General features: G+C 39.4%; 2 protein-coding genes across 4 annotated transcripts; one reads left to right on the plus strand and one right to left on the minus strand.

The window, feature by feature from the left end:
- Positions 1–5,603: 5,603 nt before the first annotated feature.
- On the plus strand, positions 5,604–73,823 carry LOC105465486 (discoidin, CUB and LCCL domain containing 1). Of its 2 annotated transcripts, none has more exons than XM_011713939.3 (15): positions 5,604–5,823; positions 27,806–28,018; positions 43,048–43,182; positions 44,757–44,808; positions 48,615–48,687; positions 56,178–56,311; positions 61,238–61,278; positions 62,678–62,893; positions 63,315–63,439; positions 64,708–64,855; positions 64,963–65,070; positions 67,159–67,246; positions 68,551–68,600; positions 69,502–69,621; positions 71,950–73,823. In XM_011713939.3, the coding sequence occupies exons 1-15, from the start codon at positions 5,712–5,714 to the stop codon at positions 72,480–72,482; spliced, it is 2,148 nt and encodes a 715-aa protein (XP_011712241.3). In that variant the 5' UTR covers positions 5,604–5,711; the 3' UTR covers positions 72,483–73,823. The 2 variants fall into 2 exon arrangements, with proteins under 2 accessions (XP_011712241.3, XP_070952455.1); XM_071096354.1 differs by having other exon boundaries at positions 5,675–5,823; positions 68,555–68,600; positions 71,950–72,083.
- Positions 73,824–82,498: 8,675 nt separating this feature from the next.
- Positions 82,499–125,657, minus strand: LOC105465487 (golgi associated PDZ and coiled-coil motif containing). Of its 2 annotated transcripts, XM_011713940.2 has the most exons (9): positions 125,116–125,657; positions 103,810–103,974; positions 102,374–102,397; positions 99,327–99,502; positions 97,621–97,786; positions 95,005–95,100; positions 93,740–93,904; positions 90,989–91,169; positions 82,499–87,331 (listed from the first exon to the last, which is right to left on the minus strand). In XM_011713940.2, the coding sequence occupies exons 1-9, from the start codon at positions 125,398–125,400 to the stop codon at positions 87,201–87,203; spliced, it is 1,389 nt and encodes a 462-aa protein (XP_011712242.1). In that variant the 5' UTR covers positions 125,401–125,657; the 3' UTR covers positions 82,499–87,200. The 2 variants fall into 2 exon arrangements, with proteins under 2 accessions (XP_011712242.1, XP_011712243.1); XM_011713941.2 differs by lacking the exon at positions 102,374–102,397 and having other exon boundaries at positions 125,116–125,656.
- Between the last annotated feature and the right edge of the window lie 18,522 nt (positions 125,658–144,179).

Here is a 144,179-nt window from a genome sequence, read left to right on the forward strand (position 1 = left end):
TCATAATTGAATTACTGGCTTCAGGGTTGAACAGGGACAGGAAAACAGGCAGTTTGTACAGCCTAATAAGCAGGCACAGCTGTAAGGCAAAACAAATCTCCCAAAATTATAATCCCCCAATTATAAACAGGGTCCCATTTTATACCAGATCCTGAATCTTTAAAAAAAGAAATGCTACGGAAAAAAGACAGTACAATGATTTTACTATGCATTTCACATTGGATGATTCACTAAAGCCAATCATCCAATTCTGTCATTAGCCCATCCCTCATAGAAGCCTTATCGCTGGGCGTGTGGGGGCTGGGCAGACACATCTGCATACCTTCCAGGTGGCCAAGCGCATACTTCTCTAATCCAAACACCAAAGAGCCAAGTATTCGCCCATAACTGCCATTAGCCTTTCCTAAAAGTATATTTCCTACCTAGTTATTATGCACAAAGTAGTTTTTGATACCCTCAAGAGTTAAAACATCAGATAACACAACGCAATGCAAAATAGAACAGAGCCTAAGATTTTGAGAGGGATCTATCCACTTTCAATTCCTAGGTTCTCTGAGGAAAACAGAGGTTTTTCTCAGCACTGGGTCTGTGGCATCTCCTCTGTTTTTCCCAAGGAGTCCCAGGCTGTCAGAACTTGAATATCCATTTTAAATTAAGCTGACTTTTCACCTTAGCACTCTTTTTCTTTTTTTTAAGTCCTTTTAAATCTCTTACTACCACCTTTAGCCACGCCAAACTGCCAATATTTCTGGCTTTTGAACTTTACCAGAAATAACCTCACAGGTGAAACCCATAAGCCTTAACTATTAAGCTACAGCATTGGGAAGTTTCCATTGCACTTTCCAGAAGGAGCCTAGAGCAGCCAATTTTGAGCTTGCAAAGGCATAAACTTTGGGAATAACTATGACATGAACCCCCAAATTCCTGTTCCCTGGATGGCGGAGACCAAGAGAAAGTACCGCCACATGGTTACAAGGTCAAGCTCCCAAGGACATTTTTCAACATGTGGTCTCTGGGCAAGATGAAAGAGTGGACAGTTAACCTAACAGAAAAGTCAGAAAACAGAAAGAAGAGAAAGAGAAACACAATTAGGAAACAGCTGTCCGGGGGTTGTCATAAGAACCAACTCAGATCAAGTATATGAAACTTCTTTAAAACCTATTTCTTGAAAGGACACAAATGTATCGCAGGTAGTACAGAGGCAACTAGAATTTTAAAATAGGGCTGGCCCTGGAAAGCTATACCATAAATCAATGAATACTGAATCAAACACAATGACGGAATAAGGGAGAAAGCCTGGATAGGAGACAGCCTGCTTGCCTCAATAGAATGCCTAAAGAAGGAATCACAGGACAATGGTAAGTTTTATCAGAAATGGAAGTTAGAGAAAGGCTGCTTTGGGAGGGAAGTGTTGACCGTGCCCTGCTGAGCTCTGCCACAGGGAGGGAGGGGTCTGACCTTTGTAGCCTAGCTGTTTAGTGCTTGTGGCAAAAATATCCACATGGGGGTGACAAAGACTCTCTGTGACCAAACAGTCAAGCTCCCCTGAGCCTTCTTTTTATCTAGGCCTTGTCCTTGAACCCTGTCTTTGGCCTGCCTAGTCCAGCTTTAGCAAGAATTCTGCTAAGTTAGTTCAGAGAGAATCCCCCACCCTCTATATTGGATCAAGTTTCTCCTCCCTTGTCTTTGACATATAAGTCCTTGAACCGGAATTCAGCAAGAATCTCATTAAGCCACTTTATAAGAATCCCCTCTATCCCTGATGTCTCCTCCTAGTGATTTTTTGTGACGGACCCCCTCACCCTGCTTACTGGTTAGAAATCCCTGAATTCAAAGTTGAGCCTGATTGCTCCTCTATTGCCGTAATCTTGACACCTATTGCAATGCAAATCTGAACAAGTTTCTACACTTTCCCTGCTTCCCATTACCCCCGGGAACCCTCAAATTCTGCTCCTGCCTCCCACTCTGTATTCAGGCTCAAGTTCACTGATGAAGTAGGCTCAAGTTCACAGATGAACTGTTTTGTTTTGTTGTTTTTGAGGCAGAGTCTTGCTCCCGCTCTGTCGCCCAGGCTGGAGTATGATGGCATGATCTCGGCTCACTGCAACCTCTGCCTCCTGGGTTCAAGTGATTCTCCTGCCTCTGTCTCCTGAGTAGCTGGGATTACATGTGCCCACCACCATGTCTGGTTAATTTTTGTATTTTTAGTAGAGATGGGGTTTTGCCATGCTGGCCAGGCTGGTCTCGAACTCCTGACCTCAGGTGATCAGCCCGTCTTGGCCTCCCAAAATGCTGGGATTACAGGCATGAGCCACTGTACCTGGCCAGGTTCAATCTTTATAAGCACCCTGCGATCTCTGTTTCTGAGCTTTTAAAATAATATCTTTTCCTTGTCTAACAAACATTGTTTTCTTTCTAATTAATATCTTCACCTCTCTCAGGCCCTGCCAGACTTTTAAAATCTGGGTTATGTGCCCTTCTTCTGTGATTCCATGGTACCCTGCACCTCTTCTATCATTGTGCTTGTCAATCTATATAATTCATTTTGTCTGTGTAATTAACTTTCTCAAATTTTTATTATCAGATCATAAATGAGGAAGAGAAGGTAACTGTATTTTTATTGTACCGTCGTCATGTTGTTTCACATATGGAAAATGTCTAAAACATTGAGAATTACAATTGAACTTGAGATTTGGGTGGGGACACAGATTGAAACCATATCAGACATCTATAAGGGCTTCAGTTTTATAGCTGAGATAGTTTTCCTCATAGAGTCTCAGGCAGGGTTACTAAATGTTAAGGATAGATTGAAGTAGGTCATTGAACTGGACTACAATCTATTTTGAAGCTATCTAACTGTTTAGAATCATACTAGGTTTGCAGTTCTGTTTAAATTCTGTCTTACCTAAGCAAGACAGAGCACATAATTTATAATATAAAATAAGGCAGCTCCTGACCAGCTGTTATGTATTTTTACAGAAGAGCTGGCAAATGTAAGCATAAATTGCAGTAAGATATGCAAAATAAAGACTGGATGGCAAGGGGGGGATGGGTTAGAAGTGAAATAGCCTATGAGAGACACTTCCCTAGAGATAGTTCCCATCTCAGTATGTGAAATGTTTATAGATAGATCCTAACAAGTATAATTTTTCTTAATGGAACTTGGTTCTGGGATTCCATCATGCATCATTTAAAAAAATCAAAATGGAATCTTCTCAAGATTAAAACAAGTATGTTAATTCAACAAGGCTTATTTCATTGTATACAAAAATATACAGTAGTTCCAGCTATTCAGAAGGCTGGATTGAGCTCAGGAGTTGGAGGCTGTAGTGCACTATGATCAGGCCTGTGAATAGACACTGCACTCCAGCTGGGCAACATGGTAAGGCCCTTTCTCTAAAAACGATACATACATATATATATGTGTGTGTATACACACACACACCTCTCAGGTATATATATTTGATAATCTGTTGTATTTTTACATTTTTCCTTTATTATGATTTTCTTAACTAGAGATTTTATATTTCAAGGAAGGAATGGCATGATGAAACCAATAAGATCTGGCTGGTCTTTCTGTTTCTTGTTACCAGATTCTAAATCTTTCCCCTTATCTGGCTCAGGATTCAGGTGTACAGCAGATAATTCCATTCCCATCAGGGTATTGACTGAGATTAAAAAAAGGGGGGGGTGACCCCTGAAACCCCACCTGCCTCACATTATGAATTCCTCACTGGCAAACAATACTCCCCATTGTCTTTGCTTCATTCATAGCTCACAGTGTCAAACCTGTTAGAGCCTGGAAGCAGCTGCCCAAACTCACTTAGATTGCAGTGAGCTGAGATCCGGCCACTGCACTCCAGCCTGGGCGACACAGCGAGACTCGTCTCGGAAAAAAAAAAAAGAAAAAAGAAAGAAGAGAAACAAGAAAAAAGGGTAAACTGAAGTTAGGAGGAGATTCAATGTATCAAAGTATCATTTTATGTTTTTGAGTGTAAGAATACTCAATATTCTTATGGGCGTGAATTTACTTTATATTAAAAAATGATAAAACCTACCATGTATTAGGTACTTTACATACTATAACTTATTATACACATTCAGTTAGGTACTTTCTCTACATGATAGAACTTAATATATACATTCAGTATACACTTAATATACACAAATATACCCAGTTTGATTCCCTCCATTTTTAAAGCCCAAGTTCTTTCCTCTAACATATGCTGCCTCAGAGAAAGCAAAGCCCCAAAGACAATCTCATTTGAGATTTTATCAGCTTGTTTATTTAGTTAAAAAAAGAAAAGAAAGAGGAAAAAAGGAACGCATGTATGAAATGAGTCTGTCTAGGGTATCCAAAGATCACGAGGGGCCAGTATTTGCCATTGGAGGGGCTGTTTCTTCCTCTCCGCCTCCTTGCTTCCCTGCGCTGCACCTCTAGGTGAACCTTCAGCGTGCTGCGCGGTGATGCGAAGGTGAGGGCAGTGCGCAGAGGAAGTAAATGGGGACTGCAGGGGACCAGAGACGTGAGATAGTCCTTAAAATGCATATTTAATCTGTCCTTGTCACTTTCCACAGCCACCACCCTATTCAACTACTCAGTAATAACCTTGTAATTCTCCACTCTCCAATCTGCCCTCCCCAAACCCTTCTCGGTAGGCAGCTCCTCAGAGGATCACCGGGTGGAGTCCTTGTCCCTTCTGAACCTTCCGTGGCTGCTCACTGCTCCGAGGACCAAGTTAAACATCCTTGAGGTTGTTAACTGCATGTCCTGGCCCCTGCTCTGTACAGTAGCTTCTACATCTGACCGTGTATCCACCTGTTCACCGTGCTTCAGCCACCTGGCCCTTTCCTCCAGCTTCTTTGCACAACTGGTCTGTTTTGGCTCCTGCTTTAATCTCAGCTTTGATGCCACATAGGCCTTTCCTAGCTGATTCCCGCCCTCACCCCCGTTACCCGCCATCTAATTAGAGCTCTCTAAATGTGCTTCAACAGCACCCTTCATGTCACTGATTGCAATTTGCATTGAATACTTGCCTGATTATTTTTAACGTCTGCAAGTGCCACATGGGTTTAGCCCTACTCCTGACAAGCACACTGCTGAACTGAGTAACTTTTGAATGAATGAATGAGTGAAGGTCCTACTTGGCACTGTCATCATCCTATCATCAAAATATTTCGAGTCCCTCGGTGTTGCTATCCTTGGCATGCCCATCCCCGCGGGCTGGCAAAACCCTGGAGGGGGCAGCCTTCCAAGGCACCGCCGCGGACTCAGCCCCTCCAGGAAGGACTCCCTGCGCACCATGCGGCGAGGGGCGGGTCCGGCGGCGAGGTGTCCTGCTGCCTAGCAGGTTCACGTGTACTGGTGCAGGTGGGGAGGAGGGGAAGGAAGGAGCGCAGCAGGGAGCGCCAGATACGTGGAGGGGAGCGCGGGCGGCGCCTGGCTCGCCTCCGGCCTCGCCGTCGGTCACTGCCTGGGAGCGCGACTTCCTCCTCTGGGGGCCAACGTGCGGGGCGGGGAGGGGCGGGGCGGGAGACGCCCCCGCAGGGCTGGGCTCAAAGCCGCCCCAATGGGATTCGGTGCGGGGCAGCGGCTGCGCCCCGTCCCGGCGCCGCGCTCTGCCGCGGAGGAGGCGGCGCGGCCCCGGCAGCTGAGGCGCGGGGTCCGTCGAGGGGAGGCCGAGCCTGCCAAGCTGGCGCCCAGCGGGGTCATGGTGCCCGGCGCCCGCGGCGGCGGCGCGCTGGCGCGGGCTGCCGGGCCGGGCCTCCTGGCCCTGCTGCTCACGGTCTGCGTCCCGCTCCGGCTGCAGGCGGAGGAGCTGGGTGAGTGGAGAGCGTCCGGCTGGCGGCGGGACCCGGGGCCTCGGGGGCGGGCTGCGGGCTGCGGGCTGCGGGGCGGGCCGGGCCGGGCCTCGGGGGACGGAGCGCGGGAGGAAGTCGGGCTCGCTGCCTGCCATCCGCGGAGTCCGGCTCTGCCCGCGGGGCTGGGGGCGAAGTAGGTTACTGCATTACGTATCGCTCCCCCACCAAACTCCTTCCTTCCCCCCAAACCAGAGAATCAACCTGGCGTCTCTGCACTCTCTCTCTTCGCCGCCCCCCAGCCCATTTCACTTAGTTTCCAGACTTCCTGACTCTGCTGGCCCCGTGAGAAGTGACCTGACCCCGAGGGTCGCCTTAGGGGACAGCCGTGTTTAGGGCGGGTTCTCTCCAGCCGCCTTTTGACAAAGCCGCCCCTCTGCCGGCGCTGGGCCCGGCCCTCCCTGCCGCTGCTCCTCCCGCGCGGAGTTGGAATCCTGGCGTGTGCGTTCTGGGCTCGTGCGGAATGGCCGGGGCACGTTTGCCGAGGTTGGCCTTGGACGCGGGCGAGCAGGCGGTGCTGCCACCTCCTCCCGAGTGTCCTGCTGGCGCCGCAAGTTGGAATCCTGTGGCTTCCTGTGTATCTGAGCGGGTAGACTCTCAGCCAGGCTGCTTTTTCTCTGGAGCTGGTCTTTGACTTGGAGTTAGACCTAATTAACCCACAACCGAGTTTACACTCTGTCCAGCAGATTAAAGCAGCAACCCCGTTAACCAGCCCTGGGTGTCCCTGTTTCATTCATCCTCATTAATTAGTGTTTTTTGTTTTTTGTTTTTTTTTTCATAGCAAGGGCCAGCTTTCTGCCGAGTTGTTTCAGTGTTTCCTCTCCTCCCTTGCTCCTGGCCCTATATGCCTTTAATGGCTCTGAGTCTATCCGGAGTACTTTGACAGCTCCCCCAGCCACCGTGCTTTCTGGCGAAACAACAATCAAGACTAAAACCGGTGCTGGCATTTTTTTTTTTTTTTTTTTTTCACTGAACTATGCCTCCATTCTGAAACATTGATACTCGAGGTGGTGGTGGTGGTTCCTAAGTTTATGTGACATACCAGTTTGTTTAAAAAACAAAATCCCTAAAACCCTGAAGTTATTTTGTCTGGTACTGTAGCACAGTACTAGGCAGACTGTAAAATTACAACAGATACGTAAGATTTTGTTAAATGCGTAGGACTTTTATAATGGATGTTTTAAATATTTTTATTTTTTTCTCAACTCACTGTTTGAAGGTGCACCTTTAATACTATATGTCTGTGAGAATCATTCCAACAGTATGTTCCTGTACTAATCTGGCCAAAGCTGTCACTTAATCTTTCCCAATAAAGTTTTAAATTTTGTATGGTCATCCAGGCTGTTAACTGGGCACTTTGTGAGAGCAGTTCTCTAGGAACAAGTGTGATTGCTTAGATTCTTTTTAAAAAATTATTATCATTATTATTATTTTTGAGACAGGGTCTCACTCTGTCGCCCAGGCTGCAATGCAGTGGCACGAGCTCAGCTCACTGCAGCCTGAACCTCCTGGGCTCAAGCCATCCTCCGGCCTCAGCCTCTTGAGTAGCTGGGACTACAGGGGCATCACACCACACCTGGCTAATTTTTGTATATTTTATAGAGACAGGGTTTAGCTATATTACGCAGGCTGGTTTTGAACTCCTAAGCTCAAATGATCCGCCCACCCGGGCCTCCCAAAGTGCTGGGACAACAGGCATGTAGTTGCTTAGATTCTTACTGGGCTTCAAATCTGAAACTTTATTGCAGTTGACTGATGGAAGAAGATAGTATCATTGGAGTTTCCATGAAACATCCTATATATTCAGGATGTTAAAAGAACCAGTGAAGGAGCAGATATTCAATCACACACAAAGAGTAAAGCTTAGATTTGAGACATTTACTGAAACACATCTAGGAATTCCAGTGCTGATACTTCTTGAGTGAAATATCAGTTACTTTTGAATATTATTTTTGAATATTTCTCACATCTGTGATTTTCCCAACTAGCACTTGGTCACTTATTTTTTGAGTTTTCACGGAGTTAAGCATGCACACCTATTTTTTGATCTTGAGATATACTTTTGGCTATATAATTGGATGGTGGTCATAAATGATAGTAGTGCTTTCAGTGTTTAGGAGAGAGCAGCTTTGTCTGTTTTTGGCGAGAAGAAAATAGCAATTTTTGCATTTCAGTTTCATTGTTTTTGTAGTCAGCTTAGCCTGGTGCTTCTTGGTTCTCCCAAGCTTCCCAACCTATCTGATCACGCATCTCCCTAGAGATGTATAAAGTTCCCACCCCTTATTTTATTTATTTATTTATTTTTTTATTTTATTTTTTTTTTTTTTTTGACATGGAGTCTCGCTCTGCCGCCCAGGCTGGAGTGCAGTGGCCGGATCTCAGCTCACTGCAAGCTCCGCCTCCCGGGTTCATGCCATTCTCCTGCCTCAGCCTCCCGAGTAGTTGGGACTACAGGCGCCTGCCACCTCGCCCGGCTAGTTTTTTGTATTTTTTAGTAGAGACGGGGTTTCACCGTGTTAGCCAGGATGGTATCGATCTCCTGACCTCGTGATCCGCCCGTCTCGGCCTCCCAAAGTGCTGGGATTACAGGCTTGAGCCACCGCGCCCGGCCCCCCACCCCTTATTTTGAATCAAATTGTAGTGGGTGAAGCTTGGGAATATACACTTGGAAAAAGTTACCTCAGGTAATTCTGATTCTAATCAGCTATGAGACCGTGAAAACATTTTATAATGTTAGGGTTGTGATAAAATGCTACCATCTGTGTTATAAGCAATTTCGTGTTAGACTTTTATTTATTGTGTGGTTTTAGGAAACAAACGCCATAATTTAACCTCAATGTTTATAAGCCTAATCAGTACAATTAATTAAATTTTTGTGTGTCAGAGTCTGATGACCCCGTAAAGCTATACTGGGTCCTTTGTAGGGCAACTGTTTGCCTATCTGGTGTTTCTCTTGAATTACATTTTTAAAAAAGTGTCCACCCCTCCCGTTGTTTGCAGCCAGCCAGGTCCCAGGCATTTGGGTTTAGTGGCCAGAGCTTGGGATTATTTTGGCTCCTTATGGCCCTGTTCCTCTGGATCCACTTAACTAAAGGTACATATTTACATAGACTGTTTCACATAATTTTGACCTTTGATAATAAGACATTAAGTTGATCATTAGTTTTTATTCAACTTGTATAAATTAATAGATTTGGATGTAGTCCAAATTTACCTTGACATAAATTTTTGTAGCATAAAATACCCTTCATTTGTGTAATGAATTTCTGCAACCTAAAACTCTCTGCTTCTCTGTCCACCACAAGATTTGCAAATGGTGCCAGGCGTGGTGGCTCACGCCTGTAATCCCAGCACTTTGGGAGGCCGAGGCGGGCGGATCACAAGGTCAGGAGTTCGAGACCACGGTGAAACCCCGTCTCTACTAAAAATACAAAAAAATTAGCCGGGCGCAGTGGCGGGCGCCTGTAGTCCCAGCTACTCGGGAGGCTGAGGCAGGAGAATGGCAGGAACCCGGGAGGCGGAGCTTGCAGTGAGCCGAGATCGCGCCACTGCACTCCAGCCAGGGGAACAGAGCGAGACTCCGTCTCAAAAAAAAAAAAAAAAAAGAAGAAAAAAAAGATTTGCAAATGGTTATTAGCTAAAGTTTTCCCCCTTGTGATATAAATGAAGAATCAAAATGAGCGCTTGACCTCTGAGGAAACTTCTAAGTATAGATTCAAATCTTGCATACTTAAAAATTCTTCAAAACCCTCTGCCCAACTCTTAATTTGTTATTTAGAAGGTCTGCTGTTAAATCATCTGTCATTTACTTTGGGTTAGACATAGGATCAACTGATAGATGATGTTTTAGGTGAGTGGCTTTTTCAGAAGTCAGCACAAGTTTATTCAGTCACCTTCTGTACCAGTGTGTGCACTTACCCTTCTCTTGTCTCATCTGGACAGCCAGCCTTGTAGACTATAAGATCCTGAGGGCAGAGACTGCGACTATATAGTCTTTGTCTTCCTGGTATCTGACAGAGGTGCTCAGTGTTCCTTGAGTTGAACTGAACAATCTCTTTGTGTTTAGGATATATTTTCAAATTACTTCCTAACTAGTGGAAACCAAGTAATAAAGAGCCTACTGACATTCTTTATAAAGGTGTACATCTGCTGCTTCTACTAATTAATTTTGTTTATCAAGCCCAGCTCTCTTGGCATGCTTATTTCTATATGTAAGGATGCCTTTTAAATGAAAATACAGCAGAAAAAAGGGAACAAGCCAGCAGAACAATATGTACAATATCTTTTGGCTCTGGTAGATATAATTTGTACACTCAGAAACAGTAAGTTATATATTAATATTTCAGAGAGGAAAGAGGTTATGTTAAAGAATTCGTTAAACAAATCAAATGATATGTTTAAAGCAGAATTCGAACTCTGAATAATGTCCCAAACGGCTTTTATTAACTTTTCATGTTACAATTTGAACCCTTTAGCCTTGTGGAACTGCCACAGACTTGAAAATCATATTTAAAAAAACCACAACTTGGAAACAAGGCATCTGACATTTATGAGGAATTATGTCTTATTTTTAAGACACATGGGGGCATTAATTTAATTGCAGCATTTAGCAAAGGTTTTAGTTGTGTTAAAGCAGAAAAAAAAGTTCGTTCTGGGAAATATATCTCATGGCGTTTTAGACCTATTTCTATGTGTGTCTTAAAGCATGAAGTCAACTCTGCACATATTAGAGCAATTAGTTATTTTTCTTTATTAAAATAAACAAATCAATAAATGTTAGCTATCCTAGTATTCATTACTGTTTATTACTATTGATTTGACAAATATTGAGGCCTCTTTGTTCTGTCCCCTCCACTGCCCCTCTGACCTCATTCCCTGAAATGCTCCCCCATACTCAGGCCTCTAGCCGTATTTTTTTTGTTTTTTCTTGTTTTTGTTTTTGTTTTTTTTTGCTATTTCTCCAAAATGACAGGCACCATTCTACATCAGAACCTTTGCTGTTCTCTCTGCCTGGAATAGTCTTATTCCACAAATATCCACAAAGCTTGCTCCTCCTTCAGTGTTTGTTTAGATGTTGCCGTCTCAGGGAGAACTTTCCTAACCACTTGAAACCCTCTCTTCATTCCCAGAACTCCATGTTCCCCTTCTTAGCTTTCAGTTTTATCTAGAGCAGGGATCCCTAAGCCCTGGGCCGCAGACTGGTACCTGTCAGTGGCCCGTCAGGAGCCGGGCCACACAGCAGGACGTGAGCAACAGGTGATGGAGCATTACCACCTGAGCTCGCCTCCTGTCAGATCAGCCAAGCATTAGATTCTCATTGGAGCTTGAACCCTGTTGTGAACTGCATGTTTGAGGCATCTAGGTTGCCATGCTCCTTATGAGAATCTAATGCCTGATGATCTGAGGTGGAGCAGTTTCATCCCCCTCCAACCCAGTCCCATAAATGGAAAAATTGTCCTTCACGAAACTGGTCTCTGTTGCCAACAAGGTTAGGGACCACTGCTCTGGAGCACTTACCCTCTTCCAACAAAGTGTATAATTTACACTTTAAATTGTCTGCCTTCCTTCTACTAGAGTATAAGGTCCATGAGGAGTTTTGTGCCTTGAACAGTGACCATACTGGGAGCTCAATAGGGGATGGGAGCTTAGTGAGGATGGGGTGAGAAGGCAGTGAAAACACAATTCCTGCCCTGTAAGACTCAAACCTCACTCTAGTTAAGAAAGCAAAACCAGCCGGAGGCGGCTCACACCTATAATCCCAGCACTTTGGAAGGTTGAGGCCGACTTGAGCTCAGGAGTTTGAGACCAGCATGAGCAACATGGCGAAAACCCATCTCTAGCGAAAATACAATAAAACTAGCCAGGTGTGGTGGTGTCCTGTGGTCCCAGCTACTCGGGATGCTGAGGTGGGAGGATCTCTTGAGCCCGGGAGACAGTGGTTGCAGTAAGCTGTGATTGGGCCACTGTATTCCTGCCTGGCAACAGAGCAAGACCCAGTCTCAAATGAAAAAGGAAAAGAAATTAAAACCTGGACACAGCAAAGTAATGAAATTGTATGTCTCATCCAACGTTGAATGTAAAAGTCTGAAAGTATGTATGTAAAATAGAGAAATTCATTCTGGCATATTAGAAATTTGGCATTGAGGGTGAAGGGAAAAATATAGCCAGGATTTCAGATTTTTTTTTTTTCATTAGACCGAGGAGTAGTATTGCTTTTTTGCAAACTGAGGAGTCATGTGGATGTCATCTTCCAGATGTTCATTGTCTGCTTTGTATATTAAAAAAAATAGTTGTTTGCTTTACTGGGTGAGGGAGACTTAATTTATGGGAAAAATAAAACAAACCCATGTGATGACTTCTTACCCGATGTGGAAATAGAGTCGTGACTGTGAGCCCTGGTATGCTGAATCTAGAACCAACTGCCACACTTGCCTTTCAGTGGGAGTTGAAGAGGAGGGGTTTTCAGGGGTTGGGGGATAAACATTGCAGGATTCCCTAAGATCCATGAAAGCAGAGATGAATCTCAGCCTCTTCTTTCACCACTAGCACCCAGTACGGTGCCTGGCACATAGCTGGCTCCAGATAACTAGTTCCTGAGTCAGCGCATAAATGCTGTGGTTGAGATTTGAAAGAATTGAAAGGAGGATAATATTCACTATGTTATTTTAAACAGAAATTGTATATATGGCTATTGTGGAGCGTTAGGAAACACTGTGCATGTATTTAAGAAAATAACTAGGCCGGGCGGGGCGGCTAACTCCTGTAATCCCAGCACTTTAGGAGGCTGAGGTGGACAAATCACTTGAGTCCAGGAGTTCCAGACCAGCCTGGGAAACATGGCAAAACCGCTGTCTCTACAAAAAATACAAAAAATTGCCGGGCGTGGTGGCACACGCCTGTAGTCCCAGCTACTCCGGAAGCTGAGGTGGGAGGATCCCTTGAGCCCGGGAGGCAGCTGTTGCAGTGAGCTGTGATGGTGCCACCATACTCCAGCCTGGGCAACAGAGTGAGACCTTGTCTCAAAAAGAAAAAGGAAAAAGAAAATAACTAAATTCAATTCTGAAAAGAACCGGGAATCTCCAAGAAAGACCCTTTTACAGGCAACAGCAGGAAAACTGCCATGAGTGAGGGACTGGCAGTCTTGAGATTAGAGGGAGGAGCAAATGATCCCCTGATTTAGACCAGGGGTCCCCTATGGTCTGCTAATGCTGACACATTTAGGGCATCAGGTGCCTACTTCACCTCAAAGATCATTTGGGGACAGTGTCTAGGCATTTGTGACATCAGCACTGTGTTAAGCCATATTGTCGTGTATGACTTTACTGTTTACTGCCATTTCTACTTGATTTATTAATCTCATTCTTATTAGCTGTTTCCTTAGGAGCTACATGCTGTGTAGTAATACACCTAATATTTGCAGAAATGTCTTGTGTCTTGTATATAATTATATATGATTGCATTAGTCTGTTCTGTGTTGCTATGAGAGAATATCTGAGGCTGGGAAATTTATAAAGAAAATAGGTGTATTTGGCTCAAGTTTCTGCAGGCTGTACAGGCATAGCATAAGCATGTGGTTGGCCTCTGGTGAGGGCCTCAGGAAGCTTGCAATCATGACAGAAGGAGAAGGAGAAGCGCGTGCATCACATAGTGAGAAACAGAGCAAGAGAGATGCTCTTAACCATCTAGCTCTTGTGTGAAGTAATAGCAAGAACTCACTCATCACCAAGGGGATGGTGCCAAGCCGTTTATGAGGGATCTGTCCCTATGATCCAATACCTCTCACCAGGCTCCACCTCCAGCATTGGGGATCATATTCCAACATGAGATCTGGAGGGGACAGAACATCCAAACCGTATCAACAATAATTTTAGGCTAGGTAGATTTTTTTGTAGGAAAAGCTGCAAAGGATAATACTGAAATAAGGTAACAGCTTAAGTAGCTCTGTGTTACCCCCATACCGCCTCCGTTTTAAAAATAGAGCTGTGCTTGAGCTTCTTTTTTAAAAAACAAAAAAGAATAAATTTCTCTTAGATTGGAGCTTTCTTCCCTACTTTCCCAATGATCTTCCCTAATGCTTACAACAGAAGCAGAGTAGTTGTGAAACAAAGTAGGGTGTCAATAAATAACATTGTACTGATATATCATAATCTTGGAAAATGTTACACATAGAACCATTGAGGACATGTTTTGGTTCTATATATTCTTGTAAATACACACACACACACACATCTATAGCAAATACATGTGTGTACATACACATTTACTATTGTTTTTATTAAATATTATGTAGACACAAAATTATAGACTATAAATAAAGGTATAAAGAACAACAATAAAACTAATACCTAGGTTCCCCCCTCTGCTACCTAGTCAGTGTATGCTTTTATATTCTGCTTTTTTAAACCTATGTTTTATTGAAAGTTTTTGTTACTTGGAAAAATTGCATCTTTATATTTATTTTAGAATTTGCCTTGAAGTAAACCAAAAACTTATTTCTAAGTCATTTATTGCTACTGAGAAATATATAATGGGAAGGTAGAATTTTTGTCTGGGCAAACTTATAATCGATGGGTCTTGTCAATGTTTTTGTTTTATGTTATTCAAATAACTCTTTCTTACTAAGGGAGTCAGAAATAATTTGCCTATTCATACTTTATTTGAGAAAAGCACATAAGTTTAAATATACTAAGTGTCAGAAAGTTAAGGTGTATTTTTTTTATCCTCCTTTGGTGAGATTCTTCATTTGTATTGAATGGATCAGGCTTGTTCATTGTTAGACTATTTGGAGTTTATCTTTGTTGAGACCCACATTACTTTTTATAGTCAGCATCTTCAAACTCAAATTATAACTGCTATTGTGGCCTTTTTATTCAGTGTTCAACATGTTTACATTTACTGAAAAAGAATAGTCTTTATTTTCTTTCATCACAAAATTAAAATCATTGAAAACTAATAATATATATAGCTCCATTTTTACATTTGAGCACATTTAGTGGCTGTGCTTAAAGGTGGTGTGTAAATGATTTTTATGAAGCACAGTATTCTTGAAAAACAAAGGAAAGAAAATCTTTATTTCACTATTTCTGACAGAAAACAAGACAAAAGGATATTAAAAGTGTGATGTCCAGTTAAATTTGAATTACCAAGGGGTAAACTTTCCTACAGGGAAAATAGATAAACATCTCTGCGTTTGTTGCCTAACTTTTAAATGGCTGAGTGGATTTAATTCGGCCTTTTTATTGCTTTTCACAAAAGAAAGTTTACCTCATATGAAAATGTGGTTGATTTCAGCCCAAAAGAGAAAACTGTAGAGACTTAATGACCCATGGGACCACTGGAACATGAGGTTCATGTATTGAATGCTCCCATTCTGAGGATTTTAGAATGGAGGCTGCTCATTTTGAGAATAAAATGAACCAAAGTTTGCCCCCACCCCGCCCACCATTTTTTTGGGATCCCTGGAAAGCTCCGGGGCTTTGCCAAGAGACTAAAATAAGAGATGGCCTATTGCAGACAGAGAAATGGCCCTTGTACCTACTGTTGCTGCCGGCTCAGAAGGGTCTACAAGTCTTTTGAGACTCCAAAATCTGTTAATAAACTAAAAATTTATTAAGGATTTCTTGACTTTTTTCCTATCTCATTTGAATCTCTAAATATTTTCTTGCATAGCCACAATGTTATGAGCACACCTAAGAACACTAATAGTTGTTCTTTAATATCATCTAATACTCAAGTCATATTCACATTTCCCAAGCTGTCCTAGACATGTCTTTTAACCTCTGGTTTGTACAAACAAGAATCCAAACAAGGTCTACATATTAGTTATTATGTCTCTTTAGTCACTTTTAATCTGTCACTGAGCCCCACCCACATACTTTTTCTTTTCCTGCAAGGAAACCAGGTTCAGTTGTTCTGTGACACAGCTAACATCCTACAGTGTACTCACCACTTCAGAGTAGTTTATCTTTTACTTGGTGCATTATCTGTGTATTTCTATATAAGTCCGAAATCTGACCTAACGGCTTGATTAGATTCAGACTAAGTGTTTTTGGTAAAAGTACTCAAAGGTGCTATGTACTTCTAATTGTATCACAATAGGACACGTATATTATTATTATTGTGATTATTGCTCCACTTTTAGTGATGCTCAGAATCACCAGTGACTTTAAGAAGTGACACATTGATCTCTCCATTATAAAACTGCCATTTCTCTATGACTTACAAGTAATTTTTGGAATGTTAGTTTCTTACTCAATAAAAGTACTTCCCCATCAACAATTCACTCTATGGTTTAAGCATCCAATCACTGTTGTTGCTTGTCCAGTCTGGTTTTTCATATAGACAAATTTTAAACCTCTATCTTCATATGTATTTTGAATCATTGTATGTTTTTTACATCGAATTTAATCCAAACAATTCTGAGAGCTGTTGAGGGAACTGAGATTCAGAGAAACAATTATTTACCAAGACACATTTACTTTGTGTGTCCGAAGTGGAACCCAGGCACGTACCTTACAATTCTAAATGCCTTGAAATGGTTTCCTGCCCTTTGTCTCCAAGGATACCCATCATATGTTCCTATCCAGGGGAGAAAAAGTTAGGAAAGAAGTCATGGGGGAACACAGTTTGAGGGGGTTACTTATGCAATTAAGCCTGAAATTCACAGTCTTTGGTTTCTCTTAGAGGTGATCACATTTGCCATAGAAATACTAAGATTTTTTTAAAGTCCCAGCTGGCAGCTAACCATTGCTTTTAGAGTATTGCAATACATCCAGCAGTGCAGAATATGGAATGCGCAAAAGTAGTACAATTTTCAGGACTGGACTGTGATGTGAGTTTTATGAGATTTATTTTTTCTCTCTCATGTTTCATACCTTATTAGATGTATGATAAGATACCATCTGTCTCCCTACTGAGATTTGCTATTTTCTTGTCAGTAAACCTTGATTGCTTGTTCCCTGAATATGGTGCATAAACCTACGCTTGCACAAACCTTCTCATCCTATTTCTTTGTTTATTTTCCACAGTATGCTCAAGTAATTTCTGAATTGACACTTTTTTTTTTTTCTTTTTTTTTTTTTTTTTTGAGACGGAGTCTTGCTCTGTCGCCCAGGCTGGAGTGCAGTGGCCGGATCTCAGCTCACTGCAAGCTCCGCCTCCTGGGTTCAGGCCATTCTCCTGCCTCAGCCTCCCGAGTAGCTGGGACTACAGGCGCCCGCCACCTCACCCGGCTAGTTTTTTGTATTTTTTAGTAGAGACGGGGTTTCACCGTGTTAGCCAGGATGGTCTCGATCTCCTGACCTTGTGATCCGCCCGTCTCGGCCTCCCAAAGTGCTGGGATCACAGGCTTGAGCCACCGCGCCCGGCCTGAATTGACACTTTTATCCAGGTTTCAGAAATGTCATTTTGGCTTAACTATAGATCCTGGAACTTGTTGTCTGTCCTAGACATATAAATGAAATCTGGAGTGAAAATAAGTATCAGATACAGATGTGTTCCAATTGTAGGAATAGATATTAAAATTAAACCATAAAAACTTTTATCTTGAGGATTTTCTTTCACTTTAAAAAATATTCATGGCAATAGAATATATCTTACAGGATCCAATAGAATAGTCACAATAAGAGCTTTTTGGAAATGAAAAATTTTCCAGACCCTGCATTTTGACAAGATCCCCAGGTGATTCGTTTGCATACTGAAGTGTGAGAAGCAGCACTTCAATACACTGACACCTTCTTTTACAAAGCATCTTTCAGGAGCTAAGCAAAGTGAACAACCTTCGTTGGAAGTAAAATAGGCACCTCTCATTAGACCTTTCCCTTAACAGTCTAATAAAGAGTACTTCGATGATTAAAGAAAGGGTATGGTAGAACTTCTCATATCATCATTTTTACAAAAAAAAAAAAAACCCTCCTAATTAAACATGACTATTTTTCTCATGTTAATTTTGAGACAAAAAGAGTATGACTACAAAAAACTAAATGTCAGTTATGCTGCTCAGCAGTAATGTGAGGTTGGACAATGTCTTAAATATCGCTACCTCAGTTTTGTCACCACTTAGGGAATAGTGGCCTTAGAGCGTGTGATTCCATTCCATCGTCTTTGAAGTCAGACTAGTTTCAGGTTAGGATCTGATCCCAGCCCAGCCACATGGGCTGAGTTACTCTGCATCTCAGAGCCTTGACTCCTTCACACACAGAATAGAGATAATAAGAGGGATGTGTGGTGAAGAAAGGGTATTGTGGGCTTCAGTTTTGTTGTATAGGAGATGTCCTATCTTATAAGCTACTGGGTATACACTTTGATGTTTGTGAAATTACTCTTTGTATATGTATATCTGTATATATATATGTATGTGTGTATATATATGTGAAATAATTTGTAATCAATTTTTTAAAACTATCATCAGATATGGTTGTCATGAAGGCTAAATAAGGTAATATAAAGTCCTTAGAACACTGTATCTGCTACTTTTTACAACGAATTTCTGGTAAATGCTAGTTTTTAGTAAGGGCCCTTCCATCATTTTATTTTTTTCCTTTCCCAATAACTTTTTGGCTCTCAATTTTTAAAAAACTATTATCTGTGAAAGTGAAGACTCACGTCTATGTGCAAAGGAGAAATGTTTACAGTTTTAATTTATAAAACTCAGTTTAACTTTGTCTTTACTTGGTAATATTGGATTTTCTGGACTCCATAGAGAAAAGTCAATATCAGTATTATACTTTATCTGAATACTGGCAGTATGCATATTTAACATGAAACCAAGGTTAGAAAGATAGCGTGTTCTAGTGGCAGGAAAGATTTCTTGACTTACCTTCAGCTGAAGCAGTGGCAGCTTGGATATTACATCAACATCCTGACATTAGTAACAAAGGTCAGCAGCCTCTTTTCTCTGACTTCCTTATTCTAAGCATCTATTGAACAGAGATAAAACAGTTCTCTTAGAATTGTTTTGCTGAACAAACAAGTTTTTTTTTTCTTAAAAGTCTTCTTTGAAATTAAGAAACTTCTCTTAACCAGTGTGTCCAATTCGTTGTAGATGCCCACAAAGCACTTGTAACTTAACAGCAACAGTGGGAAAAGTCTTGCTTTTGAATCGAGTCACATAATATAATTTCAGTACCATTTTTAGAACTCCAGAGGCCAGAGTCCACTTCTCCACATAAGATCTTTAATCCCAGAAGCCCTATCATAGGACGTCTCTGTATGTCCCACTGGCGAGAGTCTAACCCAGGAGTTCACCAGTATGTCTCACAGAACGCTACTCCCAGGAGATGCCCCAAGAGGAAAGAGTTTTCTGGGAAATGCTGTAAACTGCAACATGCATCAGAGCTTCACTGTGCACTCTAAGGGCTTTGAGATGTTCTGTGGTAAAGAAAAAGGTGGGATTCTGCAAGCTTACTGACCTTGCAGCTCTTTTGAGGAGGGCGAGGACATAACCTCCTGGTAAACCGCCCAGACTAGTACCACAGTGTCTACTTCAGGACATGCTGACATAGCAGTAAGTGGGCATTAGATAAATACTGGGAAATGCATTCTAATTAGACTTTCTCAGCTGATTAAAGCACACGCACACAGCCTCATTCATCTTCCCCACACCCAGTTATGGTTGGTAATTTTACAGATGAGGAAAATTGATACACACTAGATGGGGGATTTCTTAGGATCATACAGCCAATGGGCAATGGCATTTGGACAAAGTCAGCTAATTCAAAGCAATATTTTTGATACTTTAATAATGTGTAGAATTTTAAGATAAAAGTAGTAGCAGTTAATGTATTGAACTTTTACTATATGGTTGCCTCTTTGCTCGATACTTTGCTTTTATTAGCATTCTCCCTTTTAATGCTCATGAAATTGGGCACTATTGTTGTCTTTATATTGCAGATGATGGAATTCAGTTTTACCTTAGAGAGGTAAAAAGACTCACCCAAGGCCACAAAACCAGTGTTAGGCAGGGCTGTGCCAGAATCCAGGTTGTAACCATTATGCTCTGTCACCTCCCAAGTATATGGAAATAATTTATGAATTAGGAAATGATAGGTGTGTCAACTCTCCTCCCCCACATCCACAAGCCTTCTACTAATCTTCTGCTTTTCAGCAGAAGTCTCAAGACTGGAGAGTGACCAAGAACTGCAGTGTTCACTGATTTTACATATAGCACATTAAAGAATAGCATTGGCTAGATTTGGGGATTTTTTTCCATTGGCAGCAAATTAGGAATCTTTTAAATATTTTAACATGGTAATCATCGATGTCTTTGGACACTGATGGAAGTAATCCCACATTATTTAGGGAATCAGAGAGGAATCATAGATAGGACCTCTTGAAATGATTTGGTTCATTTTCATACATTCAGATTGATTTATTTTAAGTGATACTTTTAGCTGATAGGAATGTTGAAAGTTTCCACGGAGAGACTTTTGACAGATTCCTTGTGTTTCCTTTTATTTTACTTTCAAATGTTTCATCTGCTGAGTCAACAGCATTATCAACCTCATTAGATCACTAGTCATATCATTAGCATCTATTTTGTATGTGGTGAGAATAAAGTTGAAAGAGATTGTCAGTTTTATAAAACATGACCATGTGTTTCTAGTCTATGGCTGTAGCTTCTTTCAGCATAGTATTATTATCTTTATTCCTTTCAGAAAAACTAAATATTTTGAATAATTATTTGGTTTTTTCATTACAAGTTCTGTTTTGCCTTTGTTCATTCTCACATAGCAACTGAGGCCCTTTTGCCCCTGTTTTTCTTTTGCTTCTGGCAGCATGCAAGGTAAAAAGCTAAGCACAATTGAAGAAGAGCAAAATTTCTAAGGCTAAGAATGGAATTAATGATACCTTGGAAAATCTGTTTGCCCTACCATCAGACAAAACTCTGTAATAACTGCAAGCTCTCCTTTGTGGTTGAAAAGATTGTAGTCATCAAGAGCTCACTTGATCTTAGACATGGGAAGAAATTTTCTCACACCCACACATGGATGATTGTATATGTATTGAGACTTGTTGTAACTTGAATATCAGAAGAGCAAGGATACAACTAATGAAATCATGTTTCTAGAAATGGTTTTACTCTTGTGATATTTTAGAGCACTCTTTCCTAAGTTGCAGGTTGAGACCCATTAATAGGTGATGAAATCACTTCAGTAGGCACAACCAGTGTGCTTTGACGAAAACAAAAATGAAACCTAATAGAATAGGAAATAATCACAGTGCATTACATATAGTAAAATAATTGTATCACTTAATTTTTGTCCATTGTTTATGCATGTGTATGCATATGTGATTACTTGGGGTGTGATAAAAAAAATCTGTTCTAACTATAGGCCATAATAATAATTTTTTAAAAAAGCTTGAGTTTTCTATCTTACTCTAGGGACTAGTTAATAATCAATCTAAAAAGTATATTTGCACTATTCATTTTACTCCACCCAAATCATTCTCCAAGAAGTACAATTCAGTTACAAGTTTTCTTTTAAAGTCTAATCATGCTTTCTAGTATTGCAGAACTTAGTCCATACCAGGTATATCTTACTTTTTGCTTTTCTTTTAATGGAACATGATTTCTTATCAAAGGGAAGTAGTCTTTTAGGGAAGTTATTGTGTTCCTTTCGTAGTGGGTGGAATTAAAGTAGACTAAATAAAGGATTGGCTTGTGTATACAGGCATCTAGGATTTGTTCTAAGCTTATTTAGAAAGTAGCATGTATATCCACAATTCCTGAATAGCGGATGTTAAAGGCTAAAAGGTAGAGACCTATCCATTAATTTCAGGCATTTGGAGAATAGATATTGTCCATATCTCTGTATTTGTACATGTCAAGTTAGTCTCAATAATTTACTTGTTAATGTATGTTTCTCCTCTTGACTGTGGACTTCTTGAAGTGAGAACTACAGTATACTAAGTTCCTAGTTGTTTGTTTCCTGAAATTTTAATGACAGTCTGAGACTTCTTCCTATCTGTATTATGAGGCTAATGTTGAAAGTAGCCTTTAGTGTTACAAAGAATGTTAGGTGAATTTGGTAGGTTTAATTTTATTATTTTTCTGCTTTATATGTATTCATATTATAGAAAATTTAGAAGATAAATGTATAAATAAAATGAAAATCACTTGTAAACTTATACCATAGAAGTAGACACTTTAAATATTACATATCTATGCGTGTACAATATATTCTGTTTTAAAGTATTTTTATGTTAAATATTTTTCTAAAACATGAGTAACTTCCTTAACATCACATTGCTTGGAGATATCAGTTTGGCTATTCTTTTCTAATTTAGATTGTTTCCAAATGTTCAGAATTAAAATCTGTATACTTAAATTCTATACATAGATCACTTTGGGAATTCTAAAATATTCATGAATACTTGCACCTTTTTCCAGAATCTAAGCTTCATACATCAGTTTTATTCTTGTACATTGTTTTGAGGAAGTGGTGGTCAGTCACAAACCAGCTGTGGCTCCAAACAGACACCAGGATTTAGGCCCATTACAGAGAGACCACCCTGGAAGTATTCTATAGTTGAGAGGAGCTTTCAGTCTAGAAGAGGAGGAAATGATACTTAGTTTAGTCATCATGTGCTTTGGCAAGAAATTACAATCGAAAGGAAGGAACAGATAAACATTGTGTAGTAGCCACTTTGAAGAGTGGTCAGATTCCTTATGGCAAAACTTCCTCCTCCCCTTTTCATTGCCCGTTCCCCCTATTTTGATGTTAGATAGGTGGCACTTTACTGTGTCACTGCCCACAACCCTACTTGGAGTTTAGTCATAAGACTGTGGTTTTATTTTTTTCCCTTAAAGATGGATCTTTATTTCTTTTAATTTTTAATATTTTAATTTAATATTTCTTTTAATTTTTAATTTTAATATTCTTAGAACCGTGAGCCCTCATCATTCAGCTATAGCAACCATCAACATTTCTCCATATTTTTTCATTTATTCTGCTTCTCCCCTTTTTTTCCAGGTGTTTTAAGGCAAATCCCAGACCTTATGTCATTTCAGCCCTACATATGTCAGTAGGCATCTCTCAAAAAAAATGTCATTTTCTTATGTAGCCTCAATACTACTATCTCACCTAATAAAATTAATAATTATCTGAAATTATTTAATATCCCAATTATCTATTTAAAAGATTTTATAAGGTTGGTTTTTGAAATCAGGATTCAAGCAAGTCTCACTTAATTGTTATGGCACATAAGTGTCTTTTAAATCTAAAATAAACACTTCTTTATGTGTGCCTCTTCATTTAATTCAATCCTGAAGAAACTAGGTCAACTGTATTTCATAGAGATCTTTTTATTGCAGATCTGTTTAAATGCTTTAATTAAAAAAAATTTAGGCCAGGTGCAGTGGCACACACCTGTAATCCCAGCATTTTGGGAGGCCAAGGCGAGAGGATCGCTTGAGCCTAGGAGTTCCAGACCAGCCTGGGCAGCATAGTGTAGCCCCTGTCTCTACCAAAAAAAAAAAAACAATCAGCTGGGTGTGGTGGTGTGCGCCTGTAGTTCCAGCTACTTGGAAGGCTGAAGTGGGAAGATTGCTTGAGCGCCAGAGGTCGAGGGTGCAGGGAGCAGTGATTGTGCCACTGCATTCCAGCCTGGGTAACAGAATGAGACCCTGTCTCAAAAAAAAAAAAAAAAAAAAGAAAAAGCATACAGGATAACAAAATACAAAGAGTATAAAAAAGTATAAAATAGGAAAAGTAAAAGCCTCCTCACTTCCATCCCCAGCCAGACAAACTTGATTTACATTCCTTTTTCAATTCTTTAATTAGCCTTTTTATTTTCAGATCATTGTAGATCCCATGCAATTGGAAGAACTAACACAGAGAGATATTGTATACCTTTTACCCAGTTTCCCTCAATTATAACATCTTTGCAAACTACAATACCATATCGCAACCAGGATACTGACATTGATACATAAGACAAAGAAGATAAACAAATAGATTTTTAAGTAACTTTTGTCGTCTTTGTCAGTTATTATCAATTAGAGAGTCAGGCTATGAGAGGTAGGCTACCTAAGTGTCAGAATGAGGTCATAAGAATAATGCTTCTCCTCATCTCTACTAAAAATATAATTAGCTGGGCACGGTGCTGCGTGCCTGTAATCCCAGCTACTCAGGAGGCTGAGGCAGGAGAATCACTTGAACCCAGGAGGTGGAGGTTGCGGTGAGATGAGATTGCACCATTGCACTCCAGCCTGGGCAACAAGAGCGAAAATCCATCTCAAAAGTAAATAAATAATGCTTCTCTATTGGTTTTCATGTGTATGCATCTCCCTTCTTCAACACATGACATTGTAGGCATTTTGTCTCCCTAGCAGTTTTTCATTTTACCCTCTGGCATCTTTCTACCTAATCGTTTGAAATCACCCAAACTGTGGGAAATTCCTGATGTGGTTGATACCCATGGAATAAACTTATTATATTAGTCTTGCCACAGAAAACTCCATAGTCTACTTCCATAGGTTAGAGTGATATTAGAACTTCTGATGACAGTTTGCTTTTTAATAAATTAGGACTCAGCACTTATTTTGCGAGTCAGGTCTTTGGCAGAACAAAGACTCATGGGGTTTTGTTCTGATAGTTAATGGAAGAGAGACATTTTCCCAAAGAAGTACAGATCCCCAGGCAAAGTAACGATGGAAATGTTGGCGATTTGAACTTGCCTGCATTGTGCCAGCATTGCTGGGTAAAGAAGTTTCCTCTTGGGCCTTAGAGTGGAAGTGGTGGAAGAGAAATATTATTACAGGGCTGAATAAAAGTGATACCCTGGCCGGGTGCAGTGGCTCACACCTGTAATCCCAGCACTTTGGGAGGCCGAGGTGGGCGGATCACGAGGTCAGGAGATCGAGACCATCCTGGCTAACACAGTGAAACCCCGTCTCTACTAAAAATACAAAAAATTAGTCCGGCGTGGTGGTGGGCGCCTGTAATCCCAGCTACTCAGGAGGCTGAGGCAGGAGAATGGCTTGAACCCAGGAGGCAGAGGTTGCAGTGAGCTGAGATCCTGCCACTGCACTCCAGCCTGGGCGACAGAGCGAGACTCCATCTCAAAGAAAAAAGTGACACCCTAAGATTTTCCTTTGCTGACACGTTACTTTAAAAAAATAAAATTTAGAATATGATAGTCACATGTAGGTTGATTCATATAATTGCTCCTTATTTTATTTAACTGTGTTTTCTGGAAAAAAAAGTTTTTCTCTTCTTTTATGAGCGGAGAATCTCATAGTCCTAAGAAAAGTGACATTTAAATATTTGACCAAGAGATTTCTTGGTGGCCTGGAGAGGTTGTGTTGTTTTTATATTTAGATGCATATTTGTTTGTACTAATTACCCTAGGATTGCTTTATGGGGGTGCCCAAAATACATGCTTATAAAGGTAGGGCAGGTAATAGAAGTAACAAGGACCTGGTGAAGAACTAAGGTGTTTGGCTTCTTTTAAGGGACAGCCACTGTATCACTAGCCCTGTGAGAATGCCCGATCATGTGGTTGCCACGTCTTTCAGTTTTTGTTGTTGTTGTTGTTGAGATGGAATCCCACTCTGTCACCCAGGCTGGAGTGCAGTGGCATGATCTCAGCTCACTGCAACCTCTGCCTCCTGGGTTCAAGCGATTCTCCAGCCTCAGCTTCCCAAGTAGCTGAGATTACAGGCTCGCACTACCACGCCTGGCTAATTTTTGTATTTTTAGTAGACACAGGGTTTCACCACGTTGGCCAGGCTGGTTTCAAACTCCTGACTTCCGGTGATTCGCCTACCTTGGCCTCCCAAAATGCTGGGATTACAGGCATGAGCCACCACTCACAGTTTGTCCTTCAGTTTTAAAGAGAAACTATAAATTGTATTTTTTATTAAAGCCCTTTAAAGCCAACAAATAATTCAGATTTTAAATCAAAGCCCTGTGCACTGTGTGCTCCTGCACAGTATGCTTCTCTCTAGTATCATTTTCATTTAATTCTTGGCAATTTTATGTTTACCAACTGCCAGGGAGCCCAAGGAATTTAGCTGTCACCTCAAACTTAACCAGACTTACAACCTTTATCCCTAAACCTGCTCCCTCTCTGGACTCTTTTTGCGGTTTATATTGGCCTCAGTGTTCCAATCATTTCTGAACTGAACAAGGCCTTGGTGTTTTTTCTTCTCTTGTCCTTCCCACTATAATTCCCCAAAACCTGAGTCTGTTGATTTTGTCTCAAGAATTTCCCTGTCTTCTGTTCCCTTCCTTCCTGTTCCAGCCACCCCCGTTGCTAGCCCGCCTACTGCTCATCCAGATTCTGTCCCCATTGTAGTTCCTGTAGCATTGTCCAGCCAGGTTGATCATCTTTTTCTAATACCTCTTTTGTTATCTTCCTACTCCAAAAATTCTATGTGTCCTTGTTGCCTACTATGTAAATTTCACTAATTCTGCCTAGATCTCAGGGCTTCATAGTAGTTTTATCTTGGCTGTCTAAATTTCCCCCCGGCACTCCTTAACCCATTGGTCCATTAAAGCCAACTCTACTTCCCCAATTCAGTCCTCTTTCAGGGGCTGCCAGGAATCTTGTGGGAGTTTCTGGATAATGGGTAGATCCTTTCCCTAGGCCTTGGCTGTTGAGATGACGTAGATTCTGGAGTTGTTAATTTTTTTTTTTTTTTTTTTTTATAAACCTCTATTACCATTTTGCCCCGACACCTCAAGGCAAGAAGGAAGTGGAATAAAGGAAGACTCCAGGTGAATCCAACTCTAACTGGGGAAGATGCTGAGAGGGAAGAAGGCTGCTTTGAAGTCCTCAGATTCCCAGTATACCCAAGTTGAGGCTTCTCCATCAGAGACTTTGGGACGGAGAGGTCTTATTTTACTACCTTTGAGAGTTCCTACTTCAGCAGCTTTCTGCCTCTCTCCCTCCAGCTGAGACCAGAAATTTTTGCTTTGAAACATGAAGCTATACTAACCACAGGCATTTTGCAACCTAAATGCAGCGTATGCTCATTCTCCTTGCAGCCCATCTAGTTGTGCGTGTCCTTAGATAGTTGTGTGATCGACTTGGTCACTTTAATCAACTAGAACAACTTGTAGGTTAATAGGTGAACTTCCCTATTCAGAAAAGTCTTCACATAATTTCTTGTTTTGATGAAATGCTGGTAATTTGCTGAAACATTCTTTCTTGCCTCTCTCCTTTGCATTTTGTTTAGACCCCTGATGTATATAACACATAGCACCTAGAATTATAGTTATCTGAATGTGTGACTATTTGCCATTTTACTCTGAGTTCTATGAGGTAACAAGTGCTGCTTTTGTGTTCCCAGCTTTTAACACCATGTCTGGTTATGAAAAGCACTCAACAGAGTAGATCCTTGACATTTTCTGATTGTACATCCCAAGTCTATGAGGAACCTTAGAATCTGTGACTGTCATTAACTACGACATACATTTAAAATGATTATTAGGCCCAGTCTCCAGCTAAATAACTTGCAGCTAAACTGAATTATGTCAGCTTAAGCCTCAGATTCTGACAGGAGCATTTTCTGTACTTTATCTCATTTAATCAGCACAACCACCTTCTACAGTGAATAATATTTTTTCTCCATTGTGAATTATTATATGACATCGACTTTGGGAGTGGCTTGGCAAATGCATGCAAGGCCTGCTGAGCAAGTTTGGATGGGTGAATAGATTATTAGAAAAAAATAATGATTAAATGATTTGTTTCCTAAGGGCTTTCCATTCTAATATGTGAAACATTTTGATCAACAAGAAGATAAAACTGGAAAACAAGAGATGAAATAACAATAGATATTGTTTAATAATTCAATCTTCTTTTTTGTTTTTTGGTTTTCCTTCTCCCCCAAAACAATAAAATACGTAGCTTGGAGATTGTATTGGACTCTCAGTCCTCAGTAAGAATTAATTACCTTTTCTTCTTTTATTCCCCCCCGCCTTTTTTTCTTTACCAGGTGATGGCTGTGGACACCTAGTGACTTATCAGGATAGTGGTACAATGACATCTAAGAATTATCCCGGGACCTACCCCAATCACACTGTTTGCGAAAAGACAATTACAGTACCAAAGGGGAAAAGACTGATTCTGAGGTTGGGAGATTTGGATATCGAATCCCAGACCTGTGCTTCTGACTATCTTCTCTTCACCAGTTCTTCAGATCAATATGGTAAGAAAAGAGACCGGGGTTTCTCTGAGCATCAAAATTTTCGATATTTGCAGAGAAGGGCAAGTGGTTTGTTAATGAACAGTATATCCCGAGAAGATTAGAAGAGAAACTTGCTTGTGTAAGCTCTTGGGGGGAACTTAGAAGAATACATTTACTTCCTAAGCTGAAACAGCAAAAGACATCTAAGGAGATGTGAACCTTGTGTGTGTCTCAGAACCTTTGAGTGAGTGTCAGTGCTGCTGGGGAGAGAATTGGAGATACGTGACATTTGGTAAACCATCTACAGTTCATTATTCATTTGACAAATATTTATTGAATAGAAGAGTGACTATGTTTCGGGTACTCTGTCAGGAACTGGAATGTAACAGTGAAAAAACAAAGTTCCTTTATGAAACTTGCATCTGCGGGGAGAGGAAGGTAGAAAATAAGCAAATATATCTGTAGTATGAGAGATGGTGAGAAAGAAAAGGAATAACGAAAACTAAGGCATCCAAAGGTGATGTAGAGCCTGCCTTTGTTTTTGTGCCACTTCCAATGGGATGGTAGGGAGGCATCATCAGTAAGTGGACATTTGAGCAGAGACCCAAAACGAGGTAAGGGAATGGACTGTTTAGGTATGACTGGGTTCAGAGTTTCTGGGGAAGAAAACGGCAAGTGCAAAGCTCAGTTTCCTGAGTAGCCTTTGAAATTTAGTGTTTTGTGCTGTGAGATGTGCTGTTAGCCCTCTGGAACCTGAAATCACAGTCACAATGACCCTTTGATCCTAAGCCCAAGGAAATTGGGCAGTTTGAAAACGATAACAAAATCTTACATACATTCTTTTGAGTATAGAGATTTTGTGAAATTCTCTGTGCACACAACTTTAAAAATGATACACGTTTTAGGTAAAATCCTGTCTGCCTGCTAGCTCTACTGATAATTTCTCAAACACTCACAGCTTTCTCACCTGTCTTGACCTTTGCACTCAGAGTTGCTTCCTCACTCCTGCTGCCTCTTCCTACAGTTCAGAAGCCCAGACAAGCCTTGTGACGATTCAGAGATCTAAACCAGCTCCCATGGGATAAAAAGATCTAAGATCGTTTTTTAATCCCGAGGAACATTGTCTGTTTAATGATGGTTGAGTTACTCCGACAGAGTCAAGATGGTAATTTCCATATAATTGTTGGTAACTTTTTAACTGTAGTTTGACTCAAATGGGCAGGATGACACTTCCAGGGATGTTGAAGGCCCCTGGGAACACTTATTGTTCCATTACCTCTGGTAATCTAATGTGTGTTAACTTATGGAGGCATTTGTCAGGGAGTCCCTCAATAGCCAGGAGGTTTCTTTCAGATTTTGAGGAGGGGGTGAGTGTCAGAGATGCAGTGTGAAAAGTGATGCAAAGTGCTGCAGGGCCGGAAGCAGCTTTTCCACACGGGTCTCTTTGGGGAAGCATCTGCCTTGCCCGGAAGATGAGCATTTCATTCCACCTGCTGACATAACAGTGGAGGAATCATTCTGTTGCATAAGACTGTCACGTCAGAGGCTGAAGTGAGAGCAACTAAGGGAAGCAAATCCTCCCAAAGCAGGATGTGGAGAATGGATGTGGCTTTCCCACACCAGGGAGTTTCCTCCATCATCTTTGAGGTATATTCATAAATATACACAAAGGCAGAAAAGGTCAGGGGCGGTGGCTTATGCCTGTAATCCTAACACTGGGAGGCCTAGGAGGAATGATCGCTTGAGCTCAGGAGTTCAAGCAATCTAGCCTGGGTAACATGGTGAGACCCCCATCTCTCTATTATAAGAGAAAAAAGGCAGAAAATAATGGAATTAACTACATATCTCAAGCTAGCTTGCAAGGTGATCATGATCTGCCTCCTCATTTCTAGATTCTTGAGCTTTCAAGCTTAGATGCGTCACTAGAAAATGAATAGTGAATTGCAATTCATTCATAGCAATAAAGCCAAGTAATTTTTCTCCTTGAATTTTTTTCTGTATAAATTGAATGTTTGTCTTTTGGAAATAAAATGTATACTCATTATAGAAATAAATATATTCAGTGCCTATTGTATGCCAGGCACCTGCTTGGCTCTTACATATATTGTCTAGAATCCCCTAATCCACCTTCCAAGGTAAATAACCAATGCCTTCCACAGATAGGGAAACTGAGGCACAGTGTGATTAGGTTAACATGCCCAAGATCCCAAGAGTGTACAACTGGGGTGAAAGAGAGATTTATATCTGTGTCTCTGTGGCTGCAAGACACCTACTCCCACTGCTGTTGTCTCCTGGTTTCACCATCACCAAAAAACCACATTGCACTATCATCCTTCCCGGGTGGACTAGCCCATTATTACACTATGCGGCAATTTCGTCTAAAACACAAGAAGTCAGTAGTATTTTTGATTGAGGATGTGCTTAAGATAAACTATGTAATGATGCTCAGAATTTCTCTCTTTTGTGGCTACTTTAAAGATTTCCGGTGACCAAAAACACTAACCCGACCTATATTTTAACTTAGTTAAATAAACCCCTGGTCTGTTTGAACATCCTCCGGGAATGCAGAAGGAGGAGGAGACAGAAGTGCTTTGTCTTTCAGTGGCTGGCGCTCAGAGAGTGGACATTCCTGTGCAGCTGTTGCCCAGCTTCCTGGAAGCGTGGAAGGGTGGGAGGCACCTCTGCAAGCTGATGTGGCCACAGGATCTGGCATGGCTGCGGAAGCAGGGCCCTAGTGCCCTTGCAGACTCCCAAGGATCTAGAGCTATATTGCCTGAACCAGTGAGAGAGGGGAATGCCTGCTGAAATTCGGCAGGGAGAGAAGGCGTGTTATGGAATACCACCTTTAATTCCAAAATATGATGGCTTCTAATGATTATATGTGTGGCAGAAACAGCAGAATCGTTTGAGTTTATCCTGCCCGATATTTTTTATTAACCAACTAATTGTTAAAACCCACTGCCAAAGGATTTTAAAACTTAAAACTATCAGAATTTGAATGTGGAGTAAGTGTTTTGAAAAAGAATAATGTTTCCTGGCATTAATGTTTGCAAGCTCTGCCAAGAGTGGACATACTTGTGATGACACTAACCATTGTGAATATGCTAAAGTTGTATAGTGTTCATCATTATGCAGTTAATGTTTAATGGTTCCCCACCATGTCAATTTTGTTTTAAATATTTGGTTTATATACTTTGGGTATTTTGATAATTCACATTCTTGCTAGCAAAAATGCGTTGTAAACAAGTGTAAACACCCACAACAACTTTCACAGTAATCTAGCAAAATATGCACTTGATCTCACTGTTTCCTAATACAGACAAAATGGGATTATTCTTCTTCTGTTTGTCATATGATTACGGCTGATCTTTCAGATTCAAGAATCCATTAGAAGAATGTACTTGTATGCCTGTGACTGAATTAAGACACTAAGATATGTGTGCTATTAATATTATGCTGGCCAAAACAAAACAAAAAAATCTTTAAGAAGTATCATGCTTTTCTTAGTAGACATCATTTTCACTATAGCTAGGGGAATTCTAGGTTTTTGTTTAACAGACCAAAGTAACTGAGACTCCCTTTGAAAAAATGCTAATATCCGTTTTCCAGTCTGTGGTCCAATTCAGGATCATAAAGCAGTTACTTGTCCTGTCTTCTCAGTCTTCCTTTATCTTTTGAGAATACTGACCAGTTATTTTACAGAATGTCTGTCAGTTCAGTTGGTTTGATGTTTCCTCGTGATTGAATTCAGATTATGTATTCTGGGCAGACATAATACTACTACTTTTTAAAGAAATCTTTAAAAGGCTTGCTTATGACAGTTTCTAACATTAGAAATTATGAGGTCATGTGTCCCTTCAAGAATGAGAACTAAATCTGCATTAAATTTCTTTGCTTCCCTCTTGACTATTTGATTAAATGACTCTTCTTTTTTCAATCAAAACTGCATTGATTTTTAGGTTATTTCAACCTGAAGTGTCTTCCTGGAGGAGTTCTTTGTTCTTCAAAGAGGCCCATGTAATATGAAACTTTGAAAGGACTCAAATATAAGGTGTTGCCTTTTCGTAGAAGACAATTTTGGAGAAATCTGGGCACATAAAATAATAGAAAGTTGATTAAGGTAGCCTACCCAGGCTGTTCTAGGATTGAACACACTTTGAAACCTGGAATTTGAAGATTCAGACAAGTAGTTTATTAAAGAACATCTCTTTAAATTTAAACATATTGTATAAGACATTTAAGATGACTGCCTTGGTCCTGTTCTCAGTTCCCCCCTCCCTCATTTTACATATATGTGGTAAAATAACAGAAGGTTAGTTATATAAAACACTGCAATATCTTAAACTTTGAGGAAAAATAGCTGCTGATTCAGGCGTTGTGTCACACTAATATACACAGATTTAAAATATTAAATATATAATGTTGTATTTATTTAGAAGACTGAAGAGGGAAGGCTTTGCATTCATACTGAAGATACTACTCTTAATTTTACAGCCCTTTAGTGAGCTTGTAACCTTGACTTCCCCTCTGGGTAAATTCCATTTCTAGTCTTACTGACTAGAATGGACTTAGACTGGAATATTCGCTCAGAGGTTTGTTTTTGCCCCCACTGCCGGTAGGGACCTCAGAGGAGGTCATTTCTGTTTTCCTGATCTTTCAAGAAGGTTGAGTCTGAGTTTCCCCCTGAAAGGTGACCTCCACACTGGATGGAGTTTGGGGTGGTTCGGGGACTGCCTGAAGAGCTGTTGGAGCAGTCTTGGCAGGAACCAGACACTGGCCAGTCTTCATAGGCATCTCAGGGTCTCAAAGGAGCTTGTTCTGATGGAGACTCTAGACTTTCCCACCTGGATCAGTGTGGATCAATAAAACCAGGCTGGCCTTGAAAATGGATTGAAATTTTTGTTGCTGCCTCGATATTACACTTGTGTTTAAGAGCACAGGCCGGGCGCGGTGGCTCAAGCCTGTAATCCCAGCACTTTGGGAGGCCGAGACGGGCGGATCACGAGGTCAGGAGATCGAGACCATCCTGGCTAATATGGTGAAACCCCGTCTCTACTAAAAATACAAAAAACTAGCCGGGCGAGGTGACGGGCGCCTGTAGTCCCAGCTACTCGGGAGGCTGAGGCAGGAGAATGGCGTAAACCCGGGAGGTGGAGCTTGCAGTGAGCTGAGATCCGGCCACTGCACTCCAGCCTGGGCGACAAAGCGAGACTCCGTCTCAAAAAAAAAAAAAAAAAAAAAAAAGAGCACAAACTCTGTAATTGGACTCCCTTGCCTCAAATTCCTGCCTACTCACAGGTGGGAGCCACCACGCCTGGCCTTTACTGCTTGTTTCTAAATTGCTTGACCTTGAGCAAATTATTTAACCTTTCTGTGTCTCTATTCCCACATATTTAAAATGAGAAGGCCAGGTGCGACGTCTCATGCCTGTAATCTCAGCACTTTGAGAGGCTGAGGCGGACGAATCACTTGAGCTTAGGAGTTTGAGGCTAGGCTGGACAACATAGCAATCCCCTGTCTCTACGAAAAATACAAAGATTAGCTAGGCATGGTGGTGCATGCCCGTAGTCCCAGCTACTTGGGAGGTTGAGGCAAGAGGATCACTTGAATTCAGGCGATCCAGGCTACAGTGAGCCATGATCGTGCCACTACACTCCAACCTGAGTGACAGACGGAGACACTGTCTCAAAATAAAATGGGCAAAATAATAGTATCTACCACACATAGTTGACTGGCATACTTATATATGACTTTAAAGAACGATACCTGGTACATAGTAAGCACTTAGTAAACGTTAGGCATTATTATTCCTCCTCCTCCTCCCCTGTCCTCTGCCCCTCTACTTTACTCTTCCTCTCCCTCTTCCCAGCCCCCTCTTCTTCTTCTTCCTCCTCCTCAGTTGTCTTGCATACTGTTTATTGTTTGTCTAAGATGCCCCTTGTTCCCCTCATAATACCCTGAGCACTCTGTTCACAAAATAGAGGCTGAGCTCCAGCAGCACACCCTACCCTACTCCTCCTGGTGGATTCCTGGTAATCCAAGAGTTTGCCCAAATCATGCCAAGCTGGTGGCAAGGGTTCACTGAGCCAGAACTAGCTCCATAAACAGATTTTCTACAGTCTCATGAGATGAACAGAGAACACATATTCTCCAAGCAACAGTATATTCAGTTTGGCTATTTTATTTACTTCACTGCCACTGCCAGTGTACGTCTTTGCATCTTTTTCTCATTGAAGGACCTCTTGATTTTTCTCCTCTCTGCTTTCACCAGTCTCAATTCCTTCTGGGCCATTTAATGTTGTGTAATTAAATACAGTTGCAATAATTTCTTTCCTTATTTCAAAAATTGTTAATTGTGCCCCACCGTCTGTAGAAACTTGCTAGCTTAGCGTTGACGCATTGTCTTGCTTTCTTCTTCACTCTCATTTCTAGCCTCATTTCTGAGTCCTTCATCTCCATGCCGTTTCCCAAATGCATCATACAGTTTCATGGCCTAGTACATTTTTACAGTCGTTGATGTTATTCCTTCCATGTCCCCCTCTTTTTCTTCTTTTCCTGCTTTTTCTGTCCCTTCTAATACACACACCCCCCCGCACACACACCCACACACACATGTAAAAGTAAACCCTTCAAGTTTCAAATTCAGAGCTGTCTGCCTTAGAACCTTTTCTGATGTTCATCAGTTTGTCCCTTTTCTGTGCTCATGTTCTCTTTCTAAAGTTTCAGTAGAGCATCAGTTTTGGGTTGGGATAATTATTGTAGCTTCTCTGTCAGATATAGGGTGCCCTGAGCCAGGAATTACATTTTATTCATCCTGTTTTATTCACCTATTATTTATCATAGTCTTACAATTGCAGTTGCTCAGTCAGTGTTCAAGGACTGAGATTATAAGTAGCTTGATTTTGGCAAACATATTTAAAAATCTGGGTTTTTACAAAAGATAAATTGGAGTGTCAGTATTCACACTGTAGGGAAATTTACACTAAAATTCCTCTATAAACATTCCCTCTGCATTTAAAGAAAGCTTTGGTTTACATAAAATTTTAAAACTATGCTTATTATGAGGAAAAGACCAGGTAATGATATGGAAGGTGCCTGTGAGTGAGCATTCAACTATGTGCAATGCATTGGGCTTAGTACCTTAGTGTTACTAACTCATTTAACCCTTATAACAGCCCTGTGCGACAGGTCCTGTTGCCAACCTTTACACATAAGGAAACTGAAGCTCAAAAAAGGCCAACTAACATGCTTATAAGATCACTTAGTGGGACCTGGGATTCAAGTCTGCTCAAATGCCCAGAGGCCCTGCTCTTAAGCACTGCACCATCCGATTCAGTGTTTGTGTTTTTTGGTTGTTGTTTTTTTTTTGTTTTTTTTTTTTGTTTTTTTTTTTTATTGAGACGGAGTCTCGCTCTGTCGCCCAGGCTGGAGTGTGGTGGCCGGATCTCAGCTCACTGCAAGCTCCGCCTCCCGGGTTTATGCCATTCTCCTGCCTCAGCCTCCCGAGTAGCTGGGACTACAGGCGCCCGCCGCCTCGCCCGGCTGGTTTTTTGTATTTCTTTTAGTAGAGAGAGGGTTTCACCGTGTTAGCCAGGATGGTCTCGATCCCCTGACCTCATGATCCGCCTGTCTCGGCCTCCCAAAGTGCTGGGATTACAGGCTTGAGCCACTGCGCCCGGCCCAGTGTTTGTGTTGAAAGCCATCCGATCTGCGGCTTGTGCCTAAGAAGACCTGAGTTGTAGTTCTTGTTCGTCACTTGCTGGAAGAAATGGAAACTTCTCCAGGCCTCCCCACAGGAGTATCCAGAGAATAAAGTGGGAGTCTGAGAAATCACTTACATAGAGTTCCAGTATAAGTTTAAAGTTCAAAAAATGTTTCTTAGTCAAAATGCTAAGAGGAGGCATGGTGGCAGTGACAGAAAGAAACTCTTTACTATAGGATCCTAATTGTAGTCAGTTAAATTGGTTGTGTTCTGCATCATGATTTGTACCAGGAAGTTCAAAAACTGTTCTCCTCCATTTTCTGTACTTCCACTTCCAATCACTATTTTTTTAAGCTTTGTCAGTGACTTACAAGTACAATGATGTGAAGTCAGCTGTTAATGTTTGTGGTACACTAGCAGTGAGAGAAATAGGAATAGTTGGAAATAATACTAAGTGTTTAGACTCCTAATCACAACAGGTTTCTGCATGCCATTTTTTAGAATGATACCTATCTGACATATTGCAGTAAGATCGACTCATTACATCTTATCTGTTGAAGTTTTTTAAATCCCAAGGAGGGAAAAGCCCAAGATTGACAGTCTCGGTTTTACAAATGGTTTATATGTCTCTGAGACATATTACGAAGTAGAATGAAAAATGTTTATGGCTTTTAAAGATAAAACAAATAGACTTCAAAGAAATTTCCAGCTCACAGAGAGTTGTTTTGGGCTGCAAACACCCTAGAAGTGCGTCCTCCTCTATGGTTGAGGCTACTTTGGTGGAAATTATTGAGAGGGACTGCTTTTTCTTTGTTTTGTTTTGCCTTTTATGCCAAGATGGAATTCAGAAAGAATCTTGAACATATAAAACGTTATATCAACCAGAATGCTTTTCTCTAGGTATTTTTTAACACAACCATAAGCCTCAAGGAGAAAAAACTATTGGGTTCCTCCTCCTCTTTCCCCATAAATACTTCCCTGGAGACTCACTGTGATTCAGTTTCAGTAATTGCCATCTTTCATTGGGAGAGAAGTAATGGCTTAAGTGGGTAGTGAACTCCCTGCGTTGACACACTTCTTGACCTGGGTCCTGTAGCCCCAAGGAAAGCCGCACCTTTGTCTCAGAAGCCGTCTGGTTCATTTATCATCTGTCACTGATTTTTGTGCGGGAATGAGAGACCAAAATTCTCCAGGGATACCACTTACTGTTACGTGACTATGGTTTTAATGGCACAGTCCAGGAATATCCCTTTTTTATGCTAATTTCTCTCCTTTTCAAAGAAAATGGCCTTGACAATTCTGTAATTTTGTACAATGACCCTACTGCAATTAGCAAGCAAGGACAAATCTGCGATTTGACGGCATCAGAGAAACACATCGAAAATGGACACAAATCTAGTGGTGTTTGCCGCTTCAGCATTTCTGGAGACTGTTTTATCAGCACGCCTCTGAGCACAGATCTGGGCCACGAGGAATACCACTTTCCTGGCTGCCAAATATTCCATGTGGCTGGCTCCACCCACATGTACTACCAGGGAGGGTCACTTAGGTCAATCAAGCATGTTCTTATCTGTCGTAAGAAAGAATTGTGTGCGTCAGATGATGCTCCAGAATGTTAACGAGGGTTTTCTGGAGGTTTTGTAGTGGTGGTGGTGTTGATTTATGACAGATCTTTCAGGAGTAGGTTTTTATTTGCTCTCTCAGTGGTTTTTACCACTGACAGTATGGTGGTTAAAAAAAAAAAATCAGAAATAATACTACTAAGAGAAAGAGGTTTCTTTATTTCTCTAATGGCATACATACTGTTCTTTAAACATGTCTCTTCTATAGATAAAACAGTAATTTAGTTTTATCAGTTTTAAGATAAAAGCCTTATACTCATCTGAAGTGACTTGGAACAGTTTTTAACCAAACCATCATTGCCTTGTAATGTCCAGAGGTTTAGGCACACAGTCCAGGAGAATAGAGAAGTACTATACATTGTTGTACAGACTGTCCGATTGCCAGAGAATCAAGAGGATTTCAGACTTGGCTTGTAGCAGACAGTTTATTCTTCCTTGTAGGACAGCTTTCTTTTATTCACACATGGAAAGATAAAGGGTTTCCCTTGCAGCTGCTAATGAAATAGTAGCCCCAAACAGGGAATGTGCTGAGAGGAACTGGCCTACTGTGCTCAAAGAAGGCAATTCCTATAGTTCCTGGCCCTTTATTCCCTTTGTCCAAGGAATCAGCCCATTGTCTGTTGAAGTCTCATGTCCGGTGCCAAATGCCACAGGGCTGTTCCATTTGGTATCTCTGATAGTTCTTCCCACAATATAGCGCCGCCAGTTACATTCCACAAAAGATAAAAGTTTTTCTTTTTTCCTGATTTTTCTGCCTACTTGATTAACTGCTGTGCCCCAGTGTGATGGGAATTTGTGACTGCAAAGTAAGATGGAACCTGCCATGCAGACAGATAGATAGAAGTGAGAGAATGTAGGAAGTTAGATGGCAAGTCCAAGTGCTATAAAACACATAGCACTGCTGGTTCTGAAGCAAACATCCATGCAAAATTGTGCGTCCTATTTTTAGGGAGGGGTTGGATTTCAGTCTGACTGAACTGAAGTACGTTTGCCAATCTAAACACTGCCTGAGCCCAAGAATATAACCACAATCAAAGTTAGAAGTCACCGAGCTCTCATGTGGATTTCCAATGAAACTGTCTTTGTAAATATTTAAATATAGGTGTAGATCCTTTTTAAAAGTCAGGAGACCTTTGGAGAGGACCAACAGTGAAGTATATCGCGTGGGCAGGGGTGAGTGGAGAAAGATTTTCTTTTCAGAAGACAAGAGAGAATCCTTAAAGGAGTCTGGCGGAACACTGAGGACATTGCTTAGGACAGACTCCCAGGATCTTTCCGTGGTTTCCCATTAATTATTTTTCCCCTCACTGCTACCATATTTTTCCATTTTTCTCTCTTGCCTTTTAACTCTAGGAATGTAATTGTTAACTTCTAGTCTATGAAAAGGAATTTTCATCTGTCAGACCTTGAGGCAGGCAAAAATTTGGATGTTTTGCCCTAGGCAATACTACAGCCAGTATTCAACTCCTGTCCCCCACCCTGAATTAAAACTCACTATTTTGATGTTTGTAATCATGATGAAATGGTCAAAATAACTCTTCAGGCCAGGCACTGTGTCCCATGTCTATACTCCCAGCACTTTGAGGAGGCTGAGACGGGAGGATTGCTTAAGGCCAGGAACTTGAGACCAGCCCGGGCAACATAGTGAGACCTCATCTCTACAAAAAATCAAAAAATTAGCTGGACGTGGTGGCACACACCTGTAATCCAACTTCTTGGAAGGCTGAGGTGGAAGGATTGTTTGAGCCCAGGAGGAGCCGTGATCACACCACTGCACTCCAACCTGGGTGACAGGAGAAAGACCCTGTCTCAAAAAAAAAAAAAAAGAAAAAAGAAAAACAAATATCCTCTCGATATTTATACAGAGAGGGTATCTCCTACCCCCTCTAGAATGTAGTTACAATTTTGCAGCACAGTAATAAAAATATGAAAGGGATTGATGTCTGTGTGGTAAGGGTAATTAAAGGGGTATGTGTTTACATTTTCCTTCTTTGATCGGCTTCCAGAAATATTTACATGCTTATCATAACTGGGAGGATGAAACCAAATTAGAGTTCTACTATATTTATATGTTTTTGGTCTAGGAAATCATATATATTGCACAACTTAGTATGGTGGTATACACTCTTATTTGTGTAAAATATGTATACTTTTTGCAACTTTTCCTTTCAACTGTTTCCTGAAATCTAAAAAAAAAAAAAAAATCTAAACAAGTTCTCGCTGATAATCAATTTAGACTTGCTTACCTTACAGTTTGTGTTTTGTGGGGTTTTTTTTTTTTTTTGAGATGCAGTCTTGCTCTGTCACCCAAACTAGACTGCAGTGGTGGGATTGTGGCTCACTGCAACCTCCACCCCCCAGTTTCAAGCAATTCTCCTGCTTCAGCCTCCAGAGTAGCTGGGATTACAGGCACCCACCACCATGCTTGGCTAATATTTTTTTGTATTTTTAGTAAAGATGGGGTTTCACCATGTTAACCAGGCTGGTCTTGAACTCCTGACCTCCTGACTCCGCCCACCTTGGCCTCCCAGAGTGCTGGGATTACAGGCATGAGCCACCGTACCTGGCCACCTACAATTTTCATTAGAACTCATTGGAATGCTATAGAAATGTAAGGAGAGATTACTATCATCATCACCATTTGGGGAGGGGTGTATTAGTGGGTTAATATAAAAAATGTGATTTGAAAATATTGTAACTTATTAAAAGCAACAAGTTACAGTTACTTCATAATATTCATCCTTAGGTTTACAAAGCAAGTATCTTCACCCCTCATATCTGTGCAAAGAACAGAGGAATTTCAAACATATCTAAAACAAACAGAGTAAGTTGGAAAAGTCAAGTATAGCTGTCTGACTCACCTTAACTTTGCAAAAATGCTTATCATTCTACTTATTTAGTCTGAATTGCCTATCTGCTGTGCTTGTGAGCAAGACTAAAGTTTATAAAAATCCATATTATTCATTACACGAATTTTTTTTTCTTGCTTCTTTACACTTCTCTTCCTGACTTCTGCATAGTATTTCAAAGTGACAAGATTAAAAATATTTTACGAATCTCTTAGTTGAATTTGGCTTTTAGAAACTGTTGTAAAAAGAGCATTTCTATTCAATTCAAACAGTTTTTGGGAGGCTGTCACCTGCCAGGTACTGTACAGTCTGTTGGAGATAAAGGGATGGATATAAAAGTTCCTTGCACTATGGAACATAGTCTAAAGAGAAAATAGGTATTACTTATTTTTTAATATATTCATTTATTTAATAAGCACTTATATAACTCTTACTATGTGCTAGGTACTATTCTAAGTAATTGGAAAGTATTAACTCATGTAAGTAATTAGATATGATGAGTGCTTCTAAAGGGAAGTGAACGTTTTTATTTAGATTTCACTATAATTTAGTAATAGGAAATGCTAGAAATTTGGCATGTGAGGTCAAGGATATAGCGTTTCTTTCTTATTCTATCACATCTTCAGAATGTGAAACTTGGAACAGAGAGAAATTGGATCCTTTATACCAGGAGGGCAATGCTTAGTTGTGTAATGATCTTCTGACTCTTTGGCAAGTGTATTAGTCCATTTTCATGCTGCTGATAAAGACATACTTGAGACTGGGCAATTTACAAAAGAAAGGTTTAATTGAACTTACAGTTCCACGTGGCTGGGGAAGCCTCAAATCATGGTGGAAGGCAAAAGGCACATCTCACCTGGTGGCAGACAAGAGAAAAGAGCTTGTGCAGAGGAACTCCTTTTTTAAAAACCATCAGATCTCATGAGACTTATTCACTATTGTGAGAACAGCACGGGAAAGACCTTCCTCCATGATTCAGTTACCTCCCGCCAAGTCCCTCCCACAACACGTGGGAATTCAAGTTGAGATTTGGGTGGGGACACCCAAACCATATCATTTTGACCCTGGCCCCTCCCAAGACTCATGTCCTCATATTTCAGAACCAATTATGCCTTCCCAACAGTCCCCCAAAGTCTTAACTCATTTCAGCATTAACTCAAAAGTCCGCAGTCCAAATCTCATCTGAGACAAGGCAAGTCCCTTCTGTCTATGAGCCTGTAAAATCAAAAGCAAGTTAGTTACTTCCTAGATACATTGGGGGAACTGGCATTAGGTAAATACAGCCATTCCAAATGGGATAAATTAGCCAAAACAAAGGGGCTGCAGGCCCCATGCAAGTCTGAAATTCAGTGGGGCAGTCAAATCTTAAAGCTCCAAAATGATCTCTTTTGACTCCATGTCTCACATGCAGGTCACGCTGAGGCAAGAGGTGTTCCCATGCTTGGGCAGCTCTGCCCTTGTGGCTTTGCAGGGTGCAGCCTCCCTCCCCAGTGCTTTCACAGGCTGGTGTTGAGTGTCTGCAGCTTTTTCCGGTGCAATAGATCTACCATTCTGGGGTCTGGTGGCCCTCTTCTCACAGCTCCACTGGATGGTGCCCCAGTAGGTACTCTGTATGGGGGCTCTGACCCCACATTTCCCTTCTGCACTACGCAAGCAGAGGTTCTCTATGAGGGCCCCTGCAGCAAACATCTGCCTGGGCATCCAGGCATTTCCGTATGTCTTCTGAAATCTAGGTGGAGGTTCCCAAACCCCAATTCTTGATTTCCATGCACCCACAGGCTCAACACCACACGGAAGCTGCCAAAGCTTGGGGCTTGCATGTGAGAGCAGCACGTGAAACACCTTCCCCCATGATTCAATTACCTCCCACCAGGTCCTTCCCACAACACATGGGAATTCAAGATGAGATTTGGGTGGGGACACAGCAAAACCATATCAAGCAGTTTTGTCCCTATTGGTTCTGGTCAATATAACCCAGGTTTTATTCATATTGACTTGGAGCTGTCTTTTTTTTTATTCTTCTTCCTTGATCATGATTGTTGTTGCCGCTATTTCCATACTGTTTTGAGAGAAGTTAATAAATAATACCTCTCTTCAAAGTTTGTTTGCTAATCCCTGTTTCATAGAGATTGTCCTACATATGTTACTTTCAAAATGACAATTTAAAAGCTGAACTTTAGTTTGCGTAGTCTTAGGAAGAGTTTTTGTTATTTTAAGCTCCAAGTGTAATTTTGCCCTTTGAAAGTTCATTGAGTTCCTATTGCTTTTCAAGAAACTTATTTTAGAAACGTTATACCCTTAATTGTATAATTTGTACTATAATATTTCAAAACGCTTTAGAAGTTATTCTGCTTTTGTATACATTTTATAAATCAAAATGAATTGGGGGGGTTAACCAGAAGTTACTGTAAAGGAAATAATCAATGTGTATGCTGCATGTTGATAAAATTCTTACCATGCTTTGCCAAGTCTTTTAACTTTAAAACTTCCCTGAAAAAAAATAATTTTTTTTAGTTTATTTGAGCAAATTTAGGAGGCCCCTAAAATAACATTTTTGTAATAAAATTTTCTTTACTACCTAATGTGTTTAACCTTTGTCTTTTTACAAAAACCAAACCCTATCTCTTGGGTTGCTCACAGTTAACTAGTTCCAGCCTATTGCTTGTCTAGAGTAAGTCACTTTCCCCTTGGCTTAGTTCACAATCAGTCAGAAATTATGAGTCCGGGCGTCAAGCTAAATTTCAGTTGGTAAAGATTATAATCATACATATGTATTGTCTAGTAAATTTGGCCTTTAAAGGAAAAAAAAATGCCATATACTAATCATTTGTGCTGGTATAAATTTTGAAATGTGCCACAAGTGTGCTTTGTTTTTAGGTCCATACTGTGGAAGTATGACTGTTCCCAGAGAACTCCTGTTGAACACAAGTGAAGTCACCGTCCGCTTTGAGAGTGGATCCCACATTTCTGGCCGGGGTTTTTTGCTCACCTATGCGAGCAGCGACCATCCAGGTATAACGGAAGAATCAAAACATATGTCTAAACCTTATCTGTGTAAGAATTCCTCTTGCTACTTATCACCATCCCTGGACATAATTGTGGTCTGGGATGCAGAATTAAGATATGAGGGAGAAGAGGAACATTGTATCTTTGTAAATGGTTAGGTCTGAACTGAATCATGTTGTAGCACAGGGGTGTCCAATCTTTTGGCTTCCCTGGGCCACATTAGAAGAAGAAGAATTGTCTTGGGACCACACATAAAATACACTAACAATAGCTGATGAGCTAAAAAAAAAATTGCAAAAAATTTTATAATTATGTTTTAAGAAACTTTAGGAATTTGTGTTGGGCTGCATCCAAGGCCATCCTGGGCTGCATGTGACCCAAGGGGCATGGATTGGACAAGCTTATTAGCATGTTAGATTGATCAGTTGACTTATATGGGATAGAATTCATCTCATTTTTCCTAAAAACCTTACGTAGCACACCTTTGTGTTCCCCTCCTGATCTTCTGTCCTCACTATTCTCTGGAGCCCTCCCCCAACCTCCTTCCTAGCTCAGAGGCAAGCCTTTTCACCAGTGAGCCCCTCCCCAACACACACCAGTACACCTGCACAGGAGGCATGCACAGTGTGTGCAGGATGAGGAAGTCAGTGTCACACAGTGTAATAACTGTAAAGCTGAAACTTGTATGGGAGAGAAGGGAAGGGAAACACGAACACTGGTGAGAGAGAGAAGCGTGGGCTCCTGTCCTGGGCTCTTGTACTTCAGAGTAATTACTGTGCAGCCCATACCATGTCTGCCTGTAGTCATAGAGGTTTCTGCTGTCAGTCCTCTCTGGCAGAAGAGCTCTGGGAATGAGGTGTGCCATTCATTTTCCTCTTAGCCAATCAGCTCTGACTAATCACAGCAGATGACTGCATGGCCAGTATTTACCATATACTGCTCCCAAAGAACTATTACAGTAAGTGTGGAATATTTTGGAAACCATACTATGTTGATCTAAATGCATCGAGATCCACTCTATCTTAGCCTCTATTGCTGAATATTTGTTTCGTTCTGTAAATTACTCCAGAGAGCACCTTCTTTTTTAAAATGCTTGGTCCTGGTTGATGAAAGCTTATATGCTATAGGTTTTCTTGGTAAAGGTCTGCTTCTCTGTCACCAGATGCCACTGGCTAAATTATTGAATTAAAATGTTTGTGGGAACCTTCTCTATGAACTATGTTGGGCTTTTGAAATTGTTTTCTTCCTGCCAGGGGACATTATACATACGGTCTTTGTAGGCATATAGTGGGTAGCAACTAAAGAGCGTTGTTGTTTTTTTTTCCTGTTGACTATAGATTCTGCTATCATTTACTAGATGATTGTGTTGGAAAACTATCATTGGTGGCAGAAAAAAGAAATGAAAGGAACTCATTAAATACTGGAGATGGTGATTCTCAGTATTTATTTTTAAAAGGAAAATTCTGATAACTATGTAGTGAATAAATGCTTTTTCAAAACTCTCTTTTATTTTAAAAGAAAGCTTTGCAGCATGAGTGTCCTAGTTTTTATTCATTCTATTGCAATTATCTTTATGACAGATTTAATAACGTGTTTGGAACGAGCTAGCCATTATTTGAAGACAGAATACAGGTAAATATAGGTATCCTAACTGTGTTGCCATAGTTGTGTATTGCTGAACATTTTGTTTTCCTTCACATTAAACCAGATACATTTGTACTTAAAGCTCTTTTTAACCATTCATGTTGTAACTAATGAGGAATATTTGAAATAGTTTCTTATATAGCAGGAAGTCAGCAAACATTTTCTGTCAAGGGGTAGATAATAAATATTTCAGGTTTTCCAGGCCATACAATCTCTGTTGCATTTATTCATATAATCTCTGTTGCTGTTATAGCAAAAAAAAAAAGCAGCCATAGACAATGTATTCACTAACAGACAGGCTGTGTTTCAGTAAAACTGTATTTACAAAAACATCAGTAGGGTGGATTTGGTCCACAGGCCATAGTTTGCTGACCCCTGAGTTCCACTATAGGGCCAGGGAATCATTACTGAGTCTAGACTGTATTTTTTTTTCCTGGCTGGTATTTGGGAGTGACTTTTACAATTCTTTCATTTGGGAGGAGAGGCGCATTTTGTCTTTACCACTAGAGAAAAACCTACTGCAAATAAGAAGATGAAAATTCTCAACCCAGCTTTAACCTGAAAAACTACTTCGCCACTTTGATGCACATTTCCTTATCTATCAAGTAAAACAGTCTAAAGCGGAATTTCTTAGCCTTGGCACTGTTGATATTTTGCGTCAGATAATTCTTTATATTGCAGGGCTGTCCTGCGCATTGTTAGATATTTAGCAGCATCCCTGGCCTCTATGTCCTAGATATTAGTTGTGATAACCAAGAATGTCTCCAGACATTGCCAAATGTCTCATGGTGGGCAGAATCGCCCCCAGTGGAGAACTATTGTCTAGAGATCATTGTCAACAACACTAACAAAAAACTTTGACTTTTTTTTTTTTTTCCCAAGACAGGGTCTTGCTCTCTTGCCCAGGCTGGAGTGCAGTGGTACAATTATAGCTCCCTACAGCCTCAAACTCCAGGGCTCAAAGTATGCTTCTGCCTCAGCCTCCCAAGTGGCTGGGACAACAGGTGTGCACCATCATAGCTGGCTGATTTTTAAATTTTTTAAGAAATGGGTGTCTTTCAATATTGTCCAAGCTGATCTCTGACTTCTGGACTCAGCTTCCCAAAGTGCTGGAATTACAGGTGTGAAGCATGGCCCCCACCTGTGACTCTCTAGAGTGCTTTCCTAGTGCCCAGTATAGTTCTCTGCACTTAGCACAGAGTAAGTAGCTCTTGTGAACATTTCAACATGTCTGCAAGGAAGGTTCTGTTACATCCTAAAAAACAAAGTACAAACCAATTAAGACTTGCTGAGGGCTACATACCTCGTAAGTGTAGCCAGGAAGTCAGGCTTAAGAGCCCATAGTCCTATCTCAGACATTTGGACATTCTAATGAATGAGATTATTTTATGTGCAGAAACAACTCTAGTGTTAACTGATATTAAGTCTAATGGGGGAATAATGAAAATGAGCAATAATTAAATGTTGCTTTTAAAGTTACTGTTCATCCAGTATACACATATGCCAATATTATCTATTCTAGCTCTACCTCTACAGTCCCAGCTGGTGATAGGGCCTCTGGGTATCAAATGGTCATTTCCTGTTCTCCTAAAGAAAGGGAATAGATCCAAGCTTACAAGGTGGCATTATGGTGCCAGACATCTCAGCTTTAGCCCAGCCATTTTGTAGTATTTAGATTAAAGAAAAGGCCTGGTGACTAATACAGGTCCACAAGCGCTCATGTGTAATTATGAAGTATAGAAAGTTTTGAAAGCCTTTTGTGACTCATTTGGTGGTGATTGTTGATTACTGTGACCTTAAATTAGTTTGACAGCCAAATTGGACTAGGTTAACATGAGACCATTTAATCTTTACATATGTTATTTAATATGACTATTAAGGCATTTGACACAGGTATTTTAATGTTTTTTATTAATGTCTGCAGACCCCACCAGCGTATTACATCATATACATCATTAGAACTGTTTCACTTTTCTAGAAGCCAAGAAATTCTGAATTCTGAAATACAGCTGATTCTAAGGGAATTGGCTCTAGGGAATTGTTACCCTATAATGGGAATTCTCACTATTTTTATTTCTTAATTCCATGAGTACTGCTGCAATGCAGGGACTCCAAAGGTCAATGGGAAAAAATTATGGAATATTTATTTGGATAGTTTTGATAATTACTTGTTACATATATAATTTGCCAAGTCAGCAAGAGGACACTGAGAGGAAATGAAATAAAAACAACTTCTGTTCTGGAATCTGTTTGGGCTGGTACACTCTTTTTAAACAAACCAAGTAAACATTATGTAAAGTGGTATATATATAGAAGTAAGGGCACATGGCATGCATCTTCAAAGCTGACAACATTCTTATAATACTTTGGCTTCCTTTTTGTGTGTTTTTTATAGATGTTTATAACTTTCTTCATATCTTGTTGATATGTTGACACTTGAAGGGACTAGAGATGAAGAAACAATCTAAGAGAGATTATATGCAGTATCAGGGTCCCACTGCTAGCTAGGTAGTGCCGGAGACTGGGCCTCTCTGCTCCTAGCACTGACACCCTTCGGCTGCACCACATGCTATGACATATTTCTGGAAAGTTTCTTGAAAAATGACTGTTAAGTAAATTGAATCCTTTTTTTTTTTTTTTTTTTTTTTTTTTTTTTGAGACAGAGTTTTGCTCTTGGTCCCCAGGCTAGAGTACAGTGGTGTGATCTGGTCTCACTGCAAACTCCGCCTCCCAGGTTCAAGTGATTCTTCTGCCTCAGCCTCCCAAGCAGCTGGGATTACAAGCATCTGCCACCACACCGGCTAGTTTTTCTGTATTTTTAGTAGAAACGGGGTTTCACCATGTTGGCCAGTCTGGTCTTGAACTCCTGACCTCAGGTTATCCACCCGCCTTGGCCTCCCAAAGTGCTGAGATTACAGGCGTGGGCCAGTGCGCCAGCCTCGGAATCCTAATTTTAAAATATATACTTTTTTTCTGATTGCAAAAGTATTTCATAACTAATGTGGACCAGACCATCTAATATGGTAGCCACTAGCCACGGGTAGCTAATGAACTCTTGAACTGTGGTGAGTGCAAATTGAGGTGTGTTGTATAAAATGCACCCCAGATTTTGGAAGTTAAATCAAAAAAAGAGAAAATATCTTACTGGTGTTTATTGTTGTTTATTACATGTAGAAATGATAAAATTTGAACATGCTGGATTAAATAGAATATATTATTAATTTTGCATGTTTCTTTTTACTTTTTAAAAATATGACTACTTGAATATTTAAATTTGTATATGTGGCTCCCATTATATTTCTATCAGACTGTACTAATATAATGGCAATATTACAGCATATATAACATGGAAAGTGAAAGTTCCTCACAATCTTACTGCCAGAGAGAATCTAGGGATATTCTTGTCTTTTTTATCCATAGAAAACAAAATTGTTACATATTTTAAACATTTCTTATAGAAACAAGATTATACTATATATAATGTTTAGAAATGTTTCTGTTTCTGAAAAATATTTATTGGACGTCTTAGAATCAAGTAAAATGCATTAGGGAAGCTCATTGTTTAATAGACTTTATGATGAATCCTTATATAAAACAAGAAATTATTGTGTAAAAGTTGCCTTCAGATGAACATTGTAGATCAATCTGTATTTTCACAAATCAGGTTTCTAATTTGCCATTAATGCAAGATATTATATGGAGGGCAGAAAGTACTTTAAAACTTTAAGTACAGTTTAATATTTTTTGGTTGTGTAATTTAATAAAATATAAATTATTTCTTTTTCTTTTTCCAGCAAATTCTGCCCAGCTGGTTGTAGAGACGTAGCAGGAGACATTTCTGGGAATATGGTAGATGGATATAGAGATGTAAGTAATTGAGGGTAATGGCAGAGAATGAATTAAAAGGAGTAAGTGCTTTACTCTGTGTAAATTAATTACTGAGTAAAGTCAAAACCAAACTCTAGATAGATGCATGAGTCTCTCTTCTCTGAGAATAAATGAAATAAGTATAAAAACCAAGGTTACCCATGCATTCGTTCCTATTTCCAGCATTTCCAGCTAAGCTTATTATAAATGAAATGAAAAACAAACCTTTACCATCTGAGAGTATTATCCCATCCACTTTTTGTAAGAGGTTATGGATTTGCATCCTTTTTGTTATGGTTTATTTCTTTAACATTCCAACTGGTTCCTGTAATAGAGCAAAGGACATGAATATTCACATCATAGAATAGTGACATTGTGTCTGAGGCCAATGAAGCCATCCACCCTGCTCTTATTCCCCTCTCTCTTTGCAAACCAAGTTCTTATGTCCAGGAAGACTGCCTGGGTTATGTAGTAATACATTGTTCCTGCATGTCCTATCTCAGATACATAATCCTCCACTTGTTTCTATTTACAGATTTCTGTTCTGGAAATCTAGTATCTGATTTGTTTAAAAATTTACATTGCTATTTGAAGTAGTTGGGTTTATAGCCTAGCTTTTGAGAAGTGCCTTAAGTTATGAGAAATCTATAGCAAAAACCTATTGTTGTGAAACTGTTCTTAAAGTTATTAACGTGTATTTTTATGCCTGTGGGAAAATAACCTTTATCTACTTGTTCCAGGTGATTGATAAATCCTCTGTGGCGTGGGGGAAAAGTTTGACTGTAATTTTCTCTTTTAGCATATTCTGATCCTGGGAACAGCAGATTTTGTTGTTACTTTGCCTTTAGTTCCACTTTTCCATATTTTTATTTACAAGATTGACACAGAATACTTGCTTGACCTACAAATTGACTCTTAAAATGTTTTACATTATTTCAGTTTGAAGGTTTACTTGGCTCAAACGATTCTTAAATGACTACAGGGAATTAAGAGAAATAAAAAGTTGACATTTTTTCCCAGCAAAAGAAAGTTTTATTTATTATTTTCCTGTTCTATGCAAGAAATGTAAGAATTATGTACAGTAAGAGAAATAGCATAGTTTTTTCTTACTGTGGATGTTTATCTTACCTCCTGACAGAGCTATATTTTTTAGCGTAACAGGTAAATGATTTCCTGCATGGTAGATGGGAGTACATGATCCTTAAGTGCTGGCACACAGGTTTCCTATTTGACTCACTAACTGATTTTGCACTGTTTGCTTTTAGAATGATTTTATCTGGAAGGAAATTTTGTGTTTCGAAAGCTACTCTCTTCGAAGAACTCGGATTAGTGCCTTTTTGTATGTCAATGTCATGGATGTATTAGATACTTATTGCTGCATAATAATATTACCATAAACTTAGAGGCTTAAAGTGGCACATATTTATTATCTCATTTTCTGTGGGTTAGGAGACTGGACATGGTTTAGCTGGGTTCTCTGCTTCAGGGTCTTATAAGGGTGCAACAAACGTGTCAGCTGGGGCTGCAATCTCATTGGAGGCTCAACTGGGGAAGGATCTGCTTCTAAGCTCATGTGGTGTTGACAGCATTCAGTTACTTGTGGATTATTGGAGTGAGGGCCTCGGTTTCTTCCTGGATTTTGCCTGGAGGCCATCCTCAGTTCTTGCCATGTAGACCTTCCCAACGTGGCCACTTGCATCCTCAAAGCAAACAAGAGAGAGTCTTTGAGCAAAGGCATCTCCTAGCAAGATAGATTACACTCTTATATGATGTTATCATGGGAGTGGTATCCCCTCACTTTTGCCATATTCTTGTAGACTTAGAAGAAAATCTCAGCTCCCATCCACACTCAGGGGGATCCAGAGGAATCCCACAAGATGGGATACAGGGAGTAGGGATCAATGGGGGTTATCTTGGAGTCTGCCTCCACAGTGCCTTCATCTTGGGAAATGTATTCAGTTGTAGCAAGTCTTTTCAGAAGAATTTTGCAACATCAAAGCATATCCTGTAGGTCAGGATAACAGAATATGTAAAATAAGTAACTAGAGGAGCTGTTGAAGAAGTAGGTACCCTGTCTCAGGGAAGAATATATTGTCTTACAGAGCTATTGTAGAAAAGGTATTGGCTTATTCTGTGTTACTCCAAAAGACAGAACTGGGATCAATGGATAAAAGTTATAGGGATGCCAATTTCAGCTGCATATAAGGAATAATTGAACAATGCAAAATGGGATAGGCTGTCTCGAGAAACAGTGATTTCCTAGTCACTGGAAATGTCAGGTGTAGATGTTAAAACCATTTGTCAGGGATAGACTGTCTTTGTGTGGGAAGGCTGCTGTGGAGTAGAGGCAGGGGTGGTCTGTCAGGAGGTGTGAGGGGGAAACTTTAAAGGCCTTTTTGAATTTTTGAGATTAGGTAGTTCTGTCTCCTACTGACAAATTTAGGCATCCAAATTGGTGTATGTTTCCAATGCCAGTGAAGGAATATGGGCTTCTCTTAAGATCTGCCTCACCTGCCCCCAGAACAGTTTTTCTTTTGGCACCTTCTCCCCAGCCTGCTAACTAAACCATCTGTTTTTAAGCAGAACACATCACTTAATTAATTTGTTTCAGCAATTCTCCTCTCCCCAGAATGTTCAAGAAGTACGGTAAAGTAGAGACAGTAAACATGTAGTGCGCTGCAGTTTAGGAGGAGAAGGGGAGAAACTGGGCCTCTTGTACACACCCAGAAAAAGCCAGAAGGAAATACATTATAATGGCAAGTGATTATCTCTGGGTAGTGACAATATGAGTGAATTCTTTTTTTATTGTTTCCATCATCTCTATAAAGAATGCACGTTTTATGAAGAAAACATTGTTGATATGGTAATTAGGACTATAACAGCACAGAAATAATTCATATTATGGAAAGAGGCATATATTTGATAATTTAACATTTTGCTACCATTCCACCAACATTTTTACACATGTGCTTTATTCTACCTTACTGGTTTTGGTTCATGTTTTATTAAATGCAATCTAAAATGTTTACTTTTTTGTTACACTTCCTTTTAAAACATTGTCAACACTATTTTAATACAAGTTGATTTTTCCTAAAGGAATAGTTAAGAAAATGCTGGGATGATTTGATAGTTGCTTGAAAGTTGTTTAGCCTTAGTTCACACTGATCTATTTGGCCATCATTTATGGCTTAGTGAGCCTCAGAGATGTTTATTGTAGATGATGCCATCCACCTCCAATTGCCTGAGCCATGCAGGTATTCTCTTCAGCTGGCCATTGCATTCCCTTCCCTAAAGAATTATTACATTTACATTATTCTGTTTAAGTATATTTTGTTTAAGATAATTTACTAATTAAAACCATTTGTCAGCGATAGCTGAACGTCTTAGTATCAAGTAAAATTCATTAGGGAAGCTCGTTGTATTTTTTGTTTGTTTGTTTGTTTGTTTTTTGAGACGGAGTCTAGCTCTGTCGCCCAGGCTGGAGTGCAGTGGTGTGATCTTGGCTCACTGCAAGTTCCACCTCCTGGGTTCACGCCATTCTCCTGCCTCAGCCTCCTGAGTAGCTGGGACTATAGGCGCCTGCCACCATGCCTGGCTAATTTTTTTGTATTTTTAGTAGGGACAGGGTTTCACCGTGTTACCCAGGATGGTCTCGATCTCCTGACCTCATATCCACCTGCCTTGGCCTCCCAAAGTGCTGGGATTACAGGCGTGAGCTACTGTGCCCAGCCAGGAAGTTTATTGTTTAATAGACTTTATGGTGAATCCTTATATAAAACAAAGAATTATTGTGTAAAAGTTGCCTTCAGATGAACATTGTAGATCAATCTGTATTTTCACAAATCAGGTTTCTAATTTGCCATTAAAGCAAGATATATGGAGGGCAGAAAGTACTTTAAAACTTTAAGTACAGTTTAATATTTTTTGGTTGTGTAATTTAATAAAATATAAATTATTTTTCTTTTTCCAGCAAATTCTGCCAAGCTGGTTGTAGAGACGGTCTGCTCTACAGAGCAGAATGTACATAGGCTAAGTACATATGCTAGGTAATATGTACCTGTGTACATAGGCTAGGTAGTACGGCTTTCCAATATTTACATTTCAGTGAGACTTAGACTTCAAAATAGCTAAAAAATAAAGACATAAATTGTACCATCTCTTCAAAAGGGAATTTTCAAAAGTCAGGTTCAATAAATGTGAATTTTAAAAATCAATACCAGCCAGGCACGGTGGCTCATGCCTGTAATCCCAGCACTTTGGGAGGCCGAGGCAGGCAGATCACAAGGTTAGGAGATCGAGACCATCCTGGCTAACATGGTGAAACCCCGTCTCTACTAAAAATACAAAAAATTAACTGGGCATGGTGGCGGACGCCTGTAGTCCCAGCTACTGGGGAGACTAGGGCAGGAGAATGACGTGAACCCAGGAGGTGGAGTGCGCAGTGAGCCGAGATCGCGCCACTGCACTCTAGCCTGGTGACAGAGCGAGACTCCGTCTCAAAAAAAAAAAAAAAAGGCCGGGCGCGGTGGCTCAAGCCTGTAATCCCAGCACTTTGGGAGGCCGAGGCGGGTGGATCACGAGGTCAAGAGATCGAGACTATCCTGGCTAACATGGTGAAACCCCGTCTCTACTAAAAATACAAAAAACTAGCCGGGCGTGGTGGCGGGCGCCTGTAGTCTCAGCTACTTGGAAGGCTGAGGCGGGAGAATGGCGTGAACCCGGGAGGCGGAGCTTGCAGTGAGCCGAGATCACGCCACTGCACTCCAGCCTGGGAGACACAGCGAGACTCCGTCTCAAAAAAAAAAAAAAAAAAAAAAAAAAAAAAAAAAAAAAAATTCAATACCAAAAAAGTGGCAACTTAAATAAACGTCAATTTTCTTTAAGTTACATTGATGAGGGAGTGACTGTTTTGAAGAAAATAATCCTGGAAAATGCTGGTAATTTTATCATAATAATATGATAGTGAAACTTGATGGCTAGTCTTTTGGAGATGTATCCTATAGCCTACAATTAATATTAAAAGAAATGGCAAAAAATCACAATTACTTTTGCAGCAACCTGTTATGGAAAGCCATAGCTGCAATTAAATAAAATTTTTATAAAAAGGGTATACACCATTGAATTCCTTCAATACTGGGTACTGGGAGAAAGGATAATATTTGTTGGCCAATGATGCTGTTAGATCCTGTTGCTCGTTGGCCTGCGAACCTGTCCTCTTATAGCCAAGGAGGCTCTGGAACATTCTAAGTACATTGAGAGCTCTCTATAGGCAGGGTTCCTAGGATGAAGACCAGTGATCCCAAGGACAGTGGGAATAGCTGCCCAGCAGACCACTGAACCAATTTGGTTTTCATTCTGGGGTTTAGCAAGGAAGACAGGCCTGCATGGGTCCTATAAAAGGTGCACTGGGTACCCTTTAGAATCACAAAGTGACGGACCTTCAGAAAAGACAGTAGACCAGCAGTCCCCAACCTTTTTGGCAACAGGGACTACTTTTGTGAAAGACAATTTTTCCACAGACTGGGTGGGGGATGGTTTCAGGATGAAAGTGTTCCACCTCAGATTACCAGGAATTAGATTCTCATAAGAAGCGCAGAACCTAGATTTCCTCACATGCACAGTTCTCAGTAGGATTTGCACCCCTGTGAGAATCTAATGCATTTGCTGATCTGACAGGAGGTAGAGCTCAGGCTCTAATGTGTGTTCGCCCACCACTCACCTCCTGCTGTGTGGCCCGGTTTTCTAACAGGCCACTGACCAGTACCAGTCCACAGCCCGGGGGGTTGGGGACCCATGCACTAGAGAGCATCCAGTCTAGGCTTGTCGTTGTCCAGAGGAATGAGAAGCCAGGTCAGGAGCAGTGGAATGACTTGCATATACCTCGTGGAGTTAGAGGCAAAGCCAGGATGACAAGATAAATTGCTAAATTTAAATTCTGGACTTTTCCTTTTCAGTTGGCTCCTCCATTTTGTTTGGACCCAGGAGTCCAAACTGATGATAAGAAAGCTTTTTAATGAAAGAAAATTCAGGAAAAATATACAGAAAATTCAGGAAAGATAACAATGCAAGCTGCATTCTTATTAAAGAGTACATCTTTTTCTCTTCTAATTTTAATTATTTTTTTTCCTCCAAAATTAGGGAGGGTAGTATTTGCATCTCTATTTCAGCATTCTCATGTTTTTTCTTTTTTTTTCTACCGTGAAATCTTTCCTCTCTTTTGTTATGATAGCAGTTATTGCAAAACTGACTCACTTTGCCAAACCTAATGTAGTTTGGGAACTAGGAACTCTCTAAATTGACGATCACAAAGTTCTCAACTTTATTGCAAATATATTAATTGCAAAATATGATTTGTCTCATTGGTCCTCATAGTATTGTAACTTAAGTCTAAGGGAACTTTTCCATTGTAAATAAGGTAAGCAGCATTGTCATTAACAAAAAGAGAAATTCTTGAGTCCAGTTATTGAGACACAATTTCATGAGCTGCCTTTCTATGTTGGCATTAATACTCATGAAGAAGTGGAGCATAGCTAAGGTTTATTTAGGAAATTATGTTTCTTATCCCCTCACTCCTGGGTCTGAGTGCCTTTCACCCTTCCACAGAGGTCTTTGCTTGGGGACCGACAGGCCTGGGCACCCCATAGAAAGTTCTAGTCATTTCTGTAGCCCCAGTTCCTGACGGAGCCGATTCCAATCCCACAACCGCCTGTAAAGCAGAGCCGGTCTGCTGCTCCTGCTGCATCTGTCAGAACAGCCAGCAGCCTGCTGACACCTCATACTGAACATCTCAGGGGTGAGCTGGCACTGGCTTTTTGATGCCTCCTGAGGGGATTCAGGAAGTGAGATGGAGGCTGTCAGCCCTGAGTTGCTCATCATCCCTCAAGGAACTTCGTTAAGCTTTCTGTTCCATTTAATGTTCTGTGGCTGTCATTACCATTGTCGTTTTGGTACCTTGATAAATCTCTAAATTAATTTAAAAATGAATATGTGGAATTGAAAGTTCAGCCTCATAAATGATAACTTGGCATGTGTGTCTAATAGCCTAAGTATAAGAAACTGGATCTGTTATCGATTTCTGCTTAACAGGCCACTCCAAAACGTAGTGGCTTGAAGTAGCAGCCATTTTATTTGCTGATGAGTTTGAGGGTGAGTAATTTGGGCTCCACCCACACTGAATTGGATTAGTAAGCTCCCTTAGCCTGGAATCGCTCTTGTGGCTACCATCATATGGCAGATTAACTGGGGCTCGAGAGTCTAAGGTGGCTTCAGTCACATGTGTAGCGGTTGGCTAGGCCCTGTTATCTGCAGCAGAACAAAGTAAGCCACATGGCCCAGAGTCAGTGAGGGAGGTGACCACTCCACATGGCCATTGGCAGGCTTTATTCATTGGGGCCACTGCTATAAATTACCACAGAAACAAAATAGAAAACGCCAACTATATTTTAACTGTGTTCTTTTAAGTTCTGCATAATAATGTTGCTGTGTTTCAGACCTCTTTATTGTGCAAAGCTGCCATCCATGCAGGAATAATTGCTGATGAACTGGGTGGCCAGATCAGTGTGCTTCAGCGCAAAGGGATCAGTCGATATGAAGGGATTCTGGCCAATGGTGTGCTTTCGAGGGAGTAAGTACTTTTTTTCAGTACCGTTTGTTCTGAGTAGAAGGTAACCCTGAAGGATGATTAATCAGCTCACAACTTTGAAAAGACAGCAGGGATGTGATAGCAAGTTTGTCAACTGGAAAAATATGCATGAGTGCTTAGAGCAGCATTTCTGGTCTCTGCATGGATGATAAATGTAGCAATCAGAAAGCTCACTGGTTATGCTGACATGTAAATTAAAATGGCGCACTCTGAAGCCCTGGGGCAGAGGAGTATTTTTACTCTCGGGTGCTTTTGTGGGAGAAAATAAAGGCTTAATCCTTTTTGGGTTTTTACAACTTCAGTAAATTACTGGTTGTCTCCAATATTATCATCAGCTGAAACCCTTACAGAACACTGAGCTCCCTGGAAGACTCCTAGAGACAGTCGTTCAGTGATGAGTTTGGGAAGTGAAAAAAGGTGGCCTTTGTTAACACTGTTTAAAAAGATGGCCTTTGTTAACGTTATATTCTTCATTTGTTTTTATCCTATGCTCTTTTAGCTTCATGAGAAAAAAAAAATGTGTTAAGTGCTTTAAATGGTTCAACTTAAGCTTTTCATATTTTCGGATTTCCTCAGCCACTAGAAAGTGTACAACTAGAGCTGTCTAAAGCTCAGTGTCAGCCTGCCTTGTGGTCCAGACGTCCACACATATAAACAGGCAGCTCAGAATGGCCAAGTGGGAGACACTCCCAGAGTGGAAACCTAGTGAGGGAAAAGTGCTCCTTGAACCACTGTATTTCTCTCTCTCATTCTCTCCTTCTGCCTTCTGCAGTTCTGTTTCTTGGACAGGTTTTCACATGGCCTGGGTTCCAAGAATAAGGCACAAGACAGAGGTTTTAGGCATTTTGGGATTCATCAGTCGGGGAAAAAATGTCAGGACCTATATATTCTATCACTCATTAATCTGTATGATGTTCTCCCCCTGCCCCTGCTATTTTGTCCTAGCCCCCTCATGCATCAGAAAGAACATGGTCATATTTTACTGTTCCATTTTCACAATGGATGGTGGGCCATCTTATCTCGGATAGGTTCTCAAGTTAGTCAGCATAGATACGGTGACTCTGATGTTATTTTGATAATTGTACAGTAGTGTTTTCCTTCCCCCTCCTACTTTTTATTTAAATGTATTATAGTTAGCAATGTCATAGATCAAATAGGTATCCTGACCACAAGTTGTGACATTGCTTTTATTGGAAAATGTGTCTTAAGTTCTGCAGAACCAACTTATGAACTCACATATAAACTTTGGGCCTAACACCCATTTTATGATTGGGATTTTTGGCTCATGCTCATAGGCAGTGTGGCATTTGGAAGCAGTAACTGAAGTTAGGGGAGAGGTGGTTAGGTCATCTTCCCGAAGAAGGTGAGTCTTGTGTTTGATGGAAGGCAGGAACAATGCTTAGGGGGATTATAGGGGTAGGGTCAAGACTGAGGAGCAATGTTAGAGAGGGGTGGTGGTTAGCATGGTGCCATTGGCACACCATGCTCGCGGCCAGGAGGCTGGCTAGTGGGTGTCTATGGAGAAAAGGCAGAGCCTCTCACTGGCAATTCTGAGTTTAGGGTCAGGGTGGGGGTAACTACAGAAGATGTTCCAACATAACTGTTTCACAAGCAGTGCAAGTAGTACTGTACGTAATCCACAAAAGACTTCCATCCACCAAGGACAGCGGTGCATGCCGGGCACTTGGACATGCAGGCTTACCTCACAGTATTTGTGTTCTCTGCCTACCATGACCCTCCCATTTACTTTCCCCTTCTGGATAGATTTTTAGCTATGAGAGGACACAAAGTGTTCTTTTCATATTACCTGAACATTCAAAGACAAATAAGTCTCTAAATTTGTGCCAAGGTTTAAGATCCAAAAGTTTAGTAACAGTATGCTCTTAGAAACTAAAATCTTTACTCAAATGAATAAAATGATACATATATACTCACATATATGTAACATTTTTCACAAATATTTGCCACATACTTTTCAGAACATTAAGATTTATTTTAAAATGTACACCCTGATTTATAGTAAAAGTGATCACTTATGCACAGTAAATCTTTAAATGCCAACTTGACCTTGACTTTTGAGGATGTATTCTTTTTTATGTTTTTTGATGGTTTCTTCTGTTGATACAAGGGTGCTACTTCAGGAAGATAACGGGCTCTAGCCTGAATTTGTTAGGTGCTACCACCTCCAGACAGGAACGAAGAACTACCCTTTGGCTTTCAATCTGTTTTTTGGAATCATTTGTCTGTATTTGTATACATTTGAATGCTCTTTTTGTAGGAAAACAGGATAACAAAAAGTTTAACTTGGATTTTATCTTACTTTTGAACAAGCATTATTAAAACTATTGAATAAATTAGACTTTATGTTCTCAGTTAACTTCTGCTACGTCGACTAGACTTAATACATACATATATAACATTTTATATAATTTGAAAAGTGTATATTATATATTTTATAATATATAATTATATAATTTTACATATATAATTTATATAATTTTATATATTTTATATAATTTGAAGTTAAACTTCCATGCAAAAAGCAGAGTACAGAAATCTAAACCATTAATGAATTAGAAAAGGTTTTGCTTCATATTCCTTATAGTTATTTGTACTAATTGTCTGATTTTTATTTTGGGAGGAGTATAGAAAGTTCAGCATCATATCAAGCTCTCTTCTTATTTCCAGATCTGTGATTTTGCACTGACTTTTTGCACTGAGCAAATAGTTAACTGTATGTTCACACAGCCTCCTCCACTCATTTAGAGTTGAAATCTTCAGGGAGCAGTTGTTTTTATCTGTGGTGTTTTGCTCTTGGGGAAACACTGTACATGCGGTCATTGAACTTATGTTCCCACACATGATTGTTTGGCATTCAGGAAAAACCAGAGAAGGAAGTATTGCAGCTGAGGAAGGAGTCCCTAAAGTAAATATCCAGGGCTCTTCTGGGATTCATCTCCGGTCAGGTCATTTCCTTGATTTGAAGAGACCAGAATGGTATCAGGAAGAGGGACTGACCTCATACAGAGGACGATGGTGCTAACCATCAGAAGCAAAAACCTTCTTTCTCTTTCCATCAGATGATTCTTGATTGCTTCTGTAGCCCTCTGGGAAGGCTCCTTACTCCTGTAATCTGATTGAATTCATTCACTCTAATGTGTGAATGCTTCAGAACCCTAACCTCCCTAGGGTGTTTTTATTTTAAAAAGAATAGGCCTATTAACCTATAGAGTTCTTTAAGTGGTCTGTATTTAATTCATTCAGTGGAATTAAATGGAGCATTTTCCAGTTGATAATGAAGGAAAGCCAGGCAGAGAGCTGTTAGAAGCAGAGCTTCTCCTGGTTTCTTCTCAGGATTAACTCCAGAGTTATCCTTTTCATACTTTTTGGTCAACAACAAAACTAATATTTCATGGCAATGGGAGTGAGCTTAGTTTCTTAGGGTTGTCGCAGCATTATTTAGGCTTATTTGAGCCACATTTCAAATTTAACAGTGCAGGAACATTAGAGAAAATGGAAAAAGAGACAAAAAAGAGGTTCTACATAAATCTTAATACAATTTTAATATGATTAGCGCCTTTCTCTACGTGTCAGGAGAGTTGAGTTCTCATCCAAGCTTTTTGCTAACCGTGAACTTAGGCGAGTCCCAGGACCCGTGTGGGTCTGAGTTTTCTCATGTAAGTAATGATTGGTGCCTGCATTATATTCAGTGCAGAGATTATAGAAGAACCTATATGTAGAATACCAGGGTTTATGGAGTCTGCCAAGCATTGACAATGTGAAAGAGAAAATCTATTCTAGAGAGTTTCACTACCCATTACTTCTAAAAAGAGCTTTTGATGGGAAGGTACTTATACTCTTGGCCAGAGTACTTTTGGATTCTTTGTGGATTTCATGTTTTAGTACTCTCTGTGTCCATTATTCCCATCTCTAATTCAGAATTAAACATTTAAAATAATAAGCAGCACTCTGAGATTGTAAAATAGTTGTAAAAAGTTGGACACAACCGGGGCATCTACCTTTTGGTGTTTACCTCTAGTATCTAATACTGTGCGCATAAAGCTAATGTTGAGGCCTCCACATTTTCCGTTCGTTCTATGTATTTTTCATACCACTGACTTTGTGAGGGATTATTTTAAAGGTTGATCTGGTCTTAAAGGTAGATAAGGACATTCCTGTGGCCTTAGGAATCTCTTCTGCACTGAAGGAGACAACTACAGAATGAGGCTGATGCGATCATCTCTCGTGTGATAGTGACAGAAGTGGCAGTGAGGCCAGCTCACTGACATGCTGTGTGTTTTCTCCAGCTGTTCCTTGTCATCCAGGAGCAGGAGCTGGTTCAAGGCTTGGTGCTGGTTGCTACAGTAGGTAGGAGTGTGGCTGTGGAGAGAGAGAGACAGGGCAGAGACTGTCCCAGAGTAACACTGCTGAAACAAGATCCTCAATGAGAGTCAAGAGATCTGTGGGGAAGGCAAATGGAAATGAGTGGGACACTCTAAGGTGACTGCTGGAACAAAGGGAGATTTCAGGGCAGTAATCCTTTCTGTCTTCATCATCTTGCATTAATTAATTGAGATGTAAGGTTATTCCTGAGACTGTATATCTACACATTCCTTTCCAATAAATTCAGCATGGTGGAAATAGCACAGGATTCTGATTCAAAAGCAGCATCTCAGAATCCTAGCCCCTTGTCACCTGTATGAATTTAGGAAAGTTGTTTACCTTCTGTGGGTCTAAGTTTCCTGTTCTATAAAATACTGATGATGAAGATAATACCAGTAGGTTTGCAGGGATGTTGTGAGGATCATGTGAGGAAGCATAGGTGGGAAAGCTCTGGGATGTAGCTATATTAGTCAATAAGATCTAGGTAAGCAACTCACCTTCTCATGTTTGTCTTTATTGTTTCAGTGGTTCCCTGTCAGACAAGCGATTTCTGTTTACCTCCAATGGTAAGGATCATGTTTTCCTTAAGAATTTGATATTTTCGGTGGCTCACACCTGTAATCCTAGCACTTTGGGAGGCCGAGGCAGGCTGATCACGAGATCAGGAGATCGAGACCATCCTGGCTAACACGGTGAAACCCCATCTCTGCTAAAAATTCAAAAAATTAGTGGGCGTGGTGGCGGGCATCTGTAGTCCCAGCTACTCAGGAGGCTGAGGCAGGAGAATGGCATGAACCCAGGAGACGGAGCTTGCAGTGAGCCGAGATTGAGCCACTGCACTCCAGCCTGGGTGACAGAGCGAGACTCCGTCTCAAAAAAAAAAAAAAAAGAATTTGATATTTTAAAAGTCTTCAGTAGTAGTTTATTCCTCCATACCCTTCAGATTATATAGTTTAAAAGGTGTTTTTTTTTTCTTTTTTCTCAGGTTACATAGCACCTTTTTTTTTTTTTTTTTTTTTTTTTTTTTTTTTTTGAAGCAGAGTCTCATTATGTTGCCCAGGCTGGTCTCAAACTCCTGGGCTTAAGCAATCCTCTTCCTTCAGCCACCCACACCAAATCTTCTTGACTTAACCATCCACAGGACAATAAGCCTAATTAATATTAAGCAGAAAATATGTTTCTTTGTAATCTAAACTCTCTCTCAAACTTTTGCCAAAAATAGTAAAAAGTGAAGTATTTATTTTAAGATAAATCCCTTTATCTTAGATTTTAAGAGAAAAAGCTTTCAAATATTGCAATTTGGTTTGTTACTATTTTGAATAAAGTTACTGAAAATGAGTATACAGAATAAAGGCTTTTTAGCTTCTCCATCATGGAATGTATTCTACATAGATATTCTCTCTCAGCATAAACCATTTCAAGGAAGACACTACGAATATTTCTTCTTTGCCTTTATTTGCTGACTTCACATTGGCATATTGGGCATGGTATAGTTAAGGTCCTTTGGATGAATATTGGGTACAGCTTACTGATCTTCAGAGGACTTAGACACATCTGCTTTTCAAGTACGTAGAAAAAATGGGGTTCCCCTCTGATTCTAAATATTTTAAAGTGAGAAGGAACACAGCATTTTAAACCTTTAATACAGATTGCACTTTGTTGAAATCAGGATGAATTTAGAAGGTTAGAAAATAAAGTCTACAGTGGGGAGGAAGAGGTGTCACTTACAAAGGATGTGACTCGGAGGTCTATTAAAAAGAAAAGCAGTAACAGCTTCAAGGCATGGTAGTACAAATGAGTGAAATGCAAGTCTGGAACATTTAAAAGCTGGTAATTAAACACTTGATTCCATGTCAGATTAAAAGTCAACCAGTTGAATATTTCTAGGTGAGATGGGGTACTACTTTTTTTTTGCTGTTATTTTATGTCTGTATCTCAAATATCTTACTGTACTCTTTTTTCCAGGTTGCAGCAGATCCTTGAGTTTGGATCCTGATGGGCAAATCAGAGCTTCTTCCTCATGGCAGTCGGTCAATGAGAGTGGAGACCAAGTTCACTGGTCTCCTGGCCAAGCCCGACTTCAGGACCAGGGCCCATCATGGGCTTCGGGCGACAGTAGCAGCAACCACAAACCACGAGAGTGGCTGGAGATCGATTTGGGGGAGAAAAAGAAAATAACAGGTGCAGAAAGTAACACAAGTGCAAAGTGCAGGGGTAGTTTCCTGACTGTAAATGACTTGCAGTTGAAAATACGCTTATCGTGTACATAGGTGCCTCTCTGCCTACCTCCAAGTTCTTGAAATATTTGAAAATGTAACAAATCTTTACATTCTTTCTGTGAAAAGAGTCTGTATGCAAGTTGTAAATATGGATATATGGATTAGAGAGATATTTTTTTTCAATGGTGAAACCTTTATATGGTATATTGTCAGTGTGAAAACATTAATCTGTGAACAGATTTTTAAATGCAACTAATATAAGTTGGCCTGTGAGATGATTTGAGGTTTCAAATGAGGGAGAAAAAAATGAAACTTGAAATTATAATACATGTTATATTTAACAAATTTTTAAAAATAGCCTGTAAATATTATTTTCTTACAAGGAATTAGGACCACAGGATCTACACAGTCGAATTTCAACTTTTATGTTAAGAGTTTTGTGATGAACTTCAAAAACAATAATTCTAAGTGGAAGACCTATAAAGGAATTGTGAATAATGAAGAAAAGGTAAGAAGTAACCCTGGAGGCAAGAGAACTGAGTAGGAGAACAGGCCTCTATATATTTTCATCAGTGTGTTTACATTAAATATCTCATTAATAAAAGACAGTGAGACCAGGCGTGGTGGTTCATGCCTGTAATCCCCAAGCTTTGGGAGACCAAGGCAGGAGGATCATTTGAGACCATCCTGGGCAACATAGCAAGATCCCACCACTACAAAAAAAATTTTTTTAATTACTCAAATGTGGTGGTGCACACTTGTAGTCCTAGATACTTGGAAGGTTGAGGCAGGAAGAACACTTGAGCCCAGGAGTTCAAGATTACAGTGAATAATGATTGTGCTATTGCACTACAGCCTGGGCAACAGAGTAAGATCCTGTCTCTAAAATAAAATAAAATTTTTAAAATGATGATGGGCTGGTCGCACTGGCTCACACTTATAATCTCAGCACTTTGGGAGGTCAAGGCAAGGGGATCACCTGAGGTCAGGAATTCGAGACCAGCCTGGCCAAGGTGGTGAAACCCTGTCTCTACTAAGAATACAAAAATTAGCCAGACGTGGTGGCTGGCGCCTGTAATCCCAGCTACTTGGGAGGCTGAGGTAGGAGAATCATTTGAACCCGGGAGGCGGAGGTTGCAGTGAGCCGATATTGCACCATTGCACTCCAGCCTGGGAGACAAGAGCGAGATTCCATCTCAAAAAAAAAAAAAAGATGGTGCTTTCTTGGCATCCAAGAATAAGAAATGTGTCAATAAAAACCTTGAGAGATCTTTGTGATTTAATTCTTTTCCACTTCAGGAATGAAATACTTGTGATTTTCTTGGGAAATGATAATTGGCAATGTGAAATGGCTGCTTCAGTATAAGCATGGTGGATATTTGAGTTGGACATTTGTCTTGGGATCCTGTTAGTGGCAATGAGAATTTGGAAGGAAACAGCAAAAGTGAGAGAGCTGAAGCCTTGCACTCTTGAGTTTGTTTGTCTGTAGCACCAGCTAAATGTAGAAATATTAAGGTCAAATAATACAACAAGGCAATTTTAGCTTCTTTATCCAAAATGAAATTTAAATCAGTAAACAGATGAGCAGCATGATCTTAGTTAGATAAATTGGCCCTTGTTTACAAAGCCTTGTATCTTCAATATCGACAGTGTCTAGAAAAATGCAACAGACATAGAATCCTTGCCTTGGTTTCATATAACCAGGTATAAGTGGGATGATAAACATTTAAAAACTAACTAATAGAATCTTAAGGTAAAAATAACTTCCTTCTATAGGTGTTTCAGGGTAACTCTAACTTTCGGGACCCAGTGCAGAACAATTTCATCCCTCCTATCGTGGCCAGATATGTGCGTGTTGTCCCCCAGACATGGCACCAGAGGATAGCCTTGAAGGTGGAGCTCATTGGTTGCCAGATAACACAAGGTAGGGCTCAGGGCAAGCCAGTGAGTTACTCGAGTTTGGTCATATTTTTTTTTTTTTTGCCTATCATTGTTACTAATGTGGTTTTCCCAACATCCCTCCTCTCTCAGGTAATGATTCATTGGTGTGGCGCAAGACAAGTCAAAGCAGCAGTGTTTCAAGTAAGAAAGAAGATGAGACAATCACAAGGCCCGTCCCCTCAGAAGAAACATCCCCAGGTAAAGCAGTGATTGTTTTGTGGTTTCATAAGGAGCATAACTAGTACCCCACCCAATATCAGTAACTTCAACAAAATTTATTTTTCTCTGTCATATAAATGCTGGAGGTGGATGATCCAGTGGTATTGGCACATACTGTAAAATGATGTATGTTTACAGCTTTTCGTTGCAGTATTATGAATAGAAAAAGATTAGGAATGAACTTATGTGCCCTTCAAACACTAGGTACGTATTTTGTGGAAAAATAAAATGTTAGCACATTCATGCAATGGAACACTCTGCAGCCACAAAAGAAAGAATGTATTGGTAATATAAAAAGCTCACTGAGATGTAGAGGCAACTTAAAAAAAAATAAGCAAAATACAGAACTATCTTAAGTAGCACGCCACCCTTTCTGCAAAAAGGAGAAATAAAGAATAAATATTCATTCCATTGTCTCTGGAAAAATGTCAAGAAACATAATGCAGCTTTCTGTGAAGGAGGAAGAGAGGTAGGAGGGACACATTCCATTCCATACTTTTGTATACTTTTTGCATTTTGAACATGTAAGTGTATAATCTGTTCAAATAATGAACATTAAAAGTACATTTTTTCAGAATATAAAATAATTTGCATATCAATTTTACGAGATTTGGAAAGATTAGAAAAACACAAATAAGAAAACAAAACTTAGTCATAAATCAGTATCCATAGATAATCACCAAATCTCACTGTTTCCAGTCAACTATATTTATATTTCTAACTTTAAGACAAAAATGGTAGCATATTATTCTGTTCTGCAGCATATATTTTTCATTTAACATTGTGTCATGAGCATTTTCCAATGTTATTGGAAGGTTGAAAACCCCAGTTATTAATGTCTTTATAGTATTTTTCACATGGGTAAACCGTTATTGACTTGACCATTTCCCTGCTGTTGGATGCTGAAGTTGTTTGATTTTCCCCAAATTTTCACTCTTAAAAATAACACCACTGCTGGGCGCAGTGGCTCACGCCTGTAATCCTCGCACTTTGGGAGGCCGAGGCAGGCGGATTGCCTGAGCTCAGGAGTTCGAGACCAGCCTGGGCAACACAGTGAAACCCCGTCTCTGATAAAATACAAAAAATTAGCTGGGCTTGGCAGCATGCGCCTGTAGTCCCCGCTGCTCAGGAGGCTGAGGCAGGAGAATTGCTTGAACCCAGAAGGCAGAGGTTGCCCAAGCCGAGATCACACCACTGCACTCCAGCCTGGGTGACAGAGTGAGACGCCATCTCTAAAAAAATTAAAAAATAAAAAAAAAATAATAACACTGCTGTTACTTATACACAAATTTTGTTTTCATCTAAGTCCCTTTTCCCCTTCTTCATGAATTGCATTTTTCCATTCCTAAGCATCCCTTTATCCTCTTCCCAGAGATCACAGAAGAGAAAGATGAAGAGCAAATATTTTTCCTTTACTTTGTGTATTTTCTACAAACTTGGGGACTGCCTTGGTGGCTGTCAAAGTGTCCTTTTTTTAGAGTAGAAAGAGCTGTAGGAAAACATGACGTGGTGTTTCATGCAACATAGTGGAAATGCTGTTTGAGGTCATCAGGCTGCACTTCCTGTCAGTCCGCAGCCCCAGAGCTGTGTTACGAGGATCCCAGTTTTCCAGGCTACTGTTATGGTACAGGTCCAAACCCGCCTGCCATCTGGGGAAATGGGTTGCTTGAGCCAAAGTAGGAGCTCCACACTGTGCTGAAATCATTTACCTGTCTTAAATAGTTCTCACCTGAGGGGTGGGGGGGTGGGTTGGTTAAACTCCCCCCTCATTTCAGATTTTTGGAGTTTAATATGGGCCAAGCAACAAGCCCAGTGTACCTGTTAGTCCCTGAGGAACATTGGAAACTGTCTCTGGGGGGCTGGGGGAGAAATTTTATTTTCCCAAACTTTAGCCAAGATTTTGAATCCTTTGTTTTTGCTTTCCAATATCAGTAAATGCCTAGCATGTATTCATTTTCCACCTGCATTAAATACTTAAAGACTTTCAATTCCATGTTCAGTTTTAGATCATGAAATGTGGTTGTCGGTCATTTATGTTGTAACGTGATGGCTTTCCCTCTTCTTTAGGAATAAACATTACAACGGTGGCTATTCCACTGGTGCTCCTTGTTGTCCTGGTGTTTGCTGGAATGGGGATCTTTGCAGCCTTTCGAAAGTATGGTGACTTTACATGTTTAAATTTCTTCTCTAATTATGCAAACAAAAAACCAAAATGTTTATTCTTCAGAAATGCATACTTACAAAAGCAGCACGACTTGTTTCAAAATAAAATGTTAACTTGTATTTTAAAAACAAGTTAGATAAAAGAAATGATCAAGTATTACTTTATTAATCTTTTTTTATAGACAGGGTCTCCTGTCTTCCAGGCTGGAGTGCAGTGGTGAGATCACTCAAACTCCTGGGCTCAAGCAATCCCCCTGCCTCAACCTCCTGAGTAGCTAGGATTACCACCATGCCCAGCTAATTTTTTATGTTTTCTAGAGATGGGATCTTGCTTTGTCACCCAGGCTGGTCTCAAACTTCTGGCCTCATTTGATCCTCCCACCTCGGCCTCCCAAAGCACTGGGATTTGAGGCATGAACCACCGCATCCCACCATGTATTACTTTATAAGCAGTTCTTGTCATTTAGAGACCTTTGGTAAAGACCTAACCTTTGAGTATTGTTGAAGTATCCTGAAACTGACATATTGCTTTAGAAGTATCTGTGCTTTTCCTCCCCGAAGAGTAAAAGGAATATTAAATAGGCTGCTTGGGGTATCACCAAGCTGCCCAATAACTCAGCCTCCCCAAGCCTCAGTTTCCTTATGTATGAAATACAGTTTACCCAGATGAGTTCTGAATCTCTTCCAGAACCCTAAAATACATGTTTATTTTCACAAATGTTAGCTGTTGGATCTAAAAAGAAATGGAAAGTATTCTGAAGTTTTCTCTTTTTATATTTTAAGCAACTTCAGAATCTATAATGTGTATATTAGTACAAATAGAATGAAGAATAGTTTCTGCCGTCATGAGAGAAGGTACAAAAGTCTCTGGTTCAGGTAGATACTCATAAGCTAAAGCATGCCTTAGTGTAATGTGCTTGTATGAAATGCTTTTAAAGACACCCACAGTTTTGGACTGGAGTATAGTAGAGATGAAGTGAGACCATGTGGTCATGAGGAATTGCTTCAGGATCACTGCATGAGCTAGTCATAAACTAAAGGCATCGATTTCTAATATGCAAAATAAGATTAGTATATATCCTTGTGAAATCTTGTGACCTTTCTTATAAATGAGATAAATTTATAGATAATTCTACATATTTGTATGATTTTCTAAAGCACATGGCAGCTGCCATCTCATTTAATTCTCACATCAACCCTGTGAGGTAAGTACTATTATGATCCTCATGTTACATAGGGAGAAAGAGGCAGATACAGTGGCTTATAAATATTCAGTAGGACTTTCTGTTTTGATAGGAAGAAGAAGAAAGGAAGTCCATATGGATCAGCAGAGGCTCAGAAAACAGGTTGGTTGAAAACTCTATCTAAAAATTTTATCTGTCTTTGAGGAAGGGACAGGATCTGCTGATTGAAAGCATAAGGAGGCCAGTGGCCTGCATTTATTTGGTTAAAAGACATAAGCCCTGTAGCCTTTAAAGTAGCATATCTAGAAGGAAGGAATTTATTGTGTCCTGTTTCTTTATTTTAATGGCCACTTTAGTTTTGTTCAATGTCATCCCCATCACTTGTCAACATCCTTTTTTCTTGGCCACTAGAGTTTAGGCCACGACACTGTCTGCCACCAAGGAGGTATGGCAAAAGCCTTATCAGTGAACTGAAGTAGGCCCGTGTTGTTAGCATCTGCAGGCCTGTGCTGTACTTTCCACCCTGAGAAAGTGAGAAAAAGACCAGGCAGGGCTGGTGTGCAGGTTTCAGATAATCCTGCACACCAGCCCTCCCTGGTCTTTTTCTCACTTTCTCAGACACAGGCACCCAAGCAATGAGTTAGCCATGGTCCAGAGAGAGAAGGCAGTGGGGGCAGGACCCCTGAGAAAGCTCGGGGACCATTTGAGACTCCACCTCCCCAGGGTCTGAACACCAGCTGCAGTGTCTCCTCTGTGTCACAGATGCCATGCCAGTGCAGATTGTGGGAGACCACAGTCAGATGATCTCACGAAGGGAGAATCTGGGATCTGAAGAGGGCAAAATACCTTTTAAAGGCACAGCGGAAAGCATGATTAGAATAGTGTTTGCTGTTGTGGTTAACGACCTTGACATGCTGTTCTTAGCACACACACCTGAGGAGGACATTTATCACTGTCAGCTGTCAGGAGGCAGCCTGACCTCTGACTCATCAAGGAACATGTTCTGGAGGATGCGCATTACATTTCTGACATATTCATTTGTTTCGTGTTACCTTTATTCCAGACTGTTGGAAGCAGATTAAATATCCCTTTGCCAGACATCAGTCAGCTGAGTTTACCATCAGCTATGATAATGAGAAGGAAATGACACAAAAGTTAGATCTCATCACAAGTGATATGGCAGGTAAGTGTCGTATTTCCAGAACAGTGCTGTTAGATTGGAGGTGCCGCTTGTGGGGGAGGGAGATAGGAGAGAAATAAAGCAAAATCCTTTTCTATTTAGATAGGGTCCAATAAATCTGAAATGTATCTTTTCTGCGTTCTGTACAGAATTACAAACTGACTCTGAGATATTACTTAAAAGCCCTATTCAGCCAGTCTCTTCACCTGCAGGGGATATAGTGACATCCAAAGTGATAGCCCTGATGTACTACTGGTATCTGGAAGCCCTGAATCTATTTTCGTTACCAAAGCTTTGATTAAGGCACTGGTAAAGAGGGACTAGAAGGAGGAATGAAATACAGTTCCTGCCCTGAGGAAGGTGAGATAGGAAATAAAGGAACCCTCTCAGTATGAGAAGGGCCTCAGTGTCCCTGACAAGCCATCATCAAGAGTCAAGCTTCCCAAACTATCTACGGGGAAATGCTTTTTGTGTCTTTTTTAAAAATTTCTACTCCATCATGAATGCATACACTGTAAAATGCAATATAAAATACTAGTAAAAAGGAAATTTTAAAGACATACAAAATACAAAACTGTAATTTTTTATTAGATTAAACAGACATAAAATTAAAAAGAGTGACAAAGAGTAACTTAAGAGTAGTTTCCTGACACTTAATCTCAATTTCTGCATCTGTCTCTGTGGCACTGCTAAAAACAGTTCTCAGATACATAGGACTCTGTGGGGCATGCTCTGAGTAGCACTGTGCTCTCTCGCTTCTCCCTCCTCACATGCAGCCTGAGGACTTGCAGTACAGGCATCACTTGGGGGCTTGTTAGAACGGGAGGCCATAGAACCGGAAGCTCCCAGGTGATGCATGTGCACATCAATGACTGGGAGTTGTCAGCGTGTTGGTTGAGCCACTTTGTGGGCAAGGAGAGCATCCTCTGCAACCAAAATCTATCCTCTTGTTCCTTGGAAGTGACATGAAGTGAGAACCTATTTTCTGTACTCTTACTCCTTTCATTCTCCTTCAGGTTCTAATTCAGCCTCTCCTCCTTCCTCGCTGAATGGTCCTTCTCAGGCTCCTTAAATGTGGAATGACACGGGTTCTGTCTAACCCCCACTCACCACAGTCTCTCCCCTAAACAGTCCCACACCCTCCCCAACTTCCAGCAGTGCCCTTCCATGTATGTCTGTCCATGCTGCTTCTCACACCCAGACTTCCCTCTCAGTCCCCAGTCCATCATTCTCAGCAGCCTGCTGGATGCCTCCACCTGCAGATGTCACCCGTTCCTCAGCACCCACAATCAAATCCATTGTTCCTAACCCTCAGCACACATGCTCTGTGCATTCCTTGTCTAATGGCCTCTCGACTGCACATCCCAGCCTCATCCAGGCTTACGCTCTGGAAAGGGTCCTTGCCTCCCCTCTTTCCTCACGCCCCACCTCTCATTGGTAACAAATTCCTGATTCCTGTCCCAAAGAGTCACGTTTCCTCTTTCTAGTTTGTGACCTCTATGTGCATTTCTCTTTGCTTTTTTACCTCTCACTTTTCGATCTTTTCTTCTTCAGTCAACCTCCACAGTTACCTCTGAAAGTGCCAGTCTGTCGTTTCCCACAGAATTAAACCAGACTTCTAGCAAGACAATCAACGCTTTTCCATGCCCTAACGTGTGGCTAACACAATGTGTGTTCGAATCCTACTCCATCACCCCATTGTGCGACCTAGGAAAAGTTAATTAGTCTCTCCCTGCCTTGGTTTCCCATTTGTAAAATGGAGTAACAGTCCCTACCTCAGGGAATGTTTTTGAAGATTATTAACATTTTGCTCTTGGAATAGCGCCTGGCACAGAGTAGGAGCTCTATAAATGTGAGCTCCTAGCTTCATCCTCACTGTCACCACTAGGCCCTGACCTATTGCTTTGGTCCTCATATCCTGTTAAACAAACTACTCTGTGTCCCTCATACTCTGGCCATATCAAACTCTATTCTTGGGGCTGTTCTTTTCTCCATTTCCACACTGTGTGACTTCCACCTCCAGAGCATCTCCAGAGCCAGTTTCAGAGCCACTTCCTCCCTGAAGTATCTCCCCATGCCCCAGGACGTGGTCATCGCCCCCATCTCTGAGAAGACCCTGTGAGGCTCCCTGAGCAAGCGGTGCGGTTGTGTACTGCCTGTGGGTGACTTCTATGGCGTTCACATCAGGGTTTTCCCGCAGTGCCTGGGACACCTGAGGGCCCCCGGCGGGAGAGTCAGTCACCACAACCTGAAGCAGAGTATCCCCGTCTGCCACCGAAGGGCCGGCCCGTGTGCGGTGCCTGCTAACTGCCATCTGTCCTGTGGTTTCAGATTACCAGCAGCCTCTCATGATTGGCACCGGGACAGTCACGAGGAAGGGCTCCACCTTCCGGCCCATGGACACGGACACCGAGGAGTCGGGGGCGGGCACAGACGCCGGCGGCCACTATGACTGCCCGCAGCGCGCCGGCCGCCATGAGTACGCGCTGCCCCTGGCGCCCCCGGAGCCCGAGTACGCCACGCCCATCGTGGAGCGGCACCTGCTGCGCGCCCACACCTTCTCCGCGCAGAGCGGCTACCGCGTCCCCGGGCCCCAGCCGGGCCACAAACACTCCCTCTCCTCGGGCGGCTTCTCCCCCGTAGCGGGTGTGGGCGCCCACGACGGAGACTATCAAAGGCCACAGAGCGTGCAACCTGCGGACAGGGGCTACGACCGGCCCAAAGCCGCCAGCGCCTTCGCCACCGAAAGCGGTCACCCTGACTCTCAGAAGCCCCCAACGCATCCCGGGACGAGTGACAGCTATTCTGCCCCCAGAGACTGCCTCACACCCCTCAACCAGACGGCCATGACTGCCCTTTTGTGAACACAATGTGAAAGAAGCCTGCTGTGGTACTGAGCGTCGGGCTGTCGCAAGGCACTGGAAAAAGGGAGCCTGCTGGCCCAGAGTGTGTGCGCGTGTGTATGTGTGTGTGAGATTCGGTAGGATCCGAGAGACAACCTGTCATACTGTTTACAAAATTGTACAGCTGGTTGCGTGCTGACCGTTAGGGTGCGTCTGTTGGGTTTTGTTGGACTAGAAAAATGAAAATTTTCTGATGGCTTTTTCATTCCTCTGACTGTGATACTGAGCTGCTTTGGTGTTAAAGGTGTAATCTGTACAGAGTTGTATTTAACAAGAATAAAAGTAACTTAAGTTTGCTCTATCAGATTTTAGTTCTGCACAGAGGTTAAGTGGGAAAATGCAGCTGTTGCAAAACGTATATAAATAGTGTGTTCATGTTTTTCAGTATATTATCTGATACTGTGTTAGCAGCAGGTCTGCTGAAACCTAATCTTGTTGTTACTGTGAGTCATTTCCTCTCCTTTGATAACTAGAACTAAAAGCATTTTTAACATTCTTCTCCTGGAAGAAATGAATTACTTGAAGCATGAAAAGCACACCAGGGTGGCTATTTAGCAATTATGACTGTAGATTTAAAAACAAGCAAAGAAGGAGCACCTCAGCAGCTGCCCGTTTCCTTAGTCTCCACTTCAGAGGGGGATGTGAAGAGGTGGACCCAGCTCCCGTGACCATGAAGGTGGCACAGGAATTAGTGTGAATGGCTGTGTCAGATGTTTTCGTACCTCAGATTAAAAATATTGCTGAGGTCAGATGCCACACTTTTCATGACTTTCTTCAGAAGTAGCACATTTTCGTGACTTCCATTGTCCTCTGAAAAACAAAGTTATTTGGAACATGTTCATACAAAAGTGACTCTGACCAAGTCTAAATCGAGCTTTTCTACTGACATGAAACTGTTGGAAACTGATCTGACTTTATAAGAGATAATTTTCCCCTCAAGGAGGCGTCTGTAATCCCAGAACAGCCCAGACCTCAGCTGTACCTCATGTTCAGTAGTTTTTATTTGGGTTTGTTTTGTGAGTTAAGTATGGGGGATTTGACCTCTTTTGCCAAAGAGGAAAATGTGTGTGCGTGTTTTTTAATAGAAAATATGGACCAAAAAATTTTTTCCCTAAAGAATGTATTATAACTCTATTTGTATGGTTATTACATCCTGTGAAATGTATATATGTTAAAATAATGGGGGTGCTGGAAGGTCGTGGCAGACTAACTGCTGGTTAGTGTGGAGGGTAAATAGTTTACTTTGTGGAGTTTACATGGTTTTATGTGCACACTAATTATAATAAACTATGCCAAACCAAACTGCCCCTGACTCTCACTGGTGAGCCCTGCTTGCTGGGGTGTTAGAGGCACTCAAGGCTCAGCCTCCATAAAAAGGCAAGTGCCACAGTGGAAAGAGCAAGGGCTTGGTGCCAGATTAGGCCAGACCCCAATCTACCACAGAAGAGTTGAGAAGTCTTTGGCTGCTTATATAATGATGAGACTCAGTTCCTCATGTTTGAAAATGGTGGTGTCGTGCTTTCTTCCTCCAAAACTTACTGATAAAAATTAGTTGAAACATTTATCAAAGTGTTTATTCTATAGTAGGTCCTTTTTTCTAATGTAAAGCCTTCAGTGGGCTGTTTACAGAATTTTAATATTGGAATATTAGACCATGAATATAGGCTTAGATCTACAGCCCTTCTTTACAATACAGCTGTCTTCGTCTATCACGGTTCTTCTGCCACATTAGTGATCTAATCATGGCCAGTGGGAGAACAGGACTTCGTTTTGGATCAGCACTTGCTCAGGGTAGACTCATTGTGTAGAACAGGTTGGGGGAGTGGAAAGGTCTGATAAACCCTACACAGCTAAACCTAAACTAGAGGATAAAGGCAGAAAAATATTACATCTTTCTTTTTTGGTGTTTTGCAACATCAGCACATGATAAGGCGTGAATGAGACAATTCTAATTGATTTCTTTTATGTTATCAAATCCTACTGGGAGGTAAAGATTGTATTCTGCCACTTACGTCTGTGGTTGAAACACATTTGCTATGACAAGCAGGACTACACGTATACAGGCTCCGGAAACTTTGCTCCGGGTTTTATCATTGTTATTTAAATTTTCATATAATCAGCTTAGAAAATAGAAAGGATGTGAGAGATTGTTTTGTGTTCATTTTATACTGCTTTGGATTCTTAACATGAAATCACATTTATAGGCACAACTGTATATACCATGAATAGCTATGAGGCCTTTCCCCACTCTGACCAGTCACAGCAGTCCAAGTGTGGCCACCAGGTTGGCCTCACTATTCCTAAAATGCTTATCTTGCATTCATTCACGTACCAAATAGTTATTGAGGTTCTGAGAGCAGTGTTTACCCTGTACTTACTTGAGTTGAAAGAGAGGATGCCTGGTCTCTCCCCCAGATCTGAGAGCAGTTGAATCCCTCCAGTGAGAAACTACGGTGAATACAAACACTCACCCCAACCTGCAAGTATTTCCTGCCCAAAACACAGCCCATGCAGTCACCCCATGCCACATTGCACACCCACCAACACTGCTGTGTTCACATCCCACTACAGATCCCCCGTCTCCCACTGATCTCGCCCCCAGCTTCTCCCTGTTCTGGAATAAATTCCCCTAGAGGCTTTAAAGGTTTTTATTTTGTCTTTGGTATTCTGCAATTTTACTACTATGTGTGTTGAGCAATGAATTTGTTTCTGTTCACATTGCTTGGGACTTGTGCCTCTTGAATCTTAGGATTTATCAACTATGAAAATGATCAGCCCTCTTTTTTGATTATTTGCTTTAGTTTCTCCTGGAAATCCTATTGGATGCTCATTGGAGCTTCTCATTCTCTTTGATTCTGATACCTGAGTATTTCCCTTTATTTCTTATGAGATTAGCTAGGCCTTGTAAAGAATTCTGATTTATTTCATCTGACATTCCTAAGAATTCATAGTAGACAGGTTTTCTTATTTGGTCTGCCATCTTGCTGGAATGATGCCTCCCCAACAGAAACAAGAAAGCATATTTATTAAAATAGCAGGCCAGGCACGGTCTCTCACACATCCCAGCACAAGAGCCTGAGGCAGATTGATGGCATGAGCCCAGGAATTTGAGGCCAACCTGGGCAATGTAGTGAGACCTCCTCTCTACAAAAAAAAATTTAAATCAACCAGTTGTAGTGGTGCAAACCTGCAGTCCCAGTTACTGGGGAGGCGGGAGGATCACTTTAGCCCAGAAGGTGGAGGTTGCAGTAAGCCAAGATCACGCCACTGCACTCCAGCCTGGGCAACAGAGCAAGACCATGTTTTTTGTTGTTGTTTTGTTTTGTTTTTTAAAAGAAAATAGCACAGGTTTAGAACCATATAGAACTTGGGTCAAACTGGAGATTCAATTTTTGTAACTATGTGATTGCAAGCACATTACTGGTGCTTTCTAAATCTACTTCTTTATTCCCAGAGTGGAAATTATGATGAAAGGGCTGTTGTGCAGACTATGTTATAGAGTTTTGCATACATTAGATGATCAATAAAATTAGCTCCTTTTCTCTCTGCCCAATCTGAAGTCATCCAACACCATTTCCCTTAGAGTCCTTTTTATTTTTCAAGTGGAGACTGCCAGTCCTCCCAACCAATGCACTTAACTGTGGCACACACCCTTCTCCCGATAGACCACTTCCACATCCTTTCTCACTCTTTCACTGCCGTTCAAAGCTCTCCCTTTTTTCTCACCTAGCTCTACCACCTTTTTCTTTTTGCTGTGACACCTAATATCTTCCAGGCCACTTTTTTCTATTCATTGAGGACATTCACCTAAGTCTAGTTCTTCTTCATTCCTCCTTTGTAATCATACCAGAGAATGAAGTGCCCAACATGGTCATTTTTGTGGTTTCTTAACTTCCACTCTAGTAACCTCCACTCTATTTAAACCACTCCCACACATGTCCACATTCTTGTCGTCAGCAAGATCCCCAGCACTGTAAACCTAATCTCCAGCAATTCTCTCTTAGCTCAAAACCCCGAGTTCTTCGCCTTTCCACCTACTTAGTCACTGATCTCATTTAGATACCTAACCCCCAGATCCCATCATTTTCCTCTAGTTGTTAATCTTTTTAGGTTGCATTTCCTTCCCTATCCATCATTGAACTGTTCTGCCTCAGCATTTTCGCTCCATTTTCTTTCCAGTAACCCCAAACCATGAGACCCCAACAACATAATTCGCCCTGAGAATATCATCTCTCCATCTTCATCACAGCAGCAGGGGAACATTGCAAAACTATTCACACTGTGGCTGTTACAAAAGCTCAGCTTCCAATTTACTGGGGGCCCATCACTCCTCAATGCTTTTATTTATCTTTGATCCCTTTTTCCCTACCCCTCAGCAATTATTCCAAAGCAGTGCCACTTTTCACACTCTCCCTTACTCTGATCTTGCCACTTCCTTCACCTAAAAATAAGTCATTAAAATCAGAACAACTTCCTGTGGATTCCTCTTCCCACAGAACCTGTATCCACTTCATTCCTTTCCTCATTCCTTCCTGTGTCAGTGGAAAAAGTGTTCTAAACCTTCACCTGTGATCTTAAATCCCACTGCCTTCCCCTTATCTCTTTGCTCCTATTCTCCCTTTTTCCTTTATCTTCTCCCTTTCATTGGAGGTCTCCCCCTCAGCCTTTAAACTTCCTCAAATCTCTCCCAAGTATAAAGAATTCTCCCTTAATATCCTAAGCCCTTCTAATTACCTGTTGTCTTTCTTCCAAGAGTGATCTCCTCTTGGAATTTTCGTATGCCTTATTTCCCATCCATTCTTTTTCTAATGTGGTTTTTAGTCAGTTATATAGGTACACAAAACATAGTATCCCTTTCCATTTGTTCAAGCCCCTTTTGCATCCTTTCAGGGGATTTTAAAGGGTGCTCACATAAGTACTGCATATTTTTCGTTTAATTTATACTTAGGTGTTTTTTGTTGTTGCCGCCATTGTAAATTGTCCTCACCTCCTCTTTTAAGTATCAAGAACCAGTATGGCCTAGTGGTAAAAAGCATGGATTCTGGGGCTTAGGCTGCCTGGGCTCAAATTCTGCCCAGTTGTGACCAAGAAGGACTTACTTTCTATGACTCCATTTCCTTATTTCTAAATGGAGATACTAATGGTATATACCTTATAGGGTTGTGATTAAGATTACAAGGCTTAATATACATGAAACCCTGACAACAGTGGCCCATGAGAAGTGCCATGTGGTGGTAGCTATTATATGCAGTCTTCCTGTTTGATTTCTGTGACTAATTTGTATGCAAAAAGTCTTTACTAAATGTCCTTATTATTCCTAGTAGCTTTTAGTTGATTCTGTTAGGTTTTTCTGGAATTTGATTACATTTGCAAATAGTGCTAGTGCTATCTCCTTTCCAATATTTATGTGTACATTTAATTCCATTGGCAATACCTCCAGTACCATATTAAATACTTCTGGTAGCTCCCACCTTAGCATGATGCTGGCTTTTAGGCAGAGACAGATTTATTACGTTGAGGTAAATCTTATTATGTTAAGAAAGCATCTATTTATTCCTTTTCTTTTCCCCTCACAAGGAATATGCTTAATTTTGACCAAAGCCTTTTCAGCATCTATGGAAAATATGATTTTCCTCCATAGGACTCCTCCCTAGAGCCAGTCAGATGATTAATCACATAATTAGATGTCCCAGTGTTAAACATCTGGTTATAGTATATGAATCCATTACTGTATTAAATTTGCATGGATAGGATTTTACTTAGGATTTTTACATTAATATTCTTTTGTGGGTCAGGCGCGGTGGCTCACGCCTGTAATTCCAGCACTTTGGGAAGCCAGGAGGGCGGATCACGAGGTCAAGTGATCGAGACTATCCTGGCCAACATGGTGAAATCCTGTCTCTACTAAAAATACAAAACTTAGCTGGGCGTGGTGGCCTGTGCCTGGAGTCCCAGCTACTCGGCAGGCTGAGGCAGGAGAATCGCTTGAACCTGGGAGGCGGAGGTTGCAGTGAGCCGAGATCGAGTCACTGCACTCCAGCCTGGCAACAGAGCAAGACTCAGTTGCAAAAAAAAAAAAAAAAAAAAAAAAAAAATTGTGAATCAGGGCTTTTGTTTTCTTTCTTTGTGGCAATCTCGATCAGATATTATTAGCTTGACAGAAACGATTCTGAATTTTTCTTCCCGTTTTTGGTTCTCTTGCTAAGCATTAGAGTTAGCTGTTGTTTAAAAGTTTAGTAGCAATGCCCTGTGAAATCACATATTTTGGTAATTTGTGGGGAGAGCACTTTGCCAATTTCTTCTATTTTTCCTATGGAAATTGGTTTGTTTAGATTTTAAAACTTCCTTGGGAACAGTTTTGGTAAATTACATTTTCCTAGAAAAGTTTTCAAATTTATTCCTATAGAATTGAACAAAGTAGTCCATTATTATCCTTTTAGTTTTCTCTTTTATGGGTATTTCTCTCTTATTTCTTATTTTGTATATTTGCATTTACTCCCTTTTTTCATGACTAATCAGCAGTTCGCCTTTTTAAATTTTTGTAGTTACTTCTACTGTTTCAGAAGCCAAAAACCCGTTTGTTACTGCCTTAGGCAGAGATTAAAAATGCCCTCAACCATGGTGAACATGACAGTAGAGGGCACCTAGTGAGTATGACACATCCTCAAATGTCACAAAAGGACACAAATATCCTTGTTGCAGTATTGCTTCCTAAAGAATATGGGGACAGTATGCACACAAGCAGGAAATAACTTATTCCGTAAGTATTTGGTGGGGCAGGGGAATGCTATAGTCTTGACAATCTAGAAATCTACTATATAACTCTAGGAGTTCTCTCATTCTACATTACTCCACTACAGCCAAACAGTTTCTTGTGAAATTCAAACCCAGCACAGTCATCATTTTTAGAAATCAAAACTGTATCAAACCTAGGCTCCATCAAACCTTGCACCCTTTAAGAAAATTTTTTAAAAATTCTACTGCAGTTGGCAAGCATGGAAAAAATAAAAATAATTGTTGGAACAGGAAGACTGAAAGCTGACAATTTTATCTATATTTCCCTTTTCCTTCTTTGTGACCTATTAAAGTAGAATGAAGAGAGGAATTTGAGTCTTGGCTCAGACACTTAACTAGCTGTGTGGCCCTGGAAAAATTAGCCTTCAATTTATTGATCTTCATAGGAGTATTTTATTTGATTTTCAAAAAGCCTTACACTGCTAATAAAAGTAAAATTAATAATGCACCTGGAATCTGCTACCCCCTGCTGGCAATTTACCAAATTGCAAATTCTACCTTTCCAATGCATAGACTCCAAGTTTTAGTGTTGGCCTATATTTTATCTAATTTTCTTTGTTATAGTCCATTACCTACCTTCCTTTTTAAAAATATATTTCCTTTTTTATAGATTTAGGGGGTAGAAGTGCAGGTTTCTTACGTGCATATATTGCGTAGTGTTGGAGTTTGGGCTTTTAGTGTAACCACCATCTGAATAGTGAACATTATACCCAATAGGTAATTTTTCAACCCTCACCCCTCTCCCACCCTCCTATCTTCTGTAGTCTCCAATGTCTGTTATTCCACTCTAGATCTGTCCATGTGTACCCTTTATTTAGCCCCACAAGTGAGAACATGTGGTATTCAACTTTGTTTCTGAGTTAGTTCACTTAGGATAATGGTCTTCAGTTCCATCCACGTTGCTGCAAAAGACATAATTTCATTCTTTTTTTCATGGCTGAATAGTATTCAATGGCATACATTTACCACATTTTCTTTATCCAGTCATCCATTGATGGACACTTAGGTTGATTCCATACATATCTTTGCTATTGTGAATAGTGCTGTGATAAACATACGAGTGCCAGTATCTTTTCAATATAATGATTTCTTTTTTTGGTATATGCCCAGTAGTGGGATTGCTGGATCAAATGGTAGTTCTATTTTTAGTTCTTTGAGAAATCTCTCTACTGTTTTCCATAAAGGTTGTACTAATTTACATTCCCACCAATAGTGTAAGTGCTCCCTTTACTCTGTAGCCTCCCCAAAATCTGTTTCTTGATTTTTTAATAATGGCCATTCTGATTGGTGTAAGATGGTATCTCATTGTGGTTTTAATTTGCATTTCTCTGATTAGTGATGTTGAACTTTTTTTTTCATGTTTATCATCCATTTTTATGTTTTCTTTTGAAAAATGTCTGTTCTTTTGCTCACTTTTTATCCTCCTACTTAGACGCCAGGGGTGTTTCTTTTACAACCAAATGCCCTCTTAACTTAAAACTTTAAATCAAGCTTGTTGTTCAAATCTTCCTTCTTTCCTAATTTCCCTGAAAGTTTTGTTGCAATCTCCCACTATGATGATAGATTTAACATTGTAGTAAATTGATTCTTTAAGAAATTAAGTAACCTTTATCCCTAATGATTTTTTTCTTCAAGTCTGTTTTTAAAAAATATTAATGTAACTGTATCCATGTTCTTTTGGAGAAAATATGCCCAGTGTATATCCTTTCTTCTATCACTTTCAAATTTCTTTTTTTTTTTTTTTTTTGAGACGGAGTCTCGCTCTGTCGCCCAGGCTGGAGTGCAGTGGCCGGATCTCAGCTCACTGCAAGCTCCGCCTCCCGGGTTTACGCCATTCTCCTGCCTCAGCCTCCCGAGTAGCTGGGACTACAGGCGCCTGCCACCTCGCCCGGCTAGTTTTTTGTATTTTTTTTTTTTTAGTAGAGACGGGGTTTCACCGCATTAGCCAGGATGGTCTCGATCTCCTGACCTCGTGATCCGCCCGTCTCGGCCTCCCAAAGTGCTGGGATTACAGGCTTGAGCCACCGCGCCCGGCCACTTTCAAATTTTTTATGTCCTTATGTTTTAGTATGCTCCTTTTAAAAAACATATTGCTGGATTTTTTCCAATTTAAATTAAATGTTTTCCAATTTCAGTTCTTTCTTTTAATGAGTTTAGAACCTGATCAAGCATTCTCAAAATTCAATTCTAGACTGGACATGGTGGCTCCTGCCTGTCATCCCAGCACTTTGGGAGGCAGGTGGATCACCTGAGGTCAGGAAGTTCAAGACCAGCCTAGGCAACATGGTGATACCCCGTCTCTACTAAAAATACAAAAATTAGCCAGGCGTGGTGGCAGGCATCTGTAATCCCAGTTACTTGTGAGGCTGAGGCAGAAGAATCACTTGAACCCAGGAGGCAGAAGTTGCAGTGAGCCAAGATTGCGCCATTGCACTCCAGTCTGGGCGACAAGAGTGAAACTCCGTCTCAAAAAAAACATATATATATAAAATAAAAAATTCAATTCTAGGAGTACTCCTTTGACTTTTGCCAGAATATGCTAGATGATTCTTACACTTTGTGTGTAGTTTCTTTTCTCCTTTATCAGGCCCAGCGCATCTCCCATTCAGGCTTTATTAGGATTTAGCCCTAGTTACAGTACTGGCGGCAGACTAGGTAGGGGCAGGTATTGCCTTAGGGAAGTGGTAGTAGCAGCCTCTGTAACATCTTGGAGCATAGACAAGGTACAAGGCCTTACTGGAGAAGCGTGGGCTACTTCTTAAGACCAGACAGTCCAGTAGAGACTGCAAAGTCTCTCAGGTGCATCCATCCAGATCTCCCCATGGTTCTAGGTTTTCCACACCAGGGCCTTGACTTTCACAAAATAAAAGGGGGTTGGCTGAACATTCAAGTATCTCAAACTCAGCAACTCTAACACTTAGGCATTCAGCGTGAAGCTCAGCTGTTTCAATCCCTCCATTGTAGGAGGTAAGGCCTCTTTGGGAGCCGCCCCACCCCATTTCTGTAGGTCATCAATACAATCCTGCTGTAACCGGCCAACTCTGCTATTCTTGTAGATGTTGTTCTTCCCATATTTTTTAAATGTCTGCATCATCGACCCTCCTGGAGAGTTCCCCTCTCCATAAGCTACTATCTGGGTCCAGAATCTCTAAAACTCCCCCCAAGTTATTTGCTTGGACTCATCCGATTAAGCATAGTTTTATTCACAATTATGATTTATTACAGAGAACACAAAGCAAAATGAGGAAAGGGAAAAGGCATATGAGCAAAGTCCCAAGAAAATCAGGTACAAGCTCCAAAATTCATCTCCCAATGGAGTCACACAGGACATGCTTAATTCCTCTAGCAGTAACGTGTAACAATACATCAAGTGTTGTCCACCTAGGAAGCTTGCCTGACTGAACCTAGGAGTCAAGGTTTTAGGGGAGTCAGTCATGTAGGTACCCTCTACCTAGCATGTACTAAAATTCTAGATTCCCAGAGGAAAGTAGGTGTTCAACAAAAATCCTATTGTTTGTACAAACATTTCAGGCACAGTAAACCACTCTTACCAGCAAGAGGATGATGGGAATACTCCTGATATCCAAGTTGCTGGACTCTGGCCAAGGTCCAACCTTGCAAGCAGACCTAAAGACAACAGGTTCAGGCCTATTCTGTTAACTCTTTTCTGCACACCATTTGTGAAATAGCCACTGAGCCATGATTTTGTGTCAAGGACTAGATAAACCGTACTTACCAACTAGATATCATTGTCTTTGCCCTTTGTGTGGATTCCTAATGCCCATCTTATTACCTGTTTCCTCAAATCTCACTCATGGTCACTTGTGTTAGTCTGGGCTAAGAAGCAGACGCCAACACCAAAAAGGGATCTGCTGTGCAACAGATTTATTAAGGGCAATGCCAGTGAGGAAAAATAGGTAGGGAGCTGGGGTTGATGGGAGGCTGGAAAGCAATGAGACCACAATGGAGGTAAGACCCAAGGTGAACGAAAGGAGGAAGGAAGGTTGGGTGACAGCAACTTGGACTACAATGTAATCCTAAGGGAGTTTGGCAAGACCATCATGGAGTGCTCAGCTAAAGTTGAGGAGTCATCATATAATATCCCTGTCATAATCAGTCATTGACTGGCAGCAGCGTGGAGAAGCATAGCCTCACCATGTACACAGGGATGAATTTCAGACCACAGTAGCTGGGCTTTCAGTAAGCTACGCGCCCTCCTGCACGAGAACTGACAGATGCATTCTCATGGCTGCCGCCATGGTGGTTATAACTCTCAAAACACACCTGAAAAAGGTTCACTATTAAACAAATATTCAGCACCAACAGCGCATGGTAATTTGCAATACTTTTAAAGTTTTTTTTTTTTTTAACATTACAGTTATAAAACCACCTAAAATAAAACACTGATTAACAATGAAAATGCAAGTTCTCTTTAAAATTTCATGAACTGACCAAAAAATTCATAAATTGACCAATATCCTATGGGGTTATATTCTGGGGAAAAGGCATCTTTTCAAATCACTTGGTGAATTGGGAGCTTAAATCAACACACAGAAAGCATGTATGTATTAGCACTGAATCAAGATTAGTCAGTGACAAAAACGTATTTCTAATATTCATAACATTTCTAAATGTTTATAACTCAAGTAATTCATTTACAAGTATTTTCCAAAAATTATTTTACATATAACTTAGGAACTTCTAAATTATGTATACTTAGATGTCAAAATGGAAGAATATCCTTTTAAATAGTATCTTAAAAACAGGATTTTCTAACTTTTATCAATGTTTTCCTCAATATTTATAACACAATATTATAACACAAAATTAAGCCGAGTCCTTTGCACAGATTTATGACATGTTGGTACAAATAAGAGAAGCTACTATAAATAAATAATAAGCCAAAATATTTAATGTCGAGGAAACAAAATGTTTATTTTAAAAAATGAGATCAATATCATTTTAATGTAGAAGATGCCATCTTTATTTACAAGCTAATAAAAAAATATTAAACTCAACTAGATATAATACATTATCATAAATGCAATAGATTTGAGGCCAACTATAAGTGTAAGACTGGATAGATGGAATAGGGATTACATAATTAGGATGTCAAATACTGTGCATCTTACACATGAATCACATGAAACCTTTTTGTTTCTAAACATGAAAACAGAGTAAGTCCACTGTGGTGGGGAAAAAAAAACAGCACCACAGACAAGTTGTGCTAACTTTCGAAAGCTGTTGACTTGTAATTATCAAGACTCACAAAATTTTCATCTTTCTCAAATTTATTTTAACAATAGTCTCACTGCCAAAATGCTGCTTTTCCATTATATTCATAACTGAGGTACTGTAGAAGAGAATTTTAGAGGTTAAGTGTAAATATATACACACATACATACAACCCTCACATTCTATTAAAACGTTTTCTCAACCATTCTGTTTGTGTATACATGTGTGTATTTCTCCTTCTGTCCCTTTCTCGATGAAATGGCTTTGCAACAGTTCCCTCCTTGTTTGGTTTTGTCTTAGAAGTTTCAGGGACATATGAATTTCTTTCCTATAAATGTGAAAATATTAAAAATTGGTTCTCAGTCCTTTGGAACTAATAACTAATTCTTAGTTCATCCCCAAAAACCATATATTCTAAAATGATCTTTTAACTAGTTACTTTCTAACACCTGACAGGAAGCTCACAGCAGCATCTGAGCAATGGTGCTCTCCCGTAGGCTTACAAACCACAGTGAAGCAGGAATGAAAAGGAAACTGACCTGTGGAGTTTTAAACTACCTGGAAACTTTTCATTCTATTTATCAGTCCTTAAAAGGAATTTATATCATAACCATCTCATACAACCCTTCAAATTACACAGTGACCTCATAAAAATTCCAACTTGAGGTTTTAAAAACAAACAACCTCTTCATACACTTATTCGGTAGTTCTTGAAAATCAAAGGGTTATTTCCTAAGGATTCAGTCATAGCAGATAAAGGATGTTCTCTGAAAAAAATGCCATGGTCGTACCATCCCAGGCTGTGTTTTTAGAAGATAAGAATAACATGGTTCCATGTCACAGCAAAAAGGTTTTCAGGTCTGCTACAATGGACAATTTTTTTGACTAAATAAATACAGTGGCTAAAATTCAGTTTGCAGATCTCATGTCATGCATGGAAGGTATGTGTTTGGCATAGGGGATAAGGAAAAAACAAGTTGTATTTTTTCCTTTTAAGAGGCCTACCCTTTCAAGAGCAAACAATAACATGTAACTTGCTTATTCATTTGTACAATTAAATACTAGCTTTTGCTCAGAGGCAAATGCTATAAAGTATTTTAATATCAGTAACAATATATACTATGAAGTGCACTTCTATTACAAATTAACATGGTGATATACAGATGAACACCACCACCCAAAACAAACCATAAAAGAGCAACAGTTAAAACATTAAATTTATAAATAGCAAAACCACAAAATAAAGTATATATATTTTATAGATTTACCCTTGAACAAATATATAGTGTATCTGGGAAAGACAAAAAAAAATGTGTTTTATCACATAACATCTGAATACCAGAAATGAAGATACTGATAATATTCTAAAAGCCTTATAGGCTTTCTCCCACTTAATATTCCCTTAACTGTATATCCTTTAAAACAGTGATATTAGCAAAACTATCACCTCTTTAATGCAATGTTTTGACTTTGCCTAGCAGGTTACAATGACCTGCAAAATATTAAATCAGAGAGGAAGCACTCCATGTTTAATCATAGGACAAGAGACCTAACAAATTTATAAACCTGCATGTGAAGAGAGTTTTAGTCAAACATAAACTGACATGAAAACCCAACCAAAACAATTACTGTATCAAAATGTCTTTATCTCTTCTTGCACACCTTTTAGATGATTGGAAATCATTTACTTAGAAAGAAAACTGCCATTTGATTTGAATATACTGTGTTTCGTGACACAGTAATAAATCTGAACTTTTACTACCAGAAACATTTATCTTTAAGTGCCAGGACTATCACAAGACAAACTTTATGAACAACTCAAAATGTATAAAACTGTCTTTTGTGGATCCCAGAAAACAAGCATTTGAGCCTTAACATGAATGGGTAAACGCTCCAGTACCGTGCACACAGATCAACATAATTGAGAACAGATGTTTTATACTCATCTGCATTTCTTTTAAAAACCAAAAAAAGTAAAATGTTTAGTAACTTTTGAGAATCTATTTCTAGTGCAGCATTGATTGATAAAGGACTGCTTAAAGAAAACTATTTCGTACTGCATTGAATAAAGCTGAAATGCAAACTCATTACAATAAATGATCATTAATAATTGGTTTAGATTTCAGGATGCACAATAAATTTTTTTGAAGTCTAAAGCCTTTCTTTCAGTTTCAAAAATTAAGTCAAGCCTATATTTCTACAATTCATTGAGTCAAGCTCTGTCTTCTGAAACACCACGGTTAACATTCTAGAATATAAAATATGAATTCACTTACTCTCTGTAAGGGTATTTCTTATAAAATTGCAGTTAGCACTGTCCTCCTTCTAAAGGGAAAACAAACCAAATAAAACAGTAGGGTTTCATTTGGTACTTAACAGCCCAGTAATACCCCTTTGGGAACACATGCTTTGGTGCTTACATGTTCAAGAAAATCAAAATTGCTTTACATGCAATAGCTAATCATGGTCTACCACAGAAAACAGTGTGTTTTATGCATTTAGAATTGTTCACATGAAGCCCTGAGGTACCCGCCTTTCATTTAGGCAACAAACAGCCTCCTCTGATTTTGTAGTCTTTGTCACCATCTTCCCCAGTGCCCCAAATTCAGAACAGTCTGATTAACAATCTTGTCTGGAGATATGGTCAATTTAATAAGATTTTTTATGATACAGAGTGTGCAGATCGTCTAATTTTGAAGCACTGTCATCTAGCGGAGTTTCACTTGCAGTGCCCAGGTCTCCATTTTCATGTGTGTCAGTTACTGCCTTCTTATTAAATCCTGAAAGAAAGGAGAAAAAAAAAAGCAGATACTTTCTGGTTTAAAAAGTTAGTTTTGGCCAGGTGTGGTGGCTCATGCCTGTAATCCCAGCAATTTGAGAGGCCAAGGTGGGTGGATAACCTGAGGTTAGGGGTTGAGACCAGCCTGGCCAATGTGGTGAAACCCCGTCTCTACTAAAAATACAAAAATTAGCCAGGTATGGTGGCACATGCCTGTAATCCCAGCTATCTGGGAGACTGAGGTGGGAGAATCACTTGAAGCCAGGAAGTGAGCTGAGATCGCACCACTGCACTCCAGCCTGGACGACAGAGTGAAATTTTAAAAATAAAAATAAAAAAATAATTCATTCTATTTACCAATCCTTAAAAGGAATTTATATCATAACCATTTCATACAATCCTTCAAATTACACAGTGACCTCATAAAAATTCCAACTTGAGGTTTTAAAAAACAAACCACCCCTTCATACAATTATTCGGTAGTTCTTGAAAATCAAAGGGTTATTCCTAAGGATTCAGTCTCAATTAAAAAAAAAAAGTTAGTTGTATAATTTCATTGCATGAAAAACAAAGGAATGCCCACTGTAATTAACAGTAGTAATCTGAGGCAAAAATAATGCCTTATATTAATCAAATCAGCAATTCCTAACAGGAATTCTTCCTTCTTCTCCCTTATGGCAGGTATCAGATACTGTACAGATTTAAAAATACTATATTGGGCTTATCTAAAAATTGTATTAAGTTTCCTAATCAAGTTTTCTTTTCCTTTTTTTCTTTTTTGAGACAGGGTCTCACTCTATTGCCCAGGCTGGATTGCAGAGCTGCCTTGACCTCCTGGGCTCAAGCAATCCTCCCACCTCAGCTTCCTGAGTAGCTGGGGCTACAAGCATGTGCCACCATGTCCAGCTATATTTTAAAAAATGTTTTGAAGAGACAGGGTTCACTATGTTGCCCAGGTTGGTAACTCCTGGCCTCAAGCGATCCTCCTGCCTTGGCCTCCCAAAGTACGAGGGTTACAGGCATGAGCCACCATTCCTGGCCCCTATCAAGTTGTCTTAAGACTTAGAATAATACATATAATTGTAAAATTCAGTCAATTCTACTTATATAAATATCTACTGAACTGTGAATTATATTTTTATTTTACATTGTTACTTTCATATTACATTAACTTCACTTAATTAAGGCATATACTAGTTAATTGCTTAAAATGTAATTTGTTGGCAAGATGATGTCTAGCTAAGATTTAAAATGAATTCTGGTCATCTATAAAATACATAACAGGCTTATAAATAAATGAGTGTTGACTATATCACCTATTTACTGAGCTATAAAGTATAGACATGTGTGAAACAATAACCAATAGATACAGTTTTTAAGTAAGTCAGTTAAACGTGATACATACACACAAATTTTTAGGTATCTGAGTCACATTTTAAGTTTCCGCAATTTGCATAAGTGACAGAGAAGCCTTTAGCCTCAGTTACAAAAAAAGGAAGAGACAAGCCTTCTAATCCTGACAGAAAACAACAAAAAGGGTGAAACACAATGAAACCGTCTGGAGAGCAGCCCAACAGTATAAGTCTTTGACATATTTGCCACAATAGTTTTGTTCAAGATGCACAGTGAAAACAATAACTGCTACTGCTATCTTTGCGCAGACAGTTGACAACACACAATTTTATCAGAAGTGTAACAGTTTATCAGTTCACCATAAAACTCCATGCCAGGAGTTCAACATTTTTGTCTCAGGAGGTCTTTATACTAAGCATTGAGGACTCCAAGAAGCTTCTGTTTATGTGGATTATAGTCACTGATGTTTCCCATATTAGTAAGTAAAACTGAAAAATCTAAAAAAAATTCATGTATTTGTTAAAAATTACAATAATCCAGAATGTTAATATAAATAACCTTTGTCTAATGACAAATAACTCTATATTCCAAACAAAAAAAAATCTAGTTAGAAGAGTAGCGTTATTTTACAATTTTACAAATCTCTTCAATGGCTTTATAGATGATAGCTGTATTCTCATACATCCACTTCCATTCAATCTGTTACAAATATATGAAGAAAGTTCAACCTCACACAGATATGTAGTTGAGAAATGGAAGAGTATTTTAATAGCCTTTTCAGATAACTGTCAGTATTACTCTCTGATATTATACAAAATTTGACAATGTGGAATTTGAAACCTTATCAGTGAACTTTTCACACTGTTATATTAAAATCCATTTGCCTATCTTGCATTCTGAATTGATCTTTTGCCCATGCAGAATTTTATAATATCATTTACTGGTGATTTGAAAATATTGGACCATGAAGTTATGTAGCAATTCCAAAAGTTGACACACTTCACTTTACTGTACCAAAAAAATCACATTCATTAATATCATCATCAATCTCATCCGAAAAGCTCCTAAGTGTTAGGAAGCTGTCAAGCTCATGGTGATCAGTGCATGTTTCACAAAGTTCTAACTTTTACTTGAGAGCTCACATTTTATCATTGGCAATAAATATTATCAGTTGTCTTTCTTGAAATGATGGACTTTGTTCATTTTTAAGAAAATGGCTTCCAAATAGTCCGAAAAGTCATACTTTTCAAGTGATTCTTTCAAGTAAAAATTGTCTTCCATGAAGAATAATGGCTAGTTCAGTCACTTATGTACTTTCCCTTGAGAACAGCATCTTTGTTCAGTATGCAGAATAAGTATTTATGCATACTTCCCATCCCATCACAAAGAATATTAAAAAGACATGTACTCAAAGGTCAATATTTAAAAATTAACTGTTATTGCCATTTCATCAAAGGTATTTTTAAGCAAAATTGGTATCTTCTTCTCCTTCTTTTACTATGAATGGATGCCAAGGAAGAAAACAAAGATTACTAGTACAGTTACTAGTATTAGCAACACTGCCTTGATTAGTGCTAAGGCAGTTTTACCCCAATTGCTTTTGCACCAACCCAATACCATCAATGCAAATATCAACACAGCAAAAAAAGACAAATGATGTCTTAGTATTATTACGAAATGCTTTGACCTCACGAACTCTGCTAAAATATCTCAGAGACCCTCAGAGATCCACAGATCACAATTTGAGGACCACTACTCTATGTAAAAGGAAGTGCTGGAGTTTTTCCTTATAATATGTGTAAATGATAGCAAAGGAACTAAACCAAACATCCCCAAGATAATATAAGTTGATTCTAATAGCAATCATAAGATGACAGTATACTTCATACTTATTCATAATTAGCTTAAAATTCATTGTATTATGAGAGATGAATTTGCATCAAGACAGAGAGACAATGTAGTCTACAAGATAGATCTACTCAAAACAGTATATTGGTATTTGTTTCAGAGTCTGGAAAAAATTTTATTTATTTTTCAAGGATCACTTGCAGTAGAGTAACTGGTAATGTACTTGTCTTAACAGTCCAAGATGAATATAGAAGAACATATGTGGTAAATAAACTGTTCGCATAATGTACAATAAAACAATAAACAAGGGAAAGCGCTTCATTCCTTTGATTTCCTCACAGTTAAAACAGTTTTACTGAAGAAATTCTGAGGCCTTCACATTTTTCAACATTTAAACATTTAATAATAGTTTAATAATAATGAATATGTTAATAATAATTTTTAGAGTGACTTTTACCTTGTAATACTTTGATTTCCCCACTTGTGTCTTTGCAACTAGCACCAGGGTTACCACCTCCTTCTAACTCATCAAGGTACAAACGGTAACGATGTCCACTCTCATCTTCATACTCTACGTTTTCATCATCAGAATCTACTTCAGGAGCCACATAAACTACTTCAAATTCAATCTCTCCTCTCTAAATGAAATGAAAATGAGAAAGTCAAGTTATTGTAGTTGTAATTTTAAAAGGATTTCCAAATTCTTTGTGGGAAGGCTTAGTAAGGGTGGAGAGATCTAAGAGATAGCTCCTTTCCAGAAAACAAATAATAAAGTTCTAGAATCTAAACAGGTAGTGAGGCCATCATGTCTAGATCAGCCTCATGAATTCTCTCTATAGTTCCTTTAAACATTATAGTAGCTCTTTCTACTGACCATAATCTTTTTGCTAATAGATCTAAAATTTGAAAGGATGCTTAATTATTAAATTTATAGAATTTTGGAACAAGTATTCAAAATTATTTGCTATTTTGTACTGCACACAGCAATTCAGCAAATACATCTAAATAGTCAGATATTAAATAAGGATATCATACAAACCTTTCCTTAACTAATTCAAGAAACCCCTACAAAATGATTTTGTACACTGCCATAAGGACATCATACAAACCTTTCCTTAACTAATTCAAGAAACCCCTACAAAATGATTTTGTACACTGCCATAAGGACATCATACAAACCTTTCCTTAACTAATTCAAGAAACTCCTACAAAATGATTTTTTGTTTCTTATTCAATAGGTCTTGAGTAAGAACTTACACTGAGTACCAGATGCAGACATAGTGTTAATCAAAGTATTCTGTCTCATACTAATAGTAATTACTATATATGTTTACTATAAATTATAGCCTTCAATCTGCAGAATAATCCTACTATAGTGTCTTTTAACATGAACGAGAAACCTGAATGAGTCCTGGAGAAAGGAGATAACTTTCCCTACATAATGAACAAGAATAAAGAAAAATAAAAGTTTGACTCTGAAGTCCTTGATCTTTATATTATGCTAGATTAACTGTGTAATAGTTGTAGTGCCATTCTTTAACAATGACACATTCAAGTAAAAAGTTACAGATCACGCCAGGCACAGTGACTTACACCTGTAATCCCAGCACTTTGGGAGGCTGAGGCAGGTGGATTGCTTGAGCTCAGGAATTCGAGACCAGCCTGGGCAACATGGCAAAACCCATCTCTACAAAAAAAAAAAAAATTAGTTGGCCATGGTGGTGTGCACCTGTAGTCTTAGCTACTTGGGGGGCTGAGGTTGGAGGATCTGTTTGAGCCTGGGAGATTGAGGCTGCAGTGATCTGTGATTGTGCCACTGCACTCCAGCCTGGGTGACAGAGTGAGACCCTGGCTCAAAAAAAAAAACAAGAAAAAAAAATTCCAAGTTATAATTGTCATTTAATAAGAGACTGCAACCACTACATATAAGTGTGGTGTTGGCAACTCTGAAAATTATGGTTTGCCTTTGCTCAAAAGAAAACATGCCATTTTTGATTGCTACTCACTAAGTTAGACTCATTGGTGCTCTTCTTTCCAAGCAGTTTAAGGTCATACATCAGAATTTTAATATGTGCTTAGTTAGCATTTTCTTAAAACTTATGACTGCCCGTTGGTAGCTCCTTCACCAGTTATCCCACTCTTTTACTACTGGATGACAGTCAAGACGGGTTGATAAAACACTAACTTAAGAGAAGAGCATAGCATTCTTAGATCTCTCTTGTCAGAGAATGCTTTAAAAATGCCATTTTGCAGAAAGAGACAGATGATGCAGTGGTCTTCAGCAAAGTTTTAAATGACACAATTAGATCTGTGAGTAGCTGTCATGGAGACACAGATTTCAGGCTTAATATGAGAAAAAGCTTTCTAAAAATCAGTACTGTATAACAATGGAACGGACTGTTTGATATCAGCAAGTCTTCCCTTTAATATAATTATTGAAGTAGTGATGTTGCAAAGATTTATGCATCATATAGAATTGAACCAATGAACTATATTCACTTTCGACTCTGAGATTCAATTCTACGGACGCATACCACACTGATAATCCAAGAAACATCTCAATGTACTACCAATGCCTCTAATTCCCTCAACTCTATTCTTGAAAGAAATAAACAAAATAAAACAACATTTTAAGTACAACCGTATGACAAATATGACTCCTGAATATGAATCTCAATTCTCTAATTTATTTGCTCGGCAACTTTGAGTAAATCCTTTCATCTCTAAGAACTTTAGTTTACTCATTTTAAGAGTTTTGGGCTAGATAGTTTCTATGTGTGATTTCAATTTTAATATTCTATGACTAAAATCAATCTGCTTCTAGCACTGTCTTTTCTGTAATACCTTACATATAGTGTTTTAGGCATTAAGGATGTTATTTTTTCAGTCTCAGGTCCTGTTCTGAGTACTTTATATGTATTAACATACTTAATCCTCACAGCTTTCTTTTAATCCCTTCCACACAGGTGAGGACACTGAGGGACAGAGGACTTAAGTAACTTGCTCAAAGTTATGAAGTAAACAAAATGGAATGGTCCATTTTCAGTACATTTGACTGAGTGTCATCTACAAAAGCATTAAATCAAAGGAAACAAGATCTATGTATAAACACTTTACTACTTTAGAAACTCTGTAGGGAAGTATGCAGTGTTCAATAGATTCATAACCAATTGAAAGATACAGTTCTAATTATATGAAGGGAATTTACCTGCTGAGAAAGAATGGTTACAGCTTCTTTATGCTTTGTGTCCCTTAGGTTAACTCCATTGACTGCCAAAATAGCATCCCCAACGTGCAGCCCTCCACATCTATCAGCAGGTTGACCCGGATGGATCTCAGAGATGAGGATTGGAACACCATGTTCTTTCCCACCCTAACAACAACAACAAAGGGCAGTAAATTATTCTTTGTAAAGTACAGTTACCGATTAATCTAGAGATAAAATATTTTCTTAAAAATATCTTTCATTAAGCACCTATGCTGTCTCTATAAATGCTGGGTAAAATTTCATTTGCTACTTAAGTAATGGTAAAAATTATCAAAGAGTATTGAACAGTAAATTGGCTAAATTCTTAAATTTAAAAAAAAAAAAACTTATGTGTTAGTACTCCATAGCACCATTCCATTTTATCAAGTCTAAATCACTACAAATGACAAGACCAATTATTTTAGGTGCCACAATTTCAGAGAAGTTAAAATATGAAAATATATGCAATGTAGAATTGAAAAAAGTGCAGTATTTGGTACCTATCACTCTCTAGCTTGTATCGTTGTGTGTGTGTGTGTGTGTGTGTGTGGGTGTGTGTGTGTCTTATTTGTACTGCTAAAATGTATACTCTTTGAAGGCAGCACATTAAAAAAGGTAAGTATTCAAGAAATACAGATTAGATGAGCTTTTTATTATAAGAAACATTTCTACATCAAGCAATACTAAAAAAACAAATGAACTTGCTCAGTGCCTAAGTATTACCAAATGAAAATTAAAGTCACCTTGTTCATTAAAGCACTGAGACTACAACAAAATGACTCCTAAAGGCATTGAATTTAAAAAAAGAATATATAATATATGGACCCCAGAGCCAGTGAAATCTGACAGCTAATAAATGAGACAAGAGAAAGATATACATACCTGGAGAGAGAACAACACAATCTGAAGCCATTTAACCTAGACGAAAACAACCATATCTATTCCCAAGGGCTCCTAGAGGCATCACACTATATGGCACAGAACTATTAAGTGAGTCATAATAAAAATGTTAAACTATGCTTACTAAAGGTATACTTAATAGCTGCTAGGAAGATTTACTTCTTAAAAAAATGTTTACACAAAAGCAAACATTTATCCCCATGGGGATACATTTTAGTTATTTAAAAAATATATCCAGAATATTCTGTTCCCCAGTGATGTCCAACAAAGGAATATGATTATACTAGATAACTGTAGAAAAGGAGACCGGAAGCACTACTTCTTACTGTAATTGAAATGCCAAGGCCTTCGTGATCTTCCTTAAGGAGGAGAACTTTTCTAATTGGACCAACACCTTGGCTTTTCTTTAGGGAATCTTGATCCTAATTGGGAGGAAAAAAGAAGAAAAATTAGTATCATTTAAATAGCATACCAAATAGAGTAAACTCATACTATATAACTTGCTTTTACAAATCTGTATTAACTTCCTGGAATGGATAAATAGTATATGGTTAAGAAAGTAACAGATAAAATGGAAAAATGAAAATAGCTATTCTATTGATGCAAAATGTATAGATGACATTCTCACATTTTTGCCAATAATATTTAAAATATTGATACATTTATTTTTAAATTGTAGGACATTATAAAAGAAATTATTTCCAGGAATTAATTGAGGAACAAATATCCTCAAAAAATAAAAGTGACTGTCTATCTTCACTGGATGTCTTTAAGGTATACATTGATTTTAGCTGAGTCGTAGAGTTGAAAAACAAATTTCCAATTGGACCAAATTACTTACACATTCCTTGGTGCTCTGGAGTCTACCTCTTAAATAAAGGGCCTTGATCCACTAATAATTCTTTCTCTGGTACCCTTACTCTTTCTGTCTCTACTAAGCTGTTTTCCTACTCAGCAGATAAATGAATTACAAGCCTTTTCCAGTTTTAAAATACTGATCATGTGTAAACGCAAAACAAAACAAAAAAACCTTTCAAACCTTCACTATCTTCCTTAGCAACTATCATCCTCTCCCTTTCCTTAACCTCCACATGAAGTTCATCCTCATCATATCTACTTCCTTGCCACTCAGATTCAGTCCTCTGAGCTCCATAATTAGAGTTTTGCCCCTACATGCACAACTGGAATTTTCTTTTCTGTGCTCACTAGTAATCTATATTGTTACACACAATGAACACTTTGTCACTACCCTACTTCAAACTTGCAGAAAGTTGATACTGTTCACCAACCCCTCCTTGAAACCCACTCTTTCCGTTGGTTTTTATTACACTACTTTCCTAGATGTCCTGTATCTGACAGCTCTATCCCAGGCTCCTTCCTTTAGTGATCCTTTTCCTTCTCCCACTCCGTAAGTTTCTATCCTTGGCCTCCTATTCTTTTTACTACCCATATACTTTATATATACATATATACTTGGAACTGACTTAATCAGTTCCAAGATTTCAAGTATAATAGATGGACAGTTTCCCTAATATTTCTTCAAATCAGATTTCTCTCCTGAAATCCAGAGTCATATATCCAATTGGATGTATCTTGGACATCCCATTGTCACCTCAAACACTACTTGTCTAAAACTGATCTCACCATCTTTTCCCCAAATCCTACCTTTTCTTCTATTTCCCTTATCATTGAAGGCCAGATCTCACTCAGTTGCTCAAACTAAAAGTCCAGATTCTTCTTTTTCACTATTTAACCAAAAGCAGTTAGTCACCAATCAAGCCCTTCTGATTATAATCCTATCAAATCTGTCCTTCTTCTCAAATGCCACTTCTCCTGTCCTCATCACTTTCTCCTTAGATGACCATAGTATCTTTCTATGTCCTTGACTCCAACTTGGTCCTCTTCACTATACCAAAATAACTATTAAAAAATGTAAATTTTATGAAGTCTGCCATTTTATTTAAAACTTCCATGATTATCAGGTTAAAGTTAAAATTCCTCTATTTAGTATAAAATAATTTCTATAATCCAGCCACTACCTAAAACCCAACCTCATATTTAGCTAATTTCACAAGCATGCTTTTATCACTCAGACACATCTGATACAAACTACTTTGTCTTCCTCCTAACCGTGTTACTCCATTTGCCAAATCTACTGGACCTAGAAGTTAATGGGGACCACCAGTGTCCTAGAGAAAACAATGGCATAAGTGCTTATTGTTATCCCCACTTCTCTTCCACCAACTCTATGTGCATATCGATTCTTCTTATAAAAATCTTTGCAGAAGCAACAAACTATTTTACTATTTAACGCCATACATTATCTGGTACTAAGCTATGTGAACCCTTGGGAGACACGCTTTCATATATTAAGGTCTATATTATCAAGCAGCTGTTATAATAAAATTCAACAAAGATTTATCCAGATAGAAGCTTTTATACAATGGTGGCTATAGAAGCAGACAACTGGCTACAGATCTCAAATTCCATCTTAATCCAAGACCAAACAGGTGTAAATGTTAGTTCAGCATCTACATTTGGATTCAGTTACGAAAAGTTCCCTTAAAAAACTACCCCAAAATATTTGCTGAATTATCAAAATGACCACACACTCTAAGCTAAGATTAAAACAAATTTAAGCATGCCCAATCATGATCCAGGAAAAACTGGAAATATGATCCAACATACTAGCAATATGCATTTGCTAACAATGGCTCACTGTCTGCAAAAATATCACTCTCAGAGCATTAGTAAGTCTGTGAAGAACTACTAAAATTTCTATGGGTGTTGAAACATTATCTACTTTGAATAAGTTGAATCCCATTTTTACTTTTTAAATAAAGGTTTCAAACAGTACTAGAATAAAGGAAAGAATGGAAAGCAATTGTGATTAAAGAAAGAAAGAAGAGGCTGAGTGGGAAGCAGCAGCAAAGCAAACATACATGCCCTGGTGGTGCTTGCATTGGTCGTTTCAAGTCATTACGTCCTCTGCAGGCTCTGATCACAGTTTTGTGACGATGCAAATGTATTTCAGCTTCTAACTGGTTCCAAAGCTTATCATGAGCAGGTCCCTTCATATCTCGTCCTAGCAATTGTATTTGTTGGACCCTTCATATTGGGAAAAGAGTACATTGAGTTGATTTTTTCATTATGTTCACTATAGTGAGAATTCAGAAAAATTACTGAACATAAGTAGCTTTTGCATGAATCTCAAATTAGTGATAAAACTAATACTCAGGAACTTCTTGATGTCTCTCAGGTATAAAAAAATATGAACACTCTGAAAAGAACAGGTATCTTGAAGGGAAAAACCAGTAAAAAAATTTTTTTTAAAGGAATTAATGTGAACTCTTTTAGTCATATACTTAATTCAAATAAATCTAAAAAACAATTGATGAGATTAATGTCAATCTGTTTTACGTCTTGCAGGCAAAGTCACTGAACTCAGATACCATTAAATGTTAGCTTTTAGATGAGATTAACTGTACAAAAATATTTCTTCTAATTAGAGTTTCTTTTCACAAAATGATTATTTTAAATGTGGTTAAAAGTTACTAGAACCAGCCAGGGCAACATGGCAAAACCTTAAAAACAATTAACCAGGCCTGGTGGCATGCCTGTGGTCCCAGCTACTTGGGAAGCTGAGGTGGGAAGATCACTTGAGCCTGAAAGGTAGACGATGCAGTGAGCCAGCGTTGCGCCACTGCACTCCAACCTGAGTGACAGAGTGAGACCCCATCTCACAAAATTAAAAAAAAAAAAAAAGTTACTAGAAAATGTATACTTCAAGATGATATAGATTATTTTTTTTTCATGTTTTTAATGTGACATTAAAAGAATATGCACAAAATGATTCAGTACTAATAAGTCACCAGAGTTAATAATTTACTTAATAAATACAAGTAGAATTCTGTGTATGATTATGATAAAATCATTGTCATTAACTAAATACCAACATGTCTTTTTGAAGGGCAAGAAAGGCTGGGTTTCAGTGATCATAAAAAGAATTCCTTATGGAAGTTCTGCTATGCACGTGAATATCGGTTGTACTGGTCTCAAGGCACAAAATAGTTGGAAAGTGCTGCTCTATAGAGCTGTTAGCATTTCACAGTAAGATACTATCAGTGTTTATGTGTGTAAACTAAACATATTTAGTATGGATAAATAGATCTGCAATACATAATGCTGTCAGTATTAATTTAACAACAGTAAGTTAAAACCAACTGTAAAACGATTCTGAGGGAAAAGATTAATGCTGCATTTACTGTAAGAAAAAAGAGTCAGCCAGGTGCAGTGGCTCACGCCTGTGATCCCAGCACTTTGGGAGGCCAAGACAGACGGATCATGAGGTCAGGAGTTTGAGACTAGCCTGGCCAACATGGTGAAACCCCATCTCTACTAGAAATACAAAAATTAGCTGGCTGTGGTGGCAGGCACCTGTAATCCCAGCTGCTCGGGAGGCTGAGGCAGGAGAATCACTTGAACCTAGGAGGCAGAGGTTGCAATGAGCCGAGATCATGCCACTGCACTCCAGTCTGGGCAACAGAGCAAGACTCCATCTCAAAAAAATAAAAAAAGAAAAAGAGTCAACCTCATTAAATATCCAATTTGTCACTTAAGAGTACAATAATACCCATTTTTTACACACCTTCCTGCCAGTTCCTTATCCAAGTACTTGGCAGCTAGTCTCGCCCCATATACTTCAGCCTGGAGAACAGCTATATGTCTACGAAGGGCTTCATTCTCTTTTCTCAACAATTTCACTTCAGCTTCAAGTTGCGCTTCTTTCATTTTTTCTTTTTTGTTTGCCTCAAGCTCTCTTTCCTATGTAATTTTTAAAAGTATATAATTTAATGAAAATAAAAACTCTTTAGCACTAGACCATGTTCTTGAAAATGCACAAAAGCCTACAGTTCAACAATGTATCATCTCTATAAAATGGAACACAAAGATCTGGATCTAGTTCTTTTGAACTAGTACCATAACATCTTGGAACTACTTCTAGATAAAATAATTGCATGCCATGGGTTACCCTGATATGGAGGATAGTAAGAAAAGTAGTCTACTCTAAGCTCATGTTATCACATATTAGTAAAAGTGACTTCAATGGGTAGTTAAATCTGCTATCTACTTCTAAAACTGACTTAGAAAACTAGACTAATATAAAAATAATCATTCTGATGGTTGTTCCCAAACATTTAATTAACTTTAATGCAACAAGTCTATAAAGTCGACTTGTCAGAAATTGCATGCAAAGTTATGCATGTCTGTCTTAAAGTCAGAATCATTCAGTTACACAGATACATTTTATAGCTAATTTATCTTAGAGGACCACAAGAAACTTATAAGGAATAAACTAGAGGATATACTAGTTTTCTAATAAACATTTTATAGTCATGAAAAACTGCTAGTAACAACTGCATTAAAACATTTACACATTACAAAGTTTCTATAGATTAATCACATCTATGGAGTGGATTACCACTGAACTTTGTTATCCGGTTCATCTATTTGTCTGTATGTTAAGAGTGAATGCAGAACGTTTTTCCGAGGAAAACACTGGCCTCACTTGCCTCCTACGTTCCTCTTGGTAGATAGTCCATATGTGTGAACATAAAGGTGTTAGCCAGAGACTTTAACCGCAAGATCTTCACCATCAAATTTTTATCAGAAGTTCATATATGAGAAATAATGTTCAATTTACCTTAAAAGCATAAAGTATAATCTTTCCTACAGATCAAGGGTTGCAAATGTAAATGCCTTCAGGATCCAAGTGCAGAAACAGGCAGGTACAAGACAAAATAGAGTACAAAACAGAAGGTACAAAAAATTCTGCCCATAGGCAGGCAAATTCAAACTCAATCACACACACAAAACTATATGGCCAAATAAAACCCTTTTGAGAGTTAAATAAGGGCCCCAACAGACATTTTAAGTGTTATTTGTAGGTCAAAAAAATCACCTAAACACTGAAAACTTGCATTTATCCTGAGCAGAACTGCTTTTACAGAATCCACAAATCCTATGAAAACATGGTTACATTTGTTCATGATATGTGGAAGACATTATTCCCTATACCACCATGTCCCTTTTGTGAGGATGTAAATAAAAACCTACCTTAGCACCAGAGAAATTGTTTCTCTTGAGGAAATGATGAATAGTATTGTTTCTATTGTATGCACTGATTATTTTACATAATTATTTCCCTTTTTATTCTGGATATTGAGAAGCTAAGAAACAAATTTAAGCATATTTTCAGCAATTCATGGAATATATTTTGGTACTAATTTAACGTGTCTCCTTTGGTCTACTGTTTTGAACAACATCAAAATAGATATATTTGAATACTAGTCAATAAATACCATAATCCTAAAGAAAAAATTTACATACATACACACAAACACACACACACATACAAGCTAAAACTAACGACAACTACCAAATGCTAGATATATTTGTCACTTCTTTGATTAAAAATATTTGTTATATATATATGACAAACATATGAAAGATTAGGAGACTCTTTCAATTTCTGGGAAAAAAAGATTAGAACATAATTTCTAGATACTAGTTTTAAAGGATTTGAAAAACTCAATCTAGAATCCTCCTTTTAACATAATTTTGGAATTATTAAAATCTTTATTTCAGAACCTATGTCCTAAAAGGGCAAGTATCTGTTTCAAAAGAAACCAGTTTGGAGATATGAACAAAAATCTTTCTTATAACATTTTAAAGTTGATGCAACTTTTAAAAAAGCATTCCTAGAAGATCAAGACTTCTTTGGTTTATGGGCTAAATAAACTTTATGTTGACGATTACCTACTTTCAATTACTTTAATGAGTTATTTATACTACATTAATGAAACGTAGGAGACGTACTAAGCTACCACCGACTGGGGTTTTAATGATTTAAATCCCTAATGAATCTGATAAACTCTCAGGCCTCAAATTAACAGAGGTAAGCAAGAATAAGACTAAGAAAACTGAAGTTAACCATTTCTAGATTTCCAGAAAAAAAATTTTTTTGATTCTTAGTTAACCTGTTTGTTACTAGGTAACACCCAAGATGTTCATTTTACATTTAGATACCAAAGATTGGATCTTCAAAAGGGGTAAAGCCATAAGACAAATTGGAACTTGATTAGGTTGGGATAATGTGAAAAATATTAAAAATGTATTGTTATTTTCGAAAATAACTTCTGCTAAAGCATTTCAAAATTCGATTGTTTCAAAGGCCACACGATTATTCTCAAGACTCTTGAAAAGCCATAACACATGCAGCAGATGAAGAAGAAACCAACATGCACATTCTTTTCTGGAAATAATTTCAAATAGAAACTTAAGGGGGTTAAAAACTAGGCCTGCTTGATATATCTTCAATACCCGAAGTGGGAAAACCTATGGCTCTTTGAAGTAGAGGTGTGAGCAAGTTACAAGGCTCAAAAATTGTCAAAAATTGTCAGGCTCTGCAAATAATGGCTATAAATCATTAATAAAAGAAAAATGTTTAACAACATGCAGTGAGAAAAGAGCAATGGGCTATCCACTGAACTTTTCAGGTACTGGAACATTTAAAAAATTGCCATCATTAATGCTATTTTCAAATACAATGAGTGACAACATATAATATGCAAATAAAACACTAAGAACACTTCAGCGTGACATATTAAAGCAAAACAGAAACAATATACTTACCAGCTCCTCCACAGAGGGGCCAGACTTCAGATATAAGAAAAAAGTTTTATAATTAGAAGAAGATCAAACAAATGATTTTATTTAGTGGTATAATCATTATAAGGAAAAACCCCACATGTTGAATATCATTTGGGTAAAGTTCATTAGAACAAATATATTTGCAATCTATAAACAACAGTAACTGTAATAGCATTAGATTAAAATTTTTTGTTTTATCAAAATTAGTCAGCATAACTAGTACAGTGTTCTTTTCACCATACTCTTTCAAATTCTAATGTTAAAACTTCACGTAAATTCTTTTCTAGAGAAAATTTAGATTGTTTTTGAATGTTAAAGTCAAATAGCTCGAAAAAGCAGTTATGAGCTTTTATTTCAGTTAAATAAAACCCTTTTAACACAGATTCACAGACTTTGAAAACTTAAGAGTTTAACTTAAAATTATTTTCATGAATTTTAACACATCAGTATTAGGAACTACTTAACCAAATGAAATTAACTGAAAACAAGTAAAGCTTATAAATGTATTACTCTCAGCATATCATCAATATCATCTCATGTCCTGCCTCTGCCAAGCAATAGCTGTCTTATTTATTGCTGTGTTCCATATACGAACAAAATATCTGATATCTCTTACACACTTAAAACATATGTGGTACACAGTGGCAGGAAAAATGCTTACAATATATTAAGAGCAAAAGAAAAGAATGTGCTACTGGCTGGTACCCAATTCCATTTTTTATTTCTTCCTTATTAACAGACTCCAGTTTTACTGTAAGTGGCCATATGACCAATAGAAGACTGACATGCAGCTGGGGATGGTCAATGAAATGCTGGCAAAAATTACTGAGAAAGATTTCATAATAAGTTATTTAAAGAAGGCTAACACAACAGAGAAGCATCTTTTTGCCCTTTCCTTAGATTAACCCTTCTTCCTGCCTGAAATGCAGACATGAAGAAATCCTGAGGATGGAAACCATGAGCTAAAAATGGCAGAGCACAGTGATGGAAGGAATCTGGATCTCTAATATTTGTGGAGCTGCCATATCAACTCTACATTTCAGAGAAAAATAAGCACTGTTCAAGAATAATCCCAATGTTACTTGGGATTTCTGTTATATGCAGCTGAATTTAATCCAACTGATACAGTAGGGCAAAAAAAAAAAATCTTCTATGTTATAATCACAAATATCTTTTAAACATATTTATACATGTATTTTAAATAGGAAAAATTCTATCAGTTGATTGTTGATATCACGGATTATTTATAGGTGATGAGATTGTAGATTATCATAATGATCATAAACTTTATATTTCTTATATTTTCTAAATTTCCCACAATGAGCACATACATTTGATAATTTAAAAGTCTCATTCAAAACTGTCCTCTCCACCCTGTAAAATACATGCAAGGGCATGTCACTCTCTAAACTACTTACCAATTTTGCCTTAATGGTACCAGAGTCAACACTTTGACCAGTTTTAGCATGAAGCTGAAGCTGAATAGAGTGCAGCTGTAAAAGCTGATCATGTACTTCTTTCTCCAAAACAACTTTCTCTGCTTGGGTTTCTGTCAGTTCAGATTTCAGATCCACCAACTGTGCCTTATAAAGAAAACAGTAAAAGAAATTAAGGATGCTTAATTTTCTTTCTTTTGACTAATAATTGTTATTCAAGAATGACAACAGAGAGACTACCTTTGAAATACATGAACATTAGAATACTATTATCTAAGATACAAGACATCCATCTAAACTGACAGAAAGTCAATAGTATAAGTCAAGATATTTCAGTAGCAAGAGAAATCTATAAGCTGTATTTTCTAATAACACAGAATGCTACTTCCATTTTACTTTGCTTACTTTACTTTACTTTTACTGTTTCACCTTTATCTTCAAAGCTTATGAAAACACACAACTATGAGGTGGTTCGCCATGTGGTAGAGACAACGTGTGCTGTGGTGGATCACTAACATTCACAGTATTACAGAAGATGCCAGTAAGTGAGTTGTGTTCTGTCTTCAATCCAACGAGTACTAGCCCAAATCATCCCAATCATTATCTAGTAAAGTTATTTTAGGTGCTAAGGTATCAACTTCTGAGACTACAGTAAGCCTGAAGATCAGAGTTAACTGTTAAGTCTTCAGCTTTATCATAGCAGAGCAACTCATTAGGACCATCTACCAATTCAGTTTGAAGTTTTCATTTTTGCACAATTGATATATTGTTTTACAGTTGTGCACAGGATGTGTCCCTTGTGTTTTTGGTTTTCCCAGCTAGCTAGCAGATTAAAGATCAAGACATGCCTTTGTTTCCTACTCAACTCAACATAATTTTGCTAAGCATCTAAGGGCCCAGAACTATGCCAGCACAATGAGAAAAAAAATTGTAGATAATATTTTTAAAAATCAGAGATCATAATTTATGCCCTTGACAAGCTTTCATATCCACTGGGTTGATAAATACACATATGTAGACCAACTAAAAAATGTGGCAAGTTATATATAGAGAGAGAACTGACCCAGTCCCATGGAATTCAAACTGAAGGAAGGATGAAGGATCCAATTCATGGATGAAGGATGGTCAATGCAGAGAATTTTATTGAGTGAATGGAAGTGGCTCTCAGCATGAATTCACATTACCTCATTCTTCTTGGGCACCAGACAAGAATTTGGGACTCACCAAGTGCAGGTACCCAAAAAGGCTATCACACTGGCCCTCTGCCCTTACTGGCGGAGGGCAGTCGCCCCACAAAAGGCAAAAGGCCCAGTGAGCTGATAATACAGTTCTGTCCAGCAGAGCTAAGAGAACCTTGTAACACGCCCTCTGGGGCCTTGGGTCGCAGGCACCCCGACCTGGATGCTGCCACACGGCCTGCATGGAGTTTGTTCCTGCCGGTGCTAAAGCAGCTGGCCAGTTCCTACATCTGCTTGCCTACACACTCCCTCCCATGAGGGGTGGAGTGAAGCGGACCCAAGTGAACCAAGTTTGCTCCTGCCAGTGCCAAAGCTACCAGCCAGTTCTCACACTCGTTCGTTTGTGTGCTCCCTCCTGCCAGGGGTTGAGCGGGGTGGGCTGAGTAAACAGGGCACCCCTGTCGTGAGTACTGTGAAGGGGTCAAGAAAATATCCTGCATCAATATGAACTCCTTTATTGGGTATGAGTTACAAATACCTTCTCCCATCCTGTGGCTTCTTTTCACTTTATAAATATGTATTTCAATGAACAGAGTGCTCAATTTTAATGCAGCTCATTATGTTAATAGTTTTCTCCCCAACAGTAAATGCTTTTTTGGCACGAGTTCTACCTTATCTAGTATCAAGTTTGCAACTCCTAGTTTCATTTTATTTGCATTTACTCAGTATAATTTTGTCTGATCTCTTATTTTTTTTTTTTTTTTTTTTTTTTTTTTTTTTTGAGACGGAGTCTCGCTCTGTCACCCAGGCTGGAGTGCGGTGGCCGGATCTCAGCTCACTGCAAGCTCCGCCTCCCGGGTTCACGCCATTCTCCTCCCTCAGCCTCCCGAGTAGCTGGGACTACAGGCGCCCGCCACCTCGCCCGGCTAATTTTTTTTGTATTTTAGTAGAGACGGGGTTTCACCGTGTTAGCCAGGATGGTCTCGATCTCCTGAACTCGTGATCCGCCCGTCTCGGCCTCCCAAAGTGCTGGGATTACAGGCTTGAGCCACCGCGCCCGGCCTGATCTCTTATTTTTAACCTTTCATCCTATTTGCCATGTTATGTTTGTATATAACATAACACACATGTAAAGTCTTCATTGCTCTCTTTGGTGGTTTTAGAAATGTACTTTTTAATTAAATCTTCTGGAAGCTCTGTATCTTTGTTCTAATGATTACTGTGACATTATATCCTAATTTCCTCTTTTGACTGTAATTTAAGGTATTAACTTTAAGGTATTATCCCTTCTACGAGCAGTCATGAAATTAGCTAATTAACATCTCACTTCCCTCACTCTTCTCAAACATTTAACAAAATGTTACCCTTCGATTCCCAGCTAATAACTATGAGCGATCATCAAGCTTATTTCACATTTTCAGAATACTCTTCTCCCATTTTGAGAATTGAAAACAAAATCCATATTGCAGTGCATATAGCATTCAATATTATTCCATCAGGTTTAACTCCAATAGTCTTTGTTCTGCTATCAAATATATTCTATGCTCAGTACCAGACCTTTAACCAAAGCTACTCCAATGATTTCAGCTCACTCCCAGGAATAGATTTATCAGAAAGGTTTCTTTGGATTAGTGGGAAAACAACCACAACCTCAAAGTGTTTTTCCTATTCTCTCATTCCACAACAATCATCACAGAAACTTCTGTGACCGAGTGTGGGGGATTTCACCCCACCAACAAACAAGCAATCAATTTTGCAGCAGACATCAGTTGGGTGTCCTCCAATTCAATTTTGACACTATCTACCTGGAGATACTGTCAGATCCCACAGATTGAGGGCTCTGTCCCACAAGACTGCCCCATTCTTTTCAGACACTAGTTGCAAGTTTATGCTTCCAGAAGTCCTGACTGAATGGCTTCAAGTTGGGGTTCCCACATTTCCCTTTTTCAGTTCAATTAGTTTGCTGCAGCAGCTCACAGAACTCATGGAAGCACATTTACCATTTCATTATGAAGGATATTACAAAGGATACTGATAAAGAGATGCACAGAACAAGGACTGGGGTAAGGGACATGAAGCCTCCATGCCTTCCCTGGGGGCACCACCCTCCACGAACCTCCATGTGTTCATCTATCCAGAAGCTCTCCTAACCCTGTCCTTTCAGGTTTTTATGGAGGCTTCATTACACAGGTGATTTGGTTTGGATATCTGTCCCCTCCAAATCTCATGTTGAAATGTGATCCCCAATGTTAGAGATGGGGCCTGGTGAGAAGTGACTGGATGGATCATGGGGTAAATTCCTCATGAATGGTTTAGCACCATCCCCTTGGTAGTAACTGAATTCTCACTCAGTTCATGCAAGATCTGGTTGTTGGAAAGTCTGCAACCTCCCCCACCTCACTCCTGCTTCTTTTCTTGCATGTGATCCATCTGCTCCCCCTTCGCCTTCCACTATGACTGTAGGCTCACTGAGGACCTCACCAGAAGATGCTGGCATCATGCTGCCTATACAGCCTGCAGAACTGAGCCAATTAAAATTTTTATAAATTATCCCCGTTTGATATTTCTTTATAGTGACACAAAAACAAATTAACACAAGAGGCATAACTGGTTAAAACACTGGCTACTGGTGATCAACTTAACTCTAAGCCTTCTTCACTCCCTGGAGGTTGGGCACCAAAATCAAAGTAATTTTTTTATTCAGAGTTTCCTATTAATCCACTTGCCTAAACTTTAATCCTCTATCTGTATTCTTTTCTAAGAATACACAACAACTGCACAATTTTCATTTTAAATATAAGCAGGTTTTTTTTTTAACTGTCTTATGGATAAATACCCCTATTATTTTACCTTAAGCACCCCTCAAAAGCCTCATGTTTTGAAGGAGGAGCAAACTAAGCCAAGAAATTTGTGAACATCAAGTTGCACAGCAGGCAAATTGGATCCAGCTCACTCATTACTTTTAGCATGCCATAGAGCTCTTTTGATAAAGTTTTAGAAGGTCCAAGTTAACAACCTAAAACGTCTTTATTTTACACATGAAGAAACTGAGACCTAAGAGATTATGTGAGATGCCCCAAATTACAAATTGCATGGTATTAAAACTCAGACCTCCTCCTGACATCCATTGTAATTCTCGCAGTAATAAAAAAAAATGGGGAAGATATAGTCCATGAGCTCCAAATCAGAGCACATTCCCCAAATATCAGAACTACACAAAGCTTTAACTAAACAGGGGATTCTGAACCCCATACACACACCCCATACTCCTACACATGCACACAGATAGGCACTGGTACTCGTGAGCATACACAGGCATGAATACACAGACATACCTGCAGGCATGCAAACAGGAACAGATGCAGGTACAGATATGCAAGCAAACAAAGCACACATTCCCCAAGTTGTTTAGGAATTACAAAGAAAATAATTGACTTCACATGGCAATTTAACTATAATGAACTATAGCACAAAAAGCTGCTGATAAAGATGTAAATATTATGTCACATCTACCTATAACTGCTTCTACACCTTTTGTTTTAAAGTATGTGTACAAAAAGTAATCACTTCACCTTTTAAATATCTGTATTCTCTTTATGTTTTAAAATGTAATTTAGGATGAAAGTACAGATTGGAATTTAAATCTCTAGCAATTATACTATTTAGTGCCAGTATCCCAAATTTATCATAGACATCTATCTACTTTTCTCATATAGTCAAAAAAACAAAAATGTAAAAAATAAAAATCACATAGAGATGGCAGGATCACACTATAAAAAATACTAATGTATTAGTTATTGAGTACTATATTAAATTTAGTATAGTAAACTGAGCTTCCAATTAATAAGAGAATCTTTACAGATTATATAAATTCCCTTTTCTCATTAAAGGAAGCAAACAATTCCATTTTATCTGGCAAAACTGTCTTTTTTCCTGAAACTAAACTTTTAAAAGAATGCATCACAGAGACTTTTTTTTTTGAGATGGAGTCTCACTCTGTCACCCAGGCTGAAGTGCAGTGGTGTGATCTCGGCTCACTGCAAGCTCCGTCTCCCAGGTTCACGCCATTCTCCTGCCTCAGCCTCTGGACTTAGCTGGGACTACAGGCGCCCGCCACCATGCCCAGCTAATTTTTTGTATTTTTAGTAGAGGCTGGGTTTCACTGTGTTAGCCAGGATGGTCTCGATCTCCTGACCTCGTGATCTGCACGCCTCAGTCTCCCAAAGTGCTAGGAACAGAGATTCTTATATAAAAGATCCTAAGCTACCTGACAGACAACAGAGGCAGAACCATTCTTCATAAGACTTTTCTCTTGTGACAAAACTCAAGAAGAAAATGTAACTAATGAAAGCCATTTTGATCCATTCCTTTTCTTGTATACCTTCAAAATATCATTTAATTTAACTCATTCATTTTATTATAAAAAATCTCCCTCTATTTTTTCTCTCCTCTATGTGCTTGAGGTGGTCAAAATCACAAAAATCTAATGAGTCTTATTCTAAAACACAAGACTATGACCAAACAGGAAATATACTCAAAGGTCAAATTGAAAATCTCTGCCATCCTTCAAGACAGGAAATAATACTCCTCCTTACTTAAAGTCAGCTCTTGAAGCAGTCATCTGGTCTATGAAAGTTCTGTGAGAAAGCTGTATCTGTTTATATTTTCTATCCAACCATAATGACCACTAATTTCATCTGCCATTAGTTCTCCCCCAAAAAATAACATTCTACAGTCTAGACAAGCAAATGTAATCCTCATAACATACTCTGAGAGATGCACTTTTTATCCAGATATGACAACTGAAGTACAGAGAGGTTAGGTAACTTCACCATGGTCATTAAAAAGCCAGTAAACCAGGTGTACATAACTACTAGAGAAGCTAAGGCAGGAGGATCACTTGAACCCAGAGTTTGAGGCCAGTCTGGGCAACACAGCAAAACCCCCATTTCTTAAAATAACCAACCCTCCCCAAACAATATATATATATAACTACAAATTGTAATGAGCTGTATGAAAGAAACTAAAATAATTAGCAGAGTGGGAGTGTATGACTATTCTTCTGGGAAGAGTTTTGGTTATTACTAAAGCAGCAGGTCCCAAGGTCTATGGGACATTTTCAGGGGATCTGAAAGGTCAAAACTATTTTCATTATAATAAAACATTATCTGTCTTTTTCACTATGTTGACATACTGAAAGTACAAAAGTAATGATGAGTAAAATGTTGGGATTTTAGTACAAGTCAATGCAGTGGCACCAAACTCCATCAGTAGTCATTGTAGTCTTTACCGCTATGCACTTGCAGTTTTTGTTGCTGTTGATGTTTTGTTTTATTTATTTATTTTTTTTGAGACAAGGTCTCACTGTGTTTTTCACGCTGGGCTGCAATGGCATGATCACAGCTCACTGGGGCCTTAGAACTCCTGAGTAGAAATAATCCTCCCACCTCAGCCTCCTGGGTAGCTAGGACTATAGGAGTGCATGGTCATTTTTAAATTTTTTTGTAAAGCTAGGTCTCGCTATGTTGCTCAGGCTAGTCTTGAACTCCTAGTCTAAAGCGATGTTCCCACCTTGGCCTCTGTATTAGTCTGCACTGCTATAAAGAAATACCTGGGACTGGGTAATTTATAAATACTATTATTTTAAACAGAAGAGGTTTAAATGGCTCATGGTTCCACAAGCTGTACAGGAAGCATGGCTGGGGAGGCCTCAGCAAACTTTTTTTTTGAGACATTGTCTTGCTCTGTCACCCAGGCCAGGCTGGAGTGCAGTGGCATGATCTTGGCTCACTGCAACCTCCACTTCCTGGATTCAAGTGATTCTCCTGCCTCAGCCTCCTGAGTAGCTGGGATTACCAGTGCCCTCCACCACGCCCAGCTAATTTTTGTATTTTTAGGAGAGATGGGGTTTCACCGTGTTGGCCAGACTGATTTTGAACTCCTGACCCCAAGTGATCTGCCCGCCTCAGCCTCCCAAAGTGCTGGATTACAGGTGTGAGTTATCCTCTATTAAGCCAGGAATTTAAAGGTTTGAAAAAATATAAAACAATGCTGTTCTTCTAAAACATTTTTTGGTTTTAGAAAATATAATTACGTTTTAATTTAAAATCATTTATATTAACATGTAATGAGTTTATTGTAGTTATTTTTAAATGATGTAATAAAGTTTTCTCAGTTTAATTTCTAATACAGTAAATTCTACATTTATACTTTTTTTATATTTTGTGTATTTATATATTTATACATATAACCCACATTAAAAAAAAAAAAAGCTCTTTGGGGTTCTTAAAATTTGTAAGAATGCAAAGGGGTCCAGGAACCAAAAAGTTTGAGAACCTTGACTTAAGACCTTCTGAAAAAAGGCTCATGTGGCTACACCATATAGAGTAGGGGTAGGCCATCTTTGGCTTCCCTGGGCCACACTGGGCGAATTGTCTTGGGCAACACACAAAATACATTAACACTAATGATAGCTGTGAGTTAAAATTAAAAAGAAGAAAACAAATCATGCAAAAAAAAATCTCATAATGTTTTAAGAAAGTTACGAATTTGTGTTGGGCTGCATTCAAAGCTGTCCTGGGCCACATGCAGCCCACAGGCTGTGGGTTGGACAAGCTTGATATAGAGTAAGACGAAAGAATGGTAAGATACATCATAGGGGCCGGGCGCGGTGGCTCACACCTGTAATCCCAGCACTTTGGGAGGCCGAGGTGGGCGGATCACAAAGTCAGAAGATCAAGACTATCATGGCTAACATGGCAAAACCCCGTCTCTACTAACAACACAAAAAATTAGCGGGGCGTGGTGGCGGGCGCCTGTAGTCCCAGCTACTCGGGAGACTGAGGCAGGAGAATGGCTCAAACCCGGGAGGCAGAGCTTGCAGTGAGCCGAGATTGCACCACTGCACTCCAGCCTGGGAGACAGAGTGAGACTCCGTCTGAAAAAAAAAAACAGTATATCATAGGAGGGATACCCAAAGGTCAGATCATGCAGAGCCTGTCTGCCAAAATTAAGAGTTTGAATTTTATTCAAAAAGCAATTGATGAATTTATGTTTTTTAATTAATTAATTAATTTTTATTTATTGTTTTGAGATGGAGTTTCGCTCTTGTTGCTCAGGCTGGAGTGCAATGGTGTGATCTCGGCTCACTGCAACCTCCACCTCCCGGGTTCAAGCGATTCTCCTGCCTCGGCCTCCCCAGGAGCTGGGATTACAGGTATGTACCACCATGCCTGGCAAATGTTTTAATTTTAGTAGAGACAGGGTTCCACCATGTTGGTCAGGCTGGTCTCAAACTCTTAACCTCAGGTGATAACGCCCGCCTTGGCCTCACAAAGTGCTGGGATTACAGGTGTGAGCCACTGAACCCGGCCCTAATTTTTTTTTTAAAGGCATTTATGTGTAATATGAGAGACAACATGAATGAACTGAGTTGGGGGATGTGAAATGGAAACCAGTTGATACATGTGACAAGTAATTTGCTGTAAACCTCAAATGAAGATCCAATTAATCAAAAATGTTTCCATTTTCATTTCAAAACCCTCAGTTGCTCTATGATCAAACTGGAGATGGGGTGGGGAGGAGAATCAACCTACCCAATATTTTAGGAATATCACAAGTACTAAATCCATACTCAATATTCCTATTTAATGTTTAAAGTTATTTTCAATCAGTTTCAATTTTTTCCCAAAATAAGATACCATGAAATATAAACTCACAAATTATATGCTTGTGAATTACATACCAGGGGAATAAATGAACCTGCAGATCAGTCTTTCAGCAATAGGGCAGGCACTGTAGATGTGAATATAGAGTCAACAAGACAGATACCTAGCTTCATCCTAGCTCTCATGAAGCTTGTATTACAGAATGATTGTGGGTAATCTTTGAAGATTTATAGCAGAACACCAAATGTGTTTCAAAAAATTCATTCATTCAAATAAACACTGAATACTCACTGTATATCACAATCTGGGGACAAAAAGATGAGTAAGACATGGATTCTAGAAGTTCCCTATCTATTAAGAAAAACTAAGAATATATTTCCAGGCTGGGCATGGTGGCTCACACCTATAATCCCAGCACTTTGGGAGCCCAAGGCTGGTGGATTGCTTGAGCTTAGGAGATCGAGACCAGCCTGGGCAACATAGTGAGACCCTGTCTCTACAAAAATTACAAAGAATTAGCTGGGCATGGTGATATATGGCTGTACTCCCAGCTACTCAGGAGGCTGAGGTCAGAAGATCACTTGAGCCCGGGAGGTCAAGGCTGCAGTAAGCCATGATCGTGTCACTACACTCCAGCCTGGGCAACAGAGTGAGACCCTGTTTCAAAAAAAAAAAAAAAAGATAAAAAGATTACATTTCCAATTGTGATGCAAAGTGTGGTAAGCACTACTCACTATTTGAAAGACATGTGTGATGTACCAATTCAAAAAGAGGTAAAGGGAGGCAGTCAGAAAGAAGTTCTCTGAGCTTGGAATGGAGATCTGCTAATACAGGGAGTGGAAAGGGAAAGGTGAGATATGAAAACACCTGACAGGTGAGATAGGGAGTAACTAGATCAAAATGGCTGGTATTTAACACATCAGTTTCAAATTTCCTTTTTTTTTTTTTTTTTTTTTTTTGAGACGGAGTCTTACTCTATTGCCCAGGATGGAGTGCAGTGGCGCGATCCCAGCTCACTGCAACCTCCACCTCCCAGGTCCAAGCGATTCTCCTGCCTCAGCCTCTCGAGTAGCTGGGATTACAGGCATGTGCCACCACACCCAGCAAATTTTGTATATTTAGTAGAGATGGGGTTTCACCACGTTAGCCAGGCTGATCTCAAACTCACAACCTCAGGTGATCTGCCCACCTCAGTCTCCCAAAGTGCTGGGATTACAGGCATGAGTCACGGCACCCGGCCCCAAATTTCTAATTTTAAAAAGGGGCCAAATACCAATTCTGTAATCCATGTATAAACCAATCTGATATCTATACCAAAGGAATTACTCAGCAATGTGTTTTGGGAGCACAGAAGCAAAAAATACAAAAAACAAACAAAAAGCTCCTAGAAACCAAAATAGGTTCACAAAAAGATACTGCTACCTTCTAAATCAGCTTCACAAAGCATTTGATGGTTCAAATTATTTCCCCTAAAACATGGTTCTGACCTTCAAACAGCTTACATTCTAGAGGTAGAAAGATGTGGTAACTACTAATTATAGTACAATGTAACAAATCTAACAGTACAAGTAAGTTTAAGGGCTTAGGGCAGCCTCTGCCTATAAAGAGCAGAGAGGAGTAGAGTAAGGAAAGCCCTCACTGAGATGGTGATGTAAGTGGAGTCTTGAAAGATGAGTGGGTGTTTGATACTGTAGACAAAGGGTACAGAGAATACATTATACACCAAAGCCTATGTGAAAGTACAGGTGCCATAAAAGAGCAAGACCTATTTAGAGAACTGCAAATAGACCAGTTTTATTGAGGCAAAAGCAGCTTAGAAGGGGTGATAAGAGATAAGGAGACACAGACAGGCACACTAATCACTGGGCCAAAGAATTTGAATTTTAGAGAGATACAGAAAGAAGAATGACAGAATCAGATTCATCTTTTTAAATACAAACTACTAATATGAATCACTCTAGAATGATCAGGCAACAAAAGGATGGTTTGGAGGGAATAATAATTAGGAGACTAGGTTAGGAATATGCAAAAAGCATAAGGACCTTAATTATGCAGAATATCCTAATCTTATCTCATTATCTTCCCCAGACCTGCTCCTCCTTTTCCTGTATTCCTTACTTCAGTAAATAGTAATGTATTAACTTCCTAGGGCTGTTACAAAAAATTAGCACAAGACTGGGCATGGTGGCTCACGCCTGTAATCCTAGCACTTTGGGAGGTCAAGGCAGGAGGATCACTTGAAGTCAGGAGTTCAAGATGAGCCTGGCCAACACGGTGAAACCCTGTCTCTACTAAAAATATAAAAATTGGCCAGGCATGGTGGCTGGTGCCTGTAATCCCAGCTACTTGGGAGGCTGAGGCAGGAGAACTGCATGAACCCAGGAGGCAGAGGTTGCAGTGAGTCAAGACTGTGCCACTGCACTCCAGCCTGGGCAACAGAGTCAGGCTCTGTCCAAAAAAAAAAAAAAAAAAAAAAAAAAAATTACCACAAACGTGGTGGCTTAAAACAACAAAAATTTATTCTTTCACATTTCAGGATGCCACAAGTTTGAAAGAAGGTATTGACAGGGCTGGCTCTTTCTGGAGATCCTGTGCCTCTCTCCTAGCTTTTGGTGCTGTTGGCATTCACTGGCATCCCTTGGCTTGTAGATACATCACTCCAATCTCTGCTTCTATCATCACATAGCCTTCTTTCTCTGTTTCTGTGTGTGGCCTTTTCAGTCTCCTATCAGCACACTTTCATTGGATTTAGGGCTCCCTCTAATCCACTACAATTTTATCTCCATCTTTACATAATTCCACCTGCAAAGACCCTCTTTCTAAATAAGGTCACGTTCTGAGGTTTTGGGTGGATATGAATTTTGGAGGGATACGATTCAACCCACTACAGATCCTGATCAATACATTTCCCAAACAGAAATCTGGTGTTATCCTTAACCCTTTCTCTTATCTTCTGCATCTACATAATTATCAAATCCTGTCAATTCTCCTTCCTTAGTCTTCAATTTATCTCCTTTTCATAAGCCCTGTTACCACCTTTCACTTCAATAACACACTTGTCTATAACAAACTCCTTTGCTATAACATTGAATGAACCTAGTTATTACTCTCAATACTGTGCCTGTACCTAAACCGATATGCATTGCTAAAGAAAGTCACACAACAGTACAGCCCGGTTGCACCATACTTTATGATAACTAATCCCAAGCCGGTCCTCAACAATGCCTGGCAGTCCTGTTTCTCTGGCCAACTGGCTCTCCCACTCTTCCATAACTATTTATTTTATCTTCTACTAGCCTCATGCTCTTACTCTCACCTACTTTCAGCAACTGACCTGGGCTCCTAGTTTACAGAGAGAGAGAAAAAAAAAAAAGCCATCAAACAAAAACTTCCACAACCTCCTACTGTCCACTCTCATTCTCTCTGCCTTCTATAGCTATTACAAAATCTTACTAATATTAATTACCCCACTCTTTTTCTATATTTCGCTTTTCTCTCAAGTAGATGCTTCTCACAGACTTATGTTTTGTTTTTATTTAAAAACAAAATGAAAACAAAACCTCCCTTGTACCCTACACTCTCACTTCTTGTATCTATTCAGCCACACTTACTCCTTCTGTCTGCTTTGCTCTCCACTTCCTCCATCCCCCATCAGACATCAATATGTGTTTGTGCAGAGACTGATTTCTCTAGCTCCGTAGCCTCAGGCCTCTTACTTAACTCCTGTAAAGTTGGAATAACCATACTAATAAACCTGTCTCACAGGACTGTCGTGAGAATTGGATGAATCAGTCTATGTAAAAGACTCAGAAGAGAGCTTGGCCCATAGTAATTGATCAATAAAGTTGGCAATATTGTTATTGCTAATAATCTAACACATTCATCTATCTATTCAGGCAACCAGCTGCACAAGATTGTCACTTGGATTTCTCCTGAACTCCCTCATCCCTCTATTGCAATCCATCTCTAGGTTTTTTTTTTTTATTTTTACCTCTCCAGTCACTCTTGTTCTGAATACTTTCCCCTACCTCCATTATCTTACTCCACACTATCATAATCTCACATAAACAGAAACCTTCTAAACGATTTTCTGCATTCATTCATGTCATTCTCCCCAACGTTCTCCATACCATAGCCAGAGCAAACTGTTCTAACTTCATATCCAAGGCTACAAACTGGTTTAAAAGCCTTCCCACGATTATGACAAAGCCCCAAATATTTTTGCATGGCCTATAAAGCCATGTGGAAACAGTCCCTCCCTGTCTGCTCAAACTTATCTTGCATCTGGCTTCTTTTGCCCTCTTCTCTTGTAACACATACCAACTGTCTCTCGAATCTTTAAATGAACTATGCGCTTGCCCATCACAGGTGCTTTTCACTTCCCATTCCCTCTACTGCAATGTTGAATGGCATTCCTATTCTTAGCTTAATTCATTCCTATTCACATATAATTCTTTTATGCCTTAGCTCAATAACTTCCTCAGGGAAGCAAGCCTTCACTGACATCCCAAAATAGGGTCTCATTACTCTTATGTACCTTTCACAGTATTCATCAAAGTTGCAATTTCTCATTTACATGATTATTCTCCCAACAAATTCCTCCAACATAATCCAAACTCCGTAAAAGCCATGACTGCAATCCTTTTTTGCTCTCCATTGTATCCCAAGTGCCCAATACAGCATCAGGCACATAATTCATGTTCGTAAGTGCATACTGGATCAATACTAAACTTCAGCTTCAATGTTGCAAAACAGCCTGTTTAAAAACAGGACAGATTTAAAGCAGCAAAGGGACCAGCATATCACGAGTTCATTATCATTGTGGTTCTAGATCAAAGTTAAAAGTTTCTCTACTAATGGCTATAAATAGTAAATCACTTCAAAGAGATACTAATGGAGCAATTGCTGAGGGAAAGGAGGATGTGACAGAAGGTGTATTGTGCTGTTACTTTAAAAAAAGGAGTAAAAGGCAGAACACTATTTCAAGGCAGAGGTGGGTTTTTTAAAGCATTGGTTCACCACCTTTGTATTCCAACACGCCTACTACTGCTATTATTACTATTCCTACTGTAAACCTAAAAGGAAAAGGCTGAGGCACAAAACATACTTTAGTTTACCTGAGCCAAAATGAGGACAGCTACCCAACACATATTTCCCAGATGCCTGGGAAATGCTCTGGCACCTGAGTTACAAGCAGATTTTAAAGGGAAAAAGGAACAAGGCAGACATAAAGTCACTTGATAAGAATTCTCACTGGTTTACAATCACTGATTAGTGACTGACTATTCATTGTTGCACTATAAGGTATGACTTATGGTGTCCAGCATATGGTATTTTATGGCTACTTGGCGTCAGTTAGTCTAAATCCTACATAGAAGGTGGTTTCAAGAGATAACTACTTAGGTCAAAAGAGAGTGCCATAACTGTGGTTTCATTCCAATGCCTCTCTGGGCCTGACAATGGAAAGGAACTCAGGTTTTTTTTGTTTGTTTTTGTTTTTTTTTTTTCTTTCAATAGGTGTCTGGGGAACAGGTGGTGTTTAGTTACATGAATAAGTCATTTAGTGGTGATTTCTGAGATCCTGGTGCACCCATCACCTGAACAGTGTACACTGTATCCAATGCGTAGTCTTTTATCCCTCATCCCCTTCCCACCCTTTACTCCAGATCCCCAAAGTCCATTGTATCATTCATATGCCTTTGCATCCACCTAGCTTAGCTCCCATGAGTGAGAACATACATTTAGTTTTCCATTCCTGAGTAACTTCACTTAGAATAATGGTCTCCAATCAATTCCACCCACGTTGCTGCAAGTGCCACTATTTCATTCCTTTTTATGACTGAGTAGTATTCCATGGTGTCTGTATATATATATTTTTTAATCCACTCATTGATTGATGGGCATTTGGGCTGGTTCCCTATTTTTGCAATTGTGAGTTGTGCTGGTATAAACATGTGTGTGCAAGTATCTTTTTCGTATAATGACTTCTTTTCCTCTGGGTAAATACCCAGGAGTGGGATTGCTGGATCAAATGGTAGATCTACTTTTAGTTCTTTGAGGAATCTCCACACTGTTTTCCACAGTGGCTGTACTAGTTTACATTCCCACCAACAGTGTAAAAGTGTTCCCTTTTCATCACATCCGTGCCAATATCTATTATTATTATTATTACTTTATTATGGCCATTCTTGTAGGAGTAAGGTGGTATTGCATTGCAGTTTTGATTTGCATTCCCCTGATCATTAGTGATGTTGAGCATTTTTTCATGTTTGCTGGCCATTTGTATATCTTCTTTAGAGAATTATCTATTCATGTCCCTAGCCCTCTTTTTTGATGGGATTGTTTGTTTTTCCTTGAGTTCCTTGTAGATTCTGGATATTAGTCCTTTGTCAGATATACAGATTGCGAAGATTTTCTCCTACTCTGTGGGTTGTCTGTTTACTCTGATTATGTCTTTTTCTGTGCACAAAGTTTTTAGTTTAATTAAGTCCCATCTATTTATCTTTTTGTTGTGTTTGCTTTTGGGTTCTTAGTCATGAAGTCTTTGCCTAAGCCAATATCTAAAAGGGTTTTTCCAATGTTATCTTCTAGAATTTTTATGGTTTCAGGTCTTAGATTTAAGTTTTTGATCCATCTTGAGTTTTTTTTTGTATATGGTGAGAGGAGGATCCAGTTTCATTTTTCTACATGTGGCTTGCCAATTGTTCCAGCACCATTTGTTGAAAAGGGTTCCTTTCCTCACTTTATGTTTTTGTTTGCTTTGTCAAAGATGAGTTGACTGTATTTGGCTTTATGTCTGGATTCTCTATTCTGTTTCATTTGTCTATGTGTCTGTTTTTATACCAATATCATGCTGTTTTGGTGACTTTGGCCTTATAGTACAGTTTGAAGTCGGGTAACGTAAGGCCTCCAGATTTGTTCTTTTTGCTTAGTCTTGCTTTGGCTATGTGGGCTCTTTTTGGTTCCATATGAATTTTAGGATTGTTTTTTCTAGTTCTGTGAAGAATGATAGTGGTATTTTGATGGGAATTGCATTGAATTTGTAGATTGCTTTTGGCAGTATGGTCATTTTCACAATATTGATTCTACCTATTCATGAACATGGGATGTGTTTCCCTTTGTTTGTGTCACCTATGATTTCTTTCAGCAGTGTTTTATAGTTTTCTTGGGTCTTTCACCTTCTTGGTTAAGTATATTCCAAAGTATTTTAATTTTTTTGCAGGTCTTATAAAAGTGGTTGAGTTCTTGATTTTATTCTCAGTTTGGTCACTGTTGGTATATAGCAGAGCTACTGACTTGTGTATGTTAATTTTGTATCGTGAAGCTGAACTCATTTACCAGTTCTAGGAGCTCTATGGATGAGTCTTTAGGGTTTTCTAGGTATACTATCATGTCATCAGCAAACAGCAACAGTCTGACTTCCTCTTTATCCACTTGGATATCCTTTATTTCTTTCTCTTGTCTGATTGCTCTGGCTAGGACTTCTAGTACTACACTGAATAGAAGTGGTGAAAGTGGGCACATTCTTCAGATAAAAAGTTTCTTTTCTTTTTTGTTTCTTCCACAGTGCTACTACTATTCCAGTCAATGCCTGTAATTCCAGCATAGCCATTATCAAGTGGCTCACCACAGCAAAAATTCACAAGCAGGTGGAAACTATGAGAGATGTGAGCAATTTGAAATGGCCCCATGTCAAAATACACTGATATTCTCTGCTATTCCATTCTCCTCAGATATGACTCTTCCTAAATATTGCTATGGCAAAAAGCAGTCACATGGGTATCATTTATAATTTTAAGATGTAACCTATGTTCTCAAAAAACTAAAAATAGAACATATACACTAGGTATATAAGCCCCCTAAAAAGGAAATCAGTATGTTGAATAATATGTGCACTCCCATGTTTATTGTAACACTATTCACAATAGCCAAGATACAGAAGCAACCTATATTTCCACAACAGATGAACAGATTCAACAAAAAAAAAGTGGGACCGGGCATGGTGGCTGACGCCTGTAATCCCAGCACTTTGGGAGGCCGAGGTGGGTGGATCACGAGGTCAGGAGATGGAGACCATCCTGACTAACACGGTGAAACTGCGTCTCTACTAAAAATACAAAAAATTAGCCAGGTGTGGTGGTGAGCGCCTGTAGTCCCAGTTACTCGGGAGGCTAAGGCAGGAGAATGGTGTGAACCTGGGACGTGAAACTTACAGTGAGTCAAGATAGTGCCACTGCACTCCAGCCTGGGCGACAGAACGAGACTCTGTCTCAAAATAAATAAATAAATAAATAATTTAAAAATAAAAATAAAAATAAAGTGGTATATGTACACAAAGGAATACTACTCAGCCATAAAAAAGAATGAAATCCCGCATTCAAGACCACATGGATGAGCATGGAGGACTTTAAGTAAAATAAGCAAGACACAGAAAGATACATAATGTATGTTCTCACTCAAATGGAGAGGTTAAAAAATTGATCCATCATGCATGGTGGCCCACACCTGTAATACTAGACTTTGAGAGGTTGAGGCAGGAGGATCTCTTGAGCCCAGGAGTTCAAGACCAGCCTAAGCAACATGGTAAACCCCATCTCTACAAAAGAAAAAATGGAAAAATTAGCTGAGTATAGTAGCTCATGCCTGTACTCCTAGCTACTTGGGAAGCTGAAGCAGCAGCATCAACGGAGCTGGGAGTTGGAGGCCACAGTGAGCTATGATCGCACCACTGCACTCCAGACTGGGTAACAGAGTGAGGCCCCGTTTCAAGAAAAGAAAAAAAAAGTTGATCTCATAGAAGTAGAGAATAGAACAGTGGTTACTCTAAGTTGGGAAGGGTGAGGCGGGTAGGAATATGTTGGTTAACACAGTGGTCACCAACCTTTTTGGCACCAGGGACTGGTTTTGTGGAAGACAATTTCTCCACAGTACGGCATGGGGATGGTTTCAACAATAGACATTATACTCTCATAAGAAGCAGGCAACCTAGACACCTCGCATGTGCAGTTCACAACAGGGTTTGTGCTCTTATAAGAATCTATATGAGAATCTAGCGCCACTGCTGATTTCACAGGAGCCAGAGCTCAGGCTGTAAGGCTTTCTAGCCCACTGCTCACCTCCTGCTGTGCAGCCAGTTCCTAAGAAGCCAGGGACCAGTACTAGTCCACAGCCCAGGGTTGGGGACTCCAAGGTTAACAAAATTAAAGCTAAATAGGAGGAAAAAGTTCTAGCATTCTGTAACACTGTAAGATGATTACAGTTAATAGTAGCTTAATGTATATTTTCAAACAGCTAAAAGAGAAGGTTTTGAATTGTTTCTAACATGAATAATGTTTGAGATGATGGACATGCTAATTACCCTAATTTGACCATTATTCATTATGTGTATCCAAATACTACACTGTGCCTCCTAAACAGGTACGATTATTATGTCAAATAAAAACAAAAAAGAATAGCCCTAATAGCCTATTCAAGTAAAAAAGTAACCTATGATTTTTTTTGCAGCAAAATTTAATGTTTTAATAATAAACATAGTGTTTAATGTTAAATACATTACAAATTACCCAAATTGGAGGTGTTTCTTCATTATATAAAAATATTTTATTATAGCAATATGATTTAAGGTATTAACCTCTGAACCACTGAACGTCACCACATTTGTCATATCAAACCATAAGTGGTCTCAAATATGTCTTAACGTCCATATAATTAAAACAATAGAACTAATTCAATCCTTTTACTAAAAAAGTAAAAAAGGGCAAGAAAATACGGAAATTGTTTCAAGATTTCAAACAATATATGGAGCAACCACTGAAATTCTATAGATGGTACAGCAGCAAGTCTGCTTTGAAAGGCACTGCTGACAATGAACCTCTTTCCACAGCAATACACAATTGATTCCATGAAAACGGCAGAAGCTGCTAAATGTGTACACAGTAACACCAAAGACAAATAAGTCGACTATAACTCAAAACACACAAACAAACAAACAAACAAAAATCATTAGGATTTTCCCCCTCCCCGTTTTCCTAAGATCTTTAAATCAAGTGTTTCAAGCATGTTTAAAAAACATGCTCACATTGTGATATGCTAGCATTTCTTATTTTGAGAAATAATGCAACCTCCTAAATCACAACATAAGAGTCAGAATGTGCGATTTTAATTTCTGAAAAAAGAACATGCCTAATTTATTACAATTCTGAATACTCATCTACAATATTTAAAGACAAAAAAATGGAGCACAACCTCCTACTCAGAAAATTATCCTTCCTCCCAATTTCTATTTTTATATCTGACATCAAAAAAAAAAAAAATCCCTGTTTAAAGTTTCCTTAGGTCATTTTAAAAATAAATATTGTTTCATTTAAAAAAAGTTGTTAATGCCCAGTTGATACTGCAGTTGTAAATGATATGAAATTTCTCATGTGATGTTTTAGTCCACTTTCTGTTGCTTATGACAGAATACCAGAAACTAGGTAATTTATAAATAAAAGGAATTTATTTCTTACAGTTATGGAGACAGAGAAGTCCAAGGTCGAGGGGCCAGATCTCGAGAAGCCGAGAGCCTTCTTGCTGGCAGGGGATCTGTGCAGAGTATGGAGGCAGCATAGGGTGTCACATGGCAAGGGGGCTGAGCATGCTAACATGCTTACTCAGGTCTCTCTTCCTCTTCTTATAAGCCACCACTTTTACACTCCTATGATAACTCATTCATCCATTAATCCAATAACAAATCAATCTATGAGTGGATTAATCCATTCATAAGAACTGAGTACTCATAATCCACTCTCCTGTTAAAGGCCCCATATTGGAGATTCAGTACTGTCACATTGGGGATTAAGTTTCCCATACACGAAATTTGGGGGACACATTCAAATTATATCATGTGGCAAGAGCTACTTTTGATCTTTGTTGTTTAAAGCTAGAGAACTAATGACCGGGCACAGCGGCTCATGTCTGTAATCAAAGCACTTTGGGAGGCCGAGGCAGGAGGGTGATCACTTGAGGCCAGGAATTCAAGACCAACCTGGGCAACAAAGCACTCCATCTCTTTTTTTTTTAAATACAGTAAGATAAAATAAAATGAAGTTAAAGTACTATTTCTATAAAACATTAAATGTAATTTCACTATCAGAATGAAATCAGAAAAGTAGCTTTCTTGTGAAAATTAATACTAATAAAGAAATCAAGAGATGTTTTCATTTACCTACAGTAAGAAGTGATTACCTTCATATTAGCATTTTCTAATCTTTTCAAAAAGGATAGAAGAAATTAACAGTTCTTGCAGTGGAGAAGAGCCACAATTCTTGGATATGTACATCTATGTTAATCAAGGATTAATTATGCCACATACTTCATGGCTAATAGGAGAAAAAGAATGCTGACCACTAGGCAAGGAGAGGATGTTTATCTGACATTCATATTGATATAGATACAATGGGCACTCTCAATGACAACGAGTAATGATTTCTTAGGAAAGCTAATGTTCGAAGAGTTTTGCACATCACTGATTATCCCATTTTTATCTATTATACTTTTTGAAAAGAAAGACCCATTCTCTTAAATTGCCTAGTTAGAAAATACTCTTTATGCAATAATGTTAATCTATCTTGATTTGTAAATATTGTAATAATGCCCTTTTAAAATTTTCTGCACAACGTGATAGTTTTTTGTTTTTTTTGAATCACAGCCACTCCACCCTCACCCACACCCAGCATCAGAGATTAAAGCAAATGATGCTTTATACTCTCTCAAAAATAAATCTAGACTTTGGAAAATTACACAGTAATGTACAAGCATATAAAAACTCAATGTCAGAAGTAATTTCAATAATTGCAGGAAGCTCTCTGGAGGTATCTGCCTGTAATTTAAGGACCAACTATGGATGTAAACCGAGACAATGATACTATCGTTATGCACCACGAAATTTTCCTAAGAGCTTTGATCAGATTCCCCTAAATAGTTTATGCATGTCTCTGTATTCAGTAATAGGCGCTGACCTGAAATATTTAAAATGAAAATAATCAGGGCTGTATCTGTCTGAACATATACAAATTCGGTTTATCAATGTGAAAGTAGATCTGCAAAACTCAATTGTCAAAAGGTGGCCTACGGTATTTTCATGACAGAGAATCTTTGTTAGGTTTGTTAATGTAACACGTAAAAGGGGGGCTAGTGTACGTAATTAGTTTCCGCCTCAGAGAGATACTAGGAAGGTGGACGACAGTACCCCGGGGAGACTCACGTGTCGGTCTAGGGCCCTTTTTGTCCCCCACCCTCACCTCACTCCTCTCCTTCGCACACACAGACATGCACTCTCCCATCACATTTGGAAGCCCCGGTGGGCAGTTTTCTAGGGTCGTTTCACTGGAGCGTTAAATGGGATCTGACGCCACCGGGCAGCCCGGGGTTGGATGCCATAGCCGCCAGCGCCCACGGCTCACCTCCAGCTTGTGGTTGATTTGAGACACAGACTGGGCTTTGTGGCAAAGCTGTGCAAAGCAGGAGCTCAGGCTGGTCATCTTCTGTCGCCCCTCATAAGTGATGTCCGCCTGGTCTGGATCGATCTCGCCCAGGAGCAGATCCACATCCACAAAAGCCTTGTCGAACTCCTTCTCCAGCACCTCCAGCCACCGGAACATGGATACCCCGCCGGGGGCCCCGGCGGAGCAGGAGGCGCCCCCTGGGCCCCCTCCGGCTGCTGCTGGGCATGGACCGCCCGCCGACATGGCGCCGTCAAGGGCCTCTCCCGACTGCTGAAGACCCTCTCCGCCCCACCCGCACGAAGGGAACTGCTGGGACTGAGGGGACCTCCCGCGCGCGCGCGCGCGCGCACCTTCCGTCACCTCTCTTCACCTCGCGCCGTTAACGCCAGCAACACAGCCACAGAACCGCAGGAGTAACGAGGCTGAGGCTGAGGCGGCAGCGGCGGCGACACACGGAAGATTCTGTCTGTCCCACCTCCCAGCTTGCCCCCGCTGCGCATGCGTAGCGATGAGCTGGGCGGACGCAGCCTGGAGGGACAAAATGGGCGGGGCCAGGATGCGACCTTGGCCTATGAAAGGCCTCAGCTTGGGACCTGCCTGTTAGCCGCCATATTAACAACTGGCAAACTACGGCTTGAATCCCTGAGAAACGGAGCCGCGTGGTTTCTGCATCCTGGTTGGAAAGGCCCGAGGATGAGAAAGGTGTCCACGTCGCAGAAAGGAAGGATTTCCGCCGGTTTGACTTAACAGTTGGCGGGAGCTATTCCAAAGTCCTCCCAGAAAGTTGCTGCGGTGGCGTCTAGGGTCAGGGAGGGGAGAGCAAGGAAGGGCGGTGTGAGCATGCGCAATATCCACGTTTTACCTTTTGGATTCCAGTTCCTGGTTAGGATGGAGTGGGCGTACACCCTGGCTGTTCTTGGTAAACCAACCCCAAATTCCAGGTGTGGACTGCCTAACGCTGCGCATTGAAGCGGCTGACCAGATTTTGCGGAATTAATAGAAAACTTTTTGTATTGTGATTAAGGGTCAGGTAGACCTGGTGAACGTTCAGTTCTTACCCTCTGTCACACACTACCTGTGTCACCTTACATGTCTTAGTTAACCTCGAAACCAAGTTTCCAAATTTTACTTAACTCAGTTGTAAGATAAACTCTTAGCGTCACTTCTTGGCACACGGTATTCCTCTTAATACGCCATAGGTCACACATTTCAAAAGCAACTACAGTAGTGCTTCACTTAAGATGGGGATATGTTCTTAGGAATGTGTCCTTAGGTTAATCATCCCCTAGGGAACATCCTAGAGTGTATTTAAACACAAACCTAGATAGTATAGCCTACTACACACCCAGGCTGTATGATGTAGCCTATTGCTCTTAGGCTGTAAACCTGTACAGCATGTTGCCATTCTGAATACGGTAGGCAATTACAATACAGTGGTAACTATTTGTGTATTTAAACTTACCTAAACATAGAAAAGGTACAGTAAAAACATGGCATATACTCTTATAGGATCACCATAGTTTATGTGATCCATTCATGGCTGAAGCCTTGTTATTTGGCACATTTGAAAACGTACGGCGTTCCCACACGTGACATTTCAGAAAATCAAAATTGTGAATTCATATATTTACAAATATATTGAATGCAGAACTCTGTTGCGACACTGAAGACACAAAAATGAATGAGACATGACCTTTACTCAAGACAGGCTAGTGAGGCTACTAACTCTCAACTATAACTTTAACTTGAATTTTTCAGTGCCTTTAAAAGTATTCAGCAACTCCTCCCTTTACATTCTGCCTACTTCCACTGCAAGGGTAGACAATCCTAGAAAGGGAAAGAGAAACCTATGTGATTAGAGTAGGCTGGTGGAAACTCCTGCATTACCTAGAAACATGTTTAGATGAATGCAGTCTGCTGTAATCTGTTCTTGGGACAGACCCTTCCAGTTAATCACCACCCAAAGCCTGCACTGTGTGCCCTTCGCCGATGCAAGGCCACTGAGGAGCAAGAAATCACAATTTTAGTTTTGCAGTCTTTGTCCTATAGGGCAGACTGGTTAGCATGAAGCAATAAAGTCCTTTGGCTTGAGCAAACTTAGCTAATCAAAATGGATCATGAGATCCTGACCTTAGACTCAAGTAGGGACCTTCACACAGGTTTTAGTACACAATAAATAATGTAAAACTAAAATTTGCATCTTTCCCCATTCCGTTCCAAAATTAGATTTATTTTCATCTACAATATTTGCAAAAACATCATTGCTACAGCTATCAAGCTCCCAGCCACTTTATCTACACATAATACAGTTAGCAATGCATTTTCAGGAACTTGAAGTAAATAATTTAAAAATAGCAGGGCAGGGGGAGAATACACTGAACCACAATTGTAATAGCTTTCAATTATTGAATCCTTACTATGTGTTAGGCATGATGCTATTTTCTTTACTTCTCTGATCCTTACAAAATCCTGTGAGGTATGACCACGTCTTTTATTGTTGTTGTTGTTGAGACAGGATCTTGCTCCGTCGCCCATGCTGCAGTGCAGTGGCATGATCACAGCTCACTGCAGCCTCACTTTGTTGACCAGGCTGGTCTGGAACTCCTGGACTCAAGCAATCCTCCTACCTAGGCCTCCAAAAGTGTTGGGATTACAAGTGAGAGCCACCACACCCAGTAATCACTTTTTAACAGATAAAGTCACAGACAGTTTAAGTGTCTTGGTAAGGTCACAAAGCTAGAAAGTGACTGAGGTAGTATATCAATCTAGGTGTCTTTTTCTCCTAAGTTGTTGCTCTTAACCATGGAATACAGAAGAATGAAGGAATCTATTTCTTCTTGCATAAGTTAGCAGTATAATAAACTAACAAGTTAGTTCCAAAAGTTCTTTTTAATTTCTTGCTAGTTAGAAACCGTATACAAATCTATTAACATATAAGAAATATTACCAAAAAATTGTAGTAACTCATTTTCTGTTACTTGTAACTTTAATTTATATGAACCACACTTGAGTATAAATTTCGTTTCTTTAAAAAAATCAACTTCCAGGTACATTGTGTGGGTGCAGCTGAGTGACATTTTAAGTGGTTATATGTTTCCAGTGCTCTAATGATTTGTGGGTACCCCCATTTTCAAGATTGCAGAACCCAGCTTCATATCTATTACAACTTTTACAACTTCAACAAGTCATAGACTCAGCTATGTCTCAGACGAGTTTCATGTCATGTTGTCCCTTCTCATTACGGTAGTATGGAGACATAATCTTTTGCCCACCTTGATTGAGGTTATGCAAATCTGCAAGTCACAGCAGAACATGAATGTGAAAAGGAGGGCTTATTCATCAGGGCTTAATGTTCAAGTGCTGCCATCTGTTGTCGGTGTACTCTAGCTACACTTACTGCCTTATCCTTACCTACTCTGGAATTTGAGATTGTATGTAATGTTAATACTTGAGCGATTTGTTTTTCCACAGATATTAAAGTCTTGATACTTCTATTTGCAGTTGGATAGGCAGAAGCTTCCAATCACTGTTTTATGAATCATGCTTATGTGATTTTTAAAAAATATAACTTAAATGTGACACTCCTGTTTTAGGAACTTATCCCTACAGAGTTTTGTCACAAGGCATTACTAAGAATAAATTGGGTGGAGACTAAGGGAATTGGGGAAAGAAAGATGATGCTAAGGATTTGATAGGTACTGGTAATTAACTGTGGGGTCAGTGTATAGTTTAAATATTTATGGAGCATCATTGATTGCAAGGGCATTGTAATAAAAGGGTGTATAAGACCCACCTTGGACTAGAGAGGGAGATTATCACTTACTGAACTTTGCTGTGTTCCAGGCCCTGTACTAAACTTCACGTTTCATTTAGTTCCCAGTAACCCTACCAAGAGAAAGGGTTAAGTATGCGCTGTTGGTGGCTATAACAAGTTGTATGTATGGTGAATGAAGAAAGTAAAAATCCACTAGCATTTTACTTAATCAATGTAGGAAAGTCTTGGAGTGTTGTATTCATACATATTATTTCTATTTATTAAATTTGTTATTCATATTTACTAACAGTTTAGAAATTTTCAGATACATATGCTAAAGAAGTAAGTTTAGGAATCCAAAGGGATTTATTAGCCTTATTCCCCTGATATTTCTCTTGTATAAACAAAGGGATCTGGGTGTGGTGGTGTGTACCTGTAGTCTTAGCTACTTGAGAGGCTGAGGTGGGAGGATTTCTTGAATCTAAGAGTTTGAGACCCTCCTGGGCAACATAATGAGATCATGTCTCACAAACAAACAAAAAACAGGACAACTGTTTGCTCTCTTGTTTTTTAAACTTGAGAATTTTGGTGCAGTGATTTAGAATTAGCTCAGATACCTCCTCTTCCAGGAAGCCTTCCTTCTTTCTCCTCATAGGATGCTATGGGCTCCATCCCCAATTAGTTTCCTGAAAATATCTTTTACAGTGTTTATCATATTATATTGGCGTTTGTTAGACTGTGAGTTCCTTGGCAACGATAACTGTATCTTACTTATCTTTGTATCCCAGGTCCTAACACAGGACCTAGAATGTGGTAGAAATGCTGTAACTATTTGTGGGATAACTTCAATAATTAAGGTATTCCAGCATTCTACCTAGGAAACTCTTAACAGTCACTTCACTTTTCAAGACATACTTGTGATACATGCTAGAGAACATAGCTAAATATTAATCTATTTTTATATTGCCTCAGAGATTAGGATATCTATAAATTACATATTAGTGTTTCTTTTTTGAAACCTAAAGTTTTATTTTACAATGATCTGGCTTATTTGACTAATAAATACGTTATAATTTAGGCTTCAAGGATTCTTTTGCTTATTCCATTGTCAAAATTTACTAGATATTACATTTTGTATAGTATATTCAACCTAAAACCAAAACATAACAAGTTTTTAAAAAACCCTTGTTATTATATTTTTATTTCCTTACACTATCAAAGCTGGACTATAACTGCTTTTCCCCTTTTCCCCGATGTACATTCTTCATCTACCACTTCCCACAGCTCCAGGGTTGCTTCAGCCTTGTCTGAAACCACCATTTATCAACAGTAGTATCAGAGTTTCCTACTCATTTTGTCTTCTTCTTTCATCCACTGTCAAGTCATTGTTTATTTCTCAAGTGTCAGACTTTATGGATCAAACATAGACTTTCCCTCATCACCCTCTGTTATGTTTTTTATAAATTAGTCTACTAAGGGCCTCCCAAACAGTTGTATTCCAAATACCCTTCAACAATAATTATTTTTCAAATTTTGACTGAAAAGTATAAATTATCTAATTAGAAATTTCAGCCAGGCGCCATGGCTCGTTCCTGTAATCCCAACACTTTGGGAGGTCAAGGCAGGCAGATCACCTGAGGTCAGGAGTTTGAGACCACCCAACCAACGTGGTAAAACCCCATCTCTACTAAAAATACAAAAATGAGCCAGGCGTGGTGGCACGCATCTGTAATCCCAGCTACTCAGGAGGCTGAGGCACGAGAATCGCTTGAACCCGGGAGGCGGAGGTTGCAGGGAGCCGAGATTGCACCACTGCACTCCAGCCTGGGCAATGAGAGTGAAACTACATCTCAAAAAAAAGAAAGAAAGAAAAAGAAACTAAAAGTCAGAAAAGTGTAGTGAAACTATTACACAAAAAACCCTATCACAACAATTGTTGGAGATAGTATTTGTTTTGTCCCCAGTTGATTGTAACTCACTCAGAATTTGTTTGGCTTTTGTGGCCATGGTGAGCAGAGAGAGTTAGGACGAAAAGACTTCTATAGTGAAAATTTGTCACTACACGTGGGATACTCTCCATATTTGAGCTCCCTCCCTCTAGGGAATTTCCCATTTTATGTTACTTGGTGAGAGAGAGAATCGTTCTTCCATAATAAGCTGAAAATGTCAGATAATCACTTTCCTGGCTCTGTGACAGGTATGTGACCTGGACTTAGCTAACTAGAATTATCCACCTGAAATTTTTAACATGGAGATAGTGAGGCAGGATTGGGAGAATTCCTTTTGGTAGGGATTGGAGAGGGAGGGGAGATAGCAGTTTCAGCAGCAACCATGCTAGTGATGGTGTTGTGCTAGATTCAGGTTTGTGGTAGAGGCTGGTACATTCGTGTTCTGTAGTGGCAGCAGGAATGGTGTCCTCACTCAACTGAGGTGCAGTTTTGCAATTTTGCTTGTGATTTTGACTATGCAGCCTTCCTTTATTCTTGGTCATTTCCAATTCACATTCGCCAGGCATTCTTATACTTCATTGTGCTACCCAATTTTCTTTCAGTAATTCTTTTTCTGCTTTAATTGGCCAGAATTTGTTTCTGTTGCTTGCAATCCATAACTTAAACTGATACACCAACTATCGTTTGTTGAGATCCTACGTTTTGCCCATCAACTTGATAAACGTTAGTTTGCTTCATCTATTCCTTTCTGTAAAGTGGAAATTATTTCCCCCATTTTATCTTGTGGAAGAACAAAAATGAGGCTTAGAGAAGTTAAGTAGTAGAAGAATTTAATTTTCTGTGGTACTTTAAACATATGCTCTTTATGCAACGTGCTTTAGAAGGAGTAAATATATTTTTAAAAAATCATATACACAATTTGTTTAATCTTTAAAATGTCTTTTATCAGAGACAGGGGTTTTCATTTTGTAAAAGTCTTCTGTTTAGCTCCTGGCCAGTTTTATTGCAGGAATAATGAGCTGATGCTTGTAATCCCAGATCAGGGAGAATTTGGGTTAGTTCGTTTCCTTTTTGGAATTCAGTTTCCTATGCACAATGGAAAAATGTGGTGTTGATTAGATTATCTCTAAAGTCCCTTCCAGTGCGGACATCCTATGAAAGCAATAAAAATGATCAACACATCAAAAACAAAGGTAAATACTCCTTCCTTCTTTTTTTTTTTTTTTTGTTTGTTTGAGACTGAGTCTCACTGTGTCACCCAGGCTGGAGTGCAGTGGCACAATCTCGACTCACTGCAACTTCTGCCTCCTGGGTTCAAGCGATTCTCCCTGCCTCAGCCTCCTGAGTAGCTGGGATTACAGGTGTGCGCCACCAGGCTCAGCTAATTGTATTTTTAGCAGAGACAGGGCTTCGCCATGTTGGCCAGACTGGTCAAAATCCTGACTTCAAATCTTGACCTCAGGTGATCTGCCTGCCTCACCCTCCCAAAGTGCTGGGATTACAGGCGTGAGTACCTGGCGCGGCCAAATTCTCCTCCTAACTACAACAGAAGTTTCTGCATATTTATTTATCCTGGTATGATATGCCTTGTATGGTAATAAAATACTACATACAAGATATTAGGTAACTTCAGAGTTTAGGACAATTATTTCTTGCCCTTTGCTTTTAATAAATCAGGGAAGGCCAGTGTCCATCTCATAGAGATACACATTTGTATATGTACTGCAGCATTTTTAATGACGGCACTATTGACAGTTTGGACTCCATAATTCTTCATTGTGGGGGCTGTCCTGTGCATCGTAGCCCCCAAAATGAAGCAGCATCCCTGGCCATTACCCACTAGAGGCCAGTAACACTGCCCCTCTCCCCGGTGTTTTAATGATAATCAAAAATGTTTCCAGCCGAGAACATGGTGGCACCCCTGTGGTCTCAGTTACTCTGAAGGTGTGAAGTTGAGGAGGTGAAGGTTGCAGTGAGACAAGATTACATCACTGCACTGCAGCCTGGACAACACAGAATCTGTCTCAAATAAAACAAAACAAAAAAGTTTCCGGAGAGAGAGGGAAAATAAGGATAAAGAAAGCAAGAAAGGGATATCCCAGCTACTCGGGAGGCTCAAGCATGAGAATGGCTTGAACCCGGGAGGCAGAGGTTACAGTGAGCCAAGATCCTGTTACTCCTTTCGAGCCTGGGCAAATAAAGCGAGACTCCATCTCAAAAAAAATAAAAATAAAAATAAAAAATAAAATGAGAGGGAGTATCCAGCCTAGAGAATCTGAACAAATAATCTACTCCAATCCAAATTCAAATACAAAGCATATTTCTTGAGATTGCTATCTTTCTTGTGTTGAAAGGCTAAAGCTGGATTCTGAGCTCTATTTTGAACACGGTTGCTAGGCGTGTCACTGAGTTGCCATACTTGAGAGACACCCTTGTTCCTTCACTTGGTTTCCCCTTACCCAAAGGAGTCAAGTAATAACAATCATGTAAGGTGTTGTTAAAATCTTTGGAAGAAAGTACTGCATGCTTCACACTTGGCCTCAGGGACCCACAAGCTCCAGAGATAAAAACACCAGAGCTTTATACTCACGGTCTTTAGTCAATGTGTGAAAACTCCAAAAAGTCAGCAGAAAGGGAACTAGAAGCTTAGCAATGGTGGCAGCTCCTGTATTGCTCCTAGCATAACAAAGATGAGACAGGCTTGCCATCTCCAGAAGAGGAACAACAAAACATGTGTGTCCTTCAAGCCTGCAGGCTGTACCTTTGTTTTATATTTTTTCTGTAGTCTATAAGTATCAACAGGACTTTGCCTCCTGTCACAAAAATAAAAATAAAAATAAAAAAATTGACTTTTCAGCTTAACCTAAATAGGTATGTTCTGGGAAAAGACAGATCTTTTATTCTTCAAAACATTCTGAAACTTTTTATGATCAAAGTTATTTACATTTATAATGGTAAAATCAAAAAACAGCTTAAAACTCCAATAGTTAGAAAGTAGTTAAATTATAGACTACTTTTGATGGACTATTATTTTAGACATTTAAGTTTTTATTTATAGAAACTGAAATAATATGGAAAAATATAATAGTGAAAAGAGGGAAATGTGAAGTTATATATGAGTATGTTTGTAACCTGAGAAAATAAAACACTTCACAGTGTAAAATATTAGAAATAATGCCAGAATTGCAGTAAAGCTATAGAAATGCCATGGAAAAGAAGAAAAAAATTATATGGTATAATTTCAAGGCTCAAAGAAAAAGGAATCCTATGGTCAGCAACAAAGGATGAAGAATGGAACTCATCACTGTGCTGTATAATAGAAAAATTTGCTGTTATCAATGGCAGATGAGAGGACAGGATTTTGCAAGCGTTTTTATTTCAAGTAACTGGATATGAATTTACCTTTATAGTAATGCAGAAACATGTGCAACAAGTATTATTCTTTGTCTTTTCAAAGCCTAAACATAGAAAAGAAGAAACTTGAAATGTAATATTTGACTTTGGGATGTGACTCAAGGTGACTATTCTTCCCTCCTTGCTGTTTTTTTTTTTCCAAATTTTCTTTCATTGAGCATTACTTTGATTGTTAGAAATTCTAAAAATAAAAATATATTACTCAACAAAAGAAACAACAAAGTGTTCGGAAAGTCAGAATAGTGACCAAAATCTCTTTACCATTCCTTATCTGTGATAGATAAAGAAAACAGAGGAAACTTTTAGCTTCTGTGAAAGGAAAATATCCTGGGCCCCCAAAATCACTAAGCTAAAGGGAAAAGTCAAGCTGAGAACTGCTTAGGGCAAACCTACCTCCCATTCTCTTCAAAGTTACCCCTGCTCACTGAGATAAATGCCTATCTGATTGCCTCCTTCGGAGAGGCTAATCAGAAACTCAAAAGAATGCAACCATTTGTCTCTTATCTACCTATGACCTGAGAGCCCCCTCCCCGCTCAAGTTGTCCCGCTTTTCCAGACTAAACCAATGTTCTTCTTACATATGTTGATTGATGGCTCATATCTTCCTAAAATGTATAAAACTAAACTGTGTTCTGACCACCTTGGGCACATGTCATCAGGACCTCCTGAGGCTGTGTCATGGGTGTGTGTCCTCAACCTTGGCAAAATAAGCTTTCTAAATTAACTGAGACCTGTCTCAGAATTTGGGGGTTCACATTTTGGTAACCAAGGAGGGATTCTGGGTGTCGGTGCCCCTCACCTTTGACAAATCTCCTATGGGTGCTTGGTACCAGCTTGAACAATTTTTATGGCTCAAACCAACAGAATAATTTGCTGAGGCCTGGAAGCATCTCCTCCAGAGAATCCCTGATCTCCCAAAATTTGGTTGCGAACTAAAGTTTATTTTGCTGTACAACTTTTTTTTCTTTCTTTTTTTTTTTTTTTTTTTTTTTTTGGAGTTTTACTTGTTTCCAACACAAGGAAGGCAAGTTTTTCTGCTTCCATGACGATGGTAGGCAGTGTTATATATAGTTTTTGTACCGCAAAAGAAATAGCACTCGAATATAAAATTTTCTTTTAATTCTCAGCAAGGCAAGGTACTTCTATAGAAGGGTGCACCCTTACAGATGGAGCAAGGGTGAGCGCTCACCTGGACAAAGAAGGGGAAGGGGTTCTTGTCCCTGACCCACGTGGCCCCTGCTCCTGTGTCGTTCCCCTATTGGCTAGGGTTAGACTGCACAGGCTAAACTAATTCTGATTGGCTGGCTAATTTAAAGAGAATGACAGAGTGAGTGCTTTGGCGGAGTCAGTGCAGAGCTGGTAGCAGGTAATCGGAAGGAGTTAGGGTGGAGCAGGTGATCAGAATGAGTCAAGGTGGAGTACGAAATCGAAAAATGTTGCTTTACGAGGAAGTTAAGTTTAAAAGTAAAAGGCAAAGAATTGAACATACTGACATATTAATTATTTGAAAAGAAATTTAGATCTGGTATCTAACAGCAGGTAACTCCTTTGGGGAGTTTGAGCTTCCTTCCAACAGGGAAGAAGAGGTTTTCTTTCCCTGCTTCTAGGGTGATAGAGAGCAGTCTTCAGCTTGAGACCCACTGCTAGAGAAGTAAGTGGATTGTGGTCTTGGCTAAAGTTAGTTAAGGTTAACAACCAGCTGGTCTTAATTCTCCTTACTATTAGAGCGCTCAGTAAATATATAAGTTGTGTGATCATTTCTTTTGCTTAACTTTTTAATTTGTTGCTGTTTGTTTCTGGTTTTTTTGTTGTTTTGATCTTTTTACCACTGGGTTTGATCAGCTCTATCCGACTTGATTAAATCTGAAGGAAGTTCCAAATTATGGGGAATGAGGCCTCTGAAGTGGCTAAATTCCTACCAAAAAAAAAAATGGTGGTGTGGTCGGGGGAAAAATATGGCCAGCAAAGGGGGGAAAAAAAGGGGAAAGATTTTTCATTTGACTACCAAGGGGCTTTATTTACAAAACAAGGCCACCTTTTTACTAGCCAGACCAAACTGAAAGAGCAATGGCTGTACGTCTGAAATTGCAACAATTTGTCCTGAGGAAAAAGAGAGACCCTCTCATATTGTTTTATATTGTTTTATACTCTACCTGTTTTAAGAAAAAATAAGGAAGAGAAACCAAAGACAGGCAGCCCGGCGCCAGGCCCAAAACCTGGCCTGGGCCTGCCTGGCCTAAACCTACTGGTTAAAAATCAACTCATAACTTAGAATCTGATGTTATTCATAGATTCCAGACATTGTATAGAAGAACATTGTGAAACTCCTTGCCCTGTTCTGTTTCTCTCTATCAGTGCATGAAACCCCTGTCACGTATCCCCTAGATTGCTCAATCGATCACGACCCTTTCATATGAAATCTTTAGTGTTGGAGCCCTTAAAAGGGACAGAAATTGTGCACTTGGAGAGCTCGGATTTTAAGGCAGTAGCTTGCCGATGCTCCCAGCTGAATGAAGCCCTTCCTTCTACAACTTGGTGTCTGAGAGGTTTTGTCTGTGACTCGTCCTGCTACATTTCTTGGTTCCCTGACTGGGAAGCGAGATAACTGACGGATGGACAGCTGAGGCAGCCCCTTAGGTGGCTTAGGCCTGCCCTGTGGAGCATCCCTGCAGGGGACTCTAGCCAGCCTGAGTGATGCGATCCAAAGAGCTCTCCGGGTAGGCAGTTGTCCCAGTGGAACACCTCATCAGAGCAGCGCATAGCAGGCCCCTGTGGAGGATTAACACAGTGGCTGAACACCGGGAAGGAACTGGCACTTGGAGTCCGAACATCTGAAACTTGGTAAGACTAGTCTTTGGAACTTGCCCCCCTCCATCTGAGTGGAAGCGTGGCCTGATCACCCACGGTGTGCCTGGATTGGCACTTTTGTTCTGGTTTTGACTGACTTGATTTGGTAAGACTAGTGTTTGGAACTTGCCCCCCTCCATCTGAGTGGAAGCGTGGCCTGATCACCCACGGTGTGCCTGGATTGGCACTTTTGTTCTGGTTTTGTCTTGACTTGAATTGCTGGATACTTTGGATTTGGTTTTGACTTGGCTTAAATCTCTTGGTACTCAGATTTTGAATTTCGTGGTATTCTGATTTTGGTTTGATATAAACAATAAAAGTGTGTGTGTGCCCTCTTTACCCGTTCTTTGTTTTATGGTGAGTGTGTGTGGTGACAGCGTGGTAGTTTGTCTTGAAAAAACATGGGTCAGGCCGGGTGTGGTGGCTCACGCCTGTAATCCCAGCACTTTGGGAGGCCGAGGCGGGTGGATCACCTGAGGTCGCGAGTTCAAGACCAGCCTGACCAACATGGAGAAACTCCGTCTCTACTAAAAATACAAAATTAGCCAGGCATGGTAGCGCATGCCTGTAATCCCAGCTACTTGGGAGGCTGAGGCAGGAGAATCGCTTGAACCCAGGAGGCGGAGGTTGCGGTAAGCTGAGATTGCGCCATTGCACGCCAGCCTGGGCAACAAGAGCGAAACTCCGTCTCAAAAAAAAAAAAAAAAAAAGAAAAAACATGGGTCAGTTGCAAAGTAAGCCCACCCCATTGGGAACTATGTTGAAAAATTTCAAGAAAGGAAAAAAGCGGGGAGGCAGAATTTATATAAAAAGAATGTTATATGGTAAATTCTTGTCCTGAAATAAATTAACTGGTTGTTTAAAAAAAAAAAAAAACAGTTTGTAATAAGTCAAAAAGTTGAGATATGTCAAAAAAAATTATCTGTGGAAGTTGTAAAAGAAAAGTTATAAAAAAATTTGTATGCAAAAAATGTTACATAATTTAAAAGTAATAAGGCCTCCTGAGTACTCTTGAAAAAACAGTTTATGTGCAAGGTATAAAAAAGTAAAATATACCTTTAGTAAAAAGATTTTAATGAGGCATAAGAATGTGGATTTTTACCTGCATTAAAATGTTGGCCGGGCGCGGTGGCTCAAGCCTGTAATCCCAGCACTTTGGGAGGCCGAGACAGGCAGATCATGAGGTCAGGAGATCGAGACCATCCTGGCCTACACGGTGAACCCCGTCTCTACTAAAAAATACAAAAAAAACTAGCCAGGCGAGGTAGCGGGCACCTGTAGTCCCAGCTACTCGGGAGGCTGAGGCAGGAGAATGGCGTAAACCTGGGAGGCGGAGCTTGCAGTGAGCTGCGATCCGGTCACTGCACTGCAGCCTGGGCGACAGAGCAAGACTCCGTCTCAAAAAAAAAAAAAAAAAAAAAAAAAGTTAAAAAATTATTGTTTTAAAACTTTAAGCAAGTTTTAAAACGTTAATTGTAAAAAAATTCTATGTGTGAACATATTAGCTAAAGTTAAAAAGGTATCATCCAGTTTTTCTGTAAACTAGACATTAAAGTAAAAATACAACAGGTTTTCCTTACAGCATCAATCTGCTCTTTAACAAAAATTATAAAAGGTTAAAAAGAGTCTATAAAATCTTACCTGATAGTCAAACATAAAAAATTAAATAAATATGTCTACAAGGATTTATTAAAATTAATAACACACTAATATAAAGGTAAAATTTAGCTTATCTGGTATAAAAATCATACAAGAAGCATTATTAAATAGAAAATGGTATTTAGCTTTTTTTTTGGTCTAAAAACTAATACAAATAGGTGCTAAAGAAAACATTCATTTTACTGGAAGATCATAGAAGTTAAAGACTTAAACTTTGGCAATTAAGACAGCATACCAAGATGCAAATGCCTGGTTGAAATGGATCAAATGTTCCATCTGCAAGTTAAACAAAAGCAATTGTTATGCTTGTGCACATGGCAAGCCAGAGGCACTGATTGTCCCCCTTCCACTAAGGTGGTCCTCCAGTCGACCAGGCATGGACTGCATGGTAGCTCTTTTCCAGGATTCTACAGCCTGGAGTAATAAGTCATGCCAAGCTTTCTGCTATATCCCGAAGTCCCTGCGGGTCAGCCCCCGAGGGCCATCCAGCTTCCATCTCCCAACACCAAGTTCATGTCTTTCATGGCAAGGAGGAAACTTAGCATTCCTTGGAGACCTGAAGGGATGCAGCGAGCTTAAGAATTTTCAAGAGCTTATCAATCAGTCAGTCCTTGTTCATCCCCGAGCAGATGTGTGGTGGTATTGTGGTGGACCTTTACTGGGCACTCTGCCAAATAACTAGAGTGGCACTTGTGCTTTAGTCCATTTGGCTAGCCCTTTCACCCTGGCATTTCATCAATCAAAATAATAATAATAAGAAGAAGACATCGTAAAGTGAGAGAAGACCCTTATAGTCTTTCAACTGTCACATCTATTTAGGTGCAGTTAGAACCCCACAAGAAATACCAGATCAATTTAAAACTTGAAATCAAATAGTTACAGGATTTAAGTAAATATTTTGGTAAATGACAGTCAAAAAAATATAGATTAGATAAAATACATCTATTACAACCAACAGCAACAAGTTTTTCATGAGTTTAAAAAAAAAAAAACTTATGTCAGCCCCAGCCCTGAGGCTGCCTGACCTGACAAAACTCTTTACACTCTATATGTCAAAAAAAAAAAAAAAAAAAAGGCAGTTGGAGTTTTAACCCAGACTGTAGGGGCCTGGCCAAGGCCAGTGGCCCATCTCTCAAAACAATAGACCAGGTTTCCAAAGGCTGGCAGCCATGTTCAAGGGCCCTGGCAGCAGCAGCCCTGTTAGCATAAGAAGCAGATAAGCTAACTCTTAGGCAAAACCTAAAGTGCCCCCATGCTGTGGTGATTTTAATAAATAGCAAAGGACACCATTAGCTAATGCTAGACTAACTAAATACCAAAGCTTGCCCTGTGAAAATCCCCGCATAACCATTGAAGTTTGCAGTACCCTAAATCTGCCACCTTGCTCCTGGTGTCAGAGAGCCCAGTTAAACATAACTGTATAAAAGTATTGGACTCAGTTTATTCTAGTGGGTCCAACCTCCGAGACCATCCTTAAACATCAGTAGACCGGGAGCTGTACATGGATGGGAGCAGCTTTGCCAACCCCTGCAAAGTGACTCTGAAAAAGACAACAAGCCCTGCTCCAGTCACACCTGGAAGCTGACTGGTCCACACATGGCCGAAGCATGAGGAAACTCATTGCGGGACTCATTTTCCTTAAAATTTGGACTTGTTGTAATCCCAGCACTTTGGGAGGCTGAGATGGGCGGATCACGAGGTCAGGAGATCGAGACCATCCTGGCTAATACGGTGAAACCCCATCTCCACTAAAAAATACAAAAAACTAGCCGGGCAAGGTGGCAGGGGCCTGTAGTCCCAGCTACTCGGGAGGCTGAGGCAGGAGAATGGCGTAAACCCAGGAGATGGAGCTTGCAGTGAGCTGAGATCCGGTCACTGCACTCCAGCCTGGGCGACAGAGCGAGACTCTGTCTCAAAAAAAAAAAAAAAAAAATTGAACTTGTACAGTAAGGACTTCAACTGACCTTCCTCAGACTCAGGGCTGTTCCCAGTATATATATCAAGTCATTGAAGTAGGACAAAAGATTGCTACAATCCTATAATTTTATAGTTATTGTAAGTGTACCAGGACTCTAAAAGAAACGTGTTTGTATAATGCTATTCTATCCAAAGTATGTAGCCCAGGAAATAACCAGCCTGATACCTGTTATGACCCATTTTAAGCCTCCCATGATCACAGTTTTTAAAATAAAATTAAGGACTGGTCCTTTTCTAAGTGACACAAGTAAAGTAATATCTAGAACAGAAGAAAGAGGGGTCCCCAAAAATGTAACCTTAAAATTTGATGCCTGTGTTGCTATTAATAGTAAGCAGCATGGGATGGGATGCAGTTCTCTAAATTAAGAAAAACGTTACACAGCAAAAATTAGTATATCTGTCAAGAATCTAATTTATGTGAAATGTGTCAATACTTGTCTTGTGTCATTTGGGCTACTTAAAAAAAAATAAAAAATAAAAAATAAATCCTGTTTGGCTCCAAAAAGGAAGTCAGCCTCTCCTGCATGACTGGGAGCTGCAACCCTTTAGAATTGGCAATCACAAACCCTTCAGACCCCCCCAAAAAAAATAACATTAGGCATTGATTAAAAAGGACTAGATCCTAGCGTAAGCATCCTAATAAAAGGAGAGGTTCAAAGACACTCTCCAGAACCAGTATTTCAGACTTTCTATGATAAACTAAATGTGCCAGTAACAGAGACTCCAGGAAAAACCAGAAATTTGTTTTGCAATTAGCCAAGCATGTAGCCCAGTCTCTAAATGTTACTTCATGTTATGTTTGTAAAAAATAACTGTAATAAGAGATCAATGGCCATGGGAAGCTGAATAATTAGTTCCTATAGACCCAGTTCCTGATGAATTCCCAGCCTAAAAGAACCACCCTGACAATTTTAAGTCTCAATTATTAGACGGTATTGCACAGCTAGAGAAGGAAAAGGATTCACTCATCCTGTAAGGCGGTTTAGTTGTCTTAGGCAAAAGCTGTATAATAGCACCACAAAACAATCCCACCCAGAATTCCACCAGGACTAGACTGCCCCCACTGGGTTATACTGGATATGCAGACATAGAGCCTACGCTAAGCTGCTTGACCAGTAGACGGGTGGTTGTGTTATTGGCACTATTAAACCATCTTTCTTCTTACTGCTCATAAAAACAGGTGAACTTCTGAGCGTCCCTGTCTATACTTCCTGTGGAAAATGAAGCATAGTCATAGGTAATTTAAAAAATGATAAATGACCTCCTAAAAAATTATACAATACTATAGGCCTGCCACTTTGACACAAGATGGCTCATGGGAATACTGGACCCCCATTTACATGCTCAACTGAATCATATGATTGCAAGCTGTTTTAACAATCATCACTAATAAAACCGGTCAAGCCTTGACTATTCTGGCCCGGCAAGAAACTCAGGTAAGAAATGCTATCTATCAAAATAGATTGGTTCTTGCTACTTGCTAGCAGCTGAAAGAGAGGTCTATAAGAAATTTAACCTTACTAATTACTGTCTATATAGAGATAATCAAAGGCAAGTAGTTAAAGACATAGTCACATGTACCCGTACAAGTGTAGCACAAATTCAACCCTGAAGCCATGTTTAAAAATTAATTCCCAGCACTAGGAGGATTTAAAACTCTTATAATAAAAGTTATAATAGTAATAAGAACCTACTTACTGGTCTCTTGTCTGATACCTGTACTTGTCCAAATGATAAAAAGCTTTGTGGCTACTTTAGTTCACCAAAATGCTTCAGCACAAGTGTACTATGTGAATCACTATCAATTTATTGCACAAAAAGACATGAGTAGCAAAAATAAGAGTGAGAACTCCCACTAATAAAAAGTGAGAGTCTCAAAAGGGGGGAATGAGGAAAGAGAGAGACCCTCTCATATTGTTTTATATTGTTTTATACTCAGTATCTGTTTTAAGGAAAAAACAGTACTTCATAAAAGCAAAGACAGGCAGTCTGGCGCCAGGCCCAGAACCAGGACTGGGTCTGCCTGGCCTAAACCCAGTAGTTAAAAAATCAAACTTATGACTTAGAAACCAACGTTTCTGACATTGTATAGAAGAACATTGTGAAACTCTCTGCCCTGTTCTGTTTCTGTCTGACTACCAGTGCATGAAACCCTTGTCACATATCCCCTAGATTGCTTAATGAATCATGACCCTTTCATGTGAAATCTTTAGTGTTGTGAGCCCTTAAAAGGGACAGAAATTGTGCACTTGGGGAGCTTAGATTTTAAGGCAGTAGCTTGCCAGTGCTCCCAGCTGCATAAAGCCCTTCATTCTACAACTCAGTGTCTGAGAGGTTTTGTCTGCAGCTCGTCCTGCTACAGTCCTAGTTGAAATATGGTAATGAGATTTTGAAAGATTTTTTTTAAAGGAACTCAATGGTTAAAAGTCAGCTTAATTAAAAGCTAACATCCAAGATGTGTGTATGTGTATGTGTGCATATGTGTGTGTCCGTATTTAAAAGGCCTTCATGTTTTTGTTTTTGTTTTTCTCCTAAAATCATGTCTTTCTTTGAGCAAAGGTTTTTTTTCTTTCCCTGTTGACTGAATTCTGTTTTCTTTATTTACTTCTGCTGTCTCTCCTTTCTCTTGCACCCTCTGCTGCATGAGTGACTTAAAATAGTTTATAATAGCCTGGGACTCCTTAAAGAAAATGAAGGCACCAGACTCCCTTTGGGGAAGAAACCTGTTTTTCTTATGGAACCCCAAGAATGTAAATAGACAAGTTCATCTCAGTCTTAAACTGCTTAATTTTGTATGGTGTTAACTGTTTTTTTCTTATTTTTGACTAAAATAATTACCACAAGAGAGATTACTCTTGGGTTTTTAAGGAAGATGGTGGTTTAGACACTTGAAAGTGTCTTTAAAAAAATTTTTCAAGTGTAAAATTGTCACATGGTCTAACTTCATAATAATTTTCCCTTGTTGAAGATTCACAATTCAGTGTGGGCTCTGCCCAGAGCTCAGAGATCCATAGGTAGTCCCTATTTAAATAAAACTGGTCTCCTTATACAATCCTATGATAGATTTCTATAATTTTATGTTTGATTTGGCATCCATCGTTAATATCCCTGCAGCACTACCAAACTTACTCTTTCTGTACCTTATGATGTAAATTTTGCTATTTGAGTTTCACCTGAGTTGTTTCCTTTAATATGCAAATTTAAGGCTATTTAGCTGACTACTGCCTAGGGCTGTGAAACAGATTATCAAGAATCTGAAAGTCTCAGGGAAAAACAAAAGGTTTTTATAAATCTATCAAATGTACTTCTGTTGGCATGCCTAATACATCTAGGTATTTATGCATTGCGAACACAATGTTTCACTACTGATATAAAAGAGCTCTAATTGGCTTAAGAAAATAAAAACATTTGAATCAGATACT

The sequence above is a fragment of the Macaca nemestrina genome, chromosome 5, assembly GCF_043159975.1.
Source record: "Macaca nemestrina isolate mMacNem1 chromosome 5, mMacNem.hap1, whole genome shotgun sequence".
In the NCBI taxonomy this organism is placed as follows: domain Eukaryota; kingdom Metazoa; phylum Chordata; class Mammalia; order Primates; family Cercopithecidae; genus Macaca; species Macaca nemestrina.

What these genes read in the sequence shown, in the direction of transcription:
- LOC105465486 (XM_011713939.3), top strand. Translation starts at nt 5,712, where the DNA reads ATGGTGCCCGGCGCCCGCGGCGGCGGCGCGCTGGCGCGGGCTGCCGGG. An exon ending in ATTTCTGTTTACCTCCAATG is followed by an intron (nt 61,279 to 62,677) that starts GTAAGGATCATG and finishes TCTTTTTTCCAG; the next exon opens with GTTGCAGCAGATCCTTGAGT. An exon ending in AGCAGAGGCTCAGAAAACAG is followed by an intron (nt 68,601 to 69,501) that starts GTTGGTTGAAAA and finishes CCTTTATTCCAG; the next exon opens with ACTGTTGGAAGCAGATTAAA.
- LOC105465487 (XM_011713940.2), bottom strand. Translation starts at nt 125,400, where the DNA reads ATGTCGGCGGGCGGTCCATGCCCAGCAGCAGCCGGAGGGGGCCCAGGG. An exon ending in TAACCATTCTTTCTCAGCAG is followed by an intron (nt 91,170 to 93,739) that starts GTAAATTCCCTT and finishes CATTTCATTTAG; the next exon opens with AGAGGAGAGATTGAATTTGA. An exon ending in GGAAATCAAAGTATTACAAG is followed by an intron (nt 87,332 to 90,988) that starts GTAAAAGTCACT and finishes CCTTTCTTTCAG; the next exon opens with GATTTAATAAGAAGGCAGTA.